The sequence below is a fragment of the Sturnus vulgaris genome, chromosome 15 (genome assembly GCF_052056855.1).
Source record: "Sturnus vulgaris isolate bStuVul1 chromosome 15, bStuVul1.hap1, whole genome shotgun sequence".
NCBI lineage: Eukaryota > Metazoa > Chordata > Aves > Passeriformes > Sturnidae > Sturnus > Sturnus vulgaris.
The window spans coordinates 6,624,044-6,750,781 of record NC_142257.1 but is presented as its reverse complement, the minus strand read 5'-3'; the positions used below and the strand labels follow the sequence as shown (position 1 = coordinate 6,750,781).

The 126,738-nt window shown below is 53.6% G+C and overlaps 6 protein-coding genes across 12 annotated transcripts; 2 read left to right on the top strand and 4 right to left on the bottom strand.

Moving 5' to 3' along the window:
• Positions 1–4,270: 4,270 nt before the first annotated feature.
• Positions 4,271–35,311, bottom strand: CAMK2A (calcium/calmodulin dependent protein kinase II alpha). 2 transcript variants are annotated; one of them, XM_014886892.2, is made up of 19 exons: positions 35,023–35,310; positions 29,384–29,478; positions 26,416–26,475; positions 22,731–22,785; positions 22,412–22,477; positions 20,847–20,919; positions 20,378–20,480; positions 19,804–19,887; positions 19,128–19,222; positions 18,616–18,738; positions 17,800–17,883; positions 16,456–16,498; positions 14,704–14,744; positions 10,211–10,243; positions 9,075–9,123; positions 7,857–7,932; positions 6,940–7,034; positions 6,348–6,585; positions 4,271–6,133 (listed from the first exon to the last, which is right to left on the bottom strand). In XM_014886892.2, the coding sequence occupies exons 1-18, from the start codon at positions 35,082–35,084 to the stop codon at positions 6,353–6,355; spliced, it is 1,470 nt and encodes a 489-aa protein (XP_014742378.1). In that variant the 5' UTR covers positions 35,085–35,310; the 3' UTR covers positions 4,271–6,133; positions 6,348–6,352. The 2 variants fall into 2 exon arrangements, with proteins under 2 accessions (XP_014742378.1, XP_014742379.1); XM_014886893.2 differs by lacking the exon at positions 10,211–10,243 and having other exon boundaries at positions 35,023–35,311.
• Positions 35,312–39,430: 4,119 nt separating this feature from the next.
• ARSI (arylsulfatase family member I) lies at positions 39,431–45,555 on the bottom strand. The gene is made up of 2 exons (XM_014887001.2): positions 44,464–45,555; positions 39,431–43,408 (listed from the first exon to the last, which is right to left on the bottom strand). The coding sequence occupies exons 1-2, from the start codon at positions 44,781–44,783 to the stop codon at positions 42,007–42,009; spliced, it is 1,722 nt and encodes a 573-aa protein (XP_014742487.1). The 5' UTR covers positions 44,784–45,555; the 3' UTR covers positions 39,431–42,006.
• Positions 45,556–64,751: 19,196 nt separating this feature from the next.
• Positions 64,752–84,505, top strand: TCOF1 (treacle ribosome biogenesis factor 1). 3 transcript variants are annotated; one of them, XM_014886953.2, is made up of 18 exons: positions 64,754–64,888; positions 65,353–65,408; positions 68,073–68,215; positions 68,931–69,037; positions 69,272–69,617; positions 70,441–70,526; positions 70,991–71,215; positions 71,797–72,051; positions 75,825–75,999; positions 76,146–76,288; positions 78,136–78,306; positions 78,754–78,985; positions 79,203–79,288; positions 79,998–80,226; positions 81,218–81,799; positions 82,871–82,968; positions 83,481–83,517; positions 83,969–84,505. In XM_014886953.2, the coding sequence occupies exons 1-17, from the start codon at positions 64,778–64,780 to the stop codon at positions 83,511–83,513; spliced, it is 3,078 nt and encodes a 1,025-aa protein (XP_014742439.2). In that variant the 5' UTR covers positions 64,754–64,777; the 3' UTR covers positions 83,514–83,517; positions 83,969–84,505. The 3 variants fall into 3 exon arrangements, with proteins under 3 accessions (XP_014742440.2, XP_014742439.2, XP_014742438.2); XM_014886954.2 differs by having other exon boundaries at positions 64,752–64,888; positions 79,206–79,288; positions 83,481–84,505; XM_014886952.2 differs by having other exon boundaries at positions 83,481–84,505.
• Positions 84,506–84,783: 278 nt separating this feature from the next.
• On the bottom strand, positions 84,784–88,911 carry CD74 (CD74 molecule). Of its 4 annotated transcripts, none has more exons than XM_014886955.2 (9): positions 88,814–88,911; positions 87,393–87,568; positions 87,188–87,282; positions 87,046–87,099; positions 86,772–86,867; positions 86,460–86,550; positions 85,917–86,105; positions 85,502–85,594; positions 84,784–85,384 (listed from the first exon to the last, which is right to left on the bottom strand). In XM_014886955.2, the coding sequence occupies exons 1-9, from the start codon at positions 88,882–88,884 to the stop codon at positions 85,377–85,379; spliced, it is 873 nt and encodes a 290-aa protein (XP_014742441.1). In that variant the 5' UTR covers positions 88,885–88,911; the 3' UTR covers positions 84,784–85,376. The 4 variants fall into 4 exon arrangements, with proteins under 4 accessions (XP_014742441.1, XP_014742442.1, XP_014742443.1 ...); XM_014886956.2 differs by having other exon boundaries at positions 87,188–87,279; XM_014886957.2 differs by lacking the exon at positions 85,917–86,105.
• Positions 88,912–97,663: 8,752 nt separating this feature from the next.
• On the bottom strand, positions 97,664–101,054 carry RPS14 (ribosomal protein S14). The gene is made up of 5 exons (XM_014886946.2): positions 100,443–101,054; positions 99,125–99,275; positions 98,662–98,823; positions 98,402–98,478; positions 97,664–97,772 (listed from the first exon to the last, which is right to left on the bottom strand). The coding sequence occupies exons 2-5, from the start codon at positions 99,271–99,273 to the stop codon at positions 97,705–97,707; spliced, it is 456 nt and encodes a 151-aa protein (XP_014742432.1). The 5' UTR covers positions 99,274–99,275; positions 100,443–101,054; the 3' UTR covers positions 97,664–97,704.
• Positions 101,055–105,474: 4,420 nt separating this feature from the next.
• NDST1 (N-deacetylase and N-sulfotransferase 1) lies at positions 105,475–125,782 on the top strand. The gene is made up of 15 exons (XM_014886948.2): positions 105,475–105,545; positions 116,700–117,589; positions 118,126–118,608; positions 118,819–118,906; positions 119,130–119,284; positions 120,327–120,512; positions 120,897–121,025; positions 121,195–121,377; positions 121,707–121,803; positions 121,956–122,079; positions 122,250–122,424; positions 122,617–122,787; positions 123,641–123,750; positions 124,498–124,600; positions 124,705–125,782. The coding sequence occupies exons 2-15, from the start codon at positions 117,080–117,082 to the stop codon at positions 124,822–124,824; spliced, it is 2,634 nt and encodes an 877-aa protein (XP_014742434.1). The 5' UTR covers positions 105,475–105,545; positions 116,700–117,079; the 3' UTR covers positions 124,825–125,782.
• Positions 125,783–126,738: the final 956 nt, after the last annotated feature.

Sequence of the window (126,738 nt, the reverse complement as noted above, 5' to 3'; positions counted from 1 at the left end):
GAGCCCGGCCATAAAAGCGTGGCTGATGGAAAGTTCAGGCCATGGCGGCTGGGGAGCGGGGAGGGCCTGCCATAAACATTTATGGCCCCAATGAATCCCTCGCTCTAACCTTGACACTATTTACTGAGCAGGAGGCCTCAGGAGGTCACGGTGTTGCCCAGCCATCGTTGTGGGTGCTGGCCAGGGAGCCCGGGCTGGGCTCGCCCCGGAGGGGCACACACAGGGGCCTGCATGGGATAGGGACTCCAGCGTTTCATGATGTCACTGCTGGCCACAAAGTACCAAAAGAACCAGGAGAACCAGGAGAACCTGGAGAACCAGGAGACAGCTTCCCACAGCATAGAGTTGAAGCTGCTCAGGGCTGACCAAGATGGCTCAGTCTCTGCATGTTCCTCAGCTTTTCCTACCTCCATGGGGTCCTACCATATTCCCCAAGTCCCCATCGTGATGCTGGGATCCTCAGGGCTCTCCTTTGGTAGGTGTCATCAACCAGCACTGTGCTGCAGAGCGATGGGAGGGATGGAGCCGAGGCTGTGCCAGGGATCTGGCTGGGAGGCAAAGCTGGCAGTGAAGGAGGACACCAAGGGCAAAAGGCAGTGGGGCAGTGGCACATCCGGAGGACACGTGTCCTGCACCATGCATGGCTGCCCAGGGCTGGGGGGGGAAACGCAGCAGCGGGAACATTCCAGTGCTGACACCTGCCGGGGCCGGGGCAGATGGCAGGGAGAGGGGGCAAAGGGGCACCCCAGGGCCTGGGGTGGAGCAGGAACAGAGGATGTGGCAACCTGACTCCAGTTCCCCTGAGGTACCAGCCCACCTGCACGAGCAAAGTCCAGCAGGTGCCCGTGGGATCCCCCCGGTCCTCCCTGAACTCGGCTGGACGTCCTGTGCCCCTCACCCTGTAGCACCAGCTTCCTCTAAACTCCCCCAAACTGCCCAGTGGGCACCCCCACCCCCCCATCTAGCTTGAACACACTGGGGGCTCCCAGATACCTGCAGCCCCAGAGCCCTGCCCCTGGGAAAAGGGCTGGATTGCAATGAGCTGGGTCTGGACATGACATCGAACTCCCTGAAACCCCAGAGATGCTGGAGACCAGGGGTGGGCAGTGCCCAGAGTATCAGCATCCTGCAGGCAGCCCCTGCCCGAGGCCTGGTCCCAGCCTTGATGCTTTCGAGGACAGGAGTGCGGTGATGGAGGGACAAGGGGGTGGCAGACAGTCTGAGTCACTGCAGTGACGGAGAATCATCCGTTTCCATGCTCAGAAGTTGGTAGCTATTTATTGCACTTGAACACCAAGAATAAAACTGACACTCGCCCTCCCTCCCACACCCACCCTGCTCCCTGTCCCCCCCACACACACTGCTCTCCCCAAACAGAGAATCCGATTTGAGCAGTGATCATTCTGTTCACAGCCGCAGGTTCAGAAAAGACAAAGGAAAAGGAAACAAAATCAATCCTCCCCCATCCCCCCCCCAAGTTCCCACTGAATCCAACACGGTCACACTGCTCAACAGTTCGAGTGCACTTACAAAAAGAGAAGAGAAAGGCTTCAGCTGCAACCATACAGACGAACAGACACGAGGGGACAGGCAGCTACCCCTCCCCGGGGCTTGATTTTTTGTTATGTGACAAAGCTAAGTATACTCTTAATTATAATATATTTTTTGCAATCATCTTAAATAAATATTTCCATAGAGATTTCCTGTAAGTATATATATTTTTTATATATATAATATATAAGAGAGAGAGATAGATCTCTTTTTTTTCCTTAAACCACTGTTAACATATTTTCCCTGCTTGTCCAAAAAATGTTACAAAATCCCTAAAATTGTGCAACAGTTAGAAAAAAGGGACAACAATCCAAAGAAGGAAGGAGCCACTCAATACAGTCCCCTCCACTGCTCCCTCTCTCCCACTCCCTGTTTATGACCTGCAAAAAGAAAGGAGATTCAGATGAATCTGGTGGCAGAGTGGCCACCAGCCCCTGCTCTGGTGTTCCCACAGCCTGCTCACATCTGGGTTTCCCTGTCTGATATGGATGGGACTTGAACCTTGGGACATGGGCAAGGGTGAGGTCTCTGCTGGCTGGAGGATCTGTGCAGCATCAAGAGCGTGAGGTACACCAAAACCCGTCCTGTGGTGGGGAAGAAGGGTCAGTCTGGCTCCTGGGGTGGTCAGAGGAGGTTATGTGATCTGCTGCTGGCAGACACCTCTTGGTCCATGGGGCTGTGTGGCTGCCCTCTCACACATGGCACTGCAGTCCCACTATGGGCTGCAGAGCCCACCAGGAGCTCCAAGTGGGAGTAGATGACTGCTGCCTGTTCCTGTTTCTGGGGCTCCATGGGGGCATCCATGGGAGGAGAGGCAGGTTTGGGGTCAGACAAGGATTTGGTGCCTGGCACAAGGGACATTTCATGCGGGTTTGGGGGGGAAAGACAGCTTTCCCAGCTGTGCCTAGCTGGGGTGAGGAGGAGGCCTGTTTGGCTTCCAGAGGGGGATACATCAGCAAGATGTGAGAAATTATGATGTTGCCAGTGGACCTTGGCAGCCAGGAAAACAGGCAAATCCCAAGCCCACCTGTGGAGCTGGGGGCTCGACATCACTACAGCAAGTGCTTCCAGTTAGACATCCCCTGTGATCTGGGAGAGGTGGAAGAGAGGATGAGTTTGGAGGACTTGTGAGTTTGGTTTGAACCAGGCACCAGGAGACCAGAGGAGAGGAGCTCTGTCTGTGCCAGGAAATTAAATGTGCCATAGCCTGATCTCCAGCCTTGAGGCCAATGGGACAGGAGGCCCGCAGTGGTAAACTCTATCCCAACAAGGTGGCCTTTTCCATGTTGCTTATTAGGAATACCCCTGGACGTTGTTATTCCCAGAACCATGGTGGGATTGTTGGGGCAATGCCCGTTTGCATGTGTCAGAGACAGAGCCAACAGCTTAGAAGTAGAGATGTAACAGCAGCATCCCTGGCTCTTCCAGCCAAAGAAGGATGGTGGAAACTTATTTATATAGCTTTCCTGCAAGTTTAGGAGGAATCAGCAAATGCAAAGGAAGACAGAAACAGATGTTTTCCATGGATACTGAAAGAAAATGTGGTGGTCCATCAGTGCTTGCTGAGATGCTCTGGAGACACAGGAACCTGCTCTGGAGAAGCAGGGCAAGGTGGGGCAGAGACACCAGGCAGGACAGACCCCTAAAGTGCAGGTGCTTAATGTTGCCAGCGTGGCCATGTTGGGAAGTTGAGTCTTCCTTGGTCAGGATGCAGCTTGACTGGAAGACTAGAATGAGTTTAAACTTCAGACTCTGCTCCCCTTGGAAAGGAGTGTTGCAAGGATATCCAGCTGTCTCCTGGGGAGATAACCTTAGGGAAACCTCAAGGAGGAGAAACTCCCTCCAAGACAACACATCAAAGCCTTCCTGGGAGCCAAGATGCTTCTCCCTAGAAGTGACTATGGGTTCTCAGTGGAAGGAGATTGTATCTACCCCAACACCTCATGTCTTATTCCCAGCAAATCCCACCAGACCTGCAGTCTTAGTCCTTTCTCCAGTAGCAGCTGCTGGAGCAGTTTCACCCTCACAGCCCATCCAAAGTCCACAGCTATGAGCAGCTTCAAAACCAGGCTGAGATGGCATCTGCCCTTCAGCCCCCAAGCAGAGCCCTAATATGGTATCTTCCATCATCATCCACCTTATACCAATTCCCAAAAATCCTCTTGACACCTGAAGAGCCTGGACATCAGAAGGTGGATGACACTGACCATGGCTGGCTTCAGAGCCAGCTCTGGAGAGGGAGAGAGAAAACTGTGAAAGAGCTGAGTCCTTCCTTTAAAAATTAAAAAAGCTTTTCAGCACTACATGACTACAGGAAGAAAAACAGATCTGTAAAAACACCCAAACTCTACCTTAAAATCTAATCCTTTCCCTGCATGGATTTCCCTTCTCTGGGGAACTCTCACAAGCCTATGGTGCACAGGTCCACCAAAGGCATGGGGAACCCCATGGGCACCCATGGATCAGCTCTGTGATTTGCCCCCAAAGGCATCTCCTACATACATCACCAGCAGCCATTGCACTGCTGGCACAGAGGAACACACCAAAACATTTCTCAGGGCATGTCCATGCCCTAGCAGTTGAGATTTCTTCCCCTCCATCCAGTGGGAAAATATTTTTGCAGTCTGCAAGGATGCAGCTGCATTTGGCATGGTGGCCGTCCCTGCCTCAACAGAGAGCAAAGCATTCAAAACCACAGAAAAGGCAAAATACACGCTCAGAATTTACATGGAGGAAACATTTCCTCTTTTTTTTCTTTTTTTTCTTTTTTTTCTTTTTCTTTTTTTTTTTTTTAGGTCCAAAACAAGCAGGTTTTGTTCATTTCTTTGTTTTGCAACACACGCACCGTCTAGAAAGTTAAACACCATGCAGACAAAGAGAGTGGAGCAAGAAAGTACCCCGGGGCAGCAGTGCTGCAGAAGTCTCACATCAGTGAGCGAAGATGCTCCAGTCAGAAAAAAGAGAATGTGAAAGGAAGAATTGCCAGAGAAACACCCACCCTTGGACCTCTACCTGATGGCAAAGAGGTGAGACCAACGTTCCCCTTCCTGGCCATGCCTTCTGTCCTGAAAGCCACATACTGGTGGCATTCCCAGAGCCACCACTGTGATTTGCCCCGCAGGAAGACCCAGAGGGTGCAGGAAGGTGCAGTGCCACGGCAATGTGGGTGCCACCCAAAGCTGTGGGACAAAACGGGACAAGCCACCACGGTGTGGGGAGGGGGCTGGCAGCCGTGGGACCCCTGGTAGAAGCATCGTGGCAGAACAACCCCACTTCAAATGTAAACGCAATGAAAAACAGCAACCCCCGAAAATCCCCCCTCCCTCCCCACTTAAACAGTTGAATGTTTCTAGTTATTACATAAAGATCCATTTCAGCAAATACTCAAAATCAAGTTACGAAATACACGGTAGGTTGGTTTCTTTTCCCTATAAAAAGGCATGCGCTCAAAGGAGAAGACAGCGAAAGGCTTGTTTGTTTTTGTTGAAGCACAATCAGATTCTGCAGTTTGTCACTAAAGCTTGCATTCCTTGTTGTCGCTGGAAGGAGTCACGTGGGACATGGAGGTTTGTGCCCCGAGCCAGCAGCCAGCTTGGCTGCCCCTATCCCATCCTGGGAGTCGGGAGCAAAGGAACGCCAGTGCTGTGTGGGGGGGCAGGGGTGGGTGCTGGGGTAAAGGATCCAGGCTGGGTGAGGAGGAAGGTGCAGGGGTGATGCTAGCCTGGACGTGGATGGGAGAGCCCCAGCTCCTGCTGTGCTGATGTGGTACTGGTCATTTTCCTCCTCTCTTCTCTCAGCATCGCCAGTCTCTGCTCCAAAGGGAGAAGGGAGGAAGGAGGGAGAGCATCCTTCTTGGCACAGCAGTTGCCTGGAGCTAGGGTGCAAGCCTACTTGCTCTCCTGGGAAGGAGCCAGCCTGCACTGGGAAGGGAAAATCAACAGATAGTCTTTACTCACCCATCCAAACACGGCCCTCCTTGCACAGGTATGCATGAAAAGTGGAATTGGGAAATGGATTGAATTGCAGTTCCCTGGACGAGGCTGCTGGGAAGCAGGAACGCAGGTTCGGAGCAGGCGGGAGCCACGGCAGCAGATGGGGACCTTGATAGCAGCAAAGCAAAATCCACCAGCACGCAGGGAGAATGCAGCAGAGAGAGGCTCAAAACTGTCCCCTCTTCTTCGGAGGGCTTCCAGCAGAGGTGGGGACAGAGGTGGATGATGAGTCTGAGCCCAGTTCAGGAGATGTGCTGGGTAGTGAGGAGGCCCACTGACGCTATGCAGCTGATGAGGGGCGCCTGTACACCGGCCAGATGCTTGGGTTTGAGTTCATGGTTTCTCTTTTTCTGGTTCATGCAGAGGAAGGGGGCCCAGCGCCATGACCCCGGTGGGGTGGGGGGTTGGATGGGATGCTTGTGCTGCACTGGCGGGGCCGTCGTGGGTGTGCGGTGAGAAGCGAGGGGTTATTCCAGCGGGAACCAAGCAGCAGAGCCAACAGCCAAAGTCCCGTAGGTGAACATGTCGGAGGGGTCTCCCCTTGGTAGTCAGTCAGTGACAAACCCAACACGGGCAGGGCCACGCTTCAGCTGCAAAACACAGACCCAGAAGAGCCGGAATTTGCTTTGACCATCCCTTTGGCAGAGCACCCCTCTCCCCCATTGCTATCTCACAGCAATCAGCCATCTCACCACCACAGATCCTCAGGACAGCATCCCACATCCCGTGAGCCTCAATGCTGCAGCCAGCCCACACCCACGCCCAGCCCTCCCTATCCCTTGTGCCCCACCCCTGGATGCTCACAGGGCTTACTGCGGTAGGACCGAGGGCGCGCCAGATCTGTGGAAGTGAACAATCTGCCATTTGCCATCCCGGCGGTGCCAGATGCGGGTCTCCTCGGACTGGGCAGTGCGGGGGATCCCTCCAGAGTCCACGTACTGCGTGATACGGATGTAGGCGATGCAGGCAGACTCGTCTCCCATCAGGTGGATGTGGGGGTTCAGGATCGTCGTGTGCACGGGCTTGCTGTTCCGGGACCACACTGAAGAGGGGACAAGCACAAGCGGATTTTGGCAGGGGAAGGAGTTTGGGTGGCTCTTGCTCAGGGTGGCAGTAATGTGGGAAGGGGAGACGTTTGTGTTAAGCTCCCTGCTTCATGGGGCTGAGTAAATGCTGTACAGGTGGATTCAGAATGGGTCCATCTAGAAAATAGCTAACCCAACAACTCCTCTACAGACACCTGGCCCCAGCTGACCTAACACCTCCTGCTGGGATATTCCAAATCAGCCAGAGATGCTACCACAGAAACCCTAACCCTATTCCCTCCAGCAAACTGATGGAAGTCAAGACAGGCACATGGGAGGTGGAGGGGTCCCTCAGAAAGCGAGCTGCTTACGGTTTTCAAAGTAGAATCGGTGGAAATCCAGGCCTTCCACAAGGTTGCCCAGAGCCTCAGGCTCAAAAGCAGTCATTCCAGGGTCACACATCTTCCTGGGGAGCCAGGAAGGGGAGAAAAAAGGGAGAGGTTATCTCACCACTTCTGGCATGAGAGCCTGAAGAACCCAAAAGTCTTCTGCTCAGGATGGCTCCTTCAACCTGAGGCTGAGGAGTGTCTGCACCAGTGAGTCATTTTTGCAAAAATCTAACCTCAATCCTGCATTCTGCCCAGCCCACCTCCCCTCCTGCCCACTGACTGTAGCCAAAACTCCACCAAAGCAGGGTGCCTTCTCCATCAGTCACCCTCTGCAATTAAGCCTCCTCAAACATTGTCATCTTCTTTATAAGAAAGGAAGTAATCAGGCAAAAAACTCATATTGTCTTCTCTATGTGAAAATATCCCTGCTGCAATCCTCTGAGGCAGGGATGACAACCTGCACTCACTCAGACATCACTAATTACATCAGCCTTGGACACAGAATAGGTGTACTCTGAACAGCATCAGCTCAGCAAGCAGAAATCATCTACTCTTCAGAGCAGCCTGTGGCAATCCGGATATAATGGATTCCACGGATACAAACACTTCTTTCACCATAAGTCATGCTTACAATTATTCCTCTTTCAGCAAACCAAAAATTTGGCTCATCCGTGACAGTGAGATCAGAGAGAACTGTGGTCAGTTGAGCACAAGAGCAGCATCAGGCTTAGAAACTGATGTCTCTTTCTTCTCTTGGATGGTCTCCACTCTCCCCCACCACATCAACCTGGCCACCCTGCCCCGGGGCAGCAGTAAAGTCTTCTGGGCAGCACTGTGAGAGACCCCAATCTGGGAGGCTGAGCCCTCACCCAGCCCAAACCCGCACTGGGCACACTCACGTGTAGGACTCGAAGTCGCCATTGCTTATTGCTTCAATCAGCTGCTCTGTGACTTTAATGATTTCTTGCTTCCGTACTGTTGGTTTAAAGAGAAAAGGGAAATAAAAGGATAAAACAAACCAGAAGTAGGCGCTAGTGTTACCATATCGGTGAGAGATCTTTATCTCATCAGAAACAGACCACAGGATGTGGGGAGACTTTGGAAATTGTACAGGGAAAAAGCAGGAGAGCAACTAGGGAGAGAGAGGTGGAGAAGGGCTCTTCATCTCCAGATTTTCAAAGTCATGGCAAAACTGAAAATGCCTGTAATTTCCTAAAGAGCCAAAAGGTTAATCACCAAGTGGGAAGCTATCCTCAGACCAAAAGTTGGGAAAGGCCGGTCTTGGCTGAAAAGCCTTGCTAAGCTGGGACCCTCTACCCCATGAACTCACAACAGAGGCCAGCTAGGGCAAGCTCCCTCTGAAATGGGAGGGTCTCAGAAGGGAGGAGAACAGGTGAGTGACACGTAAAGCCACCCGAGAAGATACAAGAAGGGATTCTGCAGCTGCTGCCAGAGATTTATTAACAAGGCTCTGCTTCAAATGCAAATTGGCATCATGCTCGACTTTTGTTTTTCCTTTGCATTGTGACTAATGAAAGGAGAGGGAGCGTGTTCCTAGGAGTTGTTCAGAAAGCGAGGGAATCCCATCACTTCCTAAGCACCACCTGCCTCCACATCCAGGCTCAAGGAGCCCCTCTCCATAAGGACAAGCTGTCCCATTAGCTCTCATGTCAGGCCAAAGTCCATCCTGCTTTGTACTGAGATCACTTCATCGAGAGACTTTACAAATTAACACCGATAAATTATTCCCTGGGTTATTCTTAGAAAGCTACCTCTGGCAGGCAAGCGGGCGGCAGACAGGGATTTCCCCTGGAGGCTTTTCCCAAAGGGATGCTTATTTTAAAAGAGCAGCCAGGCTGCTATCCCTGCAGATTTCTGCCATTTCCACACCTGCTTTCAGGGAACATTCCTGTTCATGGGAGCACCTCGCTCCTCACCAGCAGTGCCCCAGCTGCTCGTGTCAGCAACCCAGCATTGAAACCATCTGAGGCGTTAAGGCAACTTCTGACGAGCCCTGAGGTGAGTTTTGCTGTGCAAACATCTCATGAGGGGTGGCCAGACCCATGGGCACCCCTCCAAAACAACCTGCCCACCTTTCCACTTGCCCCCACTGGTACCTTTGGTGTCTTCGTCCTCAATGGTGGTGTTGGTGCTCTCCGACGATTCCTGAGCAAAGAACAGAAAGGAGACATGGGGTGGTGAGAAGAGTCTTCTCCCCAGGACAGATGGTGCTCATGTGTTCGACAGCCCCCCGAGTCTGACCTCACAGCGCTCAACTGTGCCAGCAGACAGAAACCAAGGAAAACGCCAGCAGGTCCAACCTGTCCTCAACCACAGCTCTAGGGCAGCACTGGCAGAGCCCTCCCTGACCTCCACCCCTTGTTGCCAAGGGCACAAGAGATGGGCTGTGGAGGGTCTCGTAGGAACGGCGCTGCCTTTCCTACCGACACCTGTGGGGACAGAGATGGGGGCAGGTCCAGGGGCCATGTGGTGGGTTCCTAGGAGCGTTGCCGGAGGGGCAGGGAGAGGGGCTGTGCAGGGGTGGAAGACACCATGTTGACTGTACAATAAAGAGAGAGATGTACAAATTAACAGCGAGGAGGAGCTGGGATGAGAAAGAGGGGACTGTGCAGGAGTGAGAGAGACCACACTGACCGCAGAGTAGGGAGAGAAATGTACAATAAAACAGTGCTTCCAAGACCCACATGGACCACTGAAGGCTGAGACACAGCTCTTTCAAGAAACAGCTGAGCACTACACAGATTTGGGGGGAGAGGGGTACTGACCCCCTGTCTCTCTCCAGGAGCCTCATCAAGGCAACTCTGCTAGCGGAGCTAGAGCAATGGCTCTGCTAGCTCTTCCCAGCAGAGCCTTGCTTGTGTATTACCCAGAAGACCCCGATGTAGGTTGACAAGGTGTCCCATGACCATACAGTCCCCGCAGAGGCATGGAAGATGTTTCTCCAAGGCTCCTTGGACCGATGCAGCCTGCAGACCTGAGTCAGGAGAACTGGGAGAAACGGCATGAGAACCCATCAGCAAGAGCCAGGGCTGGCTTCCCACCAGCTGGTGGCCAGCAAGTGTCTGCACCAACCCTGTTAATGGGGTTTGTGGGTGATACAGCTTTGAGGATGTTCCCTCCAACCCCGCTGTCCCTTCTTCCCTACCCCGAGGACACTTCCAAAGACGGGGGAAGCTGGAACATGTGGAGAGGCCCAGCGATATCGGCATTTAGGAAGACGAAGGACACTCACCATTAACTGAACGCTGGAACTGGACTTTCTTTTCTGGAAAAACAAGGAGAAGAGATGGAACAGGAAGAGACACAGAGTGAGAAAGGCTGAGAGCAGCACATGAAAGGCAGCAGCTCCTGAGCCACCATTCTTGGGCACGGAAGGCGCAGAGGGACTCGTTGCTCGTGTGGGGATGGCTGTGGTGTTGGTGGTGACTTTCCAGCTCCTCCCCGCATTCCTGCCAGCACTTTTCTCTCCTGACCTGCCACAATCTCTGGGGCTGCTCATCCCAAGGACCTGGCCAGTCCAAAAGGGAATCCCCTAGGAATCAGTGACCACTCTGGTGGCCTGTGACCAGGCTGGAAAGCTCACAGGAGCAGAAGTGGGATACTGAAAAACTAAGGCAGCTTCACCACAGCCCTGTGCCCAGTGTGAATGCTGTACTGACTTCTCTGGATCTGCTCTGGTTGTCTCTGCTGATGGCACTGATTGATGTGGAGACACTCCTTTAGCTTTGAAACTACACCAGTCCTAAGCTGGCTGGTTTAAGGCCAGTAAGGCGTTAGGCCTCAAGGCAGGCCCACAGTGTGGGAAGCAGTCCTGAGCACAGCTTCAGTGCTTTAGATCAGGACGCCAAAGGGAAGACATGCATATTTATCTCCATCCTTGATCACTAGCACCAGGCTTTAAGGTTTTTGGGTTGGATGACCCCCATATCCTCTCTTCTGCTTGCAATCTTAAACTACTTCTGGACTCTCCTTCCTTACTGTGCTCTGCTCCCCATCTCCATCTTTAATTTATCTAGGAGACAGGGGGACATGCATGCTGACCTCATACCCCTTGTGCACCTCTGGCTCCCAGGGAATGAATCCCAGTATGAGTCAGGGAATACCAACGTGCAGAAATCAGAATCAGCAGTGCCAAATAACTAAATGCTGTACCAGCACATTTAACAAGGCACCAGCTGTGCCTGCCCTGCAGAGGGAAAAGCAGCACACACTGTGCAAATCTCTTGGAAAAGTCCATGGAGCAACCCATTAGGGTGCGTGGGTGGGCTACATCATAAAAACCGATTATTTTAATTCCCCCTCATTGCTCCTTTCACATCCTAACTAGCTCCCACCAGCATCCTCCGTGAGCTTCCCCCTCTACTACTGCTGCTCTCTCCTTCCTTGCTAGGTCATAGAATCAGGGAATCACAGAATGGTTTGGATTCGAAAGGACCTTAAAGATCATCCACTTCCTAAACCAGGCTGCTCAGAGCCCCATCTAACCAGGCCTTGAACACTTCCAGAAATGGGGCACCCACAGCTTCTCTGAGCAATCTTCCAGTGCCTCAACACTCTCACAATAAATAATTTCTTCTTTATATCCAATCTAACCCCGCCCTCTATCTGTGTGAAGCCATTACCCCTTGTTCTATCACTCCATGCCCTTGTCCAAAGTCCCTTTCCAGCACTCTTGTAACCCCTTTAGGCACTGGGCCACCTGTCAACTCTCGCCCTTCCTTCACCAAAAAAAGAGATGTCCTAAAGGGCAGAATGAGCTGTGGAATTTTGTCAGGAACCTCATGGAGAAAGGGAGCCACTGGAGCTGGGCTGTTGCAGGAAGGACTGACAGCTTCTGCTACCCAAGGACATGAGACGGGGCAGCAAACTGCAGAAATTTCAGACACAACAGAATGCAACACAAAGCAGTGACCGCGTTGAGTCTGGACATACAGTAACAGGATGTGACACGGGGCAGTGAGCTCATCAGTTTAGGACGGGACAGGATGCGACACGGGGCAGTGATTCCATCATTTACAATGGGACGAGATGTGACACTACACAGGGCAGTGAAAGTATCATAGCTGCTGGGACCAGAGGATCTCCCACGGATCCCAGAGCAGGGCTCTAGGGGGATTTCTGGTCCCAGAAATGCTTTTAGGAGGTGAAGAACCTCCTCTGGAGGGTGAGTTTTGAGCCCTCTGAGCCTGGGCTGGCACCATGCTGGTGTTGGAGGGCTGTGCAGGCAGGCCAGAGGACAGCTCCAGCTGCCTGCTGCCCACCAGCACAGCTTTAGGCAGGAAAGGCAGGGGTGGCTGCCTGGGATCTGCCTGCTCTCGTGGGGATGGCCATTCCAGCACGCTACTCCAAGTGGGGACACAACTCTTCTGACAGTGACCCACACCATGTGACCCCACTCTGAGCAGGCAGGACCATTCCCTTCCCACTGTGCCAACCACTCAAGGCAGGCTTCCAGATTCCTACCTTGCTTTTCCAGCCCACTGGAACACTGCTCAGCAATGTCCTGACATCTGCTGGTTGCCCAGTGGGCCATTGGAGCTTTACCCACAACACCCAGCCTCCCTATGCCCTCCTGAATGAGTTATGCTGCAGGTCTCCCCAGGCTGAGCATGGGAATGAGAGGTGGGGATGATTATGCTGAAGGTGGATAATGCAAGGAAGCTGTTGGGAATGAGCTTGTCTCTACCTTGGCTTTTCTTCCTGCACCTTCCTGGCCATTCCTCTTTACTTGTTGAAAAGGGTGGCAATAAAAAACAAATTCATTCCCAGAGCTTGTCCACACTCTTCAGATGAGTGCTGGTGGCTAGACTGCACTTAGAATGAAGCCTCATGATCTGCTTACCTCTCACCAGCGAGGGCTGAGGATGCAAACCAGCCTCTCTCATCCTGCTCTGAAACCAGACTCTCCTCACTGAGTTGCAGTGAAGAGCCAGAAGGCTGTTCACCCAAACAAACTATTTTGCTATAACAGGAAGTGCCTCTTTTCCCAGGATAATGTCTGCCCTCAAAGCTCCTTTGAAGTCCAACAGAGAGCATCATTAGTAAGTTGGGCTGGCAAATGGTTGTCTACCACAACACAGAAATTCAAAGGTGTCCCTTTAGATTCAGGACTGGGCCTGATGAAGCCTCTTCATCCAGAAATCTCTCCTTTAGTAGCTTAAAAATGCATCCTCTGTTTGGTCTCACCTGTGCTACAGCAACTTGTACCAAGTCAGCTCTACCTGTGGTATCACATCTTAGGTGACTCCCAGAAGCAACCGGGACCTCAGAGGACCAGAGGAGCAGTGTCTGGCACATGGGGTGTTGTGACTACTATGGGATCTGCCAGCACCAGCCCTATTAATTCTGTCCTGGGAGTCTCATGTTATCCTGAAAGCCCAAAGTAATGTCCTCTCAAAGCCATCCAGGCCATCAGCTTCATGCTGCAGCATAACACTGCATGGCCAGGACGGCCTCTTGTGGAGCTGAGCCCAGGTTTGGAGGGCTGTGCATGGTCTCAGTCCTTGCAGGCTTCTCCTGTCCCAGCTGCTGGGTCTGGGAAGAATGAGAGAAACATGCCATCCCTAGACCTCCAGCTTCACCAACCGTTTATATTGAGTAAGGAAGAAGCTGGCTAAGAGCTCTGCTCTTCCAAAACCCTGCACCCATCAAGCCCAACAGTTGGGTCCCCGCAAAAGGGAGGGAGAAGGTTCTGTAGGTTCTCCCAACAAAGGGCCTCTATAGAGGAAGGAGAGTGGCCACACTGCAGCTGGGCTCCCAAAGCTCTGCCCGACAATGGAGGATGTCACCACGATGGAGATGTCACCACGCCAGCTCTCCCTTACTGAGTGATCCATTGTATTAATGAAGGGAACAGATAAGGAGAGAAAGAACCTCGCATGGACCATTCCCTCCTGCAGGAGTTTGACAGAACTCAATAACCATTGCTAGCCACCACATCTCCACGTCACCAGAAACAGCAGAATTTTGCTGCCTCCTGGAGCCACCTTGTCCTGGAGCAGAGCTGTGGCCCTGCCTTGGAGGGGCTGATGAACCTGCAGGCTCTGCAGCCCAAGAAACAAGATGCACCAAGCACCAGCTTGTTTTTAGAGTATCACCAACCCGTTTACTCTGTTGAAGCATCACCACGTTTTTTTGCTATCTGCACTGGGCACAGGGGACAAGCAGCACTGCCAAGGGGGTTAAAAGCACCCATGTGTCACCCAGCAGCAAACACTTGGGACAGGATGGGACAGGAATTGGGACCAGTCTCAGCAGCTGCAGCAGGACTTCCATGCTGAGTGAGCAGGAGGTGAGGCCACCCATCCCACTAGACAGCTGTTGTTGGGGCCGTGGTTCTGTGCTGTAAAGCTGCCTCCTCCTGACCCCTGTCCCCCTCCCTGGGGGCAGCGAGGAAAACAAGCGCATATTGCCGGCAATGAAACAGCAGCGAGCTCCCGCAGTGCACCCTCCAGCACCAGCCCACTCCCCTCGCCCGCTGCGCTGCAGAGCCCGCTGTGCATTGCCTGTGTTGGCAGGAGCCCAGCCAGGGGACACACCGGGACAGCCGAGCCAACAGCTGCCCTTTAGAGTGCAGGGTGTCGCAGGGACTGCCGGCGTGGCGCGGGGACCACGGGCACAGCACGGAGACCCCACCGCCAGCAGGGCATGGAAATGCTCACCACCGGCAGGGCACAGAGACCCCAGCACTGCCTCAGCAGCACAGGGCACCGGGGCTGAGCTTACCTTCACGCCGTCATTCTTCTTGTTGCCACCACTTTTGCCTCCTGGAGAGAGGAGGAAGGAGATTAGCAGAGCCAGGCAGGGCACCAGGACCAGGAGGGCGAGGATCAGCAACATGGTGCCGGGTGCCAGGGCGGCAGGATCCCCGGCTGGTGGGGTTCGTCTTCTCTCCAGCAATCACCGGTGCAACCCGTGGAAGCTCAGGGGCGACCTTGCCAGCACTGTCCCGTCCTACCCCAGTGGCTCTCGGCCAGGGGCATGACCCGTGTCCTAACGTCACGCCGGGTCCCTGGGGCGGCTGGAGGGGCCGGCAGGGCTGTCCGGCACAGCAGAGGCGGGCTCTGGCCGGGCGGTGCTGTTGACCCGGCGTGGTGCAGTGTGGAGGAATGGGCTGCCCGCCTGCCGCCCTCTAATTTTAGCCCCATGCTGCCGGGATCATGTGCTGCCGGCCCGCCGGCCCGACAGCTGCAAGCCCGCATTTTGACAAGGATGAAAAGCAGGCGCCTTGCCCTGTGCCCACCCACCGCAGCCGACACTGCCCCAGCCCCCCCGGCCGCACAAGCCACCCCAATGCCCTGAACCCCAGCGCAGGGCGGACCGGTGCCCAGTGCCTGTCGCCCACAGCCCTGCCGTGCTCCCGGGCAGGGGACACTGCTGAGCCTTTGGGCCACGCGTGGGACAGGCAGCACTAGGAGAGATGCTTTTGAACCTCCTGCCTTTTGATGCTTCCTGTCCGCCTCTCCCGGCGTGGGGCCTGACATCCGATACCCCCAGCTGCTGGACTCCTCCAGCACCCGCCACAAGTGCTAAATGTGTCAGCACGATCCCCCCACGACAAATGCAGATACCAGCCCTGGCCACAGCCCTCGGTCCTGGCACCCCTGCCCACCTGCTACACCTGACACTCGGGGAGTCTCAGCAAAGCACCCTGAAACAACCAACTAACCCAAAACAGCTGCCACCAGTCAGCTCAGCAGAGTGCAGGGCTTGGCTAGTGTGTCCCAGCCCTGTAGCACCGCTGCAGGGCCATCCCCAGCACTGGGGAGGGCTGGAGGTGACAGCGGGTGGATGAGCTCTGCAGTCACATGGCTCCATTTGGTTCCATGGGGAATCGCCTGTGAAATCGCATATGCAGTGTGGTGTCCCCAGAGGGAACAACTCTCAGGGAGGGCACTGGAGCAGAGGGGTTTCTGGCTGCACTGAGACCTCTCCAGTGCCATGCTCGGTCCTGTTGCCATGGCAGCCCTCGGGATGTAGGGAGGCAGGGGGAGAGTGAGGAATCCTGCACGTTTAGCATCCACCTGCCTGGGGAGAGACCTGCGAGATCCTGTTGCCATCTGCCTGCAGTGGCACCAGGGCTCTTTCCCTGCTCCTGATGCAGAGGATGCTCTCTCTGAGCCATCCCCAGGAGGACACAAAACCAGCTGCTTGAGCTCTGGCTGCCCCCAGCACCCACATCCCCATCCCTGCAGAAGATAGATGGTTGGGTGCATACAAACCCCAAAACTCTAAAGCACTGTGGATCACTGAGCCTCAACCACACATTTTCTTTTGCATCCCAAGCCAGCAGCCAGCCTGGAGGTGCCAGGTGACTTCTCCTGGAGGAGCATGCAAAGCCACACATCTGCAGAGGCACAAGGCTGCAACCTCAGCCTCTCTGTGACACATGAGGCACAGCCAGCTCTCCAGAGACCCTACAGATTTGCCCTGGGTATCCTGTAAGACAAGGAGATTAGTCTCAGAGACAGCACCTACCGGAGAAGTTTCTGGTGGCCAGCATGGTGGTGAGGATGGCTCCCTGAAAGACAAGGAAGGCAGAAGGAAAGGGTGTGCTGGACCCCAGCCCCCTGCTGCTCCCCCCATCCCTGGGGGAGGAAAACCCTGCTCAGCACCTGTCCCCCAGCCACTGGAAGGAAGGAAACTGGCCCACAGATTGATATTCTCCTCCTGCTATCAAAAGCAGCTCTCAATACCTCCATATCCCCAGCACCATGGCATTGGGTTGCATTCTCCAAAACTGTCTTCCCTCTGAGATTAAAGGGATATTAAATATCGGCGGGGCACTTCTCAGTCTCTGACTAGCCTGTCCTAGATGAAGCACAACCCCACTGACTGGGGCCAGCAGCTGGCAACAAGGGGACCCACTGGGAGTGGAACCAGAATTAATTGTGATTAAAGCTGTGCCAGTTGAGAGCAGCAGGACAGGGACTGCTCGTGGGAGCCATGCAAAGATCACTACCACAAAACAACATTTGTAAAAATCCTTCCCCTTTTCCAGCTGAGTCTACTAACTAGTTGCTAAGTGTATAATGAGATTATTTTGGACTAATTGCTTACAGTAATGGATTACTATTTTGAAGCGTATGCCTGAACTAATTTGATTACTTGTCTAGCTGAAAAGTAATAATAGTTTATAGCCAGCTTCTTTCCTTGATAATCTTGTTAGTAGCCTGCAGCTGTACTGCTCTGTGCCGTGCTGTGTTCAGGCCTGGAGCGCTGATGGCTCCGGCTGTGGCACAGACCAGCCTCACCCTGCTCTGCTGGAGGCATTGTGATTTCCATAGCCCATTCCCAGCGCCCTGCTGCCAGCTGAGGCTGAGCAGCACCCGAGACATGCGTGCCTCAGGGAGGTGCTCAAGCTGGAGATGGTGATTTCAGAGGGGTCCAGGCTGTGGCACATGGCAACATCGAGAAGGAAAGGCTGTGGGGCTGCTGGGGTGGGTGAGTTTTTTGTCTGTCTGTGGATCACTTTATTTCTTGGCTGCAAAGTCTCTTGGCCATCAGGCAAAGGGTCTCACTGTGCCTCTCAGTCCCGTGTCCAACCCCAAAAAGAAGCTATCTTGACACTGGTCCAGTGGAAGAATCCTCACCCCAGTGTGACTCAGTGCTTTCCTTCACCATGGCTTTCACTGAGCAGTTGGGAGCCCCAGCCAGATGAAGCTGTCACTCTGCTCAGTCTCCCATTCTTCACAATGGGGGTCCCTATATGCCCATCACCCCCACACCACCGCCCACAGACACCACCCTGTCACTTCTTACACAGGAAACAAGCCCACCAATGATCTGATCATGCTTTTAGCAGCCAGCTTGGACAGTTACCTTCAGCTTCCTCCGGGCATTGAACTTCTTCAGGCAGTCCACCGTCTCCTGCCTGTGCATGCATGACGCCACGGTGGCACGGTGCTAGGGGGAGAGAGACCTGGCTCAGAGCAGTGCTGGGGGGAAGGTGCTCCCCAGCCTGGCTCTCACATGCCCACACACGTGTATGACCATGGCTGAGGCACAGGCCAGAGCTGCCTGCAGCAGCAGCAGCAGATAAAAGTTTAATGGGCAGTGGGAGATCGAAGCTTTGGAGTCAGCAGAATCGGCTCTGGTGGTGAGGGTGTGTGGAGAACTGGCTGCCCCCTGACTTAACCCCTTGACTGACCAGCCATGTTTAGCAATGTGCTCAGGGTTTGCACATGTGTGGTTAAGCCCACGGACTCCTGCTTCTGTTAGGATCTGATTCAGAGTGAGAACCAGCAGCTGAAACAGCGAGATGTAGTGAAGGGTGGAGGGATTGCTGCTGGGGTGCATGGATGGAGAAACACGAGCGTGCTCCCACTGCCTCTGAAGAAAGACCCCCAGCACAGTGTGACACTGAGAAATCAGCCTATCCCCACCAGGGCAGGGAGCATATGTGCCCCTCCCATCACCAGGTCTCCCAGGAACATGCTGTTTGCATTCACAAGCTTTAATCTGCTTTAAAACCTCAGGGGAAATGCTGCTGTGAGAGGACTGGGAGGATCTATGCCAGGAAACCATCTTCCCAGGATGAAGAAGAGAGCTGGCAGCATGTTTGATAACAAGAGACCCCCAATATGATGTTCCCCACTTGTGAATCCCCACATCTCTCTACCTTCGGCCCCAACTCACCGATATCCAGGGGTGCTTCAGAGCCTCTGCTGCTGTGATGCGCTTGGATGGGTTTATGGTCAACATCTTGTTGATGAGATCTTTCGCTTCAGGAGTGACAGTGTCCCATTCAGGGGAGGGGAACTGCCAAAGCAAAGGGACAAGGGTGAGAGATGGCAGAGAGACCCTCTGCACCTGGGTTGCTTCTCCTGCAACTTGGGACAGGTTGGAGAAATGGTAGCCACTAGAAAGAGCTGCCAGGTAGAAAACCAAAGAGCAGGAGTGGAAGAAGAAAGTTGGGAGGCTCGGAAAAAGGCCTGTCTCTCCCATAAAGTGGCCCTGAAATATGCCAAGGTGTGCATCTGGGCATGGCAACGAGGCCAACGCTCTGCGACTGGTGCAAAGGAAAGTACTTGCTCCCATCTGTTCTGAATTTGTCTTGGTTGCTCTTCTAGAGCAGCAGGCTGCGAGGCAGGGACAGCAGGAGAGAGAGAGGAGACTGTGAAAGGGGGAAGCAAGACAAACCCACTCACGTCGTAAGCCCCAGCCTTGATCTGCTGGTAGAGTCGGTGTTGGTCTTCATCCCAAAAGGGTGGGTACCCAACCAGCAGGATGTAGAGGATGACACCTGCCCAGGAAAGGGGACAGGATCAATGGGAGAGAATTCATTGCTGGAGGCAGGAGCACATACAGCCTGGGGACTGGTCAAACTCAAGCAGAGAAACAGAAATTAGGGAAACATGAAGAGTTGCTCATTGTTTAAAGAGCAAAAGGCTTGTTGGTGGGTCCAGTTCAGCACCTGGGGAGGTTCAAGGCTCTGGCAGCCACCCTGCAGAGCCCAAAGTGGGTGCCCTGACAGGGATGGGTGATGCCTCCTCCCCATCGTGGATGGGAAAAGGCTCCCCTATGGCTGCAGCTGCACGGAGGCATTGCCTGACTCCACCAGCACCACAGGGAAAGGAGGCAGTGTTTCATCTGACTGGGAGCTTTGGGTACATAACGAGGGGGGTGATCCTTCCGAGAAGGGTGCCTCCGGATTGGGAGTGAGTGTGTTGCCGAGGGTAATGTGCCACCTTCTGGGTAAATCCTCCACCCTGGCTTCCCTGAGATCTGACAGGCAACTGCAACTTGAGACATGCTGGATGAACAGCCAGCCTCATCCCGCCCAGCCCACCCCGCTCCCGGCATCCCAGCCCCGGTATGACTTACCGCAAGCCCACAGATCCACGGCTTTGCCATAAGGGTCCTTCCGGAGCACCTCTGGCGAGAGGTATCCCGGGGTGCCGGCGAAACCTGGGACAGACAGCCCGTCACGCCCGCCGCCAGGCAGCCCCCATCCCGCACAGCTCCCCGGCAGGGACTGCTACCCGGCCGGGCACAGCGAGAGCCGAGAGTACTGGCACATCCCGACCCGGTGGGACACACACCCTCCTTCCAGAAACCTCTGTGGCTCCCGAGGGCAGAGCAAACTGTGTTTTCTGCCAAACCCCAGATGGTGCCTAAGGCTGGAGTGCTCTGCTGTGCACTTCCAGAGCTTGGAAGAGCCTTTCCTCCCACTGCTCTGCCCCTGTTGCCGGCTTGTCCATTTCACCAGGACACCTCGGTGACTCACAGAGTCCCTGTGGAGCTGTTTGCTCCACATCAGCCTGCTGACCCATGGTGCTTCCTGGTCTGGTGCTGCTGGGGCTGTCCCATAATCCTGGGCTCAGGCTCCTGGAGACCCTCTGAACTAACATACCAAGGAGGACTGGAGGAGACGCCAGCTCAGGCCAGTCCTACTCACCAAACCACGCTTGCTGGTCCCCCTCCACCTCGATGGCGAGGCCAAAGTCAGCCAGCTTGACGGCAGCACCCTTCAGCTTGGACGCCAGCAGCAGGTTCTCGGGCTGCAGAACGAGATGGGGTTGGAGAGGAGTGAAAACTCCTCAAGGGCTCTGCTGTCGGCAGGGGGAGGTTTCCAGCACAGTATAGAGGAAGCTCTGGATGTGCTCCCTAACTGCTTTGTCCTGCTCTTTGTCCTGGTGTCCCTGGATCCTTAGGGGATCATAGACTGCAAAGACCTCCCTACCCCATCTCCCTCGTATCGTTCCTCTCTGGAGCTGGTCTTTGCTCCGTGGGTTTCCCGCAGCCCTACACGTGTTCCTCCCTGCTGTTTCAGCAGCCCTGAAGGACTCTGGGCATTGTTCCACAGAGCTTTCCATCACAGATGGAGTCCCCTGTCCTCCCACAGGCACTCTTCCTGCAGCTCCTACCTTCAGATCCCGGTGAACCACCCCCATCTGGTGGCAGTGCAGGACGGCCTCCAGGATCTGCTGGATGCAGTGGCTGTGAGAGAGAGAAGAAAGCCCACGCAAGTGGCCAGTGAGGCAGAGTTTTGTCAGAAAGTTCTATTCTGCTGTATTTCACCCCTTTCCCCCTCTCCCCATCACTGCTTCCCATCAGCAGCCCTGCAGCACAGCTCAGCATCCCCCTCCACGAAAACCCACACACCTGTGGGGAGCAGTTCTAACCCAGTAAGAGCCCAACAGAGCTATTGGACACCAAGTAACGGTGAGCTGGAGCTATGGGGACATGCTGAGCCCACTGGGACCCCACAGAAACAGCACTGGAGACGGGAAGCTGGAGACCAACAGTGGAACCACAATACCAGCAAAGATTTGGTCCCCAGACTCAGGCAAAGCAGATATGCTCTGTGCAACCTTTGCTCCAGCCCCATTTCCCTGCTCTCCTCTAATGCAGGTGGCTCTGCTGCGTCTGCTTTCTTTATATCTAGTTCATTACATCCCAGCTCTGCTGTGTGCGTGAGACAGGAAGGGAAAAAGACAGAGGCACTGATCGTTTCTGCTCCAAAACAGCTTGTATGCAAGGCGGAAGGTCTTTATTTACATGCATTTTGTTTTATTTGTATGACACTAATAAGTGGATGGGCTGTAAGTGGATTTAGTGCAGGCAGCCCATTAAATGAGATTGTTTTCTGTCTAGAAGTAAAGGATATTTCCATGCAGAGAAGTAGTGTAGAATTTACCATCCCTTTGGACATAGATATAGGCTATGCTTAGCCTGGGGGCAAAGCCAAGAAGCACAGTGATATCTGGAGACTGGAGAGGGCCAGATCATGTCCCTTCAAAAGAATGAGACTAATACTGTCCCCTGGATGAGCTGCAGGGACCCAAGGTCTGTTCAGCCAGAGCTGAAATGGCACTGCAGAAGGTACCTGGAAAGTGCCAGTGGGAGTGTGGGAGGGAGCAGAGCTCCAGCACAGCCTCTTGACTGCTCCTCCTCAGTGCTTTCAAGTGGCAAATGCTAGAGGAACACTTGCAGACAGCTGGAATGCAGCTCCAAGGGGAAGGAGTGACATCCACAGGGTGTCTGTGCTATCATAACCCTGGCTGGCCATCAGTCTGGTGCTGGGTTTCCTCCCTGCCAGCCTGGGGAGCCCTAGTGCCCCCAGACCAGGGAGTCCCCCCCACAATCTGTTAATTTACAGTGAGGTCAGTGTTGGCTATCCCAACATCCTGGGGAATGAAGATGCTGTGGGCAATGGCTGGGAGCCATCTGATTCAAAGTGGAAACCAGTCCTATGGCAGCACATGCACTTCTTGGCACAGGCATTGAGCGAGTTAGAAAGAGCATTTTGGGTGGGTTTTTCTTTTTGCACCACAGTTCTGGTCTATGAGTATGTGTTGCAGAGCAGCTGTAAAACACCTCCCAGTACAGAATGAGGTGGTGCTGCAGAAAGCCAGTCATGTAGGACCCAGGGAGGGAACAGCTCGTGAGAGAAGGAGACTCCTCCTGTCCCCTCCACAGCCTGACTCACCTGGCATCCGCTTCACTGTAGTACTCCCTGGCCACAATGTCCTCAAACAGCTCCCCACCGGTGACCCTGCGAGAGAACAGGAGGAGCTGGACTGACTGACAGCACACTCAGCTCTGGCAAGCCCCCCCAAAAATGTCACTGCACCATGCATGGGGGGAGAACCAGGAGTGCAGCACAGGGACCTGCCCTCTGCCCGGCTTGGGGGAGTTTGGTTCAAGCCCAGCCCTTGGGAAGGGCTGGGGTGAGGTGGAGGTCACGTCACGCCAGGAGAAGCACGGAGCTGCCCGTGGATTAGAGGATGCAATGAACCATTACTCACAGGTCAAATATCAGGTAGTGGTGGCCCTCTTCGGAGATGCTGTCGTGGAGCCTCACTGCAGCAGAGACAGAAGGGTTATGGGGTCATCTGGCTCCCACCCCACTCCCTGGGAATGCCTTTTCTCCCCTTTGGGCACAAGCAGGAGCTGGGGAAGGGCACAGCAGGACTATTCCTCTTGCTATTGCCACTGGCTGGGTGGGGGTCCCTGCTCTCCAGGTGACCCCAGCCTGTGCAAGGCACAAAGGCCACATCCAAATCGTGGGAATGCCCTGAGGCTACACCTGGCCAGGGTTCCAGGCAGCTGCTGGGCTATCTTGGGCACTGGGCAGGCTGCAGGCATGGGTGTCCCCAGGCCCATCAGGAGACGTGCCCAAGCAGAGGGAAAGCTCAGCAGGGAACTGAGCTAACAACTCTGGCACCCACGGGACTTTTTTATTTTCTGCTCATGACCTTGCTTTTCTCCTTTGGAATCTCCATGGGATGAATTTCCTCATCTCCTGGCACCCTCTCCCCTTGGGCACACCCCTTGCCAGGTACAAACTTGTCACCCTGCAGCTGTGTGCTGGTTATTCAGGCTCAGATCCCTGCTCACACTTAGCAGGCAGGTGTGCAGCAAGGGGACAGGCACAGAAACAAGTAGGGTGGATAAACAGAGACTTGTCCAACATCCTCTGTCCCCCACCTCATATTTTGTTTGATTCCCTTAAGGCTATGAATATTTAATGCTTCATCTCTCTCACCTGGTTGCAGCCTGATACAACCTTCAACATATTTGAGAATGTTGGGAAACAGAGAGGAAAAAAAGAAACATTCAGGTGAGAGATTTTGTGGGAGTTTTTACTCCTAGCCCCTTTTACTGCATCTAAATCAGCTGAGCCCTATATGGAAACATCCTCCAGACTCAGTGTGAGCCGGGGGAGATAACAATCCCAGCACTGAGCCCAGACACTGCACCGTGTTACTCTTATCTTCCAGGCCAGCAAACACCACTTTACTGGTCCTTTTCCTGCCTCCAAGCTCTGTGGGCAAATCCAGCAGCTGCCAAGAGCATACTGCCAGCAGTGTCACCTCACCTGGCCAGGGCACAGAGCAAACGAGGTCTGATGGGCTGGTCAGCATCTTTTCTGTCTGTCTCTCTTGTGGCCTTGACTACTGACGTAACTTGTTCATCTTATTCCCCAATTATCCTTCCCCACTGCTGGCCTCTGCAGACATCCCCTATGCTCCGACATCTGTGTCTGCTCCACTTTTCTCCAACATACGACCCCAGCTTTTCTGCCTTCCTCTGCTAGAAGAAACATACTTCCTCCTATTTCATCTCACCTGGGAGGGATTTGGGGGTATCATGCCTGGGATCCCACGGAAGCCAAAATATTCTCAGGGGGATTAGGTGAGTTTGGTGTAGATAGGGCCAGCATAACCATAAGCATATGGTCCAGATATGTTCCCTGCTTGGGGAAGTCCTGAAGCCCGTGCTGCCAGGAGCCAAGAAGGTATAAGAGAGAGCAGCTGCTCTAAATATAGCCTGATCCTATAAGGGTCTGTTACTGGCCATAGTCAGAGAGAGCCGTGCTGGCCAAACCACTCCAGCTCAGAGCTGAGAGCCAAGGCAGGAGCAGGACACAGCTTCAGAATGAGAGTCAGAGGACAAGTAGCTGGAGTTCAAACTCCAGGACTGAGTGCAGCCAAAGTTTTCCCAATAAAGCAAGACTTCCCCGACTGGAAACAGCTCTCCCTGGTATATCACCCAGTGCTGTGGATGTGCTGTGGGGTCCTGGGCCTGCCCTTGACTGCCCGTGCACAGCTTTCCATGTGAGGCTCTCCAGCAGGCACGGAGAACAGATAGGTTCCTTCAGGAACTGCAGCATGGCATTCTCATGGGAGATGGAAGGACCCCACCTCACTGCAGGGAGCAAGTAAGAGGACAGCAAAGCCCCTTGGCAGCTGGGGTGCTTCTCCCCGGGAAGGGCTGGACAGGGCTGTTTTGCCTCATCCAGCAGCAGCTCCTCCTCTTCCTCACGCCAGGCTGCTCTGCAGTGGCACTGCTCGCTCCAGCTCCTGTGTGGGTAACGAGCCGCCTTTGCTGCTCGGAAGGGAAGCTGCAAGCCCAAGTTTCCAGGCAGCAGGAGCAGTGGAGGGGGGTGAAAGGAAAGAGGGTGTGGGGTAGGGGGGTGGAGAAGAGCCTCCTGGGTATAAATAGCAGCAGATTGGGTTTGTTAGCATCTCATGCTGTTAACCCCTTCCAGCCTTTGCAGCTCTGAACCTGCCGGGTCACAGCCAAACAGCAAGGGGTAGTGCAGGGATGGGGGACAAGGACAGGAACAGGTGACGTGTTTCGGTCTTCGGAGACCTTGCCAGCCCCACGGGAAGGTGATGGAGAGGGAAGGGTGCAAGACAGCCATGGGAAAGAGCTGTGGCCAAGCTGGGAAATTGGGAACCACGGGAACTTGCAGGTGCCATCCTGCAGGTCTCATGCAGTGAGTTCCTCCGGCTTTAGTATTTCTTCTTATTCACACACTTTGCAGCCTGTTTCCTTCAGGTTTTGGCAATCTCTGCATGTATTTTGGTGCAAAGAGGAAGCTTGACGCCCCGGAGGGACCCCTGCAGGACATCTCCTGGTCCTGCTGGAGCAGAGGCTGGGGAATGCTGCAAGGTCCGGCACCCTGGCAATGAAGGGGAGACCTGCCACATAGCCGTGTGCCCGAGACAGATGGAAGCTGGCAGTCTTTTTTGGAACTGAAATATTTATGGGACAGGAGCCACATGGTTCGTCCCAGTGGCCCTGGATCTAGCTCCCTGGATCTGCTGCAGCAGCTCCTGGGGAAGGATGGATCCAGGTCACCGGAGCAGTGAGGGGGCCAGGGAGGAGCTCAGCCGCAGGGGAACCCTCCCAGCTCCCGACTGTGGGTTGAGAGGGCTGCAGAAACCACCAAATACTTTCCCAAAAGCTGCAGGATCTCATTGGGGTCGGTACATCCTGAGGTGCAGCAGAGGGAAGAGGGGGTTCATCCAGACCATCCACAGGGATCAAGAGCCTGCATCAGCATCACTTCCAGGATGGAGTTGTTTTTTTTTTTACTGCAGTTTTTTCCCCTCCCCTCTCTCTCTCTCTCTCCTTCTAGCCTATTTTTGTCTTTTGCAGGGGCTCAGGAGTTTTCCTGAAACAGCTTTTCCGAAGGAGGCTACTTTCAGATGGACGGTCGGTGGGAAAGTCTTCGCTTCCCCCCGCCATCTCTCCTCCTACACGCCCCGCACTGCTGCTGCTGCTGCTCCGAGCTGCAGCCGCTTTTTGGAGCATGCAGAGGAATACAGCACCCGAGGAGGGGAGAGCAGTAAAAATAGCCTCTTTCAGCCTCCTGGGGCTCCGCTTCCCCCTGAGGGAGCTATCGCCAAGTGGGTTAGTCCGGACCTACTTCAGTCCCCCTCTGCCCAGTGGGGGCCTTTTTCCCCATAACCCCGTTTAAAGATGGTGTTTCCCATGAGGAAGAGGAGGGACGGCTCTGCAGATCAACCGGGCAGAACAATACCAAGCCCTTCTCAGCCTCTGGGACAAACAGTCCATGCTGCTGCAGACAGGACTGGGTTATTGGTGGAGACCCCCTAGCCCTGGCTGGCACATGGGAGGGCAAGTGGGCAGCAGAGCCAGGTATGGAGCACCAGCAATGGGGGTGCACGGTGCACTTACCAATGTTGGGGTGCTTCAGGAGACGGCAGATCCGGGCTTCTCGTTCCAGCTTCTGGTGATCTGAAAGAGGCAACGACCCTAAATTAGGATCTGAGGAAGGGAATCAATGGCTCTCAGAGAAGGTGTTGGCACAGGAAACCTGGGGGACAGAGCAGCTTGTTTTTTCTTTGCTAATGAGTTATGGATTTGGGGATAAGTTCAGTATCAGGGCCCAATGGGCACTATCCCAGCACAGATGCAATCCCTGGCTAAGCCCTTCAAGCACTGATGCCATAGGCAATCTTGGGTTTGGAATGATCCTTTGCTGTCCTCTCTCCCTTCTCTTTGCTGAACAATCTCCAATCACCTCTCAAATACCCCGGATTTGTCTGGGTTATCCTTGCTTGCAGTACTGTTCCTTTTTCTCCTATTCATCCGGGCACAGGCAATCAGCCAGGACATTGCCAGCCCTGCATAGTACAATGTGAGCAATTGAAGGCAGAGTGAACCAGTGAAAGGTGTCAGGATGAAATGAGGCTATGGGCTTCACTCCCTCTAGCCATCATCAGCCATTCCACACCAGGGCTTTGCTCTCCTACACTGCAGAACCCTATCTCAGAACTGGTGCCTGTCTCCAAACAGGAAGCACAAGTCCCACTCCCCAGCTTTCAGCAGGCTTGGGGATGTGAGACAACAGAGCTCAGGGCAAGGTAAGTTGAGCTGAGCCAAAAAATCCCCTGCCCTGGGACAGCTCAGAATGAATCTGCAAATCCTTTTGTTTCTTCCTCTGTGCTTCTCTCCTTGCTCACACCTGACCCAGCCACCCTGCATGGAGGTGCCTGACTGAAGACATTTTGTGCAGGAACTCAGCAGCCAGGACAAGCAAGGATATAATTAGGGCTGCTGTCTCTCAGTGCTATCACTGCTACCTTGCAGGTTCACACCCCGGAGTCTCGCTCTGCATCAAACCAAACCTGAGTGTCTCCGACCGCGGACACGTGAAAGTGGCACAGCCCCTTCTCTGCGGGGCTGCATCCTTCCCCAGGCTCAGGATCCTGTCCAAGAGGCACCCTGGGGCTTGGGGAGAGTTCTGCAGCCTGTACTGGAGTATGAGCTGAAGGCTGAGAAAATGAGGCTTGGTGGTCTCATTGAGCTCCCCACATTGTTTCCCCTGATGGGTGACAACCTTCCCAGGGTGGGACAGGGTGACAAGGAGAGAGGTTGGAGTTCAGGCTGTTCTCACAACTAAAGTCCATTGCGGGGTGGATAACAGGGATGGGACGGAGGGACAATGTGACCAGTGGGGCCAGGACTTGTCTGGGGAGGTGGATTACAGCCTCTCTTGCCCCACAAACCCAGCTCCTGCACACACCTAAACTCCATTTTTCCTCCAAAATCTCCACCTTCTCTCCTCCTGGCCCCTCTGTGTTGGCAGCCAGGAGGATGTCTAAGGAAACAGACCATGACTGGGGATGTTCTGCAGCTTCTCTCACCTTCTCCCCACTTCTCTCCTTCCTGCCCTTTGTATCTGGGCAAGTGCCATCCTCCCTGCCAGCACTGCAGAAATGGGGGGTTCCAGACCATTAGCCAAAGTCGCTGGTGATTCCAGCTGGCAGAGCAGGGAAAAAAAAACAATGAACATTCTCTAGGGAACTGCTGGGCACTGCAGGGACAGCACAAACCCCAGGAGAGAATAGAGAGGGGCAAACTGCCGGAGGAGGCGAGCGGAGGCAGGAGGAGCAAAGGGAGGAAGGCTCAATCTGCTGCTCCAGGCAGCCCTGAAAACTGGAAGGCGTTTGCCAGCTGGGGTACACGGGCAGGAGCCAAGGGCTGAGCCCAGCACTGCACACCCTGCCCAGAGCCCAGCCTTTGACTTAGAACGAAGAAAATTATCTGCATCCCTGAAGAGGGGCAGGGGTCAGTGCTGGAGGACCTGAGGGGCTCAGAGCCGGTGCTGTGCCACTTTGGCATACTGAGACATACTGGTTTAATTCCAGGTCAGAGAGGAGCTTGTCACTCTTTTCTGCATATCAGTTTTACCTTCGGAGGTCAGCAGAGGAACTGGGAGAGACACCGAGGGAGGTTAATTAAACCCTGCCGGCAGGGTGCTTCCTCCTAGCACACATCCTGCACTCCCAAAAGCCAGAGAGGAGCCAGAGTGGGGACACGGCATCTGCTGCCTCATACTTTCAATCCACCTCATCACAGCTCCTCTGCTAGGTGCCTGGAGGCAGAGGAGTCCCTGGCTTGGGGCAAGGGCTCGTTGATGATTTCTGGGCTGGCTCATCTCAGTCGCACTCTGAGAAGCAGCTGGGACAGACCCACCAGGACAGACCCACCAGCACCTCTTCCAGCAGCAAACAGCCAATGTGCTCCACCAGAGCAGATGGCAGCAAGGGAGAGGTCCCTTTTCCAGGTAGAAATGAAGTCAAATCCCCACCCGAAGGGATGTTCCCATTTCATTGATGTAGGTATATGAGTAAGAAAACTTACAGACCCCAGAGCAGGGATGGGGTTTCAGCGGGGGCCCACTCAGGAGGTTACGCTCCCAAATTAACTGTGCTACCCTGTGCCCAAAGCTGGCAGTGGTCTGATTGTTGCAAAGTTGTAACCACCGTGTTGCTGCAATGTGTGTGCAGGGTGGTGAGGGGAACTCAGGGACAGAAATGGGGTCCTCTGGCTCTTGAGGCAGACTGGGGTGTGGGATTTCCCCTCAGCCTTGGCACAGCCAGGCTGTGGATGCTGTGATCGGATAGGATGTGGCGAGCAGCCACCAAGACGGCTCCTTGGGACATTCACCCCATCCATCAAGGAGCTCAGTGTCCACAGTGGGGACAGAGTGGGATGAGGGGGCCCCATTGCAATCAAAGACCCCCTCACCTCATTGCACATCAAAGGCATCATCCCAGCACCATGCCGAGGGGACAAATTCCCCAGTGTGTGAGTCCTGCTCACCTCTTGCCTTCTCCAAAACACCCTCAGGGCTTACCTCGAGCAGAGAGCTTCTTGGTATTGATAATCTTGGCCGCATACTCTTGTCCTGCCAACACCTTCACGCATCTCCGGACAATGGAGAAAGCGCCCCTGGGAACAGATGGAGCCAGAGATGAAGGGTTTGGCGTGGGAACGGGCACAGCTCAGCCCTCATGTGGCTGTGGGGTGAGGGACAGCCACAGGCATGGGGACAAGGATGGGGATGGGGATAGGTGCTGACTGGGGCAGGGACTTGGGCAAAATATGGAAGGATCTCAGCCGGCTTCCCTGCACCCCTGTCCTTGAGGAATGATAGGAGGAGGCACATGAAGACCTAGAGACAGATGTGGGTTTCTTCCCTCCATGCTCCTCTGGGACACCCCAGGCACCGTGCACTTTCCCCCCTCTTCCTCCTGGCTTTGCCCTACCTGTTGCCAGGAGGGAAGGGGCAGTGATTTACCGGGGGCGCTGGTTCCCAAAGGGAAACCGTGATGGCTGCAGCTGCCACATAACTCTCGACCACTTCAATCTGTGTGGCTCTGCCTGTTCTAGACCTTTCAGTCACAGCAGGACTCAGCAGCTGTGACCAGTACCAGATCACCCCCACCGCAAAACCACCACCCAAGCAGGGACAGCCCAGGGGACCCTGCGAGGGTGGAGCCCAGCGGGACAGGGATGGATGCTGTTGCACCTTGCACACGCAGGAGCCAACTTGCAAAGCTCTCCTGGGATCTGGCAGGCGAACGAGCACGAGTGCTTGGGACACTCCCAAGACTTCTGTCTGCCCTGGACCCCAGCTCATGGCACTGCCAGTGCCCGCGCAGTGCTGGGAGCTGCAGCCCTGCAATCACACGCACATGCACGCTCCAGCCCTGCTGAGTACAACCTTTGTGCCAGGTTCCCTTTCCTGTCAAACGTCTCTAATCGCTAAAATAACAACTATCAAAAGCAATCCCACCTCCTGCCCCACCTTCCCCCACTCCCCTTCACCCCACTCCAACTCCCTGCCGAGGAATAAAAGGCCGCGGGCTGGCGAGAGCGGCGGATAATTGATTTTAGCGGCGGGGGCGGGTGGAGACGGGCAATTTGGGTTTGAATGTGATTTTTAGGAGAGCAGGCGAGCAGCGGGTGTGGAGGGATGGGGATGGAGCCCCAGCAGAGCCGGCAGCCCACGCGCCCAGTGCTGCCGTGCAGAGCATCGCTCACGGCACGTGCCAGGCAGGAATTGGGGGAAAACATCCTGGTGCTTCCCAGCTTCCCCGTCCTGCCATTTAATCCTGACTGCTGAAAGAGCTGAGCTGTTAATATCCCTGAATCCTGGGGAAGAATTAACTGGAAAGGGTGGGCGAAATGCTTCATATCCAGCTTGCCATAGGTAGGCAGACCAGAGCTATTGGCAGTCCTGTGGTCTCTCTCTCTTCATCCTGCTGGGAACCCTACGCTGTGTAGAATTTGTGGGCTCCTGTGGATCCCTGGGACTCATCTGCTCTATTCTTTTCCGTAAAGATGTATGATGTTTCTGCAGTGGCAGGACAGTCTGCAGCAGAGAGTGCAGCAAACAGGGATGTCCCTCTGCCCCAGCTCGGGGTTTCACTACAGAACCCAGCATGAGGCTGGAGGGGTGTATGTGTCCCAGATCCACGAGCAGCTGGGGACTGATAGTCACTCCTGGTCCCGGTGTCCACAGCCACTTCCTCATCTATTTATTTGAATTGAACGTGAAAAAGGGGGAGCCATGGGAAGCAGCTGTTTCACTCCCCCAGCTGCATTCCTGGCTTTTGGCTCCTCCAAACCTTCCTAACAGAAACCAAATGTCTATTTGTCATCTGTAGAGCATAAGCAAAACCCTGTATGCCTGGACGGTGGGTGGAACATGGAACACTGGATGCAGGTGCAAGATACCCAGGGGTACAGCATGCTTGCTACAGCCCCATCCTTGTTCCAGTTGGATCTTTCAGTGGGTCTGCACTGGCCAGGAAGCTTCCACATTGGGTGTTTGACCCCCAGCCAGGCTCTACTGCCTGTGCCAAGCTGCTCCCTTGCTACTCAATCCCATGTAGGATTTTCCCAGCCTAGGGGAAAAAAAATCCCTCCTTTGCTTCATCTAAATACAGCATCTTCATGGCAAAGGCAGCATCCCCTTCCACATCAGGGGCTCATGGAGCACTGCAGGCAGTGCTGGGGGTGCCAGGCAGGAAGCTGAGCCCCCCTGAGCTGCAAGAAACCCCTCTGGAAGGAAGGAACTGTTCCCTGTTCCCTGGCCATGGGCAGCAGTGTGTACCTTTGCTCCCAGGGTATGGATAGGGATCACCCCAACCCTGGTGGCAGCTGAGGACCCCCATCTCTGCCTGGCTTGGACGAGACAGCATGTCCCAGTCTGAGCAGGGGATGGGTACATCACCTGTAGGGCCATGGGTACAGAGTGTGTCCTTGTCACCTGGCTGGCTGCCAGTGCAGGGTGATGTTGGACCCACAGCCCAGCACAAGCCCCGAATCTACAGCCCCGAGCCCTGGCACTGCTGAGCCCCAGCCCTGCACCGTCTGTCCCTTTGTCCCTAGGCCAGGCATGAAGCCATGCCTTGTCCCCACGGCCTTCCCCCCAGCTCAAGCAGTGGCTCTGCCACCAGGATGCTCCCCTTCTCCCTTTTTCACACCTTCCCTGCCAGCGCCCGGCTGTGCTGATGCCGCCCTCCCTCTCTTCAACACCTCCTCCTCCTCCGAGGCATTTTATCTCCTTTCTAGAGAGAAGAGTGTGGGCTGGGGATTTTTTGTTCCTCCATTTTTTTTTCCCCCTTTTTAATAAGCCCCCTCTCCTGCAGCTCCGGGAGCGGAGGGGCTGATCCTACGGCTCGGCACGGTAATTGTCTCCAGCCTCTCCCTGAACCTGCTGCGGGGGCGGATTTGGAGGCGCCGATGGAGCTGCACTTCATGTTTGTCCTACTCCGGGGGGCCGTGGGCAGGATCCTCTCCCTGTCCCCCCCGCTGCCCCCCGCGCTCCGCCTGATTCCCTCCTGCAGGCGTGGGGGATCGGAGCAGCCCTTCGCTTGCTCAGCTTTGCGGGGGCTGCCGCAGGAGTGGGTTTTCCCCAGCTCCGTGTCCCCCGCTCGGGACAGATGTCCTCCCATGCTTGGGAGGTGCAGGGATGTTCCAGGGGCTTGTGCCTCGCTGGGCAGACTCTGCGGATCTCCCTCCCCATCTCTGCCTGCCCCCCAAGCTTCACCGCGGTGCTACCATTAGGTGTGTGGCATCCCAAACCGCCACCTGCCCGGCTGTCAGGATGGGTGGCAGCCGAGGAAACGGCAGAGAAACAGGGTGGGTGTAGCAGCCTGGCACCTAGACCTGCCGTCCTGCCAGCCAGGCTGGGAACATGCCGTGTCCCCCACAACAGCCCGCCCCAGTCCTTCGGGCACAGTAAACTCGAGATGGACCCTCTCTGCCCTGAATTCTTGCAGGACGCTGCTTCCTACCAGGGGCTGGTGCGGAGAGAGCCGTTCTGCCCAGCCCTGCCAGGACAGACCCACCCCGTCTGGCACCGGGAGCATCTCTCCTGAGGAAGAACGACACTTCCCAGCGCGAGCAGCTGCCGCAGCAGAGCAGAGGTGCGGCACTTCGTCCTGATTTCCCTCTCTAAGCCCATGAAGCAGAAATTTCCCCATGGGAAACCGCTGATTTTTGAATGTGCCAGGATGTGCTGGAAACCATCCCAGTGGAAAATCCCCAACCAGCTCCACAGCACCTTGGCTAACCTGGTGAAGCCCCTAACTCGGGAGCACCTCAATGCTGCTGTTGTACCTGCCCTCTTGAGTGGATGGAAAAGCTGTGGGATACACCGAGCTGGGGCCGCTGCCCCTGCATCACACCAGACCTGGGGTGGTCGGGGGCGATGCTCTCAGGGGCTGGTGAGCTGCTGCGCTAGCTTTACTTCTTTATTCCTGTTAAAAATGCATCTGTCCAGGTGGTTTTACACCACAGTGCTGGGCAAGGTGGGCAGCCCCTGAGCCTGAGTGCTCAGTCCTCCAGTCAGCACCGACCCAGCAAAGCGTCGCAGCCCAGATACCTTCAGGAGCTCTCCTGGTCCTCCTCCATCACTCCTCGCCTGCGAACTTCCCTCCACATCCCCACAGCCACCTCTGCCCAGCCAGAGCCCCACAGCCTCACCACAGGCACGGAGCAGCCACTGCCCCATCTGCCCACCCCTTGACACCAACACAAAGCCCCAGAAACCTGAAAAGCCAAGAAAAGTCTGGAAAAAGCAGGTCCCACATCCCACCTTGCCACCAGTTCCATGGCGGGTGCCCATCCCCCTGCCTGCAGTGCCAGCTGGAGCTGTCCCCACCACAGGGACCCACTCCCCAACCCAATCCCCTGCTGTCCACCAGCCCCTCTCTGTCACTCGCATGCCACAGGGATGTATGTGAGTGTCCCGAGATGGGAGGGGATCCATTTGCCTCCACGGAGCTGCACTTTGTAGCAACACCCGGTGCCACAGTTTGGCTGGGGAATGTGAGCAGGATTCAGCCCAGCCAGCACAAAGTCCTCCTGTCTCAGCCTCTCCATTTCCCCATCTCTGCCCTCTCCCTGCTCCCTCGCCCCCATTTCAGACGCCCACGTGCATGTGGGCACACGCTTAGGCACAGGCTGCTCTGCGCCCGGGCAATGCAGGGCTGCGGAGTTGGAGCATCCCTGTGCCTGGGAGGGACAGAGCTTCCCCTCTGGAGCCACAGGCACCCTTAGCCCACCACCACACTGCCAGCTGCTCCAAAGGGACAGCAGCCACATGGCCTAGATTTACACACCGGCTCCAAAAAAAAGGCACAGAAACCAAAACAGAGGCACATGCCTGCTCACTCCTGTGCTCGTTTTACAGCCACACGCTGGGCGGGACGCAGAGCATCCCTCAACACGGGGAACCTGGCATCCCCTGCTGCACCCTGGGGTGCTCAGTGCTCCCCAGGATCCCCTTGCTGTGCACTGTTTGCAGCTCTGTTTACACACACACACACACACACACACGCAGTGGCGTGCACGGGCACACACAGACACACGCGGTGACACCTGGAGCAGAGGAGCTGAGCCCTCCCTCGCAGGAAAGCAGGGTCAGACAGGGCTATGGCTCACCCGCACTGGGACAGGGGTGGGGAATATCCTGGATCTTTCCAAAAGCCACTAGGATTCTCTGGGGGCTGCCAGGCAGACTGGGTCTCCGGCAGGTCTAGTCAAGCCCCAGTGAATCCACACAGATAAATTCCCTAAAGAAATGTGGGGGGCACCCACTGCTTTGGCTTTCCTTCTCAGCTCTCCAGTCCCTCCTCCCCGCTGGAGAACTTCCCAAGGGAGCTAGCAGCTTTCTTTTTTGGGAGCAGCTTTTCCATAAGAAGGGCAGCCGAGCCCTTCCCAGGCAACTCCAGACCTCTGGGGTGTCCCAAGCCCCCAGCCAAACACCCATCAGCAACCCCTGAACTCAGGCAGGGACAGAGAAGCAGGTCTGGGGCTGGAAGCCCCCATCCTCACTTGCGTGCCCTCTCCGACTCCCACTGCATTCTCTCCATGCCCATCTCCTTTCCCTCATCTCCAGCAGTTCCCAGCACTACTGAGTCTCTCTCCCAGCCAGGGCACAGCCCCGCTCTGAACATCCCAGCCCCATCTCCAACTTACTTGCCCAGTTCCTCAAAAAGCTGGTACTCCTCAGTGAAGCGATTGCAGGTGATGGTGGCCATCCCGAGGGGCTGGAAATGCTCCCTCCCAGTGCGGAGTTTGGGGCAAGCAGCTCTCCTCTCGCTCCCTCCCTCTCCGTGTGCTCCCGGGGCTCTCTCCTCGCTGAGGTAAATAAGGGAATATATTTGATTGACAAGCCCAGAGATAATGATGAGGGCAATTTGTCTTCTCAGCTTCACAAGCCTTCGTCAGCATCCCCGTCCCCATGGTGACCACCGCTGCCAGAAACGCCCTGTTTCTGTTGCCGGGGCAACTGCTTCCCAAACCCGCCGCCCTCTGTGGGGACCAGGGCCCTGCTGGGGACCCGGCCCGGGGGCTGCCCGGGGGTCACCCACCTGCTGCGGAGGGGGGGGATATCTAAAATACAAATATTAAAGACAAATTAAAGGCTGTGGCAGTGGTAAAATAATTGGGGCAAAAAAGGTTTCCATGGAAACTGTGGTTTCCATGTTGCAGGAGGATGCTGTCACCCCAGCAACTGCTTATAACCCCCCCCCCAAAAAAAAAAAAAAAATTACAGGTCCTGCTGGTACCTGCAGCAGCATTCCTGGGGCCCCTGGAGGCTGTGGGATGGGGACACGCTGCAGCAGGAGGGAGCAGATGGAGCAGAAGTGTGTCAGGAGAAGCTGGAGAAACCATGGCAGGTCCCCAGGTCCCCACACTGTCCTGCCTTCAGCCAGGGTCCCCAGAGGGGCTGGCCCCAATCACACTGCAGGGGAGGGCTGGCTGCTCCCCACTCCCCCCTTTGCCCACTGCGTCCCCCCAAGGGCCCTGGGGTTCCCTTGGAGCAGCTCCTGAGGGTCCCCCCCCCCACCGAGAGAGGGCGAGCAGCCTGACCTGAAGCAGCTAGAGGGGTGCAAAAAGGTTGTGTCCTGGGGAGCTTTGTCCCTGTGGTGCCCAAGCCAGGGTAGAAAGGGGAGAATTTCAAAGTGGGAATAGGAGGAAGGTCTGGCCCCCCAGTCCTTGAATTTTGTTGCTGAGTCGCCTGTCTGCTGTGTTGAACATAAGAAAGCACAAGAAGTGCAATAAAAGTGGAGTTGTGAGGTCCAAAACCTCAGGTAAGGGGTTTCCCTCTGAGTCCCCATCAGCCCTCACTGGGGATCCAGCACCACCCCCTCTGTCTACACCACCCCTTGCACTTTCCACCTGCTGACTTCCCCCAGAAGAGCTTTCTACTAAGCTTTTGTCCCATTTCTAGATGATTTTGCAGCAGCAGGACCCTCATCACAACAGAAGGGACTCCCTGTGCCAGCTGGGAGGGCATTGCCTTTGGCAGCTGAGATGGATTGAGTTCCATTTCAGGCTACCATGGAAGGGTTAAAAGGAAAAGTAAAAGGTTCTAACCAGACAAAAATAGGGAGAAATCTTTGAGAGGGGAGAGAGGAGGAGCAGAGAGGGAGAGAAGAAAGGAGGTGGAAGTGGAGGAGGACAGCAAGTGGCGGAGTGAGGAAGAGGAGGGGGAGGAGGAGAAAGGTCTAATGGCTTTTCCATTAATTGCACCATTACTTACCTTCATCCCCACCTTGCATCCCTGCATCCGGCCTCCTGCTCCTGTCTGGTCCCATCCAGGGGACCCTGGTGGCAGAGCAGGGACTGATTCCCAGCCATGGATGGGCACAGGGATGGGGCCACAGTCCCCAAGGGCTGATGACCTCCAGACCCACCCTGGCCACGCCCTGGCATGGGCAGAGCATTCCTGGCACCCTCACCTGGGGTGCAGACAATGCATATGTGCCATCTGTGCCCTGGGCGGTCCCCAAAATGCCTCCAGGCATCTGCACAACTCCTCTCCATGTTGCTCCCACAAAAAAGGGGGTTTCATTCCTCACCCCAGGGCTGTGCCAGGGGGCTGCCGTGGGGGCTGATGCATCCGGATGTTTGTGGGAGTGCTCTCCTCCTCCAGTGTTTTGCTGCCAGCCCCCAGCAGCCCCTTGGAGCCCTAGAGGCAAGAGCCCCCCACTCCCAAGACCCCGTGGATGCCCGTGGGCGGCTCTGTGCCCCTGCCTCACTCCCACGTCCCTCCCACCTGCGCTGATGTTCGTGTCCCCGTGAGCTCCGCAATGTGACCTGCCCCCCTCCCCGTGCCCACCCCCACACTGCCACACGTGCTCAACCCCACACGCGTGACTCTGCATGCTCCCAGAGCCAGGAGGAGGGATCTGTCCCCCTCCTTCCCCCCAGGGCCCCTGCTGCATCCCTGACACCCCAAACCCCTCACCCGGGCAGGGGGCAATGGCAAAGCCCCCACGAGGACCCTGCCTCCCTCCCCAGGGTTCTCCTGTCTGGCAGACACACGGCTCTCCAGGAAAAGTTTCTCCCTCTCTGCTCTTCTCTCTATTCAGTTTGTTTTTTTTTTCCTTTTCCTCGACATTTTTCCTTCTGAGGGTAAGGGGGTGTCAGACTTCTGCGTGCTGAACGTGCTCTGCTTTGCTGATAATGTTTTCCCAAGCGGGAACTCCTGCATGGTCCCAATCCTGGGGACAGTCTGAGGGGAGCAGGAGCTCTGGGTGGAACCTTCCACCTCTGGGCTGGGGGCTTCCCTGTAGAGGGGAGTAGTCCCAGTCCTCTCCCAGAGACCTCAGGATATTCTTAAGATGTGTCTGTTCCCAGCCATCCCAAGATTTGCTCCTGCATGGCTTTGGGAGCCATGCTGCTCTCCTGTTGCCGTGCTCGGGTCTGGCCACCTGATGGAGACCTTCATCCCCAGTGCTCCTCTCCATCACTGGGCGGCCTGTCCAAAAATGCATCCTGCTCTCCACACCCTGCTCCAGCTCTGCCTGCAGAGCTTTAGTTTCTGCATACCAGCACGGGGCTGCCCCAGGGTGGGCACCCGAGGTCAGATTCTGAACCCCAAATACACTGGACGGGCAGCTCAGGAAGGATCCACGTGTCCTGGGGGGGCTGCAGCAGGTGCCCCTGCTCGCAGGGGATGGGGCTTGCAGCAGTGCCTCGCACACCAAACCAGCTGGGCTGCCAATTACATGTTGCAGAGATACCAAAATTACTGGGACAGTTTCACATGCAAGCTGGGGTCTGGGGGATGCTCAGTTGCTGTCCTCTGGGAAGCTGAATTTGGGGTTATTTTTAAATAAGATTATAAATACCGTGGTGAGGAGAGCTGATTTACATTTAGGGCTGTGTTTGTAAACGTGCCCTGCCCCTACCCCTATGGGCCCAGCACTTGCTCCTACAACCACACGAAGTTGCTTTTGGCTGAGACAGGGTGTCCTCAGTGCTGCCCTCTCCCCGACAGCAGGCAAAGACCCTCCTGTGGACATGTCCATGATACTTGGGGACACTCAGTTGGTGCCATGCGGCTCCCTGGAAACGTCGTGCGCTGGATCTGAGCGAGGGGGAGCCTGCAAAACCACAGATCACTGGCACTGGAGAAAGGACACAAATGCCCCTGATGTAGAACACCTTCTGAAGTGCTCAGGGTGCTCTGCCACTCTCCCACTGGGGCAGTTTGTTGGGATGCCCATCCCCTGTCCTGATACTGGGCTTCTTCCATCTCTCGGGTGGGAGTCGCCTGTGGGGCTGGAGAGGCTCTGACTGTACCCCCAGTCCTGTCTGCATTCCGTCCCTATTCCATCCCCCTCCTATCGCCCTCCCCTTCCCAGCCCAGCCCAGCCCAGCCCAGCCCAGCCCAGCTCCACCCTCCTCTTATCCTCCTCCCCATCTCTATCCCATCCCAACTCCATTCATTCCCAGCCCATCCCCTTCCCACTCGCTCCAGCCAGCAGGATGGAAACAGCCAGGGTGGAGACAGCCAGTCCACTCCGACAGAGAGGCATGGACAGAGAGGCCACCACCCTTCCAGCCCCGATGGCCCCGAATGCATCCCCCGCCCCACCCCTCCCAGGCCCCCATCCTACACCCAGCTCCTGCTGGGCTTTGGAGCTGCCTGGGGTTTGCCAGGCACTTTGAAAGGAGGTTGGGAAGGAGGGGAGCCTCAGCCTGTCTGTGAAGACACATCTCCCGGGTGCAGGGAACTCCACCGCCTGAGCATCTCTCCAGCTGCATTAACCCCTTGGCAGCCAGAGCGCACACACAGACCCAGGGGACTTCAGCTCTCTGAAAACATGGGATTTTGGCACATAGCTGCGTTCTTCCCAACACAGACCATTAATGAACATTGCTGTGATGAGGAGAACACGTGGCAGCAGTTGCATCTCCTTTCCCAGCCCAATGTTCAGGCACAGCACAGCTGGAATCAGTAGTGAGGGACAACTGCTGTCCTCGGGCTGGAGGCTTTGCTCTCTCCAAACACCCAGAGATGCTCCTGCCTACTTCTCCTCTTTGTTTTCAGGGCCTAAGATTTTCCTTCGGCTGTTTCTTCTCACAAAGATTCAGAATACAACTCTTTTTAATTAAAATACAGATGACAGCAGATCCACCACTGTGGCCAGGCTGACTGCAAACCCAGCATCAGCCCAGCAGATCCAAACCTGGAAAGAGGAAGTGAGACCAGACGAACATTTTCATGGGGATGTTTGTAAAAGAGAAGGGAGAAAAATCAAACATGTTTTCATGGAAATTTCCATTTTTGAAGAAAAAAAATAAAAGAAGGACTAAACTTGGATGCATTTATATAAATATGGAAATGAAAACCATTTCCCGAGCCTTGTCACCACCCCACGTCCAGCCCTGCTCTCCCATTCCCTTCAGCACCAACTCTCCCTTAGCCAATAACTGTTCCCAAGCCCCTGCAGCATCACCCCCTGCTCTCCCCTGGCTTTGGCTCTGCCTGCAGCAGCTTCCTCTTCTTCAGCAAAGTGTTGCTTTATTTTCAGCAACTGGTTGGCTTTGCCAAATAGCAGCCGGTACTGCAGCCCTGCTGGTGGTGCACATCCCCAGGGACCAGGCTGGCTGATTTGAGGTAGTTTGAGGATGTGGAGCATCCTGTTGGGGCTCACCTCCACCCAGGTGATGCCATGGGGACCAGTCCTCTTGGAGCAGCATGCTAAGGGAGCAGGGATGGAGATGTGGCTGATGGAGGAGCCGAGTCCCCTTGGAAACCTGTCCTTGGGATGTGCCTGCAGGGATGCAGGGATCCAGCAGGGTAGGATGGCACACTGATGGGCGTGCACAGAGCAGCGGGGACTGGCGCACACACAGCCACACTCCAGCTTTTCAAACTCCTTCCCAGCTCTACAAGAAGAGGCCTCCTCTCTTCTGCCTTGCTGTCAGCTGGTTTTTTTCCTCTGTTTCTATAGAAAATCCCAATACCCCCAAATAATCCAGCTAAGAGTAAGAAAAAAAATACAAACATGTCATTTTCTTCCCATCCTCATCCCTCTCTCACACACAGGGCTTGAAAGAGCACTGAAAGGTATTCAGTGTGCACGCTGCCAATTGTCACATCTTTCAATGACAGATTTTAAATGAATGTTATTTTGCAAGGGAGAGAGAGGGGGAAAAGAAAAAAAAAAATAGAAAGCCCACACTGCTCATCCAAGAGCTGACAAGTCCTAACGGGCCTCATTTTCCAGAGACAAAAATAACTATTTTCAAAATTCACAGCAGGGCCTTCGCCTACACACGCTGCACCAAGAGAAACCTGTGGGGAGAAATGTAAAACACATTGTGTAAATGGAAATGCACCATGCATCCAAAACGATTTTAAAGCTATTTACCCCCTTTCATCCTCTCCAGCTCTCCTGTGAGCGCACTATGCGCGCTTGCACCCCGCCGAAGGCGCGGGGGCCCGGAGCTTTTCTGCTTCCCTGGCCCCTGGCGATCGGATGGGCTGGGTCCCCACAGCAGCGGATGATGGGGAGGTGTGTTCTCCCCACAGCAGCGGATGATGGGGAGGTTTTCTCCTCCCCATGTGTGTGCTGCTGGAAGAGCAGTGCCCATCTGCAGCCTGGGGATGCCGCGTGGTGCTGGCAGGTGAGAGGTGTCCCCATCATCCCCGTCCTTCAGGCTTCAGAGTTCTGCAGCTACGAAACAGCAGAGCAGCTTCTGCAGAGACCATCTTCAGATCTTCTGTTTACCCCAGGTTCAGCAATGGGATGTAGGGACAGGGACATCTCCAGCACTTGGCATACAGGGGTGGTTGGCTGGTTGGATGGGTAGGATTCATAGGGAGGAACAGGGGTGCCTAGAGGCTTGCACATGAGGGGCAAATTGTGGGTGAAAGAGTCTGCTGGGTGGCTGTCCCACATGGAGTCCACCATCAGAGCCTGGGGCAAATCTGCCTCCCAAATGTGGGGCCAAAGAGAACCACCTGTCCTCTAAGAGCATCCAGTCATACCTCTATGGGACACAGCTCCTCATCAGGGCTGCTCCCAGCCCCCCAGGCCAGTGGAGTGGTGAAGCCATAGCCCCACATGAGGTCACTGGAGCAGCATGACTTAGTCCAGCCATGCTGATCTCAGGTCTGACATCCATGGTCAGGAATCCATCCCTCCACAAAGAAGCAATGTGGTCTTGGGTTTGGGGGAGGCCCTCAAGTTCCCAGAGCAAGATCAAAGGTTGCAGCTGCTTGGCTGCAGGCTGAGAGCCAGCAGTAAATAGAGGGAAATGGCAAGGGTTAACATGAAAGCAGAACCCCCCATGCTTCCTCCTGCTCTTGCAATGGCCAACACTTAAAGCTTATGATTGCTTGCAGAATCCTTGAGGAAAGAGTCTCTCTCTTTGGAAGCAACTGTGCAGGGCCAGCCCAGCTCAGCACAGTCATTCACCACCACCAAGCACCACAGCAGAGACCACATCACCCTTCCTCACCCACTGGGAGCAACTCCCTGTGGCCACCACTCTAGCCAGGGAGGAGAAGTGTTTTGGAGTGAACCATGGAGCAAGGGAAAGCAAGAGAGCACTGACCACCTCCCTGCCTGTCCTTCTCCCTCACTCCCACCCCATGGCACTGCAGTCCAGAGCTCCACCCTGGCCAGGAGGGGTGGATGCTGGGGGAGTGTCCTGTCAGATGCGGTTGGACATGAGCCTGGTGTTAAGCTTGCGGAAGAAGGAGCGCAGCTTGCAGATCTTGCACTTCTTCTTCTTGTTCCTGCTTTTTAGGGGCTCCCGGCCGCCTTCCCATTCTTCCCCATCATCCTCACTGGCCCAAGGTCCCCAGGCACCACCGTTGAAGTCTGGGTGAGCCCGGGGATTCTCTGCAGGGTACCGCACCGGGATGGCCGTCCGGTTGTAGTGCACCAACCTCATCAGGAGGGTCCTGACCACGTCTGGGCGCTGCTCTGAGAGGTCGTAGCGCTCGTAGGGGTCTGCAGTGATGTTGAAGAGCCACACAGACTTCCTCAGGCCGTCAGTGAGACGCTCCAGGTTCCACCAGCTCCCTGGGAAGTTGGTCAGGGTCTGTGGGGGTATCCAGTCGCTGTACCCTGGGTCGCCAGTGAGGAGCTTCCACTCCCCAACTCGGATGGAAGCTTGCACAGCTGTGTTCCAGATGCCGAAGCCATCCTCCAAGGAGCCATACTTGGCATGGTTGTACAAGGGGTCGATGTTGTGCAGGATTTCAGTGCGTGGCGACTCCTTGCCCTCACTGATAGCAGGCCAGACATCATAGCCATCCAAGCCTTGGACATTGCTCAGGTTGCCCCTGGCCAGGCTGACCAGAGTTGGGTACCAGTCTGTGATGTGAACCAGTGCCCAGCTTGTCCGACGCTTGCGCTTGATCAGGGGACTGTGGACAAAACCAATGCCACGCACTCCCCCTTCCCAGTATGTCCCTTTGCGACCCCGTAGTGGCCAGTTGCTTCCACCAGAGAAGGTCTGCCCACCATTGTCTGTGGAGAACACAATCACACTGTTGTCATAGTAACCATACTTCTTGAGGGCCCAGGTGATGTTCTTCACCGCCTCGTCCATGCAGGTCACCATGGCCGCGTACTTGCGGCGGGCGACGTTGCCCATGGAGCGGTAGCGGTAGATGTACTCCTTGGGGGACTGCAGGGGCGTGTGGACTGCTTGGAAGGCCACGTAGATGAAGATGGGCTCCTTTGGGCTGTGGGATGCCAGGATCTTGCTGACCCGTTGGGCATAGAGAAACGTGGAATATTTCCCGCTCTGGTCCCAAGCAACGTCCTCCCCTTCGTGCAGGTCGTAGCCGCAGACGCCCGGCCCGTCGCAGTTGTCATAGGTGTAGTAATCCACGTTGCCTGTCAGGGAGCCCAGGAAGGTGTCGAAGCCCCGACGAGTGGGCAGGCACTCCTTCTTGTAGAAGCCAAGGTGCCACTTGCCCACCATGTGTGTGGAGTAGCCGGCTTCCTGCAGCTTCTGTGGCAGGGTGACCTGGTCGAGGGGTAGGCAGTTGGGCTGCCGAGGGCGGATGATGGAGTGCTGCAGTCCTGTGTGGATCTGGTACCTGCCAGAAGAAGAGCCAGAGGAAAGCAATGGTGATGAGGAACCTCACTGGGTGAGGACGTGATGGCACTTTATGTGTTAGAGACCCAAAACAAATGCAGATCTCCATGTCACCCAACTCAATCCAATGAAGTAAGCTCCAGCCAGGGACAGGGAGCTCCTCATCCATCTGTAGGTACCAAAAGCAGATGCAAAGAACACAGAGAGAGGCTCAGCAGACATTTCACTAAAATGCAACCAGCATTTGTCCCCACTGCTGCCAGCCTGGGAGAGGTGGCTGGGCTGTGTCAGGACAAGGCAGCACAAGCAAGTGGGTTCATAATGCCTCACCTGAATGTCCCCATCATCCCTGTCCTCCCCTGCTTTGCACACCACTTTGTCTGATGCCAAGAACCATCAGGAGAGAAGAGAGGCCTTTGCTTGGACCCTGATGGGCTCCACCACCCCAGGCAGTAGGTGATCACATCCATAGGCACCTTCCTGGGGCCCATTCCTCAGCAGCAGGTGGTCTGGTGGGATCTGCCTCCTACAATGAGTGCTGACCACATAGCACTGCTCCAGAGAAAGCCCCACCTATCCTAGAAGGCAGAATGGCCCAGGATAAGGGGCCATCTGACTGTGCTGCCATGGGAGAGGGCAATGGAGCAATATCAGCCTATCCTGGCCAGTGCAGCACTGAACACGCATGCAGGAAAAGCACAGATCAAGGGCCTCACAGCAAATCTCCAAGGGCCAGTGTGTCAGGGACTACCTGGAGACACAGCTCCTTGCCTAATACCAACACCTCCTGACTAAAGACCACCCTCTCTCAAAGTGACACCCATTACCCAGCAGCATCCACATTTTTGCTCTTGCCATGTGCCACTATTTATCCTGTGTGGAAATCAACTGTTTACCCAGGAAGCTTTCTAGAGAAATCCAGATCTGCTGGAGGATCTCGATCCTCTGCCAATACACCAGGACATTGGTGTAGCAGTAAGCTGGGGTTAAACCCCTCAGACCTACAGAAGGGACCAAAGGAGGACATGAGTAGGTTGTGAGCAGGCTCTGGCTTACCTGCCAGTTATCAGCTGGCTCCGGGACGGGGTGCAGATGGGCTGGATGTAGTAATTCTCCAGCTTCACACCCTCCGCTGCCAGCCTGTCCAGCGTCGGCGTCTGGATATCTGAGCCGTGATAGCCGATGTCGTGGTAGCCCTGGTCATCAGTCAGAATGAAGATGATGTGGGGTGGCCTGGTGAAGGTGGGAGGCAGTGATTTCTCCATGGGGTCCGTGGCCACGTCGGCCACCAAACTAGGCTTCATCCAGTCCCAAGATAAATAGCCAAAGCTGAGCAGGCTGACGAGCGAGAAACCCGTGAGGGCATAGACGGCCATCCCGAAGCACTGTGCTGCCTGCCAAGGGAGTTACTGTCCCGGCATCGTCTCAGAGCCACGAAAACAGGAGGTCTGCCCCTCCTCCAGGAGGGCTCCCTGACCTAGGGGATGCTCCCCACAGTCCCCGCAGCTGGTTTTGCGGGAGCAGCTTCCATCAAGGCACACTCGCGTGCGCACAAAGAGCTTAATCCGGCGGGGCTGGGTTGCCTTCAGTCAAAGGAAAATAACCCTCTCGCTGCTCCAATCACACACATCTGCACCGCAGGACGGGCTCCTCGCAGGGGCTGGCGGCGGCCCGGAGCCGCTCACCAGCGTCCCGAGCGTTGGAAACACTTCCTGCCTTCCTGGTGTTATTTCTTTGTGAAGAGCTCCACAAAATCCCCGTCAGAGAAAGTTTCTGACTTCTCGTCTGCCCCAGCGCTGCGCCTGCCCGGCTGTGGGGACGGCTCGCTCGGGATACGACGATCCTCGTCTTCAAACTCCTGCGGAAGAGGGTGCTAAAGTTCAAGCCCAGGGGTGCCGAGCTCTCCTCCTCACTCTCCGGGCAAGAGCCGCCCTCTCCTTTTCCCAGCCTCCGCTCCAAGGCAGAGCCCCAACATCTGTCCAGGAGTTGGTCTAAGCCGCCAGGTTTATGGGGAGCTGCCTGCTCGGCCCCTCCCAGCTCAGCAGCTCCAGCAAAAAAAAGCTGGAAAACCCCAAAGCACGCAGGGTCCAAAGCGTGGCATTCCCTGAGCCACCGATGCTTCCCTCCCTGCTTGCACCGAGGCTTGTGACACATGGATCAGGACCCTTGGTGGGATGCTCAGCTGAAGCCCCCGCAGCATCCAGCCCTGGAGGGCGGCAGGAAGGGCTGGATCTCTGGGCGGGGTTGCTGGGACCAGCTGCCCGCACTAATCACCATCCAAATAAATCCTGAACAAGGAGAAGCTGCAAAAAAATTTTCAACACCCCCGGTGTTATTAAAACCACTCGGGGACTTGCAGAGCACTACGGAGTGGTGGGGACTGCTGCACCCATTTCCCAAGTGGGGAAACTGAGGCAGCAAAGCCTCACAGCCAGACAGGGGTAAGGTTTGGTGGGAACCAGACACTTGTGCCAATGCAGGAGTACTGATCTGAGCTTGGGGTGCTGGGACAAGGGGCCAGAGCCCTGATGCTTCAGGGCGGTTTTGACAGAGATGAGCAATGGCCCTGTGCAATTCCCTCTGCAGGGCCAGCATTCATCAGACATCAGGAAGCCCTCGTGCCTGGTATGCATCTTGTCCCTCCCACTTGGCCCAGGAAGGGGGATTTTGGTAGCACAAACCCACTCACATTCACCCGCCCCTCTCACAGCTGGGAGCTGAGTCCTGTGGCTGTTTGCAGTTCCAAAACGATGGGGACCCGAGGAGTCCCAGTACACCCCAATAGCCCCAGCCCAGCCACTCCACCTGCCTTTACAACTGCAGGTCTGAGAGGGCTTTGCCTTCAGAACTAGCTCAGAAGAGTAGATGAGACAGATGGCTCCAGGATCCTTACATGTCCCTTTCCCAGATCCCCTCTTCTGGGTCCCCTCCCTGGGCTCCTCCTACACTCCCTGTCCTTCCACTGTCCCTCCAGTCCCCAAGTGTCCTCCCTGCCCCACGCCAGCCTGCTCCCTAGAACCCTGGACATCATGGAGGAGTGGGGAAGATGGATCACGAAGTTACTCACTCCCAGGGACTCCAGGAACAAAGGGAGGATGGGCTTCTCCCTCCTAGCTTTAGACACAGGCAGAGGATGGGGTCAAGGACAGGGACCAGGACAGAGCCAGTTCAGCCAGGGCTCAGGGGCTTACAGGAGCACAGGAAGGGGTGCAGGGGACAGGAGTAGGAGGCAGGGATGGATAACTGTGTTCTGTGCTTTTCCCTGCTGGCAGGAATCCCTGCTCACTCAACAGCTCAGAAGGGCTGGGCTAAGCCCTTCAGTGAGGTTTGATTTTTCCCCAGGGGTTCATCTCTCATTTCTTCCGCCCGCTTCTCTTCTCCCTTTCTCTCACTCCTTCCCACCACTTGCTTCCCTTTTATTCCCCAACACCTTTAATTTTGAACGATATCCTCCTCTTGGAAACACCTGGACCTGACTGAAGGGAAATAGAGGTGGGAGATCCCCATCTCCTGGGTCCTGTGTTCTCCTGTACACATGGCTCTGTGCACACCCCAAACCAGAGAGAGCTATCGCCAGGGTTTGTAATCAGAGCTCTTTCCAAATAATAAATAATGGTCCACTTGGGTGAGTATTACAGATGAGAGAGGAAATTGAAGATGTCAGGCCTGAGACATGGCACAGAAACTGTGTTCAAGGCAACATAGATCACTGATAAACTATGTCTTGCTTGGGGCCAGAGGATGAGCAGGAGGGAGGTGCAGGAGGGGGCAGCAGAAGGGATGTGTGGCCACAGGAGTGAGTCTGGAGCCCACCTACGAGGAGCAGAGCTGGATCCCACCTCTGAGGAGCAAGAGCAGAGCCAAGAACCTCCTGGATGTGTGGATTTGCTGCTCCACAGCCAAGTGGTGGGTCACATCCAGCTCACACCCTTAGGATGAGGAGGCACAGGCTGGGAGAGTCATCCTGAATTAAGGCTGCTGTCAGTGGCCAAAGCTCAGAGGGTTGAAAGGAGGGTAGAAGGTGTCAGCAGGGACATGGACACATGCTGACACAGCGAGGAGACCTTCTGTGCCAGCCAGAGCAGCTGGCTCAGTTAAATCAGTGATGGGTCCAAGATGGCCCCGGGTCTGGGGAGGAAACAGCAGGGTTAACTCAGCTGAGGGAGCTTTTCCAAGAGCCAAAGGGTGAATAAATAGTGAATTTGTTGGCAGTGTCCCCGCTTAGAGGGTTCAGGGACAGCTGGCTGGGTCACAGGAGCACACAGACACCTTCTGGGTACTCCTCCAAGGAATGATAAAAGGGTGAAAAGCAGCAAGGGGTAGAGTGAAAACACCCTAGATCCTCGGAAACAGGGTGCAATGGGACCCTCCAACCAGCCCCACTGATATCACGACAGGAGGCAGGAGAAGGGAGTGGCTAGCAGGGAGGAGGAGGAAGAAATGACAAGTCTGGAGTTTTGGGGTCAGGACGATTTAAGCTGTCTGCACAGCTGCTCTGAGAGTGATTAATGCGTCACAAGGTCTGGGGATGGAAAAAGTACTCAGGGCCTGCAGGCAACCCCTCAACTGCTCTTAATTCCAGGCAGTGACTTGTCCAGCCTCACTCAAAGATGTCTCAAGAGCCAGGAGCTTCCTTGGAGAGCTCCAGCATGTTGCACAATGGGGAGATTTCCCCTGGCAGCCGGCCTGGCCATGAATGCTGAGCCAGGCAGCAGACCCTGCCTACTTTGGTCCTACATCTGCCCTGGCAAGGACAACCCTGCTCTTCCCTGTCACATCAGCTGCTATGACAAAAGACACTGACTCTCCCTCCCAGCCTGGTCTGCAGTGGCATTACCAGTTCAGGGTGATAGGGAGGCCCATCAGGTGAGCTGGGTGCTGGATGTGGGGCTGGCAGTGACTCTGTGGGCAGAGCATCACCCACCAGCACCCCAGCCCAGCCCTTCCAGGTGCCTGCAGATCCTTCCCAGCTGGAAGCAAGCTCCCCATGCTGAGGAGCCAGGGTAAATTCACCAGCCAAAGCCCAAAATGCTTCTTCTCAGTGCTTTTACGCCCAGGAACATGACCTGCAAGGCATCAAACCCTCACCAATACCTGGATCAAGTCCCTCCGTGTCCCTGCAGCTGGCACAGCTCCTCACATTTGCACAGCTGGTTCTCTGACCAAATATTTAATTATTACTTTTTTTTTTATTATTAATTTTATGTGGCCTGGGGCAAGAATGAAAATAAACACAGCCCTTCCTGCTTTTTTCTCCCCACCGCCCCCCGGCTCAAGCCGCACTTGCATTTTGGCTCTGAAAGTGCTCGCTGCAAATGGGGTTATGCAAACAGGCTCCACATATTTCTCTGCGCCTGAGATCTGCCACGAGGGCCACACAGCAAAGTTTAAACCTAAGCCTCAAATATTTCTTTTTTTTTTACTTTTTTCCCCCCACTTTTCTTTATTTTTTAACCCTTCCCGGGGCTGTAGCTGTTTCAGCCCTCAATACTGCCTTTCTCTTGCCATCAATGGGGCATTATGGCAGGGGATTTATTGGAAGCAGAACTCCCAGGCTTTACAATGGGAGCTCTGTGCAAGGCAAATATTGCACAATCTGTTTGCACGCTGTCAGCTCGCTGCCCTTCCCCTTCGACAGCCCCACTCACGCCTCGGCCTCCGGCCTGCTGAAACAGGACCTTAAAAATTAGAAAAATGAAAGGTTTTTAATAAGTCCCCTCTCTCCTGCTTCAGAGCAAGACATTTGACCTAACAGGGCATCAGGGAGCCTCAAAAAAACACCTCTTGTCGCTCTCGCCTCTTAGATGTTTAAGGGTTTCCACTCTCCCTGGCCAACATGTGATGCATTTACTCTTTTATTGGCATGATGAAAGAGCCTAGGCAAGTCTGGAGAAGAAGGGAGCAGTCCCAGGAATGGGGAAAGGTTGTTTTGTCTAGAAAGGGGGGAAAAGGCTGACAGAAGGGGTTGGCCAGGTAATTTGTGGTGAAATGCTAGAGGCATCACCAGTTCCAAACCCAGGAGAGGGTGGGGCTGGAGGTGAGTGCCTCTCCACTGACTTTGGGAGCCTCCAGGTGGTCCTGGACATCATGTCCTCAACCTGGTGAATGGTTCTGTCGTGGACTTCTCTATGTCATGAGCACTCTTTGCTCCCTTCCATCTTATCCTCCAGAGACATCCCCAAGGACCACCTTCCCTCCTTGGTGCATTTCAGGCAAGCAGCATTTCTGCCAGACAGTGCCAGGACCTGCCTCCTCCCCATCAGCCCCCCATATTTTTTTCCCCACTCTAGGATCTCATTTTTCCCACACAGAGCCCAGCACCTCTCTTCTAGCCACAAGGACCCTGTGGACAGAAACCAATTTTCTAGTGACAACCGCTGTGGCAAGACCTCGACCAGATTACAGGGATAGGGTTTGGTTTGGGGGAACTCGGAAGTTTTTGAACATGCCATAATTCACTCTCTGGAGCTGGAGCCAGAGGAGGAGAAAACTGCAAATCTGCATCAGTTCCTGGTTATGCAACCCTGATCATTGCTGAAAGGACGAGGAGTGGTGCAGCAGCAGCAGTGGCACAGGATGCCAAAGCCACCAGTTACGGAGCAGAGAGGAGAGCATCAGCTGTCCCTCTGACAGGGGCTCTGGATTTTTTCTTGAAGCCAAATGGTCTTTTTTTTCCAATTCCCTGCCTGTATTTCACACCATTTGAGCAGCTGAAAATAATCATCACCATTAAAATGCACTTGGAAGCCAATGCACAGTATTAGAGTCTTTTCTAATGTAAACCATAGCCTCTAAAAACACATGCTGGGCTTGGCCAGGGTTTATTCCCCATCAAAACACTGCTGCTCCCCTTCCTCCTCTCCGGGTCCTGCAGTACCAGCAAAATAAGAAATAAAAGCCCTGAATAAGAAAAGTTCCTCTTAGGGTAAGGAATTTTTCTTCTGTTTTTTGGCACTGTGATGATGCATCTCAGTCGATGGTTCTGCAAATCCTCCTGTGAAATTACTTCTACACTTTCCTGCTCTTGTTTGTTTTCTTCCTTGCCTTTCATTCAGGAGACTTCGGTCCATCAGCTTCCCTTCCTTCACATAATATTCTTTCCCTTGCCTTTCTCCACCCTCTGGGAAACTGCAGCTCGCCGCCTTCTCCTCTCCTCTCTCTAACGACTTGCTTTGAAGAGCTGGAGAGGAGCCCATGGGTTTGGCACTTCTCCCTCCTTCCCATGCCTTATGGCAAGCTTTCTACATCGCCTGGGTGCTCTCCCTCCTCGTTCTGCTCCCTCTTCTCAAGCCCAAAATCCAGCACTCCCCTGAAGCGAGGTGCTCCCCACTGGAGCTTTGTGGAAGAGCCCCAGGGCTCACGTTGAGGCTTGGCAGTCTGGATACAGAATTCCCGTTGCTGTGAACCTAGGATGTGTTGGAGATGTGGGTCGGCACAGGTTTCAGAGAAGGTGACAGGAAGCAGCTCAAGTCTCTACAGGCAGGACAGGCAGAAGATGAGGAACCTGCCCAGCTTTGGCAGTGTTTGATAGAAGATAAAGAGCAGGTGGGCACCTGTCAGGCTTTCATGGCTCAGGCTCCTGGGGTGGACTTCACTTTGCCCCCAACACACTCACCTTCCAGAAGGACTGAACCTTACTAAAAAAAAATTTATAAAAAAAGAGTCAGCAGTTCCCTGTCCTCCAAGGGCTCTCTTTGAAGCAGAGAAGGTCCCAAGGCAGCGGAAGGAAGGATTTAAGCATTTAGCATAGCTGGTTTCTGGCAGCACTGCCATGTGACCCTGACACTGGCTTCCCCAGCTTATTGATTTTGGACTCCCCCACCTTCATTCCTGACACGATTTATCATGGGAGACACAGAAACTCCTCAATCCTCAAAGTATGCAAGATGCTGGCATCACTTTCAGCCTCACCCAGGCTGGGAAAGAAAGAGCAATTCTTCCCAGCACTCACCTGGCAAATGTCTCCCCATCCCAAAACCATTCCAGGCTGAAAGCCGGCACCTTTGGTGAAGCCCCTGAACAGGCTTCCCTCCTGAAGCATCCAAAGCCATCAGGTATGGAGAGACCCAGCTAATTCCTGTGTCCATGGGAGCAGCCCCAGCCCCTCCATGTCCTCCTAATATCCCACCAGGGTCCTGGCTCTCCTCCCAAGCCATAGCAGAGCAAGGGGCTGGCCATCCTCTCCCCAGGGCTGGGCAGCCTCCTGGCTCCTGCCTGCCCTTAAATTCCATCTCCCCTTTCAGGTGCAACCTCTTCAAAGGCAGACAGTGGGTTTGGGCTGGCAGGAGATGCGAAGGCCAGTGGGCAGGGTGCCCACCCTGAGCTCTGCTCGCTGCCTGAGCCAAGGCATGGAGGACGAGGAGGATGAAGCCCAGCACTCCCCAGCTTGGCTCAGGTGCCTGCCCCAGACAAGGAGCCCTTTCTCACTGCTGAGCTCGCAGCAGGGCAGGGCAGGATGCCCTCAGCACCCTGCTTGTTTATAACTCCACTTCAGCTCAAGGAAAACACACCTGCCCGTGCCAGCAGGGTTCGCACCTGTGCCCCCTTGGGGCAAACGGACGCCTGTTTATCCAGGACATGTTTGCTCAGCACCCTGGGGGACCATGGCAGAGATGCTGCTGCTCCCCTGCACCAAAGGTTGTTTTCCATCCCGGCAGGAGACGGAGTCGGAAAGCTCAGGAGGGGCATTTCAAAGAGTTTTACATCAAAGCGTGTCCACAAATGCGCTGCTGGAGCAGGAAGAGGGCAGGGAGCATGTCCGGCCAGACCCCGCAGCTCCTCTCTGCCCACCCATCCCTGCAGGCAGCAGCAAGCCCTGGGCACGGGCGCTGGAAGCTCCCGCCCTTTCAATAGGTCTCTGTGCTATTGAGTGCTGTCCGGGGAGTGGTTCAGAACAGGCAAAAAGCCCAATTAGACACTGCATTGTTTAATACAAAAGGTATCAATAATCCAGCAGGAGATGAGAGCTCTTTCTGCCCAGGATGCCAAGAGCACAAATTGCCTTTTTGTAAGAGAAAGGCTTAATTTCCATAGAACATGACAGATTAAAGTACAAGTGGGTGGGTCCACTCTATTATTCATCAGTCTTCAGTGCTAACAGAAGAGGGTGTGCTGCCTCCTTTGAAGTTTCTTCGAAGGCCCAGGGTGCCCACAGACATTTTAGCAGGGTGGAAAGCAAGATAGGAGGGAATGGAGCTTTGAGAGCTGAGCACCCACGTTTCCCTTCACCCTGGGTTTGTAACACAGCAGCCTTGTTCCTGCTATTGCTTCCCAAGAGGAGTCAAACCAGAAGGTCCTGGTTTAAACCCAGAGACACTCTGGACCTTAGACTAGTAGAGAAGAGGTCCCGGACAACCATGATGCTGTATCAGCTGTGCCCAAAGCCGAGCAGAGCTTCCTTTCCTGGCTGTGAGGTGAGCTCTGTCAGCAGAGAAATCTAGGATTAAACTTTGGAGCTTGTATTTCTCCCGCCTGAATGGGAAACAGAGCAGAATAATGAGAATAAACCCAGTTTCTCTCAGCTGAATTTACTGAGGGGAACACTGGAGTATTTCACTCAAACAGAAAACTCTAGGAGTGATTCCTCAGAGGCAGCACATGGCATTTGCAGACAAACTCTGCAGGGTGAGATTGTGCCAAGGGAGATTTAGATTGGATGTTGTGAAAAATTTCTTCACTAAAAGGGTAGTCAAGCATTGAAACAAGCTGCCCAGGGAAGTGGTGGAATCACCATCCCTGGAAGTGTTGAAACAACATGTAGATTTGGTGCTTAGAGACATGGCTTAGGAGTGAAACTGTCAGTTCTGTGTTAATGGTTAGACGTGATGTTCTTAGAGGGCTTTTCCAAACTTAATGATTCTTAGGATTTTATGATGAGTGCAAATAACTTCATTCCAAAGCAGAGGGGCCTGGAGCAGCCTTGTCCTGGAGCCATGGGTCAGGGTGAGCAGTGTTCACTCCAATGCAGGCAGCTGCCCACTAAGCAGCAGTAAAACCACCAGACCTAGCAAAGAGATGCAGTTTCCTAAACAGAAAGCACCAAACTCAGCACTGGGAGACCATGTAAGGCAACATGGGCACCAAGCAGGAAAATGTAGAGAAGGGGTTTGAAGGGGCTGGAAACAAAGTTCCAGGCTGGAACTGGGAGCTGGAGCTGAACCACAGCATGTGCACCAGGACTCCTGCCACACACAAGGATGTTGGAGAAATGTGCTCTGCAGACACTGGATCTGGAGCACCATCCCCATATTCCAATCCCACCCATTACCATCAAGGATTTTCTGCTTGTAATCACAGGCGTAACTTACAGGGTTGTTGTTCGGAGGCTTAGAGTACCTATATCAATACTGCAGAGGGTGATTCATGATTATCTGCAGTAATCCAGAAGCCATACAAAAATTTGCTAATAATAGGTCTTCAAAACCGACATTTTAGTCAAGATAAAAAATGACTGGAACAAAATCCAATCATGCTTTGCTAAACTATAAATGGAAAGGTATAACCCATATTCAGCTCCTCTAAACATCAAGCTAAATGAAAACAGGGGATGTAGCTCAGTCCCAGGATCCAAGTCAATGCAGGTTTGGGATCCCGCCCTGGGAGAAGTTGATTCTCAAATATGCTGAAAGCAGCTCCCAGTGTACCAGGTGCCACAGGACTGGCTTAAATCCAGGATGATGGAGGGGATTTGGGAAGGGGAAAGCATGAGCATGGATTATGTAGCTGCCTTGGCAGCACATGACAGACTGTGTGCTGGCAACTGCAGAGCTGCCAGAGCCGAGGCTGCAGCAGTGGGGATGTGGATGTGGGGCCCGGCAGGGTTCGCAGTCCTGCTGAACACCATTTATTTAAGGCTGCCGTGCGATCTGATGCACAGTTGCTAGGTGACCAGAGACCAGGGATGCGAGGACAACAAGGGAAGGGCTGCGCAGGTCAGCCCTGGTCCAGCTCCTCAGCATCACATCTCCAGGATGGTCTCTGAGATGCATGAGGATGTGCCTCCGGGAGGAGGAATGGGATAAATACGGAGCTTGTGCAAGGGGATGTCACACTCATGGTCCTGCCCCTCAGCCCGAGCTCATTGCCAGGAGAAGGGAACAGAGCCTTCTCCAGACCCAGGTCCCAAACCTTCCTCTCTCTTGCAGTTCCCACACTCCTCCTGCCTCCAAATGCCTGCTTACCCTGTTGGGAAATCTCTTCTCACCCTGCCTGACTTGCACTGTTTCATCTGCCTACGGATCGGGTAAGCTGATAAAATGTGCTGAACGCACCAAACGGAGCCCGTTCCCTCCATCCGCTCCCAGCACCGCCGCTCCAAGGCCCCGAAAATCTCTCTTGCCATTAACACTGTAAGAGAACACGGCATTTGCAGGGCCAAAGTAAACACAAAATCTGCAGGGATTTTTGTGGTATTGAGGACAACTTAACGACTGGAGCCTGAGGCAGATTTATTGTCACAATTTTCACTGAGGTCAGTAAAATCCAGTGTGTTGCAAGACGGTCGTTAACATTGGCTTTAGGCTTTCACAGTTCTTCCTTGGGGAGTGGCAGAAAATGTTCCTCTATGTTGCTGTGGGACTGAAGATAAGTGTGGGATCAGCTGTTCCTCACCAAAAAACCCTGACCACATTAGTTTTGGCATAACCAGCCCCTCTTCGACCTTCCCCGCCCTTCTCAAGGGAGAAAATGTTTTCTCCCACCTCCCTCTTGGAGGGCTTCACAGTCCCATATGGATGAGGAAAGGTGGGGTTTAGCCCCATGGCAGCTCCTGGGAGTCTGAAAGAGGAATCTTTCTTGCTTTTTTCCCTACTAAACCATCAGGCATTTCATACCGACCACTTAAATGAAACCAGACTGCTTCGTCCAAGCAATTACTCATAAGCAGCTTCTAATTACTTCTAATATTTAAAGAGAACAGAAAAGAATTTCCTTGGAGTGTAAACTCAGTGAAGAAGTTGCAGCTCCAAAAATAAAAGCCTGTGTTACTGGGGCACACACCCTACTTCACAGCACCCAATGTCCCTGCCACACATGCACCTCCCAAAGCACTTAGGGGAAAATCACGGCTTTGTCTTTTTACCAATAACAGCATAAACAACAGTTAGGAGCGAGGCGATTTGCAAATATAAATCCCAGTATACCATATCCATATGTGCACTCTAGCAACAGTGTGAGGGGTAAAACAAATCCACACTCCATGGTAAAACACTGCCCAGCTCTCCAGCCAGGCAGCCCGAGCTTCCCGGGAGGCAGGGCCAGCCGCTCTCAGCAGCAGATAAGATCAGAGGTTGGCAGAGCCACCCTCCTGTCTGCTGCACTGCGGGCTCTTGCCATCCCAGCCCAGATAAAGTTGCAAGTGAGCTGGCTGGCACTCCAGATGAGCCCACACCCACTGCCCCAGCCTCCTGGGACAGAGGGAGGATGGGACTCTGGCTTGGAAACCTCCCAGCGGTTCAATCTTCTGTCTTGGACAGCACCTCGGGCAGCTGCTCAGAAGCACGGGTTGTCCTTCTAGAAGCAGAATTGCAAAGATCATCCTGCAGGAAGCTCCCTGGTCCCTGACCACTACACTACGGGCGATGCTGCTGTCTCAGAGGGAGAGAGAAGAGGCAGAAGGGACCATTGCTTCTCCCCAGGGAAGGCCACCAGGATTGGGATCTGCAAGAGTCCCCATAGAGCCAAAAGACAACCAGCATATATGGCCGTGGACACACAGAAGACTGCAGCCTGTGAGGTGTGACATGTCCAGAGTGACCACACACTGGCCCCTTGGGGACACCTCAGGCAGAAAGAAGAGGAACAGAAGAATCTTTCCTTCTCAGTATCACTTCAGGTGGCACAGATGCTCCTGGAGCATCCTTTCCAGTGGCACCAAGCTGCCTCCATCCCAAACTTGTCTGACTTCAGGTGGCTCCTCCACCAATCCATGTCTCCAAGCCCCAGCATGTTTGGAGCACTGGGAGGTGCAGGTTTGTCTGGCCACGAGTTCTCCATGAGCACAAAAGATAGACATGGAGCAGCTCTCTGTTTTTACAAAATTACTATAAAACATGGGCTTCACATTAGAACACCAAGGGGGAGCAAGGGCAAGGCTTCTGTCTGCTACAGCAATTTTGGGGAGTTCCCCCACTCTTGGCAAAAAAAAAAAAAAAAAAAAAAAAAGGTTTGCTGATGCCAGAGCTGATGCTAACTAAAGCTTAGTGGAATAAAAAGTCCCCAGCTCCTCAGTGCCAGCATCCCATTTCCAGCCAGCACTCTCTCCCATCCAGGACTTCATCAAGGACTCTCCAAGAGTCTCTGGTTGCTTTCCAAAGGGGATTGCTGTCCTCTGCCAGCCTGGGACACCTTTGGGTTTGTCCAAGGCCACCACAGCACAGGATGGCACTTTGTCACCCTCTTGTGGCTTACAAGGGCTGGCAGGCTTGCTGTGGCTTTGAGGTGGCCACATCTTAGACCCCTGGTCCAGGGAAGGCAGGGGAGTGCCTTCAGCATCCTCCTTATTGCAGCATCCCTGCTTTGGCCTTTGTTCCCAGGGTTTAGGGGAGGCTGTCCACCCCCGAAGGAATGGCTCTCCCAGCTCTCCTGCCCCATGAGTCAGGAGTCTCCAAGGCAAATTCAAGTGCAAGGAAGAGCTTCCCTCAACCAAGACATCCCTGCTCACCCCAGGCTCCCAGCAAGCCATGAAAGTGCCTGCAAGTCATTCAGATTGGGTTGCTTTAAGGCACTGTCTCCTTCCCGGTTTAGGTGGCTGAAAATCTCCTACCCAATTCCCAACCCACCCAAATCTCAGCTAGGAAATTAAGCTGCATCAGCCTCTGAGACAGAGAGAGACTCATTCAGCTTTATCTGAAAGCCATTTCAAGTATGTACAGATTCCTAATGAAACTTGGATAAAGCCCCTGAGATTAATAACAGTGCAGGGCTTTTTCGGATAATGGTTTTCTTCTGTTTCCAAGAGAAACATATATATGTGTGCTTTGGTGGAATCTCTGCATACTTTTTTTTTGGCAGAAAAGTCAAAATAAATCCTTGTACTGCAACAGCCCTCGAGCAAGATAAGGAAAAAGTATGCTTGCAATTCCTATGTATCGTTGTCATACACCGATAAATGAGTATCTCTGGCCATGCTGCCCCCTCAGCAAAGCAGGGAGAACAGGAACTAACATTGCTACAGAAGTCAATCTTGGCTGTCTCCATCAGTGCAGGTCCAAATCTGTTCCCTCCACATGTTACTTCTTCACAAGCACATGTGTACATGTTGCTCCTGCCTAAAACTTGAGTTTTTCTGGTATATCAAAGTTAGATTAATATGGAGAACATGCTTGGAGCCAGTGTGGGGTTGTGTCCCACTCAAGTAGAGGCAAAGTTCCTCACAATTCACCTGGGAAGCCCAGGAGCAGACAGGTTTTGGGTACCAGGAGCACAAGCTTTCCATCTCGCCCACCTTCTTGTCTGGCAGAGAGTGGGCAGAGCTTGTGCTGACAGAGATCAGAGGTTGTGCTGGGTGACCCACCCATCCTTCTGTGGCTGCCTGTCCTGGGCAGGGTCAGGGTTTGGGCTGTAGCCAGTCAGGCTGGCTCAGCACTCACACTTTAGAGGATGAGGATGCTGTGAGCAGGGCAATGGTCCTGCCACAAGCATCAGGAAGGGTTGGCAGCACCATGGCGTGAGGCAAGGCTCACGCTGGATGTGCTCACACAAGTCTCCCCTGCCTTCAGACTGAGCCCTGCCAGAGCAGGGTAGACCCTTGCAGGCTGTCATGTCCCTTGTGGGGTTCCCCCTCAACCCACAGCCACTTGGTCAGTGAGCACAGGTCCTGGGAAGCCGTGTTCTTCTCAACTCTCCTCCTCCTGAGGCAAAACTCCTAAGGAAGGAGCCTTCCATGACTGCCCAGAGAACTAATGCATCTGGCATCTGTCCACTCCACTCCCTTAACCACTGTGGCTTTTTCCATCTTCATAAGCAGGGAAAGCAATCAGCGTAATGAACGTCTCTGAGGCTCTTACCACGGCTCTCAGGATGTGCTAAACGAAATAAACATACATCAAGAGCCCATTAATGGGGCTCTCTCGTGCCCAGCAGCCACATTCAGACACAAGGGGACCAGGAAGGGACGCTAATGTACAAAGCAGAAACTCTCAGAAAGAGAGGCCTAAATTCTTGCGCTTTTTTTTCTCTCTTTTTTGCCCTGTTTTCAGATTGCTGCATCCCCACTGCTGGCACATGGCTGTGCACCACCATGATGGTGCCACTGGGAGAGTGGTGGGACATACTGCTGAACAGTGATCCTCCCCTGGGTGATCCATCCTGCTGAGCCTTCCTCTCTTTCCCAGCCTCTCAAACTCTACACAAGGGGGAATTCAGAGCAAACCAGTTGGCCACAGGTGGTGGTTATGGTTAGGGACTGTGGGACAGAGACTGCCAGGCTGGGGGGACAAATGCTGCTAGTCTGATGGGAGCACAAGCAAGAGCCAGTTGTCCTGAGGCAAAGTAATCGGATACAGCCACAGCAGTGGGGCAGCTCACTGCTGAAAAACAAGGGGTTGTTCCTTCTTTCTCAGTCTCATATTGTGGCACTTAACCAGGAGCAAAAGTTTTGCTCTGGTCAGAATGGAGCTGAGGAAGCTCAGGATGCTGGAAGGACACAAACCACAGCTCAGGTCCACAGCACGACCCAGCACAAGCAGCCCCCGCCTCCTCCTGTTGCCTCCTACCCCTCTTTTTTCTAACACATGCCTTTTGACTCCAGTTGGAGCAGCAAAGGATGCCTGATGGGAGAAAAATAATACCCTAGATCCCTGACTTCATGAAAGCAGACAGAGCCCCTTCCCTCTCCTCCCAGGTAGAGCTGCTGAGCCCTGGATCAACACAGCAGAGCTGTTGTGGCTGTTGGTGTTGGCTGTGCTGCAGGCGAGGCTGCCAGGCCTTTTAACAGGGATAGGCTTACAAAGGAGAGCAAGAGCCTGCGGGAAAGCAGGGCTGGGTTGGGGGCTGATTAATAATAACAGCCCTTCTGCTCACTGCATCGATGTATATTGGATCTAGTCCCCAAAAAAATGAGAAATTAAATGGCTTAATGCTACTTGATGTTCAGTGCCAGCACTGAATAACTGCCACGCCAGCAGACACACAGGCAGTGAGACACAGCCAGAGAGACACTTCCAATCGAGGTTGTTAAGCATATTGCAACGAAATGTTAATGTCACGTCTTCTGCTCGTTGGAGTTCTCAAATCTGTTCTTTCAGCTACCAAATTTAAAAGACTGCTTTATATTCCGCAGGCTTAGAGGTGACTTTTTCCCCCCAATTAATTAGTTGGAAACTAAAAGGGCTGGGTCACTCTGAGTTCCAGTGATGGAGCTGTTGGGATATGTGTATACATATTTTTTAATATTTTTCTTTTCACTTCTGAGCTGTTCCTTCTCATCTGGCAGCAAGCTGCCAGAGAGTGAGTCAATATTATTCAATGCCTGCCTCATAGCTTAGGGGAAATGGTCTGATCACCCCAAGCAAAGCCTCAACAGCAAGTGGCCACATCACAGCCCTCAGGTTTGGCTCTGTGAGTCCATCCTAGCTGTGGGGCCAAGGAGGAGGCAGGTGTAGGGACACAGCTTTCCAGAAGGGCCAAGGGCTAAGCTGGAGGCGCTGGGGAAAGTTGTGATTCACCAGCTCAGGCTCCCTTGATCTTGTTCTTCCACCTTGTGCAAAAATCCTACGAACAGAACATGAGAACTGAGTATCATTTATAACCCCTGAAGTGCCCAAAGGCAATGTGGAGCAGATGTTTCAAAACTAAACGCTGGTTTTACCACTGGCAAAGTGTCATGGACTTGGTTTGGCCTCCAGAAATGCGGCTGGTGAAATTAATGAATGTGACTTGGACACCCAGTTCAGGGAGGGCACCTACCACCAGGCTGGTGGGAATGCCAGGACAATCCTCAGTGTTCCTGCAAAGCTGGAGGGAGAAAGCTGCCCAGGAGAGGCCGAGCAGCAGCACAAAACAATGCCATGATTCATCCGAGATTGCCATAACCCATCGCATTTCATCAGGATGCTGTGGCATTTAAAATGGCATTTCCTCCCATCTGCTGTGCATTAGCAGACAAAGAAAAAGGAGGAGGGGGGAGAGAACAGCAAAACAAAGAGGGGAGGGAATAAAACGGGATTCCTGAGTCAGACTGTTCCCAAAGCAGCTCCTTATCCTTGCAGAACCTAAGCCCACTGGCTGGGCAGAGGACAGTGGCACTGGCCACTGGGCCTTCCCGGCTGCAGCCCATATTGCCTCTGGCGCTTCCCGGCTGCAGCCCAGGACATTGCCCAGACGCGGTGAGATCTGCTGTGACTCAAATCCCTGCCGAGCAGCACCTGGCAACCCCCTCCACACCCAGAGCTGCCCAACCTGGGGCCCCACTGAACAAATCCCCACAGGCTAATTTCTCATTTCCTCTGTTTCTCATCCCTCCTCAGATTTTCCTTTGCTTCCTACCTTCCTTCCCTGACTCATCTTCCCTTGGAAATAAGAACCCCTTTCTCTGCTCCCCCTTTGCCTCTCTCTGCCTATACTCCCACCTTCTCTCCTCACTGTCCATTAACACCTTTCATCTCCATCTACCTCTTGCACCTTGTGTTGCTCCATCTCCACCTCCTCCATATTCCTTTCTCTGCTCAGTCCAGGTGGTGCCCCCAGGGCTCTTTCCAGGAGGCAGAGGGCTTGAAGCTTTTCTGACAGAACACTCATAGCAGGGAAATTAATCTCAGCTTCTGAACTGGGCCGTGAAGATTATCCTTCTAAACATGACTTGCACTTTCATCCAACACTCTGGCCCATAAGACACATCAGTTACCTGTTGGGGATCACAAGGGTCCTGGCCCTGGCCACCCATCCCACCCTGCTCTGGAGCTGAGGCAAAAGGAGGATCATGCCAGCAGCTCACGTTCTGGATGGAATCAGCAGCCATGAAACATGTCAGGTGAGGAGCTGCTGCAGCTGAGGAGCAACGAGAACACCTTTCCTCTTGTCCCTGCATCACCACTGTGGTGTAGACACCAGCAGCCAGAGGCAGAAATTTCCTTGGGCAAACAGCCTGGGACCTTCCCACATCTAGACCCCACACGTGCTGTGTACCACCCTGCCCCGTGATCCCTATGGATCCCAGTCTTTCATTCTGCAAACTCTCAACAGGCATCAGCAACCCCCTGTGCACCAAACAAAAGGCAAGACCGTGACTAGAGACATGTCCCACACTGCCACAACACATGACATGCCAGGGTGGACAGACAGTAAACTGAAGCTTGGAGAGCAGCGGTGTCCCTGCAAGCCCAAGGGTCCTGCAGACATGCCTGGGGGCTGTCGGCTCCCACTGGGAAAGGACAGTGCTCCCCAGCCTGCAGGCAGACTCCCTGCCCCAGGCTTGGCTGGGACACAAGCAGTCATTCAGAACTGAATAGGTGTGGACAAGTTTGACCCCAAGCAATAACCAGGGAGCCTGTGAAAGTGGCAGCAAGCAAAGACCTCAGCTTAAAGGCTGAGGGCAGGGAAGGGCTGTGTGGTTATTAGCAGAGGGAGCTGAGCTGGCTCCTCAATTACAGCTGTTTTATCCCAGCCTGGACTTGCAACAGCTTCCTCCCATCTCTTCGTGACTCAGTGTCTTGGCATGAAGAACACATACCCAAGAGGTTGGCTTTTGAAATCCGCCAGGGACATTTCACCTTCCTAAAATAAAGAGTGGGCAAAATATTTTCAACCTCCTTCCAAAAAATGTGCACGCAAAAGAAAATACCACTCCTTAATAAGCGCATGTTGTTGGGTCTCAGCTGGTTTTGGGCTGGGGTAGATTTTCCTGGTTATAATCATGCAGCTGTTTGCTGACTGAATAGCTGTATTTATTTTTTGACATGTTTACTAACCACCCCAAATACCTTCTCTACCTGTAATTGTGGTGCAGCATACATATTATTTTTTTTCAGATTTCTTCATTCAAGTGGGTTGTGTTATTCCCTGTGCTGTGGTTTGTGGAGTGTATTCGTGGTTTGAGGGTATGAAGCTTTGGACTCAGGTGACCCTGAACTAGGGCAGACCAGTGAAGAGATACTTGGTAGGTGCAGGGGGGAAATGGAGTCAATTTTTCAAGCCATTTGTGCATGGGTGCTCAGAGCTTTAACACCTTCTATTTGCCTTTCTCAAGCAGTCTCTCCTAAAAGCATTTCCTCTCATCTGTGCCCATCCATCTTCCTCCCTTCCGTGCTTTATTGAAGCTGGTCAAAGCCAAACCTTTTATGCTTTCTAGTGCATGTGTGCCCTGAGCCATGGGAGAAGAGAGGAGGCCCGAAAATGCAGCAGAGCAGGGGCTTGTTGCATTCCTGGCACCCAAATGCTGGGTTGCTTTCCCCAGGCACCCTGAAAAGAATCGTCCCCTGGCACGGAGATAAGAGGGCTCTGGAAAAGCTGGGCTGGCAGAACACCTCCAACCCTGCCCCGCAGGGCTGTACTCCTCTCTCCTGCCCATACCTGGCCTGAGAGTCTCATTGCATTGTCCCACCCCTGCAGGTTAGCAGGATGTGTCCCCCTCCTTTGTCTCTCTGCTGGCATCTTGATGACTTGCTGATCTGGTCACCCGACACCCTCCCAGTGCTAAATGTCCCATCCACCCTCCCCCCTAGACCTCTCCCAACAGTGCTTTTGCAATTCCCTGCATCTCACAAGCCCCCATTAATAGTCTGATGTTTCAAGATGGTTGGAGAGCTTTGCTGCCCAGGAGAAACCCTGAGCCCAGGACAGCCCTCCTCTAACCACCAGGCTGCTAGTGGGAGCTGGGTTAGTGTTCAGATTTGGGGTTTTATTCTTTAAATAAACAAAGCAAACTGAGCAATTCCTGGAGGTATAAAGCCGTTCCAGACCATGTCAAAGTACGCTCAAAGCTGTTCATCCACATCCCTGCTGCAGAGAGAGCTTTTTTGGGGCTCCAGGGGCTCAATCCGTACCCAACCTCACTTTCAGAAGCCATGAACAGCATCCTCAGGCTGCCTCTATCCACTCAGCCCCATTCACAGCCTCCCCAAGAGACACTCTTCTCTGCTCTCTGCCCTGGGATGCTTCATCTGGCTTTTACTCTCCAGGTAGGAGAACCAGGGCTGCAAACCAGGCCACCAGCTGAGACTTCGTGCCTCAGGTCACCTCAAAGCAGCCACAGTTGTGCTGGGACACTGTTGCAGTCCAGCCACCCCATCATGGTGTGTGCTGAGGCCACATTTACACCAGGCTGCAGTGACCACTTGAACAGGGGGAGGTCAGTCCCAGAAAGGGCTGTCCAGGTCTGTGATTCATTTACAGCAGCTGTAAAACTGCCACCTGGACCACGACTTTACAGCCTTGGACGATGCTGGTGTCAAAGACGTTTGGTGCAAGAGCCAGCTGGAGCCAGGCCAGTTTTATATTTAATCCTGCCTATGAATACAAATAAAGGGTCTGTATTTTAAATGAGCGACAGGCGCACCACGGACATTATTAAACCTTCCAAAAATAAACCCCTGCCAAAGTGATGGGAGCCAGATTTTTCCTGGAAAGTATCAGCACAGGATGAGGGGTACTAGTGGGGCAGCCCCTCTGTCACAGGCCCCTCTCCAACAGCTGCTCTGCATCAGGAGCAGCTTCTTCCCTCTGGCCCTTTGCTTATTTAAGCCCCACAATCGCCAGAGTGGCTCTTCCAAGCAGCTCAAAGTCCACTCAGCACTAAATCAGCTCTGAGGATCGGCTTCAAAGCACTGTGGATGAATCTCGTGAAAAACTGCACTGAAATATATAGAATTACATATGGTGCTGCTGCTGCAGCCCCCGCTGTGCCACCCCCGCTTGTGGGCAGCTCATCCTCCCCCCCCCCCGCCGCTCTCTGTTCGCCCAGGGCGTGTGAGGGGCCCAGCTCCGGCCATGGGGTGAACCCCCCCCCCCCCCCCCGCTTTCTCTTCTCCTCCATCCCTCGCCAGGGTGGCGGAGAGAGCCACCATGGGGTGCCCACCCTTTCCCTGCTCACCCATCGCCTGCTAGAGCGATACGCGGGACCACCGTGAAGTGACCCTCGCTCTCCTTTGTCCCCCATCCCCAGCCGACGGGGTGTGAGAGAACCTCATGGCATGAACCCCCCCGTTGCCCTTCCATTCTCCTCCTCTCCCCCCAGGGCGGTGTGAGAGACCCCATAGGGTGATCCCTTCCTTCTTTCTCCCCCTCTCCCTTCCAGGATGGTGCCAGTGACCCACACGGGATGACAAACCCCTCCTCGCCGGATCCCCCCATACGGTGCTCCCGGTACTACATTTCCCATGGGGCCGCGCGGCGGAAGCGGAAGTGACGTCTCTCAGCGCGGCACGCGGGCCGCGCCATGGCCGCCGACGGCGGCGGCGGGCGGGAGTTGCTCGCCCTCATCCACCAGCACCTACTCCGCGGCGGTTTCGCACGGGCCGCCCGGGAACTGCAGGCGCAGAGCGGACAGGTAACGGACGGCCGGGCCTGGGCCGCGGGGGAGGCAGCGGGGTCGCGGTGGGGGCCGTCCCGGAGCGCGGGCCTCGGCGGAACCGCGGGGCCCGGTCCCGCTTCGCGTCCTCACCGACCACCGGGAGCGCCATGTGGGTGCCGGACGCGCCGCGGGGCCGTGGCTCCACGCCGGCCCGCAGGTCCATGCTGGATTCACGTGGTGTCCCGGCAGCCCGCCCGGTAGAGCCTCCCGTACCGGGGGGCTGCTGCTCCCCGAACACGTGCTGCTCCGGGAGAAGTCTCCAGGGGAACACGCGGCCCTGGGTGCAGCGGGGGAGGGATTCACCGGGAGGTGCGTACACGGGGACACGGTTCTGCTTTCCCATGGAAGCTTGGATGGGCCCTCCCGGACTCTGCTTCTGTCTGGTGGTCACATCCCGAAACGGGGCCGGTGCCTGACTGGTGTTCGCTCTGCTTTCACAGAAATTGCTCCCTTCGCTTTCGACCTCTCTCGAGGACATCTTTACTCACTGGGAAAAGTAAGTTAAAGCAAGTCAAAGCAGGGAATGATTATCAAATAGATTCCAGACTGTGTTGACATCTTAGCTGTATGGCATGTGTGGGGTTTTTTTTTGTTGGAATTCCATGTTGTCAGAGGATTTCCGATGATAACTGTGCTCAGAGGAGTTTTCTCCTAACCTCTGGTTTCAGAGCAATTCATTTCAGATGTTCAGGATTAGGCTGGTTTAGAATTTCCTGAGCTTGGAGATAAGTTGTTACTTTAGTTTTGAGCAGCTGGTGTTGTTTGTGCTGGTTGATGCTGAAGTGTTGTGGAGCTCAGAGTTATGCTTTATTGTAAGAAAGCTGTTCCCCAGTCTGTTTCACTTTCTTTTTAAAGCCACGTGCTTTACAGGATTATTGACCCAAGAACAGAGAAGTTGAGCAGGTGCTGAAATGCTAAAGCTCTTACAGGGACTTAAACCTTGGCATAAATCACAGATGATCTGACTCAGAGGAAATCTCTTGGTTTCAGCCTGTCCTTTCAAGTCCTTACATGTTCCAAACGCCTTCCTGTATCATTATCCCCCATTTGAAGGTCTGCAGGAGGGAGCTTTCCCATCTGTGATATTTGCACCCACCCTGTGTTTGCTTTGGTTGGATATTGGAGTGCAGCACTGCAGAGGCCTGTGGCAGCCTCAGGGCTGGGTTTTCTGGGAATCTGTGGAGTTAGGAGCACTGGAGTGAGGCTCTACTTAGCATGGCCATGCCAGCAGCAACAGTTTTTTCAAAGGTGTTTTCTGCTCAATGCCTTGTGCCTTGCTCTTGTCCTCCATACTATACCTCCATACCTCCTCTATAGCAGGAGAAAGGCTGGATCTAGCTGAAGATGTAGCAGCATAAAGATAGGTTTGCAGTTCCTCCCTCCCTCCCTCTTTGTTGCCCTCACGAGTGCTGATGGTGACCTTCTCACCTGCTGCTGGTTATCCTGCCTGCTGCAGCAAAGCCTCCCAGACACTGCTGCTTTTAAACTTGAGGCGCAACAGGGCATTTGCCTCAGATTTAATTCCTTTCTCTTCAGCGTCACCCTTCTGTTCTGATCCTGCCCCACAAAGACATCTGTTATTCCTGGTCTGTCTGAATTCTGCCTGGTTGGGAGTCAAAATGAGGGATGTGTTGGCCAGTAATTACCTTTATCCTGGAGTGCTCCTGTGAGTGAGCTTTCTTTTTCACATCCCATTACTTCATAGACTTTTGGCCCAAAAATGTCCTTCCTTAATCTACCGTGTGGCTCTTGCCTTTCTCACCAAGGCCATCCTTGGTGCTGTTCTCCAGAAACTCTTCCAGAGTGAACCTAAAGCTGAGACGTGCAGTTCCAGGAGTGGTCTCACTCCAGAGCTGCATTTACTCTTGGAGGATGCAGAGAAGGGGTGGAAGGGTACATGGGAGCTGGGAAAAGCTGGACCAGCTCAGCCCTAGGAGCAGCCTGAGCCCTGCAGCCCTCAGATGTTCTGGAATGCCACAAGGACAGTGCTAGCAGACACAATTTCTTCCCCTCACAGGGCATCCCTGAGCTCCTGGTCACTCAAATTCTCTCCTGAGTCTGTGTTGTGCTGTCAGCTGCCACTGGATCAGGATGGTGTTGCAGGATCAGAGCTGCCTGTGTGGGCTGCCCTGTTGCTTTATTAAAAGGATTATTGGAGTAGTTACAGGACTTTCTAAGAGCAAATGTGCCTTTGGCTTAGCCTGCTTGCACAAAACTCGCTGTTACAGCTGTGCTGCCAGAACACTCTTTGTCAAATTGTTAAACTAATCTTGTTTTTAAAACAGATGAACAAATAAAATGAACTAAACTGGCCCAGAAGTGAGGACATTTGCTTCTGATAACTGTATGTCCCAGGGCTTAGAAGCATTGCATGTGTGAATCACACTGGCATGTGCCCAGTGTTACCCGTGTAATAAAGCAAACGTGTTATCTTTAATTCTCAAATGAAAACATGGCTAACTTTAGCCACATCATCTGTTCTGGTACAGGTGGGATTTAGAACTTAGAGAAATATTTCTCCAGGTTAATGTTTTAACCCAACTGAGCAGCTTAAGTGTTTAATACTTGTGTGGCCTCATCCTTCTCTTTTTCTAACACATCTTCTGTAGGTCCAGCTACTTCCTTTCTTAAACCTCTCTGCAACCTGACTTTACTGCCTTTTTGACTTGGGACCCCAAGTTACATTGCTTTTGTACCCTTTAGATTTAAGGGGACTTCTGACTCTGTGGAATGCCAGGACCTGGTATTTTTGGGGATATCTGCCCTCACTCTGAGGCTACACTTAGTCTGAGGCTGTAGCTGCCTCCTGGAGACGGAATTTGTTCTGTAGGATGCCTTCTATCGAGCACCAGCCTGACCGTGTATGTTTTTATTTCTCTGGTCAAGTGAGAAAGAGTCTGCCTAGGTCACAGAAAAATTGTCAAGGTTCAGTATTTCTCCTGAGTGTTGCAGGAATATATTGCTCTTGGAAGTTTACTGAGGACTGGAGATGTCCCTTGGAGGTTAGAGAAGTATTTCCCACCCCCTCAGGAATTCCTCTGCAGAGAAATGACACTGCCTATTCTTAGGCAGGAGCCTGATCTGAGAGTGAAGGAATAATTATATTCTTATTTGTTCAAGATATTTTTTCTCCGTTTTGACACCCATTGTCTTCCCTCAGAACTCCACCAAATTCCAAGAGAAGAAACGTGAGTGATGAGGAGGCAACCATCCCAGAAAAGATCAGAGTTCCTGATCCCGTGAGCAGCTCTGAGAGCTCAGAGAAAGAAGAGGATGAGAAAGAGAAGGCAAAAGCTGCAAATGGTAGGAGCCTTTTATCTCCCTGGATTTGACAGAGTAGGACTGGAGACTTGTGTAGGAGCAGCCCAGCTTGCTTAGCTGGAGAAAATGCTTGTAAAGTGATGGCTATTCATTTGTGCTCATAGAAAAATAGGACAACTGATTTGGCATCCCCTTCTCATGTGGAGTTTCTGAGGAGCACAGATATTTGCTGAAGCTAGAAAAAACCTGTTATGATTCATTGGGGAGGGATGGGTACTGTTGCTCAGATGAAGCTTTGGGAACCTCTTACTGCCCACTGTGGAGCACCTTCTAGTTGTGCCAGCAAAGGCAGGCCTGTTTCATGGATCAGGAAAGGTCTGAAAAGTTAGTTGGTCTGGAAAGCCAGTGCCCTCTGTCTGAGGTGGGGATAGAGCTCTTGTGCAGCTGATGTGGGAGGTGTTGGCTTGCAGAGTCTAACAAAAACTTGTCTCTGATATATTTTGGCTCAGTCTGATCTGCTGTAGACCAGCCCTTAGAAAACTGCAGATCTTGACAGATTCCCTGTCTTGGTGGCTGAGAGAATCATGGGATGGAGAAGCAAAGCACTTGCCTGTCACAGGGACAGCAGTGGTGATGGTCTTGGGTCAGGTGTGGAGATGGGACCTTGCCCTGCTGCTGGGGCCCTCCTGCAAACCAGAGACTGTGTTGCTGTGAGAAATACACTCACACAGGTGCTCTGTGGCTCTCTCCTGTGCAGCAGCTGGCCTTTCTCTGGCCACGAATTTGGTAGTGAATGTGGAAAGCAGTGAGGAAGATGAATCCTCATCAGAAGAGGAGGCTCTGGCTGGGAAAGATGCAGTGACGGTAAGGCGATGTCCCACACTCCTCAGCACGAGGAGTAGAATTGTGTCCTTGGGTGGAAATCATGTTTAAATGACCCTCCTATGCTGCCATAAACCTTTTCTTAGACACCTGTCCCTCAAACACTGCCTTGAAGCTCTGTGGCTTGCCTTACTGCCGCATTGCTGTTGTGGTCCATTGTTTGCAGTTTAGCTCCTTATCTGTGTGTAGCATTCTAATTTGCTTTATTTCCCATAGGTGACAGCAGCTGTGGTGGGTGGCAAAGCTGCCAACTCCCTGCATTCGCCTCCCAAGCCCACTGCCCCAGCAGGCAGAGCAGCAGGACTCTCTGCTGCTGACAGAACTGTGCTCTCTAACAAGCAGCAACCTAATGCCCCAGCTACAGCTCCAGCCCCGGCCAAGGCCCAGAAACTGCCCAGTCCTGGGAAGCCTGGACGTGCCACAGCAGCTGTGGCCAAAGTAGGGCAAAGCAAAGCACCAGTAACGACTAAAGCACCGGAAAGTTCCAGCAGCAGCAGCTCCTCATCCGAGAGCGAGGAGGAAGAGGAGACGCCAACTGCGAAGGCCCCAGCCCCCAAAGCGGGTGAGGAGCCTGCAGGGTGGTGTAGATGTGTGTGAGCTCCAGCTCTGCTGCACATTGGATCTGAGACGTGCCTTCAGCATGTTCCTTTCAGCTCCCCTGCTGGAAAGCTCAGAGTGATGCTTGTTCCTTGGGGAGGCTGCTAGAACACTGCAAAGCAGGCAGCTCCGGAGCTCCGTGGGATGAATCCAGCGTGCTTGCTCTCATTTCAAGCAGCATATCCTGTGCTAAGATGTCTGGCAGCACCCAGCACATACCCAGGGGTTGGGGCTAACAGTGTACTATGTCCGGAGGAGGTGCAGTACTAATGCTGATACTTTCAGCTTTATGGAAAGGCACTGCAGTGTTTTCTCTTTATTCCCAATTGCAAAGTGGTTCGTTTTGAGGTTTGAAGTCTTCAGGGAAATCTTTAAATGCTTTGAAGTGTGTCTGTGTGTGTTGGAGGAGGAGGGTGAGAAACAGATCATTGAAGTTCTGGAAATGATCCTCCTCTTGGCTCTTATCCAGAGGAGGCCCAGCCAGGATGGGTGCCCTTGCAGGGGACTGTGTGTGGCTGGGCAGTATCCCATAGGGTCGGAGGGTGGCCAGGAAGCATTTCCCATCTCTTGCACTCGAGGAGAGGTGTTTGTGGGCCAGCATTTGTCTGGAGAAGCTGTTCTCAGCAGGCCATTGATGTTTTCAGCAAGGCTAAGTTCCCTTTCCTGCAAATCCCCTTAGCCCTCACTGTGGCTTGTTTTGCTTCCCTGACTTCAAAAGCCACATTAGCATCACGCTCTGGGGGCTCAGAGCAGGCAGCAGCTGTGACATCTCCTTGCTTGTGTTTCAGAGCCAGCTGCTGGGGCTGAGAGCAGCAGTGAGGAATCAAGTGAGGACACATCCTCTGAGGAGGAGCTGGCAACTCCAGCCGTCCAGGTAACCTCTCCAACATGGATTCTTTGTCCCTAGGAAATCACTTCGCTTCTTGTGAAGAAGAGAAGAAATGCTACAGTGCTATATTCTGACAGCACCCATTACCTTGGGTGTGTGAGATCCCCAAACCCAAGACCAGAGCACATGCTGTGTGGCTGAGAGCCCCACTAAACCCTGCCGACATCAGCCATTCTATTCCAGTTTCTACTAGTGCCTGAAGTTGAGGGAGATCCTTGGATCTGTAGGAGGTGATTAGTATGCAATTCGATGGATGTAGTCAGGCAGTCCATGGGGAAAGTGACTTGCTTCAGATATTCTACAGCTAATGGGTCTGGAAAAGCCTGTCCTGGTCAAAATTAGCAAGGTAGCTTGCTTTAAAACAGATTCCATGCAGTTAGAGTTTTCAACCATTTTCTTCAGAGGTGGTATTTGATTCTCCTGTTCGCTTTTGCTCCCTCTGTTCCCAGGCCAAGCCAGCTGTGAAAACAGTGCAGTCTGACGCAGCACCTGTGAAAAGTGCACCTGCTGCTCCAGTGTCCCTTAAGAAGAATGCAGTGAAGCAAACAGCACTGGCAGCAAGCCAGGCCAAACCTGCACCAATAACGGTTCCTGGGGCTGCACAGCCTGATGACACATCCGAGAGCAGCAGCTCATCAGACAGTGAAGATGAAGAACGTCCATTAGTAACCCAAGTGCGTGTGTCTGAGATCTCCCTCTCTTTGCATGCCTCTCAGGGCTAGGAACTGCAGTGAAAAGAAAATTTTATAAATGCATGTAGTGTGTAGCAAAGTCATGTTGGGGGTGGGAGGAAGGAGGTGTGAGGTGTTAAAAGGCACCTCCGTGTCTTTGCTCTGAGCTTTAATCAACCCATTGTGCCTTTCTTAGAAAAATCCATCAGTACTTTTAAAAGAAAAAAAATCCCAGTGATTCTTTTCCCACCCGAAGAGGCAAATTATCGTGGTGGAATTTGCTTCTCAGGTATAAATTGCAATAAATAGTGTCTAATTTGTCAAACTGTAGTGCAACTGAGCTTTCCTGCTGTGTAGAGTGCAAAGTGCTGCCTTGTAGCTCACTGGAGGGGACTGGTAGTAGCAGCAGGGTGATGAAGAAAGCTAGATAAAAGAATTCCTTGTGTCCTGCCAGTCACTAATCTTCCTTCAGGGTTTGACTTTGCCAGGGGGCTCTGAAATTTCTTCCCTTGATTGCAGTCTGAGCAAATGAATTACACTGCTGTGGCATTTGCCTTGTTTCACTCTGTTCATATCTTGTCCAGACAAAGCCACCTCCAAAAGCCGTCCCATCCCCAGTGAAACCTACACCAGCACCATCACCCTCTGTCAAAGCAGCTCCAGCAAAAACACCGTCCCAAGGGAAGACAGCACAAAAACCAACGGTGCCAAAGCAGACTAAAACCTCACTGGAAAGGACTGCTGCTCCCTTGAAACCTGCTGAAAGTGTAAAGCCAGTGGAGAGCTCTGCCTCGTCAGCCAGTGAAGAGGAGGATCTCCCTGTGCCCATCAGCCAGAAGGTAGGTACTGCATTCAACCCAGTGCCAAGGGACGGGATATGCAAGACAAGCATTTACCCCTTAAATGCTGCCACTGATCTTGAAACACCGGGAGTATCTTGCTTCTCCTCCTTGGAGAGGAAGATGTTTCTGTTTGGAAGCAAGTGCAGCCTCACTCTTCTCACACAGCTCTACCAGTGGAGGTGGGAGGCAAATGATGTTTTGGTACCAGCTATTCACTCATGCCCTGCCCCTCTGGAGCTGCCTTGTGTGCAGGGTCACAGGTAGCTTGGTCTTGGCTCTCCTGTGACGGTTTGGTCAGAGTTCTCCAACCAAATGAGGATTGGGAGCTCACGCTGGACTCAGGTGGCTAAACTTCAATGGATGCAAATCCTTCCTGAGAGCATTGCTAGGCACGTTGTACTGATACTTTCTGCCTCAAGTCTGAGCTGCAGGCCCTTCAGAAAGGACCCTGAAAGCAGTCTTTTGGAGATGCAGCCTTACTGTCTGCAAGGCAGGAGGGGAAGCTGGGGGTAGAGTCTCACGTGCCCTTGCAAGGGGGCTCTTTGTCAACGTGTCCTTTGACTATTGACAGGCAGGAGCCAGAAAGGCTCTGCAGTTTTGTCTTCATAGCCTTGGTCTGTTAAGGTGGGTGGAGGGGGATGTTTCTCTCACAGTTGTCTCTGTGCTGCTGTCTTCCTGCATGATTGATTAGATGTGAGGATTCAGCTCTAGGTGACAGGAACAGCTACTTGATAGCTGTGCCATGAGGTCCCACTGTAAAACCATCGAGATTTGTGCATTTTAGCAGGGTTCATGTGCTGGGGTAGGTTGTGTCCTCCAGCGTTGATTCTTTGAAGCTTTCAACAGCAAGTTTTACCTGCCGATTTAACCACTTCAGTATCTTCCCTCTTGCAAACTGACATTTACCCCTCAACAGCCAGAGTCAGTAAAGAAGAGCTTGTCATCAAGGGAGCTCTATTTTTGCCATACAGGCTGTTCCTTCCTATGTTAGTAGCCTACAGGCAAAGACCACGAGTGAAGCCTGAAGATAAACTATTGGGCTTAGCTGTGTCCACAGTCCTGTCCTCCCAGTCAAACTCTTCTTAGCTCATCCCTCACCATCTGCTACTTGGGCATATGCTAACCACTGACTTACTGTATCCTGCAACTTCCTCTGGCTTCTGTGCAAGATCCAAACAGATACAGAGCGTTGGAAGCTGCTTCATCTTTCCCTGTGGGGGTGGATTAGCACAATTAAAATGAACATCATGCCTAAATTGAACTGCTTAATTGGTGTGTTTACCCCTGAAGACTCAGGAATATTTAGTCAAAGAAGTTGACAAGGTGTTTGCATATTTTGGGGGGAAAGGATGATAATGGGGTACAGTCTGACCTTAAAGATGCTGTGAGCTGCTTTTCTTTTGTAGCTGCTAATTTTGCTCTGCTGCTTCTTTCCTGAGTGTTTTGAGCCAAAGGTGGTACTTGAGCCCTCTGTCGATAGGCTTTGGCTTCTGTTTACAAGGAGTGGGTGTGAGATACACGTGCATCCATGTGTTGGGAACCCGTGTCTTCCTTGAGCATCCCAGGAAAACCCGTGTGGGTTGTACTGACAGAAGTTGTGCCAGCAACTTTTAATCTTGGACTGCAGGCTGTGTGGGGAGAGGCCAAATCTCCCAAGAGACGGAGGGTCTCTTTTCCTCCTTGAGCCCTGTTCCCTCTCCTTTGCAGGTGGCAGTTGCCCCTTGGCTGGGCCATGACACAGCTGAGGTCCTGGTCCCAGCGCTGGTACTCAGCGGTGCTCCCGCAGCACACAGGCAGTGCTGGAGTGTGATTTTACAACGTGCGCCCAGCACGTGGCTCAGTGTTGTTCCCCTCTTGTCATGCAGCACTGCAGGATGCAAATGGACCCAGGCAGTGGCAGATGGGTTGTGCAGGAGCTGAGTCATCACACTCACTGAGCCACAGGCAGCTCCTGCTTTGGGGGCTGGAGAGGGAGCAGGAAAAATGATTTCCTCTTGAGTTATTTTCCTCCTCTCTGAGTTACTTCAGTACCTGTGGCTCTCAAGCTGTTAGGAGCTCTGCCTGTGTTACCTGCTTCCTGGATGTAACTCAGCCATGCTGTTGGCCAGGTCCCACCTGAGGCTGTCATCTCATGTGGATGGATGGACCCTGGCTGCCTCCCAGGAAGATCTGAGGCTGTGTAAACTTTATGGTGGTTTCTATGTGGATGCTGTTATATTCTTTCTGTGTTATGATGCCCCTGCATGGCAACTCTTTCCCACTCCATTGCTAAGTTAGGAAATGGAGCAGCCCTGTGCTGTGCATCCACATAGAGGGAGAAGCCAGACCATTGCTATGAAGGGGCTTAAAACTGACTGAGCTTAAAACACAGCAGGCTCTGATCTTGGTACGTTTTCCCTTGCACAGCAGTGTTCAGAACAGCAGAGAGGAATTTAGCACGTTCAGAGCAGTGTGTGTGAATTCTTCTGACTGCTTCAAGTACTTGTGTCTCTTCAGCATTGCAAAGCTGGCCTCTCTCCTGGAGATTGTGACTCACTGGTATCAAAACAGAATGAGGTTTGCGGTCCCCCTCCCCAAGCACTTTTGGAGGTTTCTGTTTCTCTAAGCAGAGTCAAAATGTGCTTGGCTTGTTCAGAGAGCTGTTCTGTAATGGGATAAACATGCAGATGCTGTTGTCTGTTTAGTGTTTGGCTTGGAGATGATAAACAGTGCCCCAATGGCAGACCGTGGCAGGGCTGTGCCAGGAAGTGCAGTAGGATTGGTCTCTGCTGTGGACTATGGGGGTATCACTGCATTAGCAGCATAGCAGGGATGGTGCAGCTGGGCAAGAATCTCATGAAGCACCAAAGCAGGCTGGCATCACATGCAGGGTGCACAGGGCCTGCCTGCCCTGGCAAACACAATGTACTCCTTGGCAGAGCATGAGATGAGCCATGAGTGGAGTAAGTGAGCAAGTGCAGAGCACCGCCAGCCTGGGGAGTATCTGCAGGGGAGGAAATTCCCAGATCATTCCACAAGCACTTCCTCTCCTCTGCCACTACTAACCTTCAGTGTGCAGCAGGGGAATCTGCAGCCATTGGAGAGGGGCCAGGAAGAGAGAGTCTCACCTGGCAATTGACTATCTGGGGCACAGGTGACTGTGGCTTCCTAGTGCTGACACAGCAGGGAAAGTGGCTTGTGGTCTGTCCTGGAACATCTGAGTGTTGACAGGTGCTGCAGAAAGACACAGCCCAAGTGAGTGTCAGAGGTGTTTTGTTGTCTGGAAATTTCTAAATTCTTTGACCTGTTGACAAATCAGCTTCCAAGTTGAGTCGTGCTCTGTCTCTGCCTGTCCTGTGTTCCCAACCCCTGTGTCAACCCTGTGTCTATACTGAGCTCTCTAGCAGTTCTAGGCTGTAGCTGCTCTAATGCTATCTCTAAACTTTGCAAGTGTGATGGCACAAGGCTTCCCTACTCTACTGGTCCCCTCCTGATTCCCTGAACTGCTGTTAGGAGCTTACAAGCACTAATAGCCTGTGTGCTCATTTAAAACATACTTGGGCTCTCTGTCAGAAGGCAATTGCTAAATTCAGAGGGATGCATCTACAGCAGCTCAGCCCAGGCAGTGGCTGAAGCCCCTTTCACTCAAAACACACCAAGAATGATGTGAGTGTTAGTAACATCTCTGTTAGGGTAAAACAAAACCCAGCCTGAGCTGAAACTGCACTTAAACTCCTAAACAGCACCTGTACTAATCCTGCATTTCTGGCCTGTGTTTCTTTTTTGTTAAGAGGTTATCAGACCCGCCCAAGCCTATTCCCAACCTGAGCCAGGCTGATAAAGCTGGGCAGCCTGAAAAAGCAGTGGTAACCACCTTGAAAAGCCAGGTTTCAGAAAGCGGGAGCAGTGACTCGTCTGACAGTGAGGAGGAGTCTCCTGCAGCACAGAAACAGCCTCCACAAGATGGTAAGTTGCCTGGTAGTAGCCAGGATCCCTCACCTGCATTCTTATGGGTTTCTTACTCTCCCCTGCATATGCAGCAGCTCCTGCTCTGGACAGCCACAAAGAGCAATTCTTTCTCACAGTGATGATCTCTTATGCTTTTCCTGCAGTGAAAAACAATTCTGTGCCCCAGCCAAGAAACGTGAAAAAGGCACCGGCTTCGACACCAGCCACAGCCCCTCCAGCTGTGGACAGCAGTGATGATTCCAGTGAGGAGTCAGATTCAGAGGATGAAATAGTCCCCCCTTCCCAGGTGAGGAGCTGCTGAATCACTGGCAGTTTAGGCTTTTAGTGCTGCACACTCAGGAGCTCTCAGGAGCTGGACAGTGCTAATTTTGCAGGTGATGAGCAGTGCAGAGGACCCTCCCGTTGGCTGGATCAGCTGTTTTTTGGCCGTGTGCATGGGTCTGGCTGACCCCAGCTCTGGGTGCACATCTCAGCCACAGCAATCTTGCAGTGTGTGAGAGCAGTGGAGAGTGTGAGTGCTTTGACAGGAGCATGAATAGACACACATGCCCAGACCTTCCCTGGGACTCTCCCCTCTGCTCTACTCCAGGAATTTAGGCTGGAAAAGCAACCAAGTCCTTACAGGAAGAATCTTTCCATGACTTGTGTAGCTCCAAGGCAACCCATCAACTGATTCCTCACAGACCTCTGAAGTTCTTTGGTTTTCTTTTCCACGAGCTTTTGGAGGATGGCAGCATCTGCCATGAAGGGTAGCACAATGGTTCTGCTGCCTTTCAGCTGGAGAAGTCAGGCCCCTGCCTTGGAGAAGGGACCTGACCCCATATCTCTGCTGAGAGCACCCCTGAGTGTCATGGAGCTGATCCCAGCTCTCCCACTGGAGTCTCTTTGTGTCTCCATGCCAGTCCTGCAAAGCTGTAGCACAGCTCCCTAGGGCCAGAGCTGCCTCAGTGTGAAGCTGTCTTGGGGGTAACTGCACCTGCAGTTTGAGCCCAAAAAATCACATAGAAAAACCTGCTGACTGAGGAGCATGGTGGCCTGGCTGGTGCTCTGAGCCCAGGGCTTGGTGGACAAGCATACTGCTTACCCCACACATGCCTTTGCTGGGAGGGAGACATTATGAGGACTCAGAAAACCTTTCACCATGTTGGCCTGAGGCTGTGTCAGTGGAAAAGCTGTCTCCCTCCAGCTGATGGGCAGGCAGCCATCCTGAAACAGTCTTTGAGTAAAGCATGTTTATATTACTGAGATTGTATAAAATAATGCAGTTGCTGTAACTTGAGCTTTGTGTGAGAGGGCTGAGAGCTCACGTTGGGCTGGCAGCTCTGCACGGCGGAGCAGGGCCTTTTCCTTTCCCAAGGCCAGATGTTGTGTGAGGGAAATGTCAGCCCACAAAGGCCCAGCTTGTCAGAGATCTGGAGGGGGAGAGCTGCTCACGTAGCCTCGTTGGTAACACAAACCAGGAGGCTGAGTGCTCCTTCGTGGCTCTCTCTCCCTCCTCTGCTGGCATTTGTATCATGGACCTGTCCTCAGTGCCTGGTTTCCATGCCCCTGGCCTTTCTATTTTTAACCCCTCTTATGTCGAGTTTGATGGGAGGTTTCAAATGTGAGGCAACAAAATTGCTCTTGTTAATTTGACCCCTAATCTGTTTTTGGCTTGTGGACCTGGACACAGATTTTTCCTGTGGTTGATGTCTTTGTTTATCTCTATTGCCACTTAACTCTTGGCCTGTGATTTTTAGAGTGTAAAAGACATCCAGGAGTCCAAGTGCCTGCTCTGCAAAGGTTTACAACTGCAGTCTTGGTGCTGCCATGGGTAGAGATTCACAGCTTGCAAGCACAGCACATTTCCCCTGCCTGCCCTCAGGGTAGGTGCCTTTGGGGCACTGAGCTAATGCTTTTGGCACCGTTGGGAGTGCTGGCCCTCAATTCTGCTCCTGGCTGTGCCAGAGGCCCTGCTCAGAGGCTCATGGGAGGCAGAACTGGTCTATAAAGGAGAGAATTAAAAGACAAAAAGTCTTGGTGCTGTGCTGAAAATGATGGAAAGGCTTAGGAGTTAGTGCTGGATTGGTGTATGCCTCTGTATCTTTTTCCCTCCAAATTTGCTCCATCCTGATTTTCTTTCATCTCTTTTAGAGTCTGTCCCCGCAGAATGTCAAAGTAACTGCAGTTCCAAGCGTGGTGGCTGCAAATGCAAAGGCAAATGCCACCCTGCCTTCAGGGAAGAGGACAAAAACTCCTGCTGTCCCTGCAGTGAGCAGAGCGTCTGAGAGCTCAAGCTCAGAGCACAACATGCTGGCAGGAAAGGTAATGATGGAGGAGAATGAGGTGAGGAGGTTTCCTGGGAAGAGGGAGAAGACGGGTCTGGGGCTGGTGCCACATCTCCAGCTGAGGAGTGTGTTCATGAAGCCGGGAGAGAGGGGCTGCTTTATCCTAACCACAATTATCATGCCATGAGATGAGGCAGAGGAGCAGAGGGTAGGCCCGGTACTTTTGCTGTTCCTGGCTCCCAGCTGGCTGGCTGCTTCTTTCCTTTTGTGATAGCAGTTGTCTGCTTGGCCTCAGCTGCCCTGGGTTGGGGTGAGCTGGGCCTTCTGAGAGGTTCTTGGGCATGACAGTAGCATGAACTGGAGCAGTACAGCTGAAGAAGGGCCAAGATGGTCCAAGCCCATCTACTCTGGGCTGCTGCTTATAGTTTGTGGATGTGAGCAGGTTGTTATTCCTCCTTCCATATCTATTTCATCTTCTCCCTAGGTTCCTGCTGCTTCTAGCCAAAAGCAAACGGTTCCTGTGGGAAAAGCTCCTCCTGCCAGCACTGCTGCCCTGGGAAATTCCACTGCCAAGGCAAGGAAGCCAGTCGTGCAGCCAGGACAGGACAGCCACTCGAGCCAGACCATGCCACCCACTCATGCAGAGGATACCACAGACAGCAGCAGTTCCTCCGACAGTGACGAGGAGGAGGCACCCAAGCAGCCTTCCAAACCTGGTCAGTTTTCTCCAGAAGATGCTTTTGGTGCTACTGGGATGGGGACAGGCTTTTGTTACCCAATTGAAGTGGTTGGAGAGGCATTCCTCCTCTCCAGCCTGCCAGAGCATTCCCCTTTTTTTGGAGACAGAAGGGCTTTTGGTGGCAGTGCCTGTGCTGGGGAGGTGAGCTCAGCTCCAGGCAGCAGTGGTTTAACAGGAGGAACTCTGCTCTTCAGCAGGCTCCCTGCAGAAACCAGGAGGGACCCAACCAGCCCACAGCTCCTCCACGGAGTCCAGTGAGGAGGAGGATGCAGCATCACAGGTATGGTACTTGAGCAGGCTGGATCCTCTTGGGTCTTGCAGCTGGCTCCTGCTAAATAGGACTGAGAGACTCAATTCTCAGCCATAGCAGATGGGGTGCTGGGTGGGTTTGCCAGCAGATAAATAGGGGTTCCCCAGTGCAGTGGTGTTAGTAAGGAGGCAGAGAGAGAAGCTTTTGAGTCTGGATGCTTCCCCAGGCAGCCAGGGCTTGGGTTCAGGGTTCATGGTGCCTTCTCTGGGAGAAGAGACGGGAGGATATGGTACCTGGCAAGGGTTAAACCAGGAGAACTGCTGCACAGTGCCAATGGCAGAAGGGATTTTTTTCCCCCACTTTAGTTTGTAACTTTAGCCGTGTCCAAGACATTAAATTCCCTTTGTAAGTAACGTGCAGGGCGTGCAGCACATCTGCAGTGCATTAAGTGTGCGTGGGAGAACGCTGATGGCCAGGAGCCTCCCCCAAGCCTGCCTCGCTGGCCAAGAGCAAAGGAGAACCTCTGGCTGCCAGCTCTCGAGGCTGTCAGCTCAGCTGGTGTCTGTCAGTGCTGGCTCCTCTCCTGGTAGCCTTGGGCTCTCAAAGCTGGCTCCACAGGTGGCCAGAGGTGGGCCCTTTACTTGAAGTATGAGTGCAATAGCAGCAGAGACAGAGCTGCATGTCTGGTGTGTGAGAGGCTGCCCTGCTGTGACTCCTCAGTGTGTCTGTGCTGTTTCAGTCCCTCCTCACAGGCTACCCAGTCCTCTCCAAGACCCCAGTAACACCCCAGGTACCAAAGACAGTTCCCCCCCAGCCTGAAGGTGAAGTGAGGCCAGGGAAAGCAACTGAGAGTGCTGCGAACTCCCTCACCAAGGGCTCCCTGAAAGCAGCCCCGGCCGACAGCTCAAGCAGCAACAGCAGTGACTCTGACACAGATGACAACCAGGTGGCTGCAGACCACAAAGCAGGTGGGTCTCCTTTGGCAGGGCTGGGAATTTGCTTGGCCCAGGAGTGAAGCCATGCTGGCTCGGGAGGGTGACACTGGGGAGGGTGTCACTGGGACAGGCCTTGTTCCCAGTGTGTCTACCATGGAATCCACAGCATGGAGTACTGCTGCCGTCTGCTGGCTTCCCTGGCCACAGCACAGCCTTCTCCCTTAACAGCCTGCTTGTGCTGGCTGCCTCCAAGGCTCAGTGCCTTTGCCTCTTCCAAGTTGTGATTTAACCACAGTAAATTAACATGAGCAGGTAGGGGTCTCCCTGGAGCCAGTGCTCACTGCATTGCTGGCTTCTGTGGAGGATTCAAATGATGCCTGAAGCCCATCTGCTGCACAGTGCTGATATTCAAGCCTCCCCTTGGGCTGTGTGGGCTCTGATGCATGTCTGGAGAGCAGAGGAGAGGAAGCAAGTGAGAAGACCTGTGGAGAAACAAAAGGTCCCACCATTTTCTTGGTTTGTTGGCAACTTGGAGCTTCTGCTCTGGTGTGACCCTGGCACCTTCAGATGAACTGGGGCCTACTCTGGAAGTTCAGATGCGTCTGTTGGTCCTTGGGTACATCATGAAATAGTGCAAAGGGCTGTTGAGGAAGTCAGAACTCTGTATATGGGCTCAAAAGGGCCCAGGGGCTCTGGGCTTGGCCACTGGTGATTACATGTGGCAGTGTGGAGACCCTCGCCACCTTGGGAAGTCCCCAACTTACTGGAGGTGGTGTCCTGGGGAAGGACTACTCCATCTATGTTCACCCATCTTGTCAAACAGCCAAAGCTGTTGTGGCTTGTTGTCGTGCTCTTCAGGCTGAGGCATCTTTCTCTGACTCTGCTACAGATGCCAGCAAGTTTAGCTTTTTTGGGGGAGAAGAACTGGATTCTCCTCTTCAAATGCATATTTCCATCCTCCTGTGACTAGTTTGTGTAATGAATGCTCCCTGAGTTGTCTTCTCTCTTTTGTCTGTTTCTGCAGAAAACCACCCCCCTTCAGGGCAGGAAGCTACTGAGGCCTCCAACAAAAAGAAGGTGGCAAGAAAAACAGAGCCAGGTCCTGCCAGCCTCAAAGCTTCGCCACTGAAGAAAACCCTGGCAACGAAAGAGAACAATGTTGGGGCATCAGGGGTGCAAGTTACCCCAGCATCATCACATGCCCTGCTCTCTGTCCCAGAGTCACAGCAGCCAAGTTCAGGGAGTGAAACTGAGGTCACCACTTCCGCCAAAGTCCCTGCAGTGCAGACAGTGGAGGGGTTGGAAGTGAAGAAGAAGAAGAAAAAGGAGAAAAAAGAAAAGGAGAAAAAAGAAAAGGAGAAAAAGAAACCATCGTCCACAGCAGACAAGGCTGTGAAAACACCCAAGAGCAAAGACAAAGAGAACAAGAAGCGGAAAACATCTCAGAAACGGAAGCTGACAGGAGAGGATGGGGCTGTGGGGCAGCCCAAGGAGAAGAAACGGAAAGGGCAAACTAATGAAGAAGTACCCAAAAAGAAAAAGAAGAAAGCAGATGGTGACCTGGAGAAGGTGGCAGGCACCAAGGAAAAGAAAAAAGCCGCTAAAAGTAAGCATCCTACACTCGGGGCCTAGTTTGCAATAGGTTCTTGCAACTGATGTGCATTCAGCCTCTGGTGCAGAGCCTTGCGAATAGCACCCACTTTCCCATTGGCTTCCTGCTTGGCTGCTTCCCTCATGGAATCATAGTCATGTGGCTTGAAAAAGGCCTCCAAGATCATCAAATCCAACCATTAACCCAGGTCCATCTCCAAACCATGTCCCCACATACCATATCTACACATCTTGTAAATGCCTCCAAGGTTGGTGACCACACTGCTGCCTTGGACAGCCTGTTCCAGTGTTTGACAACCTTTTTAGTGAAGAAGTTTTTCCTAATACTCAACCTAAACTTCCCTTGGCTCAACTTGAGGCTATATCCTCTTGTCCTGTCACTTTTGACCTTTCTACAGCTGCTTGTTCTGTAGTGCCCTGCTCTCTGCCCTAATCCATAGGCCATTTTGTTTCTTTGCAGTGCAGCCTGTATTTGCAAATGAGACATGGTTTTGTGCTGGATCTGGTAGGCTTTAAAGAAAAAGGGGAGGAGGACGTGGATTGGCTGGGCCAGATCTGATGGTGTTTCTGTTCTGCTGAAACACAGCCCTTAATTTTGGAGGTGTCACTGTCCATTGGCCCCTCTGCGAGCTGTTTAAGAGGGATGAGTGGAGCCTCTTGAGCAGTTGTGATGAGTTGATCCTCGTGTGTTAGCAGCTCCCCTGGCTCTCATTTCTGGCATGTGGGAAAGGTGGCACAGGTGCTGATCTACTCCAGCCCTGAAGCAGTTCCTTGAAGCAGGTGGGCAGCAGGAGGTGGAAAGAAAGAAGTTCTATGTAATTTCACCCATGTGTGTGCACAGATGGTGAGATCAAGCTGCTCTGGCTCAGGGGTATTAGGGAAACATCCCTGGGTGCAGCTGACTGTGGGTAGAGCTCTGCCTTCACCCAGTTCCTGCTCTGGAAATCTTGCTCGTTTGGATATGATAAAAAACTTACTGGAGATGCTCCTACCAGTCTGTGCTCCCTCTCAGAGGCTGACAATACCACAGTCCCTCTCTAAGTTGGCTTTTCTTTCCCACTTCTAGAAAAGAAGACTGGAAAAGAAAAGAAGAGCAAAAAGGCATCCTCGGAAGGGGCGCCTGTAGCAGATTGCTCTGCTGAGGCTCACAAGAAGAAGAAGAAGGTATGTGTCACACCCTGGGCTGTGGTGCTCATCCCAGCAGCAGGAGTGTCAGGCTGGAGAAGGAACAGAGCCATGTCCTGGCCTTGCTGGCAGTACAGGGAAGCCTACAGTTCACTGTGGCCAGTCTTAAGACTCCCTGACCTTTGTTTGGGATTAGAGTGACTCAAAGGGTTTGTTCCTGTATTGGTGCCCTAGGAGATTCCTTTCCCTGGAATGGTCAAACCCAGGGACTCTCTTGGTGGCAAAGGACTTAGTCCTGTCTAAGGAGTAAGTGCTGCTCTCCAGCTGTCTGTTCATCTCATTCTCAGCAGAAGCTGGAGTTTCTGAGGGCTTGGCAGGTTTCTGTATCCCATCCCAAGGGCTTGAAGGGGTGACAGAGGGAGACTACAGGATGTTCCTTGTGGTGGCTGCCACCTCTACAGGACATATCCAGGAAACCTCTGTGGTTTTGCTGGGTCCTTCATGTCTGTGGTGTAAATGATACTGATGTATTTTCCCCCTTTCTATTTTAGAAGAAGAAAGGAGCTGAGCCTGAAGAATTGTGAGAAGGTACATGGCCTGTGGGGATGGGCCACTGGTACCCAGAGCGGCATAACCTCGGCTGCATTCAGAACTCCTGGGCCAGTTTTGGGAAGACAGTGTGCCCTCTAAGAGCTCACTGAGCCAGCCTGGCCTTGGATCAGAAGGCCAGAGAGTGGAGTGGTGTGAGGAATGTTGTGCAGCTGTGTGCTGGCTTCTCTGGATGTGTCTGACCTCAACTCTTTAGCTGCTGAGAACCAGATGTCCAGCCTGGGTGTTGCTGACCTCTGTCACCAGCAGAGATGAGCGGCCTCTGGCATTGTCTGTCTGTCCCTGCTGACCATAGGGAGCCTGGAAAAGTGATGGGGAGTAGATGGTGATGTAGCCACCTAGAAGTGGACCAGATGCCTCTGCCCATGCTCTGCTCAGCTGAAAGGCTGTTCTCCTCCCCATCCCTAACTTTTAACTCCTCTCCCCAAAGGTACCGCATTCCTGTGATTAAAGATTTATGGGTGAAGATCAAACAGAAGAGAGGAAAAGGAAGCTCACCTGGAGAATTCCAACTTTTTTTAAAATAGTAATTTATAATTTCTTTTAACTGTGACTTTTAGAGCAGAGTTGTGTAACTTTCTGCCTCCTCCTGCCCTGCTGAGGCCCGGAGATGTATTTATAGTCCCTCCAGATGGAAAGGAACTGGAGGAGGCAGTTTGACCAGAACAGAGCATAAACTGCTTTTCCCCACCTTGACACCCAGCCATCCCTTTCTCTTACCACAGAGCTATATTTTTGAGAAAATCTTTTTCCTTTTTTCCCCTCCTCCTGTGACTTGTGGTGTCAGTCCTTTTGCTACTACAAAGCTCTCGAGTTTCCTTTTTATTCTAACACTGACAGCGGTGATTATCATGTCCCTGGAGTTGCACTGAACAGTTGTGTCCAACAGCTGTTCTCAGCCAAGGCAGAGTCCGTTTTTGTTTTGTTTTGTTTTTTATGAAATACAGAATAAAAAGCAACAAACAGATTTTACTTCAGCTGCTTTTAGGGAAGGCCAAGGCTGGCTGGCTCTGGAGAATGTTGTGGGTGGGAGAGCAGAGCCCAGTGTCTGCTGCTCTGGGACAGGGGGACCACAGGGTACAAGTGAAATCAAACAAGGGGTGGGCTAGGAATGGGACAAGGAACACAGCCAGTCCTGAGTGGAGATCAGGTATCCAAGTGCCTGCAGAGGTTTTTCTTTATCTTTTTTTTTGTAAAGTTTTATTTATAACCTCCGACAGCTGCAAACAGCACGCAGAGCCTTGCTGGAGTTGCTTACAAGGCTTTTTTAATCAAAAGTTTATTGAGATTATTAGCTTGTGAGATTGTTTATAAAGGAACAATCAGATATATTCAGGAAAATTAGAAGCCCCTCTGCCCATGGCTACCCACTGCTGAGGCTGTAGGCGAATCTTTATGTACAAATCTGAGCACTCCACAATAAAAACCCATTACTCCAGTAATCTAACAGGGCTCCAGCCTACAGGGGATCAGTTAAGAAGCTGGTGGGGGGTTATTTTGCTGCTTTTAATGTTCATTCAGTGTAAGGAAGCTTAAATTCTTCAGCAGGAGTGAGCTGCACTGCTGCCTGGGTGCTGTTGGAGGTCGAGCCAAAGAGAACAGGATTTATGGATATGTTGTTGAAATAATTTCCCAGCCTGCTCTACCCATCCTCTGAGAGGATTCTTTGATGGTGGTGGCAGCTCAGTCCTGGCTGATGCTCTGCAGCAGGGGAAGGGTGCCCAGGGATGCCCACTGTTAACTGCCTTGGAAAAGCAATGTAAGAGCAGAAAAGAAATAGAAAATAAGGCAGGAGCTGGAGGGGCAGGGATGCTGAAGGCGACTGCTGTCATCCTCTTCTACTCAGCTGTGGAAGAACAAGAGGAGGTACTCAGTGAAACTGCTCGAAGACTTCCCAAAACCCCTCTCCCTCAACCTCCCCCTCCCTAGCAGTCCCCAGGCCTGAGGACACTTGGACACTCACTTTTGCCTGCACTCAGTTTAAGCATGTCCACCCCGGAAAAGATCATCTCCTCCGGATCTGCAGTGGCAGCAGCAGCACTGGGAGCAGCAGTGCCTGCAAAGGGTGAGCAGGATGTGGGTGCTGGACCCTGGGGCTGCACCATCACTCACTCCCTATCCCTCTGAGGACAGCAGGGAGAGCCTGCACACACTGCTGAGTGGGGCCAAGGGGGGCTCATGCAAAACCCTGACTGCACACTTCAGCTCCAGGGACCTGTAGGGGGCTGTGGGTTTTGGGGTCCCTTAAAGCCTTAACATACTGGCACTGGATGAGTGAGAGGTGCTCTCTGAAACCCCGATGCCCTCCTGTCCTAGCTCTCCTCCCTGCTTCCAAGCGGTCCGTGCACACTGCCCCTTCCTCTCCCCTGACAACCTACCGGGGCAATCCAGCTTTCCCCGAGTCTCAGTGCCCTCAATCTTAGTGCCGTTTTTGTAGCAGCACCAGCAGAAGCCGGTGGAGAAATGGCACTGCTTGGGCAGGTAGTCGCCGTTCTCATCGCACTGTGGGCGGAAGCGGCCCAGCTGATCATTCCCAAAAGTGGCCTCTGCTTGGCACTTAGTTAGCACTAGGGCAATAGAAACAGGGGACACTGTCAGCCCCCCAGGCCCTTCTCCTCAGCAGGAGATTCTATCCAGAAACAGTTAAAGGTGAACAAGCCCTTGCTTGCTGACCTTTCTGAAGCCCGGGCTAACCAGGGATGGAGGATTTGGGATGGGACTCCAGCTGTTCAGCCTTTGTTCACCCCAAATGCCCTACAGGCAGTGGACAGAGATGCTCTGTAATGACCTAACAGCCACAAAACAGGCTTCCCACAGAACAAAAAGGTCCATGACTGGAGTGAGGGCTTGATTCCCTGGGAGATGTCCCATACCAACACCTCCCTGACCCCCCCCCAGCTCAGCAGTCCCATCCCCAGTACCTTTCTCTGCTGGGATTGCCTTGCGGTCCTCTGAGTTGGGGTTCTTGGCCATCTCAAACAGCAGCCACTTGTGCATCCAGGACTCGAAGGACTGCAATGAGAGGGTCCAGCACGTTAATGCAGCCCAGGAGAGCCATGTCACGAGCTCTTGCTTGGACAGGCAAGGTGGTGAACACCATCCTTTTCCTTGGGGTGGGAGCAGCCCAAACCAGGCTGAAGCCAGACGTTGTTTATCCTGGTGGGGATACCCCAGTCCCTCCCCCAAAGCACTCCTGGAGGCAGGTGGGACAGAATGACAGTGACAAGACTGACCTTCCAGTCCGCATGAGTCATGGTGCTCCTCAGGCGCTTCAAGTTGTCCATCAGGTTATCCTTCAGCTCTGGGAACATCTTGCTGGGGTCTGCTTGCTGCAGAGTAACCACCACAGTGAGTGGAAAGAAAAGAGAGGTTGGGGGGTGGGAGTTGGAGCTCTGCTGGTATCAGCCAGACAGATGCTGCAGGAGGTCAGGAGCTACCACCAGTTCTGAGCACCCCAAGAGACCCCAGACCAGTGCAGGAGGCAGCGGGGGGGGCAGGGGACCTTACCAGCAGCAGGTGCTTCACTTGGTCCTCGGTTTTGTTGCTAGCAGGGCCCATGACCTCAAGAGAAAAGGGAAAGGGGCAGTGTGAGCACGGCAGCAAGGCCTGAGGGCAGCAGGCAGTGCCAAGCAGTGTGGATCTCTCTTACCGGAAAGTCTTCAAAGGGTGCAGGATGCAGGACACTCATGATCAGAGGCGTGTTTGCCTTGGCCATCTTCATCTTATTCACTGGCTTGGCGCCTGCTGAGGAAGGAGAACTATGAGGGGCACCAACCGGGTTGGGTGGTCCAGGAGGGATTCATCCCTTCTCCCCTTCCACCTCCCACCACTTTGGTGCCCATGTGGCTACTAACTGGCAGACAGCTTCGTCTGCAGAGCGTCCAGCTGCAGTTTCTGGGAGGTCTTGGTCAGCTTGCTGATCTGCCCGCTCTGCTGGTAGACGAAGTAGATGGTGACAGCCTGGCCGGCGATGAGCAGGGCCACCAGGATGGAGAGCGTGGAGAAGACGGCTTTGCGCTTCAGTCCAGACCTGCGGGACACGGACAGGGAGCTCAGCCACTCACCGGCGGCAGGAGGTGACATCCTGCTGTCACCCCCTCCCGGCCCCAGACACTCCTGTCTCGGGGCTTTGCAGACAGACAAATGCAAATTCCCCCATCGCAGAGAGAAGTGAAACCTCAGCAGGAGCGTCACCCCCCACCCGGAACCGAAACCCACTGTGGGGGCGGGGGGGAAGTGGAGACACGGGAGGGGAACGAAGGACACGTGGGAGTGGACAGGGAGCTGCCAGGGGATTTTCTGGAATAGCATAAATCTGGGCATCGCCTTTTGAGGGATGATGAAACCACTTGGAATCTCGCTGGTCCATGGGGCAGAAGACACGACTCATGGGATGTTGGACTACTCTTAATTTTTAAAATGTTGTGCCGGATCCTGCCCCGCTGGGTGAATGAGGCACTGTCGAGGTGCAGCGGTGCCCCAGAGGTCCCTCCCTGCCTCCGCTGCCCGAGGACGAGCGGACTCTGCCCGGCCAGGGGACAAGTCCCGAACGGGACGCGCTGCGCGGGCGTCTGCCCGGTGACTGATGACGTCAGAGCCCCAGGGCTTCTGATTGGCTGCAAAATTTTTTTTTGGGGGGGGGGGGGTGTCCCCCCCCTGTGGGGGTTGGGACATAGGGACGAGTTGGGACATGGGGGGACAGCCCCACAAAGCCACTCGGGTCCAGGGTCCACTCCTGCCCCATGGCCACCTCATCAGCCGCCTATCCCACAGCCTCTTTCCCACAAAGCTGCTTTCCCCAAAGCTTCAAGCCATGGCTCTCTGCCCCACCCTGCGAGCCTGGCTACCCCATCGCCATGCCTTGTCCCCAGAGGCCCAGAGATGCAGTGACCCCTTTAATTCTGCTGCCACCCCGTGCCCTCTCAATCCCATAGCCACCCAATTCCCCCCATCCCATAGCCACCCCATGTCCCCCTCCCACTGCCGCCCCATGCCTCCCATCCCACAGCCACCCAATCCCACAGCCGCCCCCGTGCCCCTGCCTTGCCTCACAGACAAGGCCCTCTTAGCTTCACAGTGCCCCATTCCCACAGCCTGCGCCCCATCTTCTGTCCCGTAGTCACTCTGTACCCCCTTGACCCGACTGTATCCCCTTCCATCCCACAACCACGCAATACCCCCCCCCCCCCCCCCCCCCCCCCCCCCGTTCCACGTCCCTATTGTGCCCACTTCGTCCTCCCCGTGCGCCCCATCCCCGTGTCCCCAGCAGTGGCACCTCTGGGTGTCCCCAACACTGAGCACACCGCTGCCGCGGTCAGAGATGAGGTCCCGCTGCTCCTCAGCCATGGCTCCTCTGGGCTCCCCGAAGGCAATGAGCACCTCGAGTGAAGCTTCTGGAAATACCCTCGGGTCCCCACCCTGCCCTGACACCCGGGGGGGGAAGCCAAAAAAAAAATCCTATTGGCTGCTGGCACTTGCATCACTTGTTGTCAGGCAGACCTTTGCTCCAGAGGTCTCCAGTTCAGAAATGATTCTGGACACAGTCGGGAGCTCCACAGCTGCTCAGTGGGGCTTCACTGCCCACACCACGCAACGGGCACGCTATGGTGCCCAGCCTGGTGACACTGGTCATGGGCCATGGGAACAGAGGCTCTGGTACCCCTGGGGGGCAGGTGGTGAGAAAAGGGAGGTGGCAGTGGGATGGGGGAGGTGAGAGGAAACATGTGAGGAAGGAAGTGGGGTGCAGAGCTGAGACAGAGGGGTCGGACACCATGGAGAGGACCCCCCCACACCAAAAGCTGAGCAGGATCTTCCGTGGGGGCAGAATGCCAGGGTACAACCCTCCTTGCTGGCCCCCTCCCCTGCTGCTGGGGAAAAGCTGCACTTGGGCGGGCTCAAGCCCCTCCTTGAGGGTCACTTTGGACCCTCCCTGTGTGGGGGCTCTTGGCCAGCACTTCTCAGGCTGAGGAGGCGATGAGTAAAGGGTCAAGGGCTTTCAAGCCCTCCTTCTTAGTAGCACTACCCTCTTTGCTTTGCCTGCAGCAGCTTCCAGGGACTGAACTCCCAAAGCCAAGAGAGGAGGAAAAGCCCCTTAAGGTGAGTGACCCCGAAGCACCAGTGGGAGTGGGGCAATGAGCCCCCCAGAGCCCCACCAGTGCTACACGGGCAGGAGCAGCCATCCACCCCATGATGCTGGTTTTTGGTGGTCTTACACAATGTCCCAGAGCAGCCCAGGGGTAGCATGCTGGGCCGAGGGTCAGACTGAGCCCAGCACCATGCTGGATCCATCGTCAGGACTCAACATGACCATGGCCAGAGTTCAGCCAAAAGTGAAACTGCAAATGTGGAATCAAAAGTCCTACCTAACCAGGCACCACTGGTTATCTGGCAAACCCACTGGGGCGAGCAGGGACATGTTGTTTCAGCGACTCCATTTCTTTTCCTGATTCAGTCCTGAGCCTCTCAGGTGGCTGTGGGGAAGCAGACAAAGGGCTCATTTCAGAGCACTTACAGGGAGTAGGGCAGGGTCTCCTGGCAGATGCTGTTCCTGGAGGAAATGTGGTGGCACGATGCTCTTGCTTTCCAGTTGTGAAACTGCAGCCCCACACAGGGTTTTGGTGCCTGGAGCATGGTCCCAACCCTGCAACCCAGCTGAGAAAGGCCTGGGTGCCCAGGGGTTCACATAGCACCAGCCCAGGGGTACCCATCAGCCTTACCCCAGGCCTGTAACAATGTGTTGGGGGTTGAATTGTTCCCTTTTCTTTCTGTGGAATTTTTCCCATTGTTATGCTAAGTGTTTGTGGCTACACCTTAGTAGTAATAGTTTTCTCTCTCAGGGGGGTGGGAGATAGGGGGAGACCGGAAAAGGAAAGGTGGGACAAGGGCCTGGGCTCTCTGGCTCTCATTCTCTCTCTCGCTGGTGGAGTGGAAGGAAGACGGCTGGAGCTCCCATCTAGCATCCTCCCCGCCATCCCCGCGTTCCCTGCCATCAGACATCGCTCGGCTGTTTTCCCGCCTCATCCTACTACCTCCGGGCACTCTGCCGAGCACCACGACCGACACCGTGAGGGGGGAGTCCCTCCTCCATCCCTCTCAGCCCTGGGCCGCCGCTGCCATCACCCAGCCCCTTCAGCTACACGGGCCCTGCCCTGCCCACAGCACCGGTAACTGAGCGCACGGAGAGAGGGCCTGTGGCCAAAAGGGACTGGAACTGAGTTAGACTGTTCTGTTTTGCTGTCAATTTTTATAGCTGTTGTTGTTTCTGCTGTTTGCCTTGTTAGATATCAGTAAAGAACTGTTATTCCTATCCGCATATCTTCTGCCTGAAAGCCACTGATTTAAAACTATAATAATTAGAAGGGACGGGGTTGCACTCTGCATCTCAGGAAAGGGGTTCTCGCCTTTCCTTAGCAAATACCTGTCTTTCAAACCAAGACACATTGCTGTATTTAGAAACTATCAGAGGGGTTTGAAAAGAAAATAAAAAGGGAGAGGAAATGGAGAGAAAAGGGAAGAAGGAGAACTTGTAAAAAGGGGAAGAAAAAAGAGGGGGAAAAGGAAAGAACACAAAATCCTTCCATGCATTTTTTCTCTCCCTTCATGGACACTGGGACTATTGGGGGACACACAGGTTTTCCTCACAGCCTCAGCCCCCAGTCAGCTCCTCATTTTGGGAGGATCCCAAAAATCCCTGCCTCAAGGCCGTGCTCCTGGTGCATTCTGTGACTAGCCTCAATAAGCGGAACCAGAGAAAGTCTGAACAGGAACTTCACAGACGAAACCCCAGTGATTCCATGGAGCTGGGCTGGCTCTGCAAACCATAAACGTGGGTGATAACCGGGGAGTGGAGAACAGCCCCTTTCCCAGGCAGGCTGAGCCCCTTGAGCCTCCTGGAGGAGCACTGTCAGCCCTAAGTCAGCCCCTGCTCCACACACAAACATTCCCAGTCAGCTCTTCAATGCTTCACACACAACTTTCTGCCCAGGGCTGTGACACCCAATGTGTTCTCCAATTGATTTTCCAGGGAAGACACAGACACTTTCAGAGAGCAGCTTCCATCCTGTCTGACCCTCCTCACTCTCCCATTGCCCGAGGCTGGCAATGAATTGTCACCACCCTGTTACCCCAAGGCTTTGTATTTGGTGCTGCCTATCAAAAACTTCACAAGTCTTTTTTTTTAGGAAAAAAAAGCTATCTGGAGCAAGGAGTGATTTCAGGACTCTGATGAGGACCAGGTCAGCAGAGAACTATTTCAGGCACTGAGGTGGAATAACCCAGAAGGCATTCACAGGAAGCCATTCATCACCAGCTGGGCCTCGTCTTGCAGCTCTCGGCTCCCCAGACCCTGAACAAAGGTTTGGGGAACAGACCCACATTTCCCACTGACCCTGAGGTGACATCTTCAACAGCACAGAATCAGCCCTGGGCAAATCTGAGGGGAAAGGCTGAGCCACAGGGCTCACCAGTGACCACTGACTGTGCCTGAGGATGGAGCACAGCCCCAAACAGCCCCATGCCCTCCACAGGATGAACATCCCTGCCAGGGTGACACAGGGTGGGCAGGCACAGTGAACACACCCGTGCAGCCCAGAAGCCACCATCCAGCTACAGCAACAGGGGGGTGCAGGTGATTCAGTTCCTCACTGCATCACTCAAGACAAGACAGTTGGGTCAGGCCAAGGACTTTCAAGAGCCAGGAGACACATCCAAGTGACTCTGACAGGAGGGCCTTTCCCTCCAGAAAGCCCCAGGACATGGGCCAGGGAGCTGCCCTGTGCTGGGGCTTTGGTTTCTCTTCCTCATTCATCATTTCCTCTTTGGGGTTATGCATAAACACAGGAAGCTGCTTCAAAGACGCCAGGTCTGCTGAGAAATCAAAGCAATTTTTGCCTTTAATTGTGCAGCAAGCCCAGGCACCAGCCTGCCCATGGCACAGCACTGCCAGGGCAGCATATGGCACAGGGTGGGTGTAAAGTGACTCAGCTCAGCCAGCCCTGTGTGCACCTGCACTGCTCCAGCTTCCAAGGATTAAGGGTTAACAGAGTAAATCCACCTTCACATAGAGCAGATAACTTCCCCTTTCTACATCTGCTCTATAAACCAGCAGGGCAGAACCTGCCTGGACCAGGGTGGGCAGCAGAGGGAGTGAGTGGAAACATCTCCCCCAGCGCCATGAGATGAGCAGAGTCTGTTGAATTTTTGACACAGCAAAGGTGTTGTGTTGGATTTTTGCTGTAGAGCTCTCCCCAGATGTGTGCCTCATGAAGCAGCCAACGTGATGTCCCCTGGGACAGAGTAAGTCACACGGAACACACAGAATCACAAGGTTGGAAGAGATCTTTAAGATCATTGAGTTCAACCCATGCCCTAACTCCTCAACTAAACCATGGCACCGAGTGCCACATCCAATCTTTTTTTAAATATCAGGGATGGTGACTCCACCACCTCCCCGGGCAGACAATTCCAGTACTTGAGCACTCTTTCTGTACAGAACCTTTTCATAATATCCAACCTGTATTTCCCTTGGCACAGATTAAGACTGTGTCCTCTCATTCTGTCAGTTGTTGCCTGGAGAAAGAGACCAACCCCACCTGGCTACAACCACCTTTCAGGAAGTTGCAGAGAGTGGTAAGGTCACCTCTGACTTTCCTTTTCCCCAGGTTAAACAACCCCAGCTCCCTCAGCCATTCCTCACAGGGTTTGTGTTCCAAGCCCCTCACCAGCCTTGTTGCTCTCCTCTGGACGCACTCAAATGTCTCAACCTCCTCCCTGAACTGAGGGCACAGAACTGGACACAGCACTCAAGGTGTGGCCTCACCAGTGCCAGGTACAGGGGAACAATGACCCCCCTGCTCCTGCTGGCCACACTATTCCTGATCCAGGCCAGGATGCCGCTGGCCTTCTTGGCCACCAGGGCACACAGGGCTCACGTTCAATTGGCTGTTGACCAGTACCCCCAGGTCCCTTTCTGCCTGGGCACTGTCCAGCCACACCGTCCCCAGCCTATAACATTGCAGGGGGTTATTCTGGTCAAAGTGCAGAATTCAGCACTTGGACTCATTAAACTCCATCCCACTGTATTCTGCCCATCCACCCAACCCTTCCAGGTCTCTCTGCACAGCCCTCCTCCCTTCCAACAGATTTACACACATTCCCAGCTTAGTGTCATCTGCAAATTTACTAATGAAAGACTCAATACCCTCATCCATGTCATCAATAAAAATATTGAACAGAACCTAGCACAGAGCCCTGAGGGACACCACTGGTGACTGGCCCCCAGCTGGATGCAGCACCGTTCACCACCACTCTCTGGGCCCAACCATCCAGCCAGTTCTTAACCCAGCAAAGAGTGCTCCTGTCCAAGTCATGGGCTGCAGCTTTTCCAGGAAGATGCTGTAGGAGACAGTGTAAAAGGCCTTGCTGAAGTCTAAATAGACATCCACAGCCTTTCCTGCATCCACCAGGTGGGTCACCTGGTTGTAAAAGCAGACCAGGTTGGTCAAACACAACGTACCTCTCCTAAACCCATGCTGGCTGGGTCTGATACCCTGGCCATCCTGTAAGTGCTGTGTGATGACATCAGTATAAACTGTTCCATTACCTTACCACGTACTGAGGTCAGGCTAACTGGCCTATAATTACCAGGATCTTCCTTCCTACCCTTTTTGTGAATGGGAGTCACATTGGCCAGCTTCCAGTCATCTGGAACCCCACCAGTGAGCCAGGACTGTTGGTAAACGATGGAGAACAGCTTTGCAAGCTCATCTGCCAGCTCCTTCATCACCCTGGGATGGATCCCATCTGGTCCCATAGATTTACGAATATCCAAGTGGCTCAGCACTTTTCTGACTGCCTCCTCCTGAATAGTAGGGGGACCATTCTGCTCCCTGACACCATCTACCAACCCAGGAGGACAGTTGTCCAGAGGACAAGCTGTCTTCCCACTAAAGACCAAGGCAAAGAAGGCATTAAGCACTTCTGCCTTCTCCTCATCTGCAGTTACTAAGTTCCCTCCCACATCCAGTAGAGGACAAAGGTTGATCTTACCCTTTCTTTTGCCATTAATATATTTGTAAAAACATTTTTATTGTCTTTTATAAAAGTTGCCAATCAAACTAAGCTTTGTCTTCCTTAATTGGTTTTCCTACATGCCCTAACAACTCCCTCAAATACTTCTTGAGAGACCTGACCCTCCTTCCAAAGATGATACGTTCTCTTTTTATTCCTAAGTTCCTCCAAAACCTCCTTGCCCATCCAGGCTGGATGTTTGCCTCATCAATTCATCTTTTGGCACACAGGGACAGTCTGTTCCCTGTGCCCTCAAGATCTCTGTTTTGAAGCACACCGACCTTTCCTGACTCCTCTATTTTTAAGGACTGCTTCCCAAGGAACTCTCTGAATAAGTCTCCTAAATAGACCAAAGTCTGCCCTCTGAAGTCCAATTGGAAAGTCTTATTGATGTTCCTCCTGATGTCACCAAATATCAAGAACTCTGTAATTTCATGATCACCATGGCCCAGGCGGCCTCCAACCACCACATCTCCCACCAGCCCATCTCTATTTGCAAACAAGAGGTCTAACATAGTCCCTCCCCTGGTGGGCTCGCTCACCAGCTGTGAGTGACAACAAACAGTCCTCCACACAAACTCTAAGAACTTCCTGGACTGCCCCTTTTCCGCTGTATTAAGTTCCCAGCAGATGTCTGGTAGGTTAAAATCACCTATAAGAACAAGGGCTGGTGGTCCTGAAACATTCTCCAGCTGCTTGTAGAATAAATTGTCCACTTCTTCCTTATTGAGTGGACAAGAAGAGACTCCCAGTAGGATGTCAGCCTTGTTGGCATTCCCCTTAATTCTTACCCAAAAGCATTCAACTTCATTGTCACTAGTTCCAATACCCATGGCATCAAAAGTCTTCTTAATATAAAGGGCCACCCTTTCACCTCTTCCACCTTTCCTGTCTCTTCTGAAGAGCTCGTAGCCATCCAGTGCAGTGCTCCAGCTGTGTGAGTCCCACCGTGTTTCTGTGATAGTGACATCATAGCTCTGTTGTTGCACCACAGCCTCCAGCTCCTCATTTTTACCCATGCTGTGTGCATTGGTATGCATGCACCTCAGTTGGGCTACTGATTTCACCCCTAACTCAGGCCTACCACCCTTGGGCCTGCTTCCAGACAGCGCAGTTTCATCCCCTTTCCTCCTTCAAACCTAGTTTAAAGCCCTCTCAATCAGTTTCACCAGTTCACGAGCTAAAATCCTTCTGCCCTTGACAGAGAGGTGCAGCTCATCCAGTTCCAGCAGGCCAGGTGCCACATAAGTTGCCCCATGATCAAAGAACTCAGAATTCTGTTGATGGCACCAACCCTTGAGCCACATGTTGATAACATGGCCTCTCCTATTCCTTTCACTTTTTTCTCTCCCAGCAAAGGGAGTGAGCAGAACACTACTACCTGCCCTCCTGGCCTATCAACCACTTGACCCAGTGCATTGAAGTCCCTTTTAATTGCCCTGATGCTCCTCTTTTCAATCTCATCACTGCCAGCCTGGAGTATCAGCAGCAGGTAATAATCAAAGGGCTGAATCAGCCCAGGAAGTCTCAGTGATATCCCGTCCCTGGGCCCTAGGGAGGCAGCACACCTCCCTGTGGGATGGGTCCAGTCAACATATGGGGCCCTCTGCTCCCCTCAGAAGGGAGTCACCCACTACAACTACCCTTCTTTTCTTTTTGATGTTAGAGGTAGAGATCCATCTGACACACGAAGTGTAATTGGGAGGCTTTCCAGGCAGATTATTTTCTTCTATGTCATCCGGCTGACCCTCTGGATCCAAGGCTTCATACCTATTCTGAAGTGGAACCTGGGTAGGTGATGGGGATTGGGAGGAATTTTTATTACCTCCCGAAATAGGGAACCCATTGTCCCTCCCCTTCATCCACCAGGCGTCCTCCTATTGCCTGACAGTGGGATGGATGGGAGTCCTCTGACTCCTGGTGGGCCTCACTCAAGGATGGAAGGGCAGAACTCCACCAACCTATTTCCCTTTCTATTTCCCTAATACTCCTTAGCCTTTCTACTTCCTTCCTAAGCTTGGCCACCAGTTAAAGATCATTCATCTGTTCACACCACAGGCAGGCTTCTTCTGCAATGCCCCCTGGTACCATTGATAAGCTCAAACGCTCCACACAGGAAGGGGTCTGGACAGACGCATCCTTTTTGGAGGGTTCTATTTGGCTACATACACTTTTACGAACTACAGCTTTTGATCCTGTAAAAACCATTACTAACAAAAAAAACCCAAAACCAACCAACAAAGTCACAACAAACTAAAAATCCCACTAGCAGGAGGAAACCTGCAACCCTGTCTGCTTACCCTGCCTCCACAAACTGCCGTGCCATGCCCTCAGAGACTCACCATGATTCTGTTCCCCAGGTTCCCTAGAGCCCCCTTTTAATGTCCTCACTGCTGACCAGGGGAAAACCCTGTCCTGCCCGGCAAAGGAGAACAGCAACAGCTCTCACTGTATCCAAAGTGTATAAAAAAACCAGAGTGGAGCTGCTGGTAACAGTGTAACTCTCTGCTCTCCTCTTTCCTGCCCCCTCCTCCTTCAGCTCCACGTTGGCTGAGCTGCTTCTGGTTTCATGTTTTCAACACCTCCACACAGAGTTCAACGAACACTTTAAGTACAAGAAAACAGTGATCTAAACGGCAAATAGTGCACGTTTAAGACTGTAAGGGAAGTTTATTCTAACATTTTCCATGGCCACATATAAAATAACAAATAAAACACTATGGCTGTGCCAAGGGAAATGCTGGCTTCGGAACAAAGATGTCCAGGCAGAGAGGATTTTTTCCACAGAAAGCGGAAGTGATGCATTAAGCAACATTTTGCAGAAAACCCAGCAACAGTTGCTCGCTCCCAGCCCAGCTTTCTTTTCCAAGAGATGCAAAAGATCATGACTCATTTTGAAAGCAGCTTTTGCTATATGAAGCCCAAGACCCCTGTGGCTTTGGATCAACCAGCCTGGTTCCCCTCCAAGCCAGAAGGCCCTGCTCCATCTGTGGATGGAATTAAACTGAAGCCCCTTGGCTTCTGAGCACACCCCAGTAAGAAAACACAGAGCTAAACAGAGGTTTAAGAGAGCTTTAATAACAGAAGGTGCTGCACCGGTTACAGACGACGTCCACGGCGACCACCCTTCCTGCGAGTGCTGTCGGAGGGGATGGGGGTGACATCCTCTGCCAGGAGAAAATCCAGAACAGTTATCTTCCACAGGTACCCCCACTGGGCACAGCCATCACCCAACACCTAAGCATTTGGACACCACAGGAGCCACACGTGTGCAGAAGGAACTCCCCATGGAGTGAAGGTATTTGAGAACTTGCCACAGGCTGGTTACTCAGGGCTTAAAGACCTAGCAAGCAAAAATTCCCATCTCCGATCCCACTTAAATCAAGCAGCCACAGCATTTCAAAAGAAATGCAGGACGGTTGAAGAATTTTCAGCACAACCACTACCACTGCATCTTGTGACTTCCCCACAAATTCAGGACTCTCCCTACAACAGCTGGAGAACTCCATTGTTACTGAATCACCAAGACCAACAAGGTATTTTTAGGTGACTGAACAGCCATGTGACATCAGAGGAGCAGCAGCATCCTACTCCAAGCTGGGGTTTGTCCTGCACACAGAAACCTGGGTTCTGAGTACTGCTCTCACCACCATCTGGTCAATTTAAGAATTTGTTGACATGAAATCTTTTCATTGGTACCATCTAAGCACACGAAGGACATCCCAAAGTTAAGATCAAGCAGCACAGATGCCTACAAAGCTCATTTCACTAAATAATCCCTTTTTTCCTCACTCACCAATGCGGCCGATCTTCATTCCAGAGCGGGCCAGAGCTCTCAGCGCTGACTGGGCACCAGGTCCAGGAGTCTTGGTCCTGGAAGAGAGTCAGAACCAACAACCCTTTTAATGACCCAGAAGCTGAACACAGTTTACAAACAGCCAGCAATACGAAAGTCACACTTTCCCCATGCCAAACCACTCTCCTGGTGTTCCACATCCATTCACCATCAGCCCCCACAGCCATGGCCCCATCAGTGTCCCAGCCCTCCTGCTGTACCTGTTGCCCCCAGTCGCACGCAGCTTGATGTGCAGGGCGGTGATGCCCAACTCCTTGCACCTCTGGGCAACGTCCTGAGCTGCCAACATGGCCGCATAGGGAGAAGACTCGTCTCTGTCTGCCTTCACCTTCATCCCACCGGTCACACGGCAGATGGTTTCCCTACAGAAGGAAAACGTGATGTTCAAAAGCAAGCCATTCCTTGTTCTTCCCCCAAACCAGAATCTGGGTATAGTCAGAACCTATTATTTCCAATGTTACCAGATCAATAAGCTGCACAGTACCCTGAACACCATCTTGATCAGAAGAGCTCACCAAGCCACCCAGTTCATGTATATACACCATGCATGAAGCTCAGCAGAAATTCAAGGATTCTGGTGGAACCTTTTGCCAAACCCAGTTTCTACTTTCACACCTGAAAGAGCTGGGTACTGCAGCAAGGGGATGCCTGTCCCATACTCACTTGCCAGACAGATCGGTCACGTGGACGAAAGTGTCATTGAAGGAAGCAAAGATGTGGCAGACACCAAACACATTCTCTCCTTCAGCAACCTGTGGTCCCAAGCTGATGACCTGCTCTTCCTTCTTCTCCTTGCCCTTACGAGGTGCCATTTCTGAACAACAACAAAAGACGTATGAGTGTGGGTAGTTTCTCAGCATTGTTAAAGGATTTCATTAAATTCCTGCTATTTCAACCTTTTACCAAGCAAGAAAAATGAGTTACCACTGGCAAAACACAGGCAAATTTTTTATAAACCACAGGATTCCCAGCTTTGCTGTATGCTGGCATACAGGTCATCACCTACAGCTGTCTAGTGGAGTCCCTCCTGCTGCACTTCATGGCAGCGGATGTCACCGGGCCCCACTACAGCAGTACACAAGGGATCTCCTTTCTTTGATTACCAGCAATGCTGAGCATTTCCCCTTGTTTATGTGGGTTTATGGAAAGAAAACACCAAACCAAACAATTACTGTAGACTTAGTACTGTCAGTAAGCCCCGAGTCTGCAGACCTTTTAAGTACCACCTTGGGTTCTTCCATGCTATTGGTCTCCCAACCACATCCTTGGGATTAGCCCAGGTAAGTCTTCAGCCCCTGAAGCCCACACTCAGCGACGGGAGATAGCAGAGGCAGCACTCGGCTGTGCTCGGTTTAATGGCCGGGAATCCTGTGCATCCACTCCCAAGCACAGAAAAACGGTTCCCTATTGCCCTCTCCTGCCAAACTTCTGCTACAGCCGGCGCCCTGCACAAGGGAGATGTCCGGCCGCTGCACTGGGGTAACCAACCCCAATAAAACCCACGTTCACCTTCGGCGATGCCCTCTCCACCAAAACCCCTGAGCACTGTAGCATCAATTTACATCAGTGTCTGCGCAGCCACTCCGATAGCACCAGAACTCCTTCTCAACATATCTATGGCGCACGGGTTCCACGGACAGCGCCATCCCCAGCCCAGCGAGGCCGACGCGGCACACGTAGCACACGCTGTACCGCCGGCATGGAGCTCCGAGCGACGAACGCGCCGCGTTTCACCGCGGCCCCGACCGCTCAGGGTCCGGGGGAGGGCCGGCCCGGGGCCCAGCACCCCAGCCGGGCGCTCCGCTACTCCAGCCCGCGGCTCTCCCGCGGCCCATGTCCCCGCTCCGCCGAGTGCGCCTCCCCCGCGCCGAGCGCGCTGCCCCGCGCAGCCCCGGTCCCGCGAGCGCAGGCGGCGGGCGCGGAGGCCGCGGCGAGGCGCGGGGGGGCGGATGGCGGCGGATGCGGCGCGGCCCGGACTCACCTGCCCGTCTGCTCCGGCGGCTGCCGCGGAAAGGAAGCGGTGGGGTCAGGGGGCGGGGGTCACCGCTTCACCCGGAAGGGATGGTGGGAGGTGGCGTGTCCGCTGCCGCAGGCGCAGGGCTGTGTCCCAAACCGATCCCTCCGGGCCGGGCCAAATCGTGACCGTCTCTCTGAGGCCAAGCCGGGCCGATCTCCCCAGGATGGCGCGGCCGCCTCTCCTTTCACACAATTCTCCCGCCGGCCCGACCTTCCCAAGATGGCGGCGCCCTCCCTCCGGGTCCCTCCTCAAGATGGCGGCGGGCGTGGGTGGGTGTTTGCGCTTCGGACGGAGCCGGCCAGGAGAGTTTTAGAAACGAACCGGTTTAAAAAACAACCGGAGGGAAATGGGTGTAATTCCAGAAAGCATCCTGCTTCCCCCTTCTGCACTCGGCTCTGCCTCGGCTCAGCTAGAGCCAGGTTGGGGCGCAGGCCTTTCCCCCTCGCTCTGCTGGCGGGGCTGAGCGCGGTGAGGGGCCCTGGGGGTCTCCAGGCAGCTGCTTGTCCCTACCCCGAGCTCAGGCAGGAGTCCTGACTGCGAGGAGGTGTTTGGGAATCCACCCACAAGAGAATGTATGTGGTGGTTTGATATGTGCAAGGGGCCTATTTTTGTCAAGGAACTGATGGGAGAGGTTTCAGTCACGGTGATTCTCTCAGGAGCTCTGGGAGCTGATGAGAGAAGCAGAGACTGCAGCTGTGAACCGTGAGCGATGCCATAGGAACATGTCCCTGAGCTGTGATTGGGGAGTTTTGTTCCACCTCGACAAAGAGAATGTCAGTTTGTAAATTTTTACATAAAGGTGGTCCAGTGAGGCAGTATTTTCTGTTTCCAAGTGATTTAAAAAGTGCTCAAGAGAGTTAGTATGGGAAACACCAAAAACCTCCAGAACAGAGGCACAATGAAACTGAGTTTATAGTGCTGATGAGATGCTTCCTGGGCATGATTCTACTCTGCTTCCAGCTGCTTCACCTCGTGCTGAGCTGCCTCTAGGAAACAGAGAGCTCTGAGCCACATGGGCCTGGGGTGTGAGTGACAGAGCAGGAACACCCGTGGGCCCCTGCATGGGAACAGACCTTCAGATCTGCACCCAAAACTGTGCTCAGAGCTGGGCTGGTGGAGAAGCAGCAGCTGGACAAGGGAGGCTCCTTATGACAGCACTGCTAGTGAGACTGCATAGTCCAAAGGCCCGGAAACATCTGCAGGGAGGGTCCAGCCCCTCTGCTTGACTGATAGTATTTGGTGCTGGCCCATCAGAAACTTCTGCCTCCCATCTCATGTCCATCACCTCTGCAGCTGTGGGGTGCTATGTGTTTTTAGGGTAGCATCCACTCGCCCATATTGCCTATCCAGATTTCCCATAATACCTTTTCCTTTCTCTGGCCAAGCATTCCAGGATGCAAATCTCTAGGCTGCCATCAGGGAAAAGAGGTTTGGTCCTTCAGGCTCCCTGTCCCCCTGCAATGCCTCCACCCGTGCTGGGATTTTTCTCTGGGAAAGCTCTCTGTGCTCAGATGTAACCCCCATCTTGACCCCATGGAACACCTTCACTTGCTCCTGTGTTTGATATAGTTTTGCCACTGCATCAGCGATCTTCCCGTTTGAATATTGAAGGGGGGAGCTTTTAAAATACACTCTGGCAGAGCTGCTGTAATTCCAGCCAGGAGCTCCAGTGACAGCGGCTGTGGTCTGATTTGGAGGAAAGGGGAAAGAAAGAGTCAGCAGCAGGGAGTGCTGCAGAGGTCAGCCTGTGTCAGGACATGTGCTACGAGTGCCCTGTCTGAGGAGGAGCCTGGGAACAGTGAGGGGTGCACAGTCAGCCAGGCAGGGTGGGTTTGTCCCCATGGAGCCACACATGCAGTGCTGCCTGTGATAATTTTCCAGAAGGACTGCATGAGCCTCTGGATATTCCCCTGGAACAGATGCAAGCCAGAGGCAGGGAAACGGACAGGCCTCCACTTATGGGCAGCAGGCTGAAATAATCATATGAGCTGCTAAAAGCATTAACCCACTGGTTCAAAATCCTGTGCTGCCCTCAGCCCCAAAGTTGCTGGGAGACAGACTGCTCTTTGTCCCTCAGACTCTGAGCAGGATGGAACTTTCTCCACTCCCTGGGACATATTCTTCCCTTTCACTATGCATTGTGCTAGTTCTGATGTGTCTGCAAGGGAGCTGCCTGCCCTGCAAAATGTTCCTAAGGCTCAAATGCCAGCTCTAGCCAGGCTGTCCCACTGCTCAGGATAGTACTGAGAGCCTTCTCTGGCTGGGATGAGAAGGGAGGCGCCCATCAGGGGCCACAAGGATTGCGTCCTCCAGCCTGGCTGGGATGGATGCTCAGGCCACTGTGGGGTCAGTGCCAGAGATGATGTGTATTTGCTTTGAGAAATCCCCCAGATTTAGTTCCTTAATGGGTAATTAACATTCCAGCTGCTCCTTGGTAATAGCCTCTCCAGCCCATGGGAAACCCACAGACACGGTGACGCTGCAGGCAGATTTCATAACTCAGCCGGTGACTAAACAAAAAAGCCAGGCAAATGGGAATTCTGCTCCTAACATCTTATCCTGCCGGCCTTTGCCTTGGAGTAAACTGATTCAGGCTGAGAGGAGTCAGTGGGAAGTGACTGGCCTGACCTGCGAAGGCCCCAGCTCTGGGCTTCCCACAAGAAGGAATTTTTTGTGCTCAAATATCACTGTTTGAATGGTTGTGACTTGTTCCCACAAGCCATGGACCAGTGGCTTTACTGGTGGCCTTGAAACAGAGACTGGAACTGGAAGAGGCCAAAATTCCCCCTGCAGCAGGCTGAACCCCAGCAGTCTGCCTGATACGGAGCAGGGTCTGCAGTTGGGGCTGTCTAACAGACTCCTCAAGATGGCATCTCTCCTCTAATAGCCATGGCAAAGAGCCATTCAGGGACCCAAATGCACCAATTCACAGGTTAAAAAAAAAATCAACAAACTTTTCCATTTGCTTTTAAGGGCATTTTTAGTTTCAAGAAGGGCAGTTGGTACACATGTAAAACGATGTGTCAGGAACAGGCGTAAGAAGATTAAAACAAAAATCTCCAACGCTGAAGTTAAAGCACTTAAGGAATTGGCAGAGACTTCAAGAGCGAGTTTCTGGTCCTAATGAAGTTGGTGGAAGTGCTGCCATGGACTTCAAGGGGACCATAATGTGGCTGTAACTCAGTAGGGAGCTGGAAGTGTTGATTAATAAATTGGAAACAATGCGGAGGAAAGCCACTGAACTGCTTTCTGACAGATGTGCTGAAGAAGAGCCTGTAGCTTAAAGCACGCAGGAAAGGAATTCGTTTCCTTTGTGTTTGCAAACAGAAGACAGGCAAGAAAAAAAGCTACCTGATACTCATGTAAAATGGCAGAGCTGGTATTAATAAATCTCAGTGCCTTTCTGAGCAGCTTTCTGTTTCCAGTGAATCGTTTTTGCTTTTTTTTTTTTAAAGTATTCACAAATGCCAGACCTAGCTAGAATTCAACAAATTCCTTTTTCTCAGAAGAAATTATTCAGTGGAAAACTTTACCACTTGAGATTGTGGATTCTGCAGATTGTTCTTGGAGTTTGGTGCATGCCTTTGATTACTCATTGCTGGCTTTTTGCTCAATGATTTGTGCATGAATCTCCTCTGGCAGAGGTTAGTACAGCCTCGGAATGCTGTTCCCAGGGGAGATACTTTTTTCAGGCTGAGTTTGCAAATCATTTAAGGCTGAAAAAAAATAATCCCTTTAATACCCTTTACAGCAGTTCGCAGTTGAAAAACTTGCTGTTTGTCCTTTTTTGTTTTCTGAGCTTTCAAGTAACTTTGGCATTTGCAAAATATTCAGGCATCTTCAGAGAAAAAGCTTGTGAGGGAAGTGAAATGTTTAAGGATAAGAAGTCTTTGACTTCAATGAGCACTTAGAAAATTTGCAGCCATAATAGTCTGCCATTCTTTGTGTCTCTTTCCCTACAATTTCCTTTCTTGTTTTCCTTTTGTTTGTTTATCTGCTTGTTCCATTTGATTGAAATTGCTTCCACAAATCTTGTTCAGTCGGAAGCTCTCCCAGAGTATGCTGCCTAAACTAAACCCAGAAGACCTTCTGCCACATCTCATCCCCACAGGCTGGACATGAAACTTGTCCCTAAGGGCTGGACACGAAACCTGACAGGGTTGTCTTAATGCACCACATCTCTTCTAACATGGGCAGTGATACACACCTAGGTGGCTCGTGTGGGTAATTAACTCTGGACCGGAGCGTGTCTCCACATGCCGGCACAGTCCCCAACAGCCTCCGAGGGCAGGGCAGGAGTGGAGCAGCTCATTTTCCCCCTCTCTGAGGAATGAAGGGAATTTTGTGTGTGTGCATGCAGGTTGGGGGCAGCCAGCCAGTAACTTGGATATGGCCCTTGAGCTTACCTTGATGTCAGAAACGATTTGATACCAGCACCCTGAAATGACACTTGGGTTCTGCAGATGGGGAGGAGGCTTGGGATGACCTCAGGTTTGACTGGCTTTAAAAATCTGACACAAAAGGGTGTGTGCACACTGGGGGAAGGATGAAAAGGCTCTGTGTAGGAGCTTGACACCCCAGTTACACCAAACACACATCCTGGGCCGTACCCTTTGCACACCCCATCGTGCTCTTCCCGGGAAACAGTGGGAATGTGGGGGCCTGGCGGGAGCACCGCCGAACACGAGGATCATCACAGGCACCCCGGGCGAGGGGATCTGAGCCCTCCCGCCGGGGGATTATCGTTCACGGTCACCCCGGGGGCCGGACGGGACGAGGAGGGGGGGGCTGCTCTGGGCAGGGCACGTGTGGCGGGGGCAGCCCCGAGCCCCGCGCTGCCCCCGGCGCTGCGGTCAGCGCTGTCCCAGCCCAGCCCCGGCTCCGGCCGAGCCGCGGAGCCCCGCGCGGCCCCCGGGGCGGTGCTGGCGGGGGGCGGCGGGGGCGGTGCCTGCCCGGGCGGCGGGCGGGACGCGCCGAGCGGGGCCGGGCCGGCGGAGCGGGCGGCGGCGGCGGCGGCGGCCTGGCAGAGCGGAGCGGAGAGGAGCGGAGCGGGCCCGGCGGTGGCAGGTACGGCCCGAGCGGGGCGGCGGCGCAGACAAAGGGCGGGCGGGGAGCGGACAGGCGGCAGCGCGGGCCGGGGCCGCCGGGCCTCGCACAGCCCCGGCCGGACTGCGCCGGGGATCGGGCCCGGCGGCTCCTCCCGTCCCCCGGGAACGGCGGCACCCCTTGCCCGTCCCCACGGCGGAATAGCCCGGTGCCCTCGGGAGGAGCCGGCACGGATGGGGCGAGGGTCCGGCGGGGAGCCCCCCGCCCCGAGCCGTCCCGCGGCCCCGCCAGGCCGAGGGGGTCTCGCCGCACGGGGCTCGGAGGAGGCGGAGAGGCCGCGCCGTGCCCGGGGGTGCCCTGGCCCCTCCGCTCCCGGGCACTGCCGAGGAGCAGCCGAGGCCAAGCTGCAGCGCGGGGTGCGGGGCCTGGGGCGTCCCCGCTCCTGAGGAGTGCGAGCGGTGGAAACTAAAACCGTGCAGGACCAGGGCAACGCGGCCAGGGCACCTGGAGGTGCACACCTTGTGCGTGGCACGGCTAGCCCTGCCTGGCTGGCGTTCCTGTGGAGCACCTCACTACCCCCTCTGGAAGAGGTCCTGGCGTTTTCTCTGCCACTGGTGGGCTCCTGGGCCTCTCGTGCATAGCTGTGTGTATTATCTCCCCAAGTCTTTTGGGTTTGCCTCCACCACTGCACAGGCAGGCTATCTCCCGCAGATGGGGGCAACCCCTGATGCCCGGCAGCACAGAAGCCACACCAGCTTGGGCGACCTTTGGCATCACCTGGAAGACTTTCCTTCCCATCGAGGTTGGTGCTCCCTCCCAGCACTGCAGTCATATCCCAGCACCGGGACTCTCCCATCTCATGATCCCAGCTAGCTGCTGCTACAGCACACCACGGGGATGGTTGTCTTCTCACTAACGGTGCTTTCAGGGTTGGGAAACCGGCGCCTTGCAGTGCCCCTTTGTCACCGGCAGCCTTGGAACAGCAGCTCTTCCTGCAGCAGAACAGCATCTTTGTTACTCACATCTCAGGAGTGGTTTTTACTGGGGCTAGGCTGGTGAAGATGGGGAGGTGAGCAGCCCTGTGCCTGCTCCCCTTGGCTGTGCATGAGGACCACAGCTGAGGAAGCTTTCCTTTTCCAAATAAAACAGCCAGGACAAATTCAATAGGAAATAAGTTCCTCTCTTCTGAGTGAACTTGCCGTGGGTGGAGAAGAAGGAAATTAAACAATAGAAAAAAACGTGCAAAGCTTGATATGGCAGGAAAATAAACCCCGATGCTGTTGGCCTCTGGCAGAATGGCCGAGCATCTTCCCTTTGCCTGTGTCAGTGCTCATTCTCGGCAAAGATGGTGAAGGCGAAGCTCGTTTCCCAGTGTCCCTCCGTGGCTGGGGCATCCATGTGTGGGTGTGGGGAAGCCAGTACCTCCCCATGCCACCCATCAGGGTCACCTTGCCCAGCCCTGGTACATGCCATGACACCCCACCAGCTGCAGCCCCCAAATTTGCCCCTTCCAACCTGGAGCTGCTGGCACGGGGCACAGGTGCTGGTGGAGAAGCTCACACACACGAAGCCCTTCCCGCTTCCTGTGCCTTTGGTTTTGTTTGGATGGGGTTGGAAAAGCCATCCCACCAACATAGAGACTTTTCCCGACAGGTTGTTTTTGGTTTTTCTCCCCGTCCTGTGTGCCTCTGTCATTACTGTAGAACAGGGCATCTTTAAAACACTGTTGGTGGTAATTTAAACTGAAGGAAGAAGACACCTCATAAGTCAAAACCCAGGCTGGAATGAGGAGGGAATGATTAATATTTTCTTCAGTAGCGTGTCATGGTGAAGTATGGCACAGCCATGTGTATCCCTGCTGTAGAATGTCATCATCAGCACCTGCCCATCTCCTTCCACAGGCTTTTATAAGCAGGTTTGATTTTGGGATATCTCTGGGTGCTGGGCTGAGGATGGAGGGCTATGGTCCCACCAAGTGTCCCATTTTGGCCAGCTTCTTACTTCGTGCTGGAGGTGGAGCTGCTCTCTTGGCTCTTTGTGCTCTGGGGCAGAGTCATGGAGGATTTTGCTTAAATTGTATTTTTTAATATAATTTTGCCTTCTAGATGTACCTTAATGAGTTGTCTTTTTATTTTTGGCTGTTGAGGTAGAGCTTTCCAGAATAAGGTTAGGACTCAAGTCAAGAGAAGCAAGATAAAAGTTCCTGTGTTTTGTGTTTGCTTCATGGCCTCAGAGGACAGAGGCTTCCAGTCTGTCTCAATGATGTTTCCAGCCCTTCCAGCTTCAGGACCTCATGACAGCCCTTGACTTCCCTGTGTGTTTTTGGCTGAGGTAGTGGCATTGCTTTGTGCCATTGTCATGTGTGTGTTGGTGGTATTGGAACTTGACACGGGGGCAGGAGGACCTGGGTGGAGGGAAAGCAGGATGCTACTTGCTTGGAGACCATCCTACAAATCTTGGAGGCTGTGACCAGTCTGCAGGTGCCAGTGGGAGGTGGTGCCCCCTGTGCCCACTCTGTGCCTGTCCCCAGGTGTGGAAGAGTAGGACAGCCCTGGTGCTGGACCCCTGGAAGGGCTGGATGAATCACACCCTGCGGACACAGAGAGTTGGTGGCCCATAGCTTATGATTCATGTTGTTTTTCTGCAAAAGCCACCAACTGTGATGGCAGAGCTTGCAGAAGACTGATCAATATCGAGCTGTAAATCCCACGTGTGACTGCAGCCAGGGGGCTGGGATTGGGAGCACCTCTGTTCCCATGTTCTCCCCAAAACCAGCAGGACCTTGCTGCAGCCTTTTGCCCTGGGAAGGGGACAGGATCCTCTGCACTACCTTCAGGTAGCACAAGCCTTCCTAAAAGGGTTTAGGAAGGTCAAGAGATCCCTAAATGGAAGGTATCCCAAGAGGATCTGCCCTGGTATTTGTGGTGAGCATGTCCTGTGTTCGTCCCTGCTACTGATCCAAAGTTGTAGAAATGGAGATTGTCTTGGAAGGACAATCTCTTCTAGGACGTCTACCCTGCTTCTGTCAGGGAACCCGAAATATCTTGGAATTTACATTCACTGATGTAAAGCAAGGAAGAAGTGTTTCCTGTCTCTGAGCTTGGGCATGTTGAGGATTTGATGTACAGCAAGGGATATCTAGCTCAGCTCCCTCTGCCACACGGGGAGGTGTGGATGTGTGTCTCACCCCAAAGCTCTGGGTATGCTTAGGAAGGATGACAGCCCCTGAGATATTGCTGCTTCTCAGGGTAGCCTGCTGCTCTCCTGGCCCTGCTTCCCATGTCTTGGCAAAACCCAGATACCTTCTAGCTACTCGTCAACACTCCACCAAGTATTCCCTTTCCTTCCCAACATTGTCTGCATCTTCACAGCCTTGTACAGCTCTGCAGCCCCAGGGCTTGGAGCTTATAAAGAAGGGGGATGCACTAAAAAGTGTTAACCACACAGTCCTGAAATATGGCTGCGAATGCTGTCAATGCCTGGACACGTAGCTTAGGCCATTTTCAGTCTCCTCCATTGGCCTTGATCCATCCCTTGCTGTGCTGGTACACTGCTGGTCTCATGGATTTACGTTGGAGAGTGGGATTGAGGCCAGGAGGGAAGGAGTCAGTGCAGGTGGGGCATGACAGGTTGGTTCCTCAAGCATTTGCTTGCCTTGGAGCCCCTGCAGAGGAGAAGGATAGGACAGGGCTGATGCTGGAGTAGGTAAACCAAAGCAACGTACTTCCCCTGGACATGCCATTAGGTTCCTGTAGCCTCAGACCTGGATCTGGAAATAGGGGAGGCAAGAGGCAGCTCAGATGCCAGCAGCTGTGTTTGTTGGGGTCAAGTGTGGCCTTTCCCAGTGCTGCTCTAGGGGGTGAGAACAAAACAAATCTTGCAAGTGTGCTCCATGCCTGTTCCTGCTCCCTATGTTTTCCCTGGGCTGCTGAGCCTTGCAGCCTCTGGTACATTTTAAGGGTGACAAAGTTTACATGCAGAGGTAATGTCTTTTATTAGCCTAGCTAATGCCTTTAGGAAAAAACAGATGTGCTCTTGGGCCTGAGAAATGCCTGCGTGGCCAAAATGTGTCGCTTTTTCCAACTGTGTCCACTGGTCTAATAAAAGATCTGACCTCCAGCCTGTCCGGGCCATGACCTTGGAGCACGCTGGCCCTGGAAGCATTCTGCCTGTGTGTCAGTGTGTGCTGCCCAGCCCTTCCCAAAGGACCTGCCACCCCGGGAGCATCACAGGAACACACCCACGGCACGGCAGGGACTGCTCTGGCTTTTAATTCAAAACTGGCTGCCAGCACCTGGCCCTACGGGTGCTTTGGGCTCCTGGCAGCGTCTGTCCTGGCAGACTGCAGGGAAGTGGAGGTCAGAGGCAGCTCAGCAAAGCACTAGGGCATCAGGCAGGATAGATGTGGTCTGACAGGAGCATCCCGAGGAGCTCCTGGGAGGAGGGAGCAGCTCCATCCTTGCAGGGATTTCTCTGGAATGTGGGCACTGTTGGGGGGTTGGTTTCTCTGTGTGACCTGGTTAATGCTGTGGCTTTATGGATTCTGCTTTGCAAAAGTGCTGTTTTGGGGCCGGGTTAGCACTCACAGGGCAGCCTGTGCTCCCCGGAGCAGCTGGCAGTTCTGTGGCATGGTGGCTCTGCTCTCCTACCAGCTTGGGAAGCTGTCAAGAAAAGGAAGCAGCTGGCCCATCCTGTGGGGCTCACAGTGCTGCTGTGGCTAAGCACAGGGAATCGCTGCTGCCTCAAGGCTCTCTGAGATCCAGTGTCACCCTCACAGTCCTGGCAGGACCAGCATCTCTGCAGGGAAAGTCTGGCCAAGCCAAGTGTCAGAGACAGTAAAAGGTGGCATCGAGGGGCTTTCAGTTTTTTTGGATAGGAGTCCTCGTGCCACCTGCTTGTGAGAGGGCAGGCTACCACTCCAGTGAAATATAAAAATGCACAAGAGATTATTTTCCCCACATCCTTTTTCTTTTTAAAATAGTCGGAATTCAGAACCTGATTATCCAGAAAGGCTCTTGGGTGCTTGGAAAGCCACAGGAACCGACACGGCACATTTCGAAGCAGGAAAACCCAATTCATTGAGTGGATTTTTTCCCCCTGTGAACCCACTTAAAATTCATGGAGAGTTTTGTCGGTAAGAACCTGTTTCAATTAACAGACAAAAGAAACTCTCCTCGTTAAGCGCCTCTTTCAATTAAGGTTTGGGAGAATTCCCCAAGCTCTGCTCCGAGACTGTTCCCAGGGATTCAAGGACAAAAAATACCCCTGAGGAGGAGTCACCTGTGAAGGGCTTCAGCTTTTTTGGAGAGGCTGCAGTGGCACAATGCAAACCATAACCTGGCTGTGGGATGTTGGGGTGTTTTATTGGGATGGTGTTGGAGTTTATCGGTGCTGAGGGATCAGCTGCCCAACCCCAGTGTCCCTGGGGCATAGAAAAACTAATGACTGCTGCTAATTGCTGGCCTAGTTTGTGGAGGAGACTGATTTCATGTGGGTATTGGGAGATGGTGAGGTGCTCTTCCAGATCCGGATGGTGAGGACAAGGAGGGTAGGAGCCACTGGTGCCCCCGGATCAGAAATGGGGTGACCTCTGCAGAGGGCTCCTCTGTACAGCCTCATTGATGGGGAGATGGAAATTAGAAAGGACAGGACCTTAGGATGTGGGTTTGAGATGTGGGGTTTGCTAGAACTAGTCTTGGAAACCCACCAGTTGGGCTTGCCAGCTGCTCTGCCATGAAGAGTTTTAATCATGGGCTTCCAGAAACCTCACCCAGTTTTTAGGGATTTAGATTTTTGTTTTTTTTTTTTTTTTTTTTTTTTAGATTTATTGAGGTTTTTTCTCCCCTAAAAATTCAGCATATACATGCCACACGCTGAACCTTGCTTTTTCATCCCTCTGCATGCTGAAGGAACTGTTCTCATGATTGTTTTTTTGAAGAAAACCTGAGAAAAACATTACTTTTATCTTCTGCAGGAAAACTGAGCTGCTAACAGGGCTTTCTGTGTGAAAAAATGCCTCTTCCAGAGCTGGACACTGACTAAAAATAACTTTTTTAAAGGGAAAATTCTTAACCACTTTTACTGGGCTCATTGCTCATATTGGTTTCTATCCCCCAAGAGCAGAAAGGTGGTGGGCAGACAGAGCCAGAGGTTTATTTCCAGAGAGGAGTGAGGTATCAAGGGGAAGCTTGGTTCATCTATCCAGGTGAATGCTCCAACTGCTCATTTCTGTCCAGGCTCTATAAATCAGATCTTAACAAAAAGACCTGAGAGAAAGGGGAGATTTTCCTGCTGAAGTCCTCCTGGGTGGAAATTCTCCAGACCTTATAAATCATGGATGACTTTTCCTGATACTCCCTTGTGTTTGGTCGTATCCAGCCTGTGCATGAAGGGGAGAAGGTGGGTTTGCAGTGGGAGCAGCACCAGTGGCTGCCTGTCACTGCCTGTCTCAAGGTCAGCTGCCGGGGCTGCCGTTGTCCATTTTTAACTTGGCACTTCTTGGACACTGGTGGAAGGCTGGCGTCCTCAGGAAAGGAGCACGGGGATTGTCCTTCTCCCAGAGCAGGGTGTTTTTCTCCCTGGTAGGTTGTAACTGCTGTTTGCAAAGCACTTAAGCAGCCTATGTAATCTACAACTAAGATGCTCCTTATCTGGCATTACAAAACCTCTGGCAAGTGGGTGACTAGGACAAGCTCCTTTCTGCTCCTCTGTGTCCTTCTTTGTCTGCTCCACATCCCTCTCCCCTGCCCAGGCACCCAGGCTTTGGAGCTTGGCAGGAGGCAAATGGATGTCCCTACAGCTCATCCCTCTGTCCCGGTCTCTTGGGCCCATCCTAAAGGCTCATCCGGGCTGTCAGGACATGTGGATCACCAGGAGAAACTCCTGGTTTTGCAGTGGCTGAAGTTTTTGTGCTGAATTTCTCTTCCTGGGCTGCTATGGCTTCTTCTCCTGTGGCACAGGGCTTGTGCCCCAGCTCCAGGAGTATCCTGATGGGATCATCACACCACAATGCACTGCAGTAAAGGAGATCATCTCCTGATTGTGCCTTCTCTTGGTCAGTGGGTACAGCCATGGCTCAGGAGGGAGGAGATGGGGACAGGGACAGACAGTGGTCCTTCACACCCTGAGATAGCTCTCTTCCCTTGCCAGTGCTTCCAGCTGCCTGCAGATATTTCCAGTTGTAGCTGGGATCACTGTCATTTAGAGCTGATAAAGGCAGCGGTGCAGAGGTGGGTGTTTAAAGACCATTTTTTCATGCCAGTTACTTTTTCATTTTCAAAGCAACCTCCCCTGTCTTGAGCTTGCAGTTGTCTCTTGAATAATGTGATGGCATTAATCTCCTCTCTAAGGACATGCTTAGCTCAGTGGTTTTAGATCTGTAGCCCTCTAAATATTACCAGTGAGTGAAGGGGATTCCCTCTAGAGGGAACCTAAACCTATTAATAATAATTTGGCTGCCTTTTGTGCATCTTTTACAGGTAATGATTCCCAGGGCTGCAGGGGCACCACTTGGTGATCACTGGAGATGCTGATGAGGGTGCCTGAGGTGTGGGAGACAGAAGGTGGGGTTGGATGAGCGCTGTCCACCTGCTGGGGACCTGAGTCCCAGCCTGGCCAAATTTAGACCTTCCAGTAGCCTTTTGCTTTCAAGTGGGAGATGCAGCAGATGTGTAGGTGGGGCTGATCCATCCACATTCCCTGCAGTGGTCAGAGAGGGGAAGGGAGGTATTGGAGAGAGCAGGAGTGATTGCAAATCGCTGAGCTGTGCAATGCAATTTAGCATTCTGCCTCTAAATCCTCCTCCATCCATGCTTAACCCCCAGGGCTGGCTTACATGGAGAAGTGGAGCTGGCATGGTGGTGACGAGGTGATTACCCTGCAGTGATGGGTCTCTCCCTGCAGTGATGAGGCGTGAGAAGCAGGGGTGCCCACCCAAAGAGCACCAGCAGGAGAGGAGCTGAGTGATACATCTGGCTGTGATTGGGATGTGGCTTCATCTCTGTGGGTTGAAAGTTGGAGGTTTGGGAGCTACTAGAATTGGGGACCGACGTTCTTGCATAAAGTCTTGGAGTATCTTCTGCATGATAGTGGATGCCTGCTCCTCCTCTTCTGCCCCTTCCGCAAGGGAAATGTGTGAGCGATTTCTTGCTTTGTCACACCCGTGGTTTTGAGCTCACCTCTCGTCTCTGGGCTGTGGGCTTGAGACACTTGATTTATCCAGCAGATGTGACTTGTGACTGCCTGATCTTCACTGTTTGCACCTGCAGCCAGACCTATTCCAGCCCCCAATAAATCAAACCCTGCTGTGGTTGTCTTCTGGGATCACTGACCCTTCCCTCTCCTCTGGATCTGTTTGCACTTCCTTGCTTATATTTAATCCTTCCATTGCATCCCTGCAAAATCTCACCGGTATTTAAAGGAAGAGTGCTGTAAACCACTAATGGAGATGATTTAATTCCCTCCATTCCATCCGGTGCCTCCCTGACTTTCTGGGGTGCAGTGGTTCCCCAGGCAGTATTTGTGTAAAATAACTCTGGGCAGGGGGAAACCACCATCCCAAATCTGCACCAGGGGGTGGGTTTTGAAAAGCTTTTCAGACATTTTTCCCTTCCTCCTGCAGCTCTCTTAGATTTGAAGTGCTGATAGTAAAGGGCTTCCCTGTCCCCTGGTTGCACTCCCTGCCCATCCTGTGGTCGGATCCGGCTCCACAGGGTGCTCTGGGCTCCCAGCCACGCTGGGAAGCTGCTTGGATGCTGATTGTGTTTGTCAGTGCAGCCGGATTAAGAGCACAGTGGCTAAGCCTCCTCACTGAGCCTCCTCTCCTGTGGAGTCTGTGCCAGGGCATTGCTCAGAAACCCACGAGAAAAGAGCATTTTCCATCTTTCTCCCAGGGTCCTTGATGTGCAGCTGTGGCTGAGCACCCACCTAGTGATGGGAGCCTGCCAGCACCGATTCTGGGGGCCTAAGATCTGTGTGTGGGACTCAGGCTGACATTTCCAGCTGGTACCTTTTAAATAACCACTGTGGTTTTAAAAGGCACCTGAGCAGCATCTAAAAATCAGGTTAAAAGGAAGTTTGACCCTGGCTGTCACCTTGCCAGGTCTTGTGGTTTTTTAAATTTTACCATCTTGTTTCCGTTTTTGTTTAAGAAAAGCTGTTGGTCTCAAGGATTTGTTTTGTGCTTTTGGGCATGAACCTGCTTCCTTCTCTGGCAATGAGCTGTTAGCTCTCCCACCACTGCCAGAGATGTGCAGGGGTTTGCTGGGCAGGATGCAGCCAGCACCCACTTGCACGGGGAAAGCCCTGGGCAGGAGCATTCCCACTCTGCAGCATCGCCCCAAAGCCCTTGGCATCCTCCCCATGCAGGGTTGCTCTAGCAGGGAACCGGCAGAGCAGGATTCCTGCCTGCTTCCTGCCACACTGCAGGTGCTTGGGGCAGGATGCTGCCCATCCCGGTCCCAGCTCACACCTGGCTTCTCCAGGGGTCCAGTGCTGGCCCCCTGCCTGGGCAGGCTTTGACGTGGCAGTTTGGGGAGACTCAGCCGGCGTCTGGCTGGAGATGCTGTCTCCAAAGCCTGGTCTTTAAGTACCAGTAATTAAAAGCTTTTAGGAGAGAATGGATTAATGAAGCGCCCTTGGAAATGGCAGGTGATGTAGGTGCAGAGCCCTCTTCCCTGTTTCATGGAGGGTGGTGCAAGGATGGACACACGGTCCTGTCCATCAGCTGCTGTCTCTGGCACTTGGCACTGCTGCCATTTGCCTGCCTGTCACTGTGGGAATGCAGCTGCCAGCACCCACCGCTCCAGGCAGATGAAAGAAATGGAGAGGGAATGGGATAGCACAGCCAGGGTGCTGGATAATGCATTCCCAGCTCTCTGCGTCCCTAGGCAGGGAGATGCAGGGAAGTTTCCCTCTGCACAAGCGCATCCCTAAAATCAACTGACCTGGAGAAGTGCCCTGTTCCAAAACTCCAGCTGTTTGTCTCAGGGATGCTGTAGGGGCAGGAGTGGAACAGGCAGGACACACCTCAGGGGGGCTAAGGAGAGAAGGTGCACCTCTCTTGGTCATGCCTGTAGATCATCCATGTGCACAAAGATAAATTACAAATCAATAAACCCAGGTGTTCCCCCATGCCCAGCACAGCCAGCAAGGGGAGGTTGCTTATTTGTCATGGAGATGGTGAAGGAGGAGACAGTGATGGAGGCTGGAAGGAGACTGGCTGCCAGCAGCACCTACGGGGGCCTGGCTGAAGCAGTGCCATGTCGGTAGGTTTGGGAAGTGCTGCCTGGAGCAGGAGTTGCTGCTGGGAAGGGCAGGGATGACAGGATTACCCTGCCAAGCCCCAGCCTGTAATCCACAGTGCCGCTCAGCCAGCCATGTTTAATCCTGTTAGTAGCATGGCTGGTGTCAGCAGGGAGGGTGCTCAGCCACGGGGCTGGCAGGGCACAGGGAGCTCTCCCTGGGAGGAGCAGGGACTCCTGCCCTTGTCCCAAACACTGGTAGTGAGTTTGGGGACAGTGCTGTGAGTCACTTTTATTCCTTAAACACATTGACCTCATCTGTCCCCCAGTTGGCTTCACCTTCTGGCAAGCAGTGCTCATTGTTTTCCTTTTCTATTTTCAAATGAGCCTTTCACAGGGAGGGCAAAAATATTCCCAAGGTCCCTTTGGCTCCACGTGGACACTCCCACATGCCTATCTCGGTGACCTTGGCTGGCGGCTCCTGGCTCAGCCTTGAGCCACCCAACTGGTGGGCTGGGGTCCTCATGTCCCTCCCATGTTCCTCCCTGGCAGCTGAGCCGGGCTGTGGAGGGCTCTGACCACCCCCCATTTTCCTGAGCAGAGTGCAGCTCCTGCTGGGCACAGAGAGGAACAGGGCTGCTTCTCCAACTGCTTGAGGTACCAGAGATTCACAGGGGGCTGGGTCCGACCGTCCATAGCACCTGGTGATGCACCTGCACTCCAGGTGCACCCACAGCCAGGATCCCATGGCACGGCTGCGTGCCACACTCCTGCTGCATCCCTGGCACCGTCGGGAGCTCACGGCATTCTTGTGGCAAGCCCTGGCATGTCGGTGAGCTCGTGAGGACTCTGCTGGGGCTGTCACGCTGGCATAAGTAATAGCAGCAGCATTGGCATTGTACTTGCCCTCTCATCCCACCTCTCTCTCTCTCAGGGTGCCAGGGAAGCAGGGATCCACCATGCCCACATTCCCACCACGAACCACGCCGAGGCCGCCCGCTGCCCCCTCGCCCCGCTGAGGCCATGGAGCTGCTGTGGCTGCTGCTGCCATTGCCACAGGAATTTTGGCTCGGCAAGGGGACTCTTGGTGCCTCTGCCATGGTGACATGAAGCAGACAGCGAGGGACGCCCGACTGCTGGAGGGGAGAGAGCCTGCACAGGCGGCCTGCTAGTATTTTAATTTATTAGTACTTTTCAATTTGATTTTACCTAATTTTTTGTTGGTTGCTTGCTTGCTTCTTCCCCTCCCCGGGGCTCGTGAGGGGAGGGGGCGGGCAGGGGAGAGAGACCCCACCTCACCCAGCGGATGCAAGGATGACTGTGCTGGCCAGGGCCCGGCGGGGTATCTGGCAGCTCTCTCCGCAGGTGGTGTTGCTCCTGCTCTTTGCCTTTTGCCTGCTCAGTGTTTTCGTCTCTGCTTATTATTTATATGGGTGGAAAAGGGGCTTGGAGCCCTCTGGGGACGTGGTGGGGCCGGACTGCGATGAGCCCAAGGTCGCCCCTTCCCGCTTGCTGCCACTGAAGACCCTCAAGGTGGTTGACTCCTCCCGCACGGACCCCTTGGTGCTGGTCTTCGTGGAGAGCCTCTACTCCCAGCTGGGCCAGGAGATTGTGGCCATTTTGGAGTCGAGTCGCTTCAAATACAGGACAGAGATTGCCCCGGGGAAGGGGGACATGCCCACGCTGACCGACAAGGACCGAGGACGCTTTGCACTCATCATCTACGAGAACATCCTCAAGTATGTCAACCTGGACGCTTGGAACCGGGAGCTGCTAGACAAGTACTGTGTGGAGTATGGTGTGGGCATCATCGGCTTCTTCAAGGTAAGGGGCTACATGGGGCAAACCAAGATCCCATGGCCAGGCCAGACGTGAGCCCTGGTGTCCTGCTGCCCCACAGGGACTTTGCACTCCCCATGCTTTCTGCAAGCAGTGTGAGTTGGTGTGGGGCACAGGCTTCTAGCAGAGGGCACCATCTTAGCTCTCTCCCTTTGGAAGGCCTGTGTGGCCTTTGGAGATTTTGAGGGGAAAAGCACACTTTTGGGATCAGTCCACTTGCTTTTAGCGCTTGTTTTCCAGCAGTAACCCTTGCTGGGATTTGCCAAAAGCAAGAACAGGTATTTTGCTAAGCAGCCCTTCTCCTACCCAGCGCTCCTAGCCTTGGTGCACTTTGCACATCGGACATGAGCAGGACTGAGTGTGTGAGGGGGATGAGGGCACCCCATGCTCCAGAGAGGAAGGGGGTAACCCAGAACCTTGATCTCTAGCTGCCTCTATTGCCATGGCTGTTGGTGTTCCTTGTGAGCCCCTGCCTTGTCACCAGTGTCCCATCTCCTGCAGCTCCCATTTTCCCCATGCAGGCCAATGAGAACAGCCTTCTAAGTGCCCAGCTGAAGGGCTTCCCACTCTTCCTGCACTCCAACCTGGCGCTGAAGGACTGCAGCATTAATCCCAAGTCGCCCCTGCTGTACATCACGCGCCCCAGTGAGGTGGAGAAGGGTGTGCTCCCCGGGGAGGACTGGACCGTGTTCCAGTCCAACCACTCCACCTATGAGCCCGTCCTCCTGGCCAAGACCAAGTCAGCTGAGTCCATCCCGCACATGAGCGTGGACGCTGCACTTCACACCACTGTGATGCAGGACCTGGGCCTCCATGATGGCATTCAGAGGGTGCTTTTCGGCAACAACCTCAACTTCTGGCTGCACAAGTTGGTCTTTGTGGACTCTGTCTCCTTCCTGACGGGCAAGAGGTTGTCTCTGCCGCTTGACCGCTACATCCTGGTGGACATTGATGACATCTTTGTGGGCAAGGAGGGCACACGCATGAAGGTGGAAGATGTCAAGGTGTGTCTGTGCTCTTCTGCCTGGGTGGGCAGGGCTGGACACTTGTGCTTGCTTAGAAATGCTCCGGAGATGAACTTTCCTGCCCTCAGAGCCTCTCCCTCTGAGAGCTCCTCTGCGAAGCGCTCAGGGACATTGGTGCTTGCCCTGATGTGGCAGCTGTCCCTGAGGCCATGTGCTGAGGACACCTTGCTTTCTCTCTCCTTCTCCCAGGCACTGTTTGACACACAGAACGAGCTGCGCACCCACATCCCGAACTTCACCTTCAACCTGGGATACTCAGGGAAGTTCTTCCACACAGGTGAGGAGGGCAAGGGCATCGCTTCTCCTGTGGGTGCTGTACAGCTGGTGCTGGGGCACCAATTGGTGCTCAAAGAGGGTGCTATCGGGGCTGTAGGAGAGTCCTCAGGCATCCCACCCTATTCTTCCATCACCTAGCCACCAAGAGGGGCTGCCCCTCCCTCTGCCCCAGCTGCTCACACAGCTCTCCGTGCTCAGTGGTGACAGCAAGTGTCATGCCACAGGTACTGATGCTGAGGACGAAGGTGATGACCTGCTGCTGTCCTACGTGAAGGAGTTCTGGTGGTTCCCCCACATGTGGAGCCACATGCAGCCTCACCTCTTCCACAACCAGTCGGTTCTCGCTGAGCAGATGACCTTAAACAAGAAATTTGCTATCGTGAGTAAGATGCTGCCAGTGGGATTGCTTGTGGTGAGGGAAGGATGGTAGAAGAGGAGCAAAGAAGATTCCCCAGAGAATGGCCCCTGCTTGCCTGAGCAGAGGGACCTGGTGATGTTAAGTCAAGTCCTCCATGTTGCAGCTATGTGCGTAAATCCATTTATATTCTAGTACCTAGAGCTAAGGAATTTATCTGCAGCAGTCGACTTCTTGCAGTGGCAGTGAGCTGCCCCAGTGGCCTGTCTGCCCTGCATCCATACCTGCCTGGTCTGGCACCGTGGGGATGCAGAGGTGCAGCTCAGGGGGATGCTGAGCCTGGCACCGTGTGAATCTGTGCTGGGTGATGATGGGGGATCCTGGAGCAGTGGCTGTGCCTGGAGAAACCGGCTGATGGAAACTCCCTCTACAGGCTGAACTGTCAGGGATATGTTTGGTTGTAAAGGCAGGCTCTGACCTTCAGCTTCGTCAGGGGTTCTCTGTCCTCTTGGCACTGTCCTTTGTGTGGCACTGACACCAGTTCATGCTGTGATTGACAGACAGCTGTCTTGAATCCAAACTGGTAAAGTCAGACTTAATAATTGGACCCTATGGCCTAAGAGGGGGATCTTCAACCTAACTTGAATTTATTATCTGATAATTACAAGTGTTTAATTAGAGAGAGACCAGACCTTTCCTACTTAGGATGGGCAGTATTCCAGCTCAGAATTTCTAGGCTGTTTTGTATCTACTGATATAAACCAATCTACAGTCCTGTATAGCTGTATCTCCTCATTCTTCACACAACAACTTGGCTATGGCTGTTCTGTGGGTGACAGCAGAAGACAGGGATGAGGATGGTCTGAATGATGCAGAGGACTTGATGTCCACCCAGCATGGCTGCTCCTGGGCTCTCTTGTGGAGACAGCCAGGCTTAGGAGAGGAAGCCTTGCCCTGGTTGCTCTCCAGAGGCACAGCTAGACAGTTTGTAGCTGGGAATGGAGACAGATTGGTTTGTGATTTTGAGGTCTCGACAGTCACTCATTCCACACTCTCTTCTCTGCAGGAGCATGGCATCCCCACTGACATGGGGTACGCTGTGGCCCCCCACCACTCAGGCGTGTACCCTGTCCACGTGCAGCTGTACGAGGCTTGGAAGCAGGTTTGGTCCATCAGGGTGACGAGCACAGAGGAATATCCACACCTGAAACCCGCTCGCTACCGCCGCGGCTTCATCCACAATGGCATCATGGTGGGTGCTGGGCTTTGTCTCTGGTGCTTCTCTTCTCCTGCTTCCCCCACCAAAACCAGAACCTCGGGAGGTGGTTTCTGTGCAGCTCCAGTTTGAGGGGCTTGTTCCCCTTTGCTCATCCTGTATTGGTGAAGCTTGTGTGAGGACAGTTTTTGGCTTTTTGGTCTGTCCACATCCTTCCCTTCTGTGTATGGATTCAAGTCAAGGGTGGTGAGGGACAGTAGAACTGGTTCTGGCCTCTGAGAGGTTGAGGTCAGGTTCCCCTTTTTTGTTGGGAAGGGAAGGGAAGGAGACCCAGCTCTCAAAGCCTGGAGGGGGCCATGTGGCCATTTCACTCCCCTGGCTCTCCCACCTGTTCCATCCATATCTTTTTTCCTGCCCCAGGTACTCCCCCGACAAACCTGTGGCCTGTTCACACACACCATTTTCTACAATGAATACCCTGGTGGCTCTAGTGAGCTGGACAAAATCATCAATGGGGGTGAACTGTTCCTGACTGTCCTCCTGAACCCCGTAAGTGCTGCCTGGGGACAGACAGACAGGTGTCTTGCAGAGCTGTCCTGGCACTGCTGCTGGAGATGTCCCCAGTGTCCTCAACTAGGGTGTGGCCATTTGTGAGATGGCTGCTGGGTGAGGCTCCAGTAACCCCTGCTCTGTCCTCTAACCCCTCTCTGTCCTTCAGATCAGCATCTTCATGACCCATCTGTCCAACTATGGCAACGACCGCCTGGGCTTGTACACCTTCAAGCACCTGGTCCGCTTCCTCAACTCCTGGACCAACTTGAAGCTGCAGACATTGCCCCCCGTGCAGCTGGCACAAAAATACTTCCAGATCTTTTCTGAGGAGAAGGACCCACTGTGGCAGGTACCCCTGTGCCTATAATAGGGAGAGTGACCTTGTTCATTGTGCTGGGAGAGGGTGGTGGGGTATAACTGGCCCTGCTGTGAGTCTCAGGTATCTTCCAGCTTGGATTTCCTTCTGATTCCTTGGGTAAGCAGTGGTCTTTCACCTCTCGCTGGTTCTGCAGGCAGTGCCAGAAAGGGGTTTGTCCTGTAGATCTGGAGATAGGCCTGGTCTTTGTCCTGCCTGCTGAGCAAGGTGGCCTCTCTGTATGTGCTCAGGCTGGAGGGGCTGAGCAGTGGTGTGGGTCCATCCAGGCTGCTCTGTCTCTGATCCTCCACGCTGTGTTTCAGGATCCCTGTGAAGACAAACGACACAAGGACATTTGGTCCAAAGAAAAGACCTGTGACCGATTCCCAAAGCTTCTAATTATTGGGCCTCAAAAAACAGGTGCTTCCCTTCACCTTCAGTGCTGTGAGCATGCTGGGAGGCTTGACAGGACCCCCACGCTCTCAAGGAGCCTCTGTCAGCCCTCCTGCCCTGAAGCAGAGCTTGGAGGGAGGTTTGGCCTGTGTCAACTACCTCTTTCTGTCTGTCCAAAGGAACGACTGCCCTTTATCTCTTTCTGGGGATGCACCCGGACCTGAGCAGCAACTACCCCAGCTCAGAGACCTTTGAGGAGATACAGTTCTTCAATGGACACAACTATCACAAGGGCATCGACTGGTAGGTCTCTGTATTGTGGGGTCTGTGCTGGGAGTGCCCCATAACTTTGGGAAGGGGAGCAGTGGTGCTGCGGGGTTTCCCTTCTGAGTGTCTGAGATATCACCTGTGAGGGCGATGCTGGGGCCATCTTGTGGTGCCTGTCTGCCTGTCTCACACCGTGCCTCCCCCAGGTACATGGAATTCTTCCCCATCCCCTCCAACACCACCTCTGACTTTTACTTTGAGAAAAGTGCCAACTACTTTGACTCTGAAGTGGCTCCCCGGCGAGCTGCAGCCCTACTGTCCAAGGCCAAAATCATCACCATCCTCATCAACCCTGCAGATCGAGCCTACTCCTGGTATCAGGTGAGCCTCTGCCTCTCCCCTGGATTGGGCAGTCCTGTGGGATGGTGGGCAAGAGCCTTGTTTTGGGGTGTGGGGTGGCTGCAGAAGCCATGCAAGTTGGCTGAACTTGATGCATGGGAACTGCTGCACCTTGTGGGCAGCCCAAGATTTGGGTTACCCTGGGGACAAACGTGCCGTGCTCCTGCCTGACAGCACCAGCGAGCTCACGATGACCTGGTTGCCCTGAAATACACTTTCCACGAGGTGATCACAGCGGGGCCTGAGGCTGCCCCGAAGCTGCGGACCCTGCAGAACCGATGCCTGGTGCCGGGCTGGTATGCCACCCACATCGAGCGCTGGCTCAACAGCTACCACGCCAACCAGGTAGGGATGGCAGCACCCCAGTCCTGCAGTGGCAGCGTCTGGGGAGAGCTCTCACCCAAGCAAGGATGTGGGAGAAAGAGATCTTGGATCCAAGGTCTGCTGTGGAGTTGTTCCCATAGGAGCTGATTTTCTTACACCCTACAAACCGTGGGGAGAGGAGTAAAAGTACTTGGAGAAGGGACAGAGGGGAGGTACTATGCAAGAAGGAAACCTGGTGATGGATAACACATGAAGATGTCCTTGTGTGGGTTGTGACAGCAGGTTTGAAAGGGAGTGGGGGCAGAGGGCTGTGGGTGGTTCTGTGGGGTCACCCAGCACTCGTCCTCACTCTTGGCCACAGACCCCTGGGGCTGCCCTGTCTGGTGTCACCATGGCATCGAACAGGACAAAAATAGCAGGTGAAGTTGCCCATAGTTGAAGCTGTCTGCAGGGAAAATGGGAGCTGGATGCCAGCCCTGCTGTGACCCACACAATTCAGCACTGCTGGAGAGTATGGAATCAATTCCTGAATGATTTTTCCACTGTTGATTAACCTTATGAAGTCTTATGAGTTGCCTGCTGCCAGTGTAATTGCTGTGTTGCAATCCTAGCTGCCTGTGGGTTGGGTAGCCCTGCACAGAAGCTCTGATGTTGTCCTGGGTGGGTCCTGGCCCTGGCTTTAGTTGCACTTCATTTTCCAGCATCCAGTGTAAGGGAACATCAGGGCACATTGGTATTTAGCAGGTGCCCTTGTGCAGGCTGATGACAGATTTGGCTCCGAGATGACCAAAGGTGTTGTAAAGGTGTCCTCTTGCCTCAGGAGAGCAGGACTGGGAGCCAGTGACTCCTCACCACTCTGGTTTGCTCCCTGCAGATCCTGGTGCTGGATGGCAAGCTGCTCCGAACAGAACCCGCCAAAGTGATGGAGACGGTCCAGAAATTCCTCGGCGTGACCAACTTCATCGATTATCACAAGACCCTGGCGTGAGTCCTTCCCTCAGCTTCTCCTTCCTCCACCCTGTCATTGCTCCCATGCAGTGTGTTGCCCTGGGGACACCCAGCACTGTCCCAGAGCAGCCCCCAGCCCTAGGCCTCTCCACAGAGCTGCTGTTGATTTTGATGAGGCTGAGCTTTTGCATGAGGCTTATCCAGACACTACAATGAGGTCACTCCAGGCAGCCCAGGAGCAGCCCTGGGCTCCTGGAACAGAATTCAGGAGTGCATTTGTGACAGAGATGATGGTATTGAGCTCTGGTTCTCCATCTTCTCATAAATGCTTGAGAGCAGCTGCTGGCTGTGTGGTACCTCTGTGGGTGTCACATTGCTCTGAGCCTTCCATTACACTCCACTGTGGGAAGCTTCCAGAGCTCCTAGAGAAATAATTTACCTCTGCCAGGGCTTGCCTATGTATGTGTCCACCCAGGTACTGTGAGGCACTTGAGGACATCCAGGGAAAAAAGTGCCACAGAAAATGGTAATTAAATCCAGGTAGACTCTGTGCTCCCTCAGCAGGGCAATGGATGAGCCTTGCTGGACTGCTTATTACACAGCTGCAGGGGGAACCTGTTGTATCAGAGGGTTGATGACAAGATGTTAGCTGGGTTGTGGATTTCAGAGGTAGAGAAGTGCCCTGCCAGTGCAGGGCTGGACACCAGTGGGACCTACTGGGCAGGGTGTCCGTGGAAGGTGTGAGGAAGATAAGAGGGCTGAGGCAGAGCTCTGGCTTTGCAGGTTTGATCCAAAGAAAGGATTCTGGTGTCAGCTTCTGGATGGAGGGAAAACAAAATGCTTGGGAAAAAGCAAAGGGAGGAAGTACCCCGAGATGGATTCAGATGTGAGTATGCAGAAAGCCTCCTGGGCTGGTCCTGAGCAGGGCTGTGCTGGGGTGGTGGGGTCCAGGCTGGTCCCCTGATGCTTCTCTTTGCTCTCCTGTTGCAGTCACGCTCCTTCCTGCGGGACTATTACAGGGACCATAACATAGAGCTCTCCAAGCTCCTGTACAAAATGGGGCAGACGTTGCCCACCTGGTTGCGGGAGGAGCTGCAGAGCACCAGGTAGCTGCTGCTGCCATCCCCCGGCAATACCTGAGCGGGGCTGACCCTGTGCCAGCAGGACTTTCTCAGCAATACCTGGTCTTGGAGGGGACCCCAGGAACGCACACATCACTTCAAGCTTGGAGGGGACCCTCAGGAGCGTATGGCTGCACCAGAGGCTTGGAGAGGACCCTCAGGAGCACAGGGCTCCACTGGAGGCTGTCTGAGCAGTGATCCGACTCTGCAATCCCTGTGCTCCCACCTCTCTGCCTGCCCCACACCTGTATCTCTTCCATTTTATTTTTCCTTTTTATTTCCTCATCCCTTCCCACCCTGCTCTGGCATAGGGAAGTGGCACAATTTCCCCATTTCTCTGCTCAAAATGAGTTCCAGCTGCCTTGGGCCTGAGGACAGCACCAGAGCTGTCCCTCACTTCGTGGTCTGAGGGTGGAGGAGCTGTTCTGGATGCACTGGTGGTGGCTTTGCTGAGCTGAAGTGGAGGGATGGAGCTGGTGGAGACCCAAAGCACGGAGGAACCCAGACCCACTCTTGCCATCAACCCCATGGCAGGAAACGGGAGAATTTGCTGGATTCCTCCAGCACCTACTTGGAAAAGCTGAGAACAAGGTGGATTTTTATTTCCATGTCTGGGGCACAATTTATTTTGTCATCTCTGTCATCATTTTCAAGCTCCTCAACCTCTGGCTCCCCCTCCATGGGCAGTGTGGTGGGAATGTGGCCTAGCAGGAGAAGGGGCTGGCATGCTTGTCTGGGCATACTGGTCCCAGTATGCTCATGACACCCCCAAAGCCCATCCTGCAATCCTGTACACATGTGGTGTTTCCTGTGGTAAAGCCAAGTGGTGCCCAGCACACCCTGGCATGGAGGAGACCTTGGGAACAGAACAGACATTGGGATAACGGCAATCAGAAGAATGCTGAGAACTTCAAACCTCTTGAATATTAAAAACGAAAGTATTTTAATAGTGTTGGGTTTTACGGGGGTGGGGAGGGGGGGTGTTCATTTGGTTCCCATTTTGCAGGGAGGTGTTTTTTCTTCGGTGCCAGAATTTGTACCTAAACCCCGAGGGTTTTACGTGGTCTCTGGTTGTTAGATGTGACATGGACAAAGGTCACTGGAGAGCAGGACGGTTTCCCAGTGGGTCTTTGTACGGAGCTGCAGCCTCTCCCACGCCCTGGGGCTTGTTGGCAGACAAGACTGAGCCATCACGGGTTTACCGGGATAAGGGCCCACGTTTCCCCTTGGATGGAGCTGCCCCGAAGGAGGTGGGATGGCAGCAGTTCTGTGGGAGGGGATGCAATGCCCAGGTTGCTGCCAGAGTGGGGCCAGGGCAGTGGGGTGAATGTGTTTCACTCCCCACGTGAGGGGTCCCGCTGGCAGCAGCGTTCCCACCTGGATGTTTCACAGGAGCCCCTGTAGCCACACGAGGGCCATGAGGGCTGTGCTGGGGGAGGCTCCCAAGCACTGCTGTAAGGTCCTGTTGAACCAACTGCTAATAAATGGGGGGCTCTGGTTTTACTTGCTGGTCGTTGCCTGTGTCTCTCCTCGCTGGCATGATCCAGTCCTGCCCCTGAGGGTCCTGGCTGCCTTTGGGCCCATCTTTGGGGGGAGTTAGGAAGGGGGTGTGTGGGAGCAGCTCTCCGTGCACGAGGTGGCAGCAGCTCTCTAGTCCTGGATCCATCCACGCTGCACAGCGCCCACAGCCTCTTCTTCCCGGGACAGCATCCACCACTGACTGCATTAGTACTGGGGAGGGATTTGGGGGGCCAGGGGTCCCTGCTTTCCTTCTCCCCCCTGCCCCATTACCCAGTCCCTGCCTGCCCCAGCCTGCCCGCCCGTCTGCTGCTTCCCCACCGCCCGCCTTCCGCTGCCCGGCCCCTGCGAGCACTGCAGGAAACGAAGACGGAGCCTAATTAAT

Excerpts from the sequence above, each read along its gene's own strand:
- CD74 (XM_014886955.2), bottom strand. The coding sequence starts at position 88,884 with ATGGCTGAGGAGCAGCGGGACCTCATCTCTGACCGCGGCAGCGGTGTG. Across the intron at positions 87,283-87,392 it reads GCAGACGAAGCTGTCTGCCA|CAGGCGCCAAGCCAGTGAAT; the intron begins GTTAGTAGCCAC and ends CTCCTTCCTCAG. Across the intron at positions 86,868-87,045 it reads AAGTGAAGCACCTGCTGCTG|CAAGCAGACCCCAGCAAGAT; the intron begins GTAAGGTCCCCT and ends GTTACTCTGCAG.
- TCOF1 (XM_014886953.2), top strand. The coding sequence starts at position 64,778 with ATGGCCGCCGACGGCGGCGGCGGGCGGGAGTTGCTCGCCCTCATCCAC. Across the intron at positions 71,216-71,796 it reads AACGTCCATTAGTAACCCAA|ACAAAGCCACCTCCAAAAGC; the intron begins GTGCGTGTGTCT and ends TATCTTGTCCAG. Across the intron at positions 80,227-81,217 it reads GGCTGCAGACCACAAAGCAG|AAAACCACCCCCCTTCAGGG; the intron begins GTGGGTCTCCTT and ends CTGTTTCTGCAG.
- ARSI (XM_014887001.2), bottom strand. The coding sequence starts at position 44,783 with ATGGCCGTCTATGCCCTCACGGGTTTCTCGCTCGTCAGCCTGCTCAGC. Across the intron at positions 43,409-44,463 it reads AGCCAGCTGATAACTGGCAG|GTACCAGATCCACACAGGAC; the intron begins GTAAGCCAGAGC and ends TTCTTCTGGCAG.
- CAMK2A (XM_014886892.2), bottom strand. The coding sequence starts at position 35,084 with ATGGCCACCATCACCTGCAATCGCTTCACTGAGGAGTACCAGCTTTTT. Across the intron at positions 20,481-20,846 it reads TGGTTCACCGGGATCTGAAG|CCCGAGAACCTGCTGCTGGC; the intron begins GTAGGAGCTGCA and ends CTCGTTCTGCAG. Across the intron at positions 10,244-14,703 it reads AGAAGAATGACGGCGTGAAG|AAAAGAAAGTCCAGTTCCAG; the intron begins GTAAGCTCAGCC and ends TTGTTTTTCCAG.
- NDST1 (XM_014886948.2), top strand. The coding sequence starts at position 117,080 with ATGACTGTGCTGGCCAGGGCCCGGCGGGGTATCTGGCAGCTCTCTCCG. Across the intron at positions 118,907-119,129 it reads AGGGAAGTTCTTCCACACAG|GTACTGATGCTGAGGACGAA; the intron begins GTGAGGAGGGCA and ends GTCATGCCACAG. Across the intron at positions 124,601-124,704 it reads ACCCCGAGATGGATTCAGAT|TCACGCTCCTTCCTGCGGGA; the intron begins GTGAGTATGCAG and ends CTCCTGTTGCAG.
- RPS14 (XM_014886946.2), bottom strand. The coding sequence starts at position 99,273 with ATGGCACCTCGTAAGGGCAAGGAGAAGAAGGAAGAGCAGGTCATCAGC. Across the intron at positions 98,824-99,124 it reads GTGACCGATCTGTCTGGCAA|GGAAACCATCTGCCGTGTGA; the intron begins GTGAGTATGGGA and ends TTCCTTCTGTAG. Across the intron at positions 98,479-98,661 it reads CGTGCGACTGGGGGCAACAG|GACCAAGACTCCTGGACCTG; the intron begins GTACAGCAGGAG and ends ACTCTCTTCCAG.